This window comes from Saccopteryx leptura, chromosome 6 (genome assembly GCF_036850995.1).
Source record: "Saccopteryx leptura isolate mSacLep1 chromosome 6, mSacLep1_pri_phased_curated, whole genome shotgun sequence".
Classification (NCBI taxonomy): domain Eukaryota; kingdom Metazoa; phylum Chordata; class Mammalia; order Chiroptera; family Emballonuridae; genus Saccopteryx; species Saccopteryx leptura.
In genome coordinates, this window is record NC_089508.1 from 61,669,048 (window position 1) to 61,790,943 (window position 121,896).

Below are 121,896 nucleotides of genomic sequence, written 5' to 3' on the forward strand. Positions count from 1 at the left end.
AAGACTAAGCCTTTCCCACTCTTTTAATCCTAAAATCTTCTCAACACTAAGCTTTTCCCCACACCCTTGACTGTTGCATGTTGTGGGGTGGCACACTCTTATGAGGAATCCCATTTATGCCTCAGATAGGTGGCTTTGTATCAGAGACTTCCTTTGATTTCTACACTACAAAATGAGACAGACTGGGGGTTTGCTCTCTCTGTTCCTGAAATTAGTATTGGAGAGGAGAGGCAGCCAAGATGGCAGAGTGCTAAAGGAAAAGCCAGTTCATGCAGAGAGGAGGAGACGGGGAACAGAGGTGAATAAGGCTGGTGAGGTAGAAACCTTTGATTCTAGGAATACTTGGATGAGTCAGTGGCTTTGGGAGCCCTGAATGGAAAAGGAAGTGTTTTCTCACTGTGTGTATTTCTTGCCCGCCAGGTGCAAGCTAGGATTAAAGGTAATGGTCCATCAGTTCTTAGCTTCGTTGTTTCATTACCATCTGTCTGAATCAAATGTGAACCTGCATGGGCCAGGCAGCTGTGATGGTGGCCGTGATTACTGGCTTTACAAGATACTACTACACAACTAGAAGAATGTCTAGAATTAGACTAACCATACCAAGTGTTGGAAAGGATGTGGATCAACTGGGATTCCTATACACAAATGCCGCAAAAAATACTAGCACAGACACTTTTTAAAACAGTTTGGTGGTTTCTTAAAAGCTGCCATGTAGGAGATATTTTCCAAGATGGCGATGGAGTAAGTGGACATTCCAACTACCACCTCCAGGACCAAATTGGATTACAACTTAAGAAAAATCATCTTGAAAAACCAATTTTGGGCTAAAAGAAGAAGAGTCTGTAACCAAGGATCAGAGAAGAAGCCACACCAAGACTGGTAGGAAGGGTGGAGATGCAGAAAAGGCTGCCCCATTCCAGAAGCAGGTGGACTGAGGGTCTGGAGGGAATTGTTCTGCAGGGATGTGTGACTAGTGGCTGCCGCCGTCGTGGCCATGCAGGTTCTCATTGGATTCGGGCAGACAGTGAAGAAACAGTAGAGCCAAAAAAGGCGGACCATTTCTTTATTACAGTCTCGTCCCTGCGGACGAGCAAACAGGCAGAGAAGACCACTTCCCTCTCATTCAGAGCTCCCAAAGCCCTGACACATTCCCTGGTTCCACACCCAGAAAATCTTCTCCAGATCCTCCTGGAATCCAAGGCCCCCACCAGCCTCAGCGGAGCTCCCAAATCCCTTCGGCTCCTGTTCCACATCTGCACTCCTTCTTTCCTTCCTGCAAAACCCCAGCTGGGGAAAAAAATCTCTTCTCCAGCAAATACAATTAGCAATACAGTGGCCCCTCCCACGCAGGAAGGTAATCCATAATTTGTAATCTGCCCCTCTGAGGGCAAGCACCACAGCCTCTCACAGACTATATACACATGGTACTGCCCAGCCCAATGCAAAATATAAACAAGCAAACCTAAAAAATAAATTTTACAAACTTATTTGCCCAACAAGAAAGGTTCGCCCTGAGAGGGGAGGGTACTCAGCCCCAGGCCAGGCACCCCAGCCAGCCAAGGCACTAGAGCCTAGAAGAGGTGCCCACACAACATTTGGTGGTTCAAAGAGCTGAGGTTTCTGTCTGTAATAAAGAGACTGAGCTCTTAGAGATGCAGGCTCAGTCTTAAAGGGCCAGCACAGAAAATACAGGTTCACAGCCACTTACTCAGGGCTCCGGCGAAGGGAGGGCTGAGAGGACTAGAGTTGCATGAAGAAAGTGTAAAGTTGGAGGTCCAGGGAGAGACACAGTGGGGGACGGCCACCAGAATCCCTGTGCTGAGTAATTCTCCAATTGTACAGTCGCCATCTTTCTTAGGAGGAGCAGTGCCCTCCCTGCAATGGCAGCCTGGGGGAAAGCCACTGCCCCAACCTCAGGAATCCCTCCTTCCCCACCCTATAATGGTGGGGCCCGTTCTGAGAAGCCAGGGAGCAGGGGGTGCTCTAGGGACTCAGTTTTCTGGTGTTGAGAACTGAGCTTTCCCAGCACCCTTCTGAGTCTATTACTGGTGCTTCTGCCTCACGGGAGATTCAGTACAAACTTTTGGACTGCGGGCAGACCACATCTCTGAGTCTCAAAGGCCACATCCACAGGACTCTTGGGGCCAGCCACACTCTACTAAGGGCTTTGAAAAATGTCTGGACAGACTGACACCTGGTACCCAGAAGAAGGAGCCACACCCACCACCCTTTCTAATCCCTGATTTCTCCAGGCTCTAGACCAGTGGTTCTCAACCTTTCTAATGCTGCGACCCTGCAATACAGTTCCTCATGTTGTGGTGACCCCAAACCAAAAAATAATTTTGGTGGCTACTTCATAACTGTAATTTTGCTACAGTTATGATTCGGAATGTAAATACCTGATATGCATTATGTATTCTCAATGCCTCTCCGCCTCCTAGGCTTCTGAACTCCGGCGCTTGCTGCACCCTCCCACTGATGACGTCAGCAAGCGCCGGACACACGTAATGCGCTGCTATGGACTGTGGAGTGTTCCCCCTCTTCCCCTGCCCCTTAGGCCCGGTCGGATGATGCAATCACGTCTGCACATGACTGCAGGCATTCAGTTTGGAACGCACGTCCATAACGGCGTGCGTTCAAGCTGAATAGCGCTGCTGCAGATGGTAGCGCGGCTTCTCAGTGGCTAAAGCCATCAGAAATATGTATTTTCCGATGGCTTTAGGCAACCCCTGTGTTTTGGTCGTTGGACCCCCGCTGGGGTCGCGACCCACAGGTTGAGAACTGCTGCTCTAGACTCTACCAGAGGTTTTATTTCAGTGGCTGAGCCCAAAAAGCAGCCAGTAGCCTGACCAGGTGGTAGCGAAGTGGACAGAGTGTCAGACTGGATGCCGAGGACCCAGGTTCGAGACCCCGAGGTCTCCAGCTTGAGCGCAGGCTCATCTGGTTTGAGCAAAAAGCTCACCAGCTTGGACCCAAGGTCACTGGCTCAAGCAAGGGGTCACTCGGTCTGCTGAAGGCCCGCTGTCAAGGCACATATGAGAAAGCAATCAATGAACAACTAAGATGTTGCAATGCGCAACGAAAAACTAATGATTGATGCTTCTCATCTCTCCGTTCCCGTCTGACTGTCCCTGTCTATCCCTCTCTCTGACTCTCTCTGTCTCTGGAGAAAAAAAAAAAAGCAGCCAGCAGACAGAGGCTGCAGGAGGCAGGACTCAGGGAACCTTGGCCTTTTAAGCGAAACTTCCCCTCAGGCCCAGTGTAAGTAAATGCCAGTCTAGGTGTGTGGTTTGGTATTTCCATGTGCACCTGGGCCCTGCAAAGGCAGCCACAGACTCTGGATTGCTTGTAGCTCCAAGAAGGTTGCTGAGGGCAGTCACAGGCAGTGTCCCCTACTGGTCTGCACTGGGTTCCATCCAGGGAGGTCTAGAGCTGGCACATCCAGTGGCCAGCTGTGGAGAGCATCGGTTTAGGACCTAATGAAGCTTTCTGGTGGAGTGTCCTAATGGAGTGATCGTCAGACACCAGGCCCAGATGAGGCAAGTTCCACTCTCTATGGTCAACACTGGCGTAGTGGCTCATGCACATTGAACAGGGTGGAGCTTCACAGTAAGCTGGCCCCAGTGCTCAATATCCTACCCTACTGGGAAACATTCCACAAACATTTGTGCTTGCAGCACAAACATTTAAAGTGTGGGTCCCCATGAGCCTGTTTTTGGGTCCAGTCAAGGGGCTTAGAAAAGAACAACAAATAAATCCCAGAGGAAGTAGAAGGAAGGAAAATAATAAAGATCAGAGCAGAAGTAAATGACATAGAAGCTGTTGGTCAAATAAGTTTATAAATATGATGTATATGTTTGCTCACTTTGGGTGTAGGAGACAGGCTGTAAACTGGCAAAGTCATTATACCCTAAGGCTTAGTTTTAAGACTAAGCCTTTCCCTCCCTTCTAATACTAAGGTCTTCTGAAAACTAAGCTTTTCCCCACACCCTTGACTGTTGCATGATAGGGGGTGGTGCACTCTTTTTTTTTTTTTTTTTTTTTTTTTTTTTTTTTTTTTGTGGCAGAGACAGAGAGAGAGTCAGAGAGAGAGACATATAGGGACAGATAGACAGGAAGGGAGAGAGATGAGGAACATGAATTCTTCATTGCGGTTCTTTAGTTGTTCATTCATTGATTTCATTGATTTCTCATATACTATCGCCTGGTCAGACTAGTGCACTCTTATGAGGAATCTTATTTATGCCTCAGATAAGTGGCTTTGTATCAGAGACTTCCTTATTTGTATATTGGCTTAAAGGCTTTAATTTTTTACACTATAAAATGAGGCAGACCAGAGGCTCTCGTTCTCTCGGTTCCTGCTATCAGCATTGCAGAGGCCTCCCTGATCCCTTGTCCTCTATGGGAAAAGCAGGTTTTCTGCTTTTCCCTTGGCTTCTCTTGTGGCTTGCTTGTCTTGATGAGACACCAACAAACAGAAGGGCCCACCATCCTCTGACCCCGTCATATCTTTACCATCTGCCCAAATACAAAAGATCAATGAAACCAAGAGCTGGTTCTTTGAAAAGGTAAATAAGATGGAAGAATCTTTAACCAGACTAATCAAGAAAAAAAGAGAGAGGACCCAAATAAATAAAATTTAAATTGAAAGTAGAGAAGTGACAACTGACACTACAGAAATATAAGGGTTGTAAGAAAATAACATAGAGATCTAAATGCCAAAAAATTAGATAACCTAGGTCAGTGGTTGGCAAACTCAGTCAACAGAGCCAAATATCAACAGTACAATGATTGAAATTTCTTTTGAGAGCCAAATTTTTTAAACTTAAAATTATATAGGTAGGTACATTGTTATTAACTTAATTAGGGTACTCCTAAGCTGGCCTTTGCTAAACACTCAAGGGGCCAAAGAGCCACATGTGGCTCACGAGCCGTGGTTTGCCAACCAAGGACCTAGGTGAAATGGATAAATTCTTAGAAAAATACAATCTTCCAAAACTAAATCTAGGAGAATCAGAAACCCTAAACAGACTGATTACAATGAAGAAAATTGAAACAGTTATCAAAAAACTCCCAGCAAACAAAAGTCTTGGACCAATGGCTTCACAGGTTAATTTTACCAAGCATTCAAAAAAGAATTAACATCTATCCTTCTCAGGCTATTCCAAAATATTCAAGAGGAGGGAAGCTCATTTTAGGAGGCAAGCATTATCCTCATTTCAAAACTAGATAAAGAGACTACAAAAAAATAAAACTAGAGGCCAATATCTCAATAAAATATTAGCAAACCAGATCCAGCAATACATTAAAAAAATCATACCTCATGATCAAGTGAGATTTATTCTGGGGAGGCAAGGTTGGTATGATATTCACAAATCAATAAATGTGATTCATCACATAAACAAAATGAAGAATAAAAATCACATGAGTATATCAATAGATGCAGAAAAAATATTTGATAAAATCCAGCACCCATTTATGATAAAAGCTGTGAGCAAAGTGAAAATATAGGGTGTATAGCCAGAAGCCGTGGCCACCATCATAGCCACCTGGCCCATGCAGGTTCGCATTTGATTCAGACAGACGGTAATGAAACAACAGAGCCAAGAACTGGTGGGCCATTACCTTTAATCCTAGTTCGCACCCAGCGGGCAGGAAAATACACACAGTGGGAAAACACTCTCCTTTCCAATCAGGGCTCCCAAAGCCACTGACTCATCCAAGTATTCCTAGAATCAAAGGTTTCTACCTCATCAGCCTTATTCACCTCTGTTCCCCATCTCCTTCTCTCTGAACAAACTGGCTTCTCCTTCAGCACTCTGCTATCTTGACTGCTTCTCCTCTTCTCCATGTGACCTTTCTCTGCTCTCCTCCAGCATGGGTTCCTCTGCCCCATTTTATAGTGTAGAAATCAAAACCTTTAATCTAATATACAAACAAGGAAGTCTCTGATACAAAGTCACCTATCTGAGGCATAATGGGAGTCCTCATGAGAGTGCACCACCCCACATCATGCAACAGTCAAGGGTGTGGGGAAAAGCTTAGTTTTGAAAAAATCTTAGTATTAAAAGGGTGGGAAAGGCTTAGTCTTAAAACTAAGCCTTAGGCTATAACAACCCTGTCTGCTTACAGCCTGTCTCCCATACCCAATGCAAACTACATAAGCAAGCAAACATATATATATCATATTTACAAACTTATTTGACCAACACAGGGAAAATACCTTAACATAATAAAGGACATCTATGACAAACTGACAGCCAACATCATACTCAATGGGTAAAAATTAAAAGCTATCTCCTTAAGATCAGGAACAAGACAGGGGTGCCCCCTTTCACCACTCTTATTCAACATAGTTTTGGAAGTCCTAGCCACAGTATCAAAATTGGAAAAGTAGAAGTAAAACTATGATTATTTGCTGATGACATAAAACTGTCTATAGAAAACCCTAAAGTCTCAGTCAAAAAACTGATTCAGACAGATGGTAATTTATCAGGTAGACCTGATAAATATATTCAGCAAGGTGGCAGGATATAAAATTAATATTCAGAAATCAGTGGCATTTTTATACACCAACGGTAAACTGTCAGAAATAGAAATTAAGAAAACAGTCCCTGTCACTATTGCAACAACAACAAAAAAAGTTCCTAGGAATAAATAACAAAGGAGGTATAAGACTTGTACTTGGAAAATTATAAGGCATTGAAAAAAGAAATCAAGAAAGATACAAACAAGTGGAAGCATATACCATGTTCATGGATAGGAAGAATTGACATGATTAAAATATCTATACTACCCAAAGCAATCTATAGATTCAGTGCAATTCCTATTAAAATACCAATGGCATACTTTACAGATAGAGAATAAATATAGCTATTCTTCGCCATATCATGGTTCACTTTTCGCAGTCTCACTATATTGCGGATTTTAAAATTGTATATATCTAATTTTGCATCACAGATTTTTTGCTATATTGCAGGATTTTACATAGGTTTTAAAATGTAGAAAGTGTTTAAGAGCATAGGAAGTGTTTATAAAAGTGTGGGAAAGGTTAATAACAGTGTGGGAAAGGTTTATAAGAGTGTGGGGAGGGTTTATAAAGCCTTAAAATACATATTAGTAATAAAATAAATATAGGGTCGCTACTTCATGGATTTTCACCTATTGTGTGTGGGGGTCTGGAACCTAATCCTTGCAATAGATGAGGGACTACTGTATTCCAAAAATTTATATGGAACCAAAAAAAGAACCCAAATAGCCGCAGCAATCTTGAAAATGAAGAATAAAGTGGGAGGTATCACACTTCCTGATATCAAGTTATACTACAAGGCCATTCTAATCAAAACAGCTTGGTATTGGCATAAGAACAGGCATCTAGATAAATGGAACAGAACAGAGAACCCAGAAATAAACCTGCACCTTTATGGTCAATTGATATTTAACAAAGGAGGTAAGAACATACAATGGAGTAAAGACAGTTTCTTTAACAAATGATGTTAGAAAAATTGAACAGGTATATGCATGCAAAAAAAATGAAACTAGACCACCACTTACACCAGTGGTAGTCAACCTGGTCCCTACCGCCCACTAGTGGGCATTCCAGCTTTCATGCTGGGCAGTATCAGAGCAACCAAAGTATAAATAAAAAGATCGATTTAACTATAGTAAGTTGTTTTATAGAGATTTATTCTGCCAAACTTAGCAAAAATTCGACATAAAGTACTTGGTAAGTAATTATTATTATATGCTTTAACTTGCTGTAGCTCTGCTTTATAAATTTTATAAAGTAAAGTTACTTCCCTACTTTATAAATCACCATTACTGTTGAACCGGTGGGCAGTTAGAAATTTTACTACTAACAGAGATACAAAAGTGGGCGGTAGGTATAAAAAGGTTGACTACCCGACATACATCATTCACAAAAACAAACTCAAAATAGATAAAAGACTTAAATGTAAGTCGTGAAACCATGAAAATCTTGGAAGAAAACATAGGCAGTAAACACTTCAATATCTCTTGTAGCAAGCAATATTTTTGCTGATATACCTCCATGGGCTAGTGAAATAAAGGACAACATAAAGAAACAGGACCTCCTCAAAATGAAAAGCTTTTGCACAGCAAAAGATGACATTAACAAAATAAAAAGACAGCCCACACAATGGGCGAACATATTCGCCAATACATCTGATAAAGGTTTAATAACCAAAATTTATATAAAGAACTTCTAAAACTCAACACCAGGAAGGTAAACAATCCAATTACAAAATGGGCAAAGGAACTGAATAGACACTCTCCAAAGAGGACATAGATGACCAATAGGCATTTGAAAAAATGTTCAACATCACTAATCATCAGAGAAATGCAAATTAAAACCACAATGAGTTACTACCTCATACCTATCAGAATGGCTTTCATTAACAAATCAACACACAACAGGTGCTGATGAGGATGTGTAGAAAAGGGCACCTTCCTGCACTGCTGGTGGAAATGCAGACTTGTGCAGCCACTGTGGAAGATAGTATGGCATTTCCTCAAAAAATAAAAAAATGAGACTGTCTTTTGACTCAGCTATCCCACTTTTAGGAATGAATATATCCTAAGACTCCCAAAACACTAATTCAGAAGAAGACATGTATTTCCATGTTTACTGCAGCATTGTTTCCAATAGCCAAGATCTAGAAACAGCCCAAGTGTTTATCAGTGGACGAATGGATTAAAAAAACTGTGGTACATATATACAATGAAATACTATGCAGCCATGAAAAAGAAGCAAATCTTACCTTTTGTGATGGCATGGATGGACCAGGAGATTATTATGCCAAGTGAAATAAACCAGGCAGAGAAAGACAAATATCATATGATCTCACTTATGTGTGGAATCTAAGGAACAAAGTGAACCGAGGAACAAAATAGAGGCAGAGGTGGGGTCACGGGGACCAGAGGGACAGCTGTCGGAGGGAAGGGGGATGAGGTGACAGGATCAGAGAAGGCGAAGGGATTAATGAAATTATGTATACATATTACATACATACAGAAAACAGGACAGCAAATCCGAGAGGGGAGGGGGAAGAAAGTTAGGGGGACAGGGACAAAGGGGGTGTAATGAGGAACACAGGGGTGGAGGATGAGGGTGTTATATTGAGTGGGATACTTGAATCCATGTTAACGCAATGAATTAAAAAACAATAAAAACAAAACAAAAAACAGTATGACCCAGCCATTCCTCAGCTAGGTTTTTACACAAAAGAAATGTACGTATGTCTATACAAAGACTTGTATATTGATGTTGATAGCAGCTTTATTTGTAACAGCTCAAAACTGGAAACAACTTAATGTCCATCACTAGATGAAAGAGCATGAAATTATGGTATGTCCATATAACTGAATACTATAATATCTGCTACAACTTCAGTGAATCTCAATTTTACTCAGTGAAAGAAGCCAAAAAATAATAATAATAAAATAAAATATACTGTATGATTCCATTTATATAAAATTCTAAAAAATTCAAACTAATTTATAGTGACTTAAAGATCAGAGATTGCCTAGTGATGTGGATGGCAGGGAGAGGCTGCAGGGATGGATTACAAAGGGGCAGGAGAAAACTTTTTGGAGTGATGGATGTGTTCATCATTTTGATTGTTGATTAAGTCACGGTTTATCACATTAGACACTTAAAATATGTCCAGTCTGTCTGCCTAGAATTGACCACAGCAGCAGTGGTGCGTGGTCGCTGTGGCAATGAAAAGTAACACAAGTGTAAATAAAGAATTTATGCCAGCTCCTGCCAAGTGGCAGGAACTTGGGCAGCAGAATGATGGTTAGTGGGTGGTTAGTCCCAAAAGAGAATGTAAATGGCTGGATAGTTAGATATTGAAACCAGACAAGGTCATTAGAAACAATGACCACCTACAAAGGAGCCCGTGAAGGTTAATTTTGTCTGTCAACTTGCTTAGGTCACAGCGTCCAGATATTTGGTCAAACTTTATTCTAGCTATTTCTGTGAAGGTATTTTTTGGCTGAGATCAACATTCAAATCAGTGGACTTTGAGTAAAGCAGATTGCCCTCCATGATGTGGATAGGCCTCATCCAATCAGCTAAGCCCTTGCTAGAACAAAGACTGACTTCCGCTGAGCAAGAAGGGGCTCTGCCAGTGGATGTCCTTCAGAGTTGAACTGCAACAGTGGTTCTTCCATGGGTCTCCCACCTGCGGGCCTGTCTTACACTGATCATCGTGTGAACCAATTCCTTAAAATGAGAGATTCATTTTACAGAGTCCAATAGCAGTAATCTGTTAGGAAAATCAAGTCTTGATTGATGCCTGGACTTCGGGGTGAAACAGCTGACCCAGGAGAGGTCTGCCCCTGCTGTGCTGGGCACATGGAGAGGAGAAGGAAACCAAGCGTCATAAACAAATTCAAAGAAAATTCTATTATCTTTCTTTTTTTTTTTAAGCATCCGTTTGGGCATGGAACATGCTGAACTTTCAAACAAGCCACAGTATCCATCGCTAATAAAAAAATTACTAAAGAATGGTAAACCTAAGACTTGGTTAAACTACAAGAGTTGACATCTGCACACCATTGACCAAACCTCCCCTTCCAGTCACTCTCCAAGCTGCTTTCTCAGATTGAACATTGGACATCGTGCTCGCGTCACAGAGGGAGAGACGAGTGCTAGGACCTCCTGGCCCTTCCATCTATGGGCCAGTCTTGCCCTGATGCCTCTTCTGTCTGTCCCTCAGTGCAGAACTTCACCGATAACTGACAGGAGTGCTGGCCAGCTAAGGAAGAGAAATTAAGGGAGGTAAGAGGGAATTGAAACTAGGTATGAGAAGAACCGAGTGAATAAAGAAAAAAGAAATGAGTAAAGTGGGAGACAGAAAGTAGAAGGGGCAGTAAGAGAGGTACCATTTTTCTCAACAGTAATCAGACACAGAAAACTTCGTAGGAACCTTTGTGCTGAGGAATTCACAGAAAAATTCTTCATTTCCCTTCCAGCTCTAAAATTCTATACTTTACAAAATGCCACATTTCCTCCTCTTTGTATTTCACGGTGATCCCACTGCAACAAAAGGTTTTCCTCGGCTACCCAAGGGTTTAGGCTGTAAAGAGCATGTACTCCCCACTAAAAGTAAATTCTTGCATTAGTTATCCAAACTGTTTGAAATGAGGGACCGAATTTTCAGCTCCTATCTCCCTCTTTATCAGCAAATAGTAATTTAAAGCCATTTACCGGAGCTGTGGTTCTCAGTTGACAGACTGTGGCCTATTAAAGTTAATCCTAACAGAAGATCCTTGCTGCTTTCTCCAGGCACATTCAGGCAGTGGGTTGATGAACAGGATGAACAGACGGCCCACCCCAGAGGGTTGGAGGGAGGAAGCACGTGAAAATGGCCGCTTGCATCTTTGTTTGCTCAGCTGCTTGGAAAAACTAAGGCTGAGGGAAATGGGATTAATCAAAAGGGCAGTTGCCCATGGAAAAAAAAATAGGGAGACTCTGGTGAGAAAATCCCAGCCAAATAAGGTTCAAGTCGAAGGGAAAGGATTTTTTTTCCTCTTCAGACTTTCACATGGTTGAGTGTTATTTGGGGTCAAATCTACCATCCCAGGCCACCATCGTGGTTTATAATCTTTATGATAGTGTAGGAAGAGATCATTTATAAAAATGATATATATTAAATATTTGATTCTCTAAAAATACATGTGATTTTACTTTTAATTAGATATAGGACTAACTGATTGAATAACATCTTTCTATGATTTTTCAAATAAATAAACTCATAAACCAGAAAAAAACAAGCCTGTGAGAGACCATGAATACTGATCTTTGGTGTATACAGACTGAATGGACATTGTAGCTGAGGCCCCTCCTCTCAGGTTAAGAGACAGAACCTTGGACAAGATTTAAAATATCTTCCCCACCCCCATGACTTATTTCACTTCTCTTTCACATATTGGCTGAAATTCCACCAATGAGATTATTTGGTTAACAAGGATCTTTCTTTGAGACCATAGATCCTTCTAGAAGGCTTGTGGCGTATCAGTCATTTACACATGAGTATGAATTTGTTCCAAATGGCCTTCTCACAAAAGTTTAGCTGAGGTGATGACTTCCACTAAAAGAATAGAATTTGATAGGTGGTAAAAGGAGAAAACAGAATTAACTTTGAGCAATTGGGGAGTAAGAATAAACCAGAGAAAGATGCAGCAATGAGTGCAGGATAACAGAAAGGCCCCAGAGGACCTCCTCTCCAGCATCTGGAGAATATGTAGGGCAGCAAAAAGGAAGGTTGTCAATGCCAGACTTTACTTAGAATTGGTTCAAATTCCATGTTAGAAAGCAGAGCCTCCTAAACGTAAATGGGCCTCATCTAAGATTTTTCATAAGACATCCAGTACATTGTGTATCAGAGTTTGGCTGTAAGGATTATTTCATTATAAAATATGCTCAGATAAATATGTTTATATTTCTCTGGTGTATGAGGAAAGGAAAACATAAAAAGGTGAGTAAGGAAGGTAATTTGTAAAGTCACTAAAGGGTGAGATTTCATCATTTCCTTTCCAGTTTCATCAGGAAGGGAGGTGGGAGTTGTGCCTTTCGTGGAGGGAAAGAAGAACCAGTTTTCTACAACAATGTCAGCACACCGTGTGTCTTACCCTTTGGAGTATGATGTACATCAGAGGCCATGAAATAAAGAAACCAGTGATCAGCAGCAGTAAGAAGTTAGAGAAAACTGACTACTCATCTCCTCTTACTAGACTTGGCCAGAATCAAGAGTCTGGTCACCTTTAACTTTCTGTCTTGCATGAAAAAAGGAACAGTTCTGAAAAGCTTCAGATAGAGGAAGTAGAAAAGGAGGAATAAGGGATAGCTAAGTAATACACAGTCAGGGGAATTATCAGAAAAAAGTCCTCCTTGATTTGGAGGGGAGAAGAGTCAGGCCCAGTATAAAGGACAGTACAGGTGATCCAGATCAAGAAATGAAGGGGTGGTGGTGAAATCTGTCAACGCCCAACTATGCTTTTTGGGGGGAAAAGTTTGCATACCACTAACTTTGCGGCCAATTAACTTCTCTGAGCCTCAGTTTCCTCTTGTTTAAAATGAGTAGATTGAACCAGACAGACTCCAAGATGCCTTTCAACACTTAAAGTATATGATTCTAGGATGATTAATGTTATAATACATTCTTTGGCAACATCTGCATCTATTTAAGTTCATAAATGTTGAGAAGAAATATTTGGTATGTAGTAAACCAGGAAGCAGGTAGCTCCCTTTAAATAAATACTTCATCCAACATTGATGAAGTTTCAGGTTTTATCAACCTTTGCGGGACTCCCACAGTTGCCCATATCTTAGGAGACTGGATAATGTTTTCCATCACCTAGAATTCTTGGACTTAATTTAATTTTTATATCTAATGGATGACAGCTCTGAGTAATTTAAGATTTTTTATTAGGTTTTTAAAATATTGAAGTTGTCAAAATAGCAGAAGACAAGCAAACTGTAATTAATGATGTGGAAGGAACATCATTTCGAGCAGACTGGAAAGAAGGGTGGTTTGAAGGAGTATTTTCTTTATAATGCACAGGAAAAAAAATTAGACAATGTACATAAAAAGTTATAAATTGTGAGACTTTAGCTACATCCACACTATAGGATGTGGATTTATTTGTCCACTCAGAGTTTTTCAAAATCATGAATTTGAGTGAGTTTATGATGGGCGTGTACTTGAATCTGGATGAGCACTCTCCCCGTCCCCCTCCAACCAGCCACTCGCCCCCATTATTCTACCCTAGACCCTTCCCACCCTTGTTCAAACTTCCTGAGCACCAGGGCATTTGCATTTCAGTGTGTGAAACAAGTATAAATGAAAAATTTTGCCCAACTTTTTATTTTTCTGAGAGGCTACAATTTATACCACAGAAACTTCCTAGATCATTAGTAGAAGATATATATATATATATATATATATAGATATATATATATAGATATATAGATAGATAGATATATAGATAGATATATAGATATAGATATATATATAGATATATTATAGGGAAGTGTTCTTTACCTCTAAATCACAAAGTCTTCCTAAGACTTCTATGTTTTAAGAATTCCTACAGGGCCTGACCTGTGGTGGCGCAGTGGATAAAGCGTCGACCTAGAAATGCTGAGGTCGCCAGTTCGAAACCCTGGGCTTGCCTGGTCAAGGCACATATGGGAGTTGATGCTTCCAGCTCCTCTCCCCTTCTCTCTCTCTGTTTCTCCTCTCTCTCTTTCTGTCTCTCCCTCTCCTCTCTAAAATGAATAAATTAAAAAAAAAAAGTTTAAAAAAAAAAAAAAAGAATTTCTACAAATGTTTCTCAGATAATTCATAGAATGAATATCCTCCCACATTATAAGCTTCATTGAGACTACAAGATTTCTTCCCTACCCCCCAGAATCAAGTATAAAAAGTGAATTTTAATTAAAAAAGACAGCCTCTCTGCTGGGGGGAAGGAGGGGGAGGCTGTTTCCTTATTTTATAGTCAGACTAATAAGTGCTCTAGTCAAAGCATATGATCCTGTTATTTTGGACAATTTTTAAAGAATTGTTTGTAAGCATCTCAAATAACATATAGATATTGTTTACAAAGCTTCATATAACTTTTTTTTTATCTATAAGAAAATCCAATTTAAGAGGTCAAAGAAAATTATGAATTTTTATGATCACTGAGGATTCATTAGCATCTTTTGCAACTACTTTTTCTACTTTAAACTCATACTGTAGAGTTTGTAAGGAGAAAAGGTTAACTTGAGATAACCCTTAATTTCCTTCTTTTCAGCCCCCCAAAAATGTTTCAATAAAGGTGCGGGTACCATAAAGACATTTTATTTCAGGGTTGGGCCACAGAGTGACCGGTTAAGTGTTTTCTGGCAGAATGTGTTTTGTTTAGGAGGTGGCAAGTTAAGAGGAATGGGGAGAATTAAAATATTTTCAAGATGTCATTAATCTCCAGCAAGAGCCTAGAGTTGTTGTTTTTTTTCCCCCTTCATTTCAGAACTAATCCAGCTTTCTGTTATTTGGCTCAGAAAAGTCTTAAATCTGTAACAAGAGAGTAACTTCCTGTTCTCAAGAGTAAGGCTGCCAAAGAAAACATTTACAAGAAAAGTCCCAGGGCCAAAAAATTGCCTACTAATTATTTCTCAACCCCCTTCCCACCCCTAATTCAGGAAGGTGAATGCTGTAAATCCTATATGTTAAAACTCAAAAGTATGTATTGAAAAATTAAGAGAAACCCCCCAAGAACTGTTTGTCATTTATTTATATTTTATTGCATTAAAATTACATCAGTTTTATGGCCGTTGGGCACACATTAATGTTTCTTATAAATTTTGTTTGGAATTCCACAAAGATTATACTGTACCTTTATCAAAATACAGTATGGAAGTTTTTACCTGGTACCTTTCAACTGAAGAAGAGAGAAGCGACTTGACATTCAGAAGCTGATATGGTACTTCCAGCGAGGCTGTGGTGTTGCTACGAGCTGGCCTGACACTCACAGCAAGGTTTTGGTGTTCTCCTTGGTGACCTATCTATTTGGCACCATCCCAATCAAAAGCCCAGCAGCCCTTCTAAAGAAATTGACAGACTGTAAAATTCATCCGGAAATGAAAAGGACCTTGAATAGCCAAAACATCTTGAAAAAGAAGAGCGAAATTGGAGATGACCTGGTTTATGATAAAGCTACAGTAATCAAGACAGTGGGGGCATTGGTGTCAAGATAGGCAACCAAATCAATATAGCAAAATAGAGTACAGAAATAGAATTATGCCTGTATGACCAATTGACTTTTTACAATGGTACACGGGCAGTTCTGTGGAAAATGACAGACTTTTCAACAATTGGATATCCATATGGGAAAAAAACTTCTTTCATTTATACTTCCCACCATGTGTTTGTTAGTAATCTAATCCTGACTGATCAAGTTACCCCCAAACTTAGCAGCATCTACCTCTGGTCTTTTTGCCTGTGGTCTCTCTTTCCAGAAATGCATCTCCAGTCTCTCTTTTGGGCTTTTCCTTCCCTGACCAAGTCAAATGAGTTATTCTCAAATTTGCATATGAGGAAAAGGAGACCATTTAATTTCAGACTTATCCAGCCACCAGCCACATTTCCCTCTTACTTTCTTTCTGCATGATCCAAATCTCAAATATGTATCCAAAAAGAGAAAATCATTGGGTTTGCAAATATTCAGGGTGAAACAGCTCCTCCCCAGTAATTACTAGTAATAATAGCAGGCATGTCTCTGATGCAGTGCTGGGGAAATTTTCCATGCTATTTCATGCGATCTTCCCAGGCGAAGCTGCTTATTGCGCTGCCAAGCCTCAGAGCTGAAGTGACCTGAGCAAGGCAGTGCTGTGCTTCGATGTCAGACCTGGGGCCAACTCCAGGCTTCCCACCCATGTTCTAGAGTGAGACAGGCTTTGAGTTTGAATTTCATCTCTTTGAGTTGCAATTGCCTTACATAAAAAAATGGTGGTAATAAAATACTTTTCATTTGTAAATTTCTTCATGCTTATCGAAGTTTGAAATGGTCCTCTCCAAATCATGTGTGTCCTTTATGGGAAACTGCCACCGTGGCGCTTACTTCACTGGAGGAGAGACAGAGAGTGGATGTGAGGATCAATTGTTACATGCAAGAGTAGAAAAGAGGGACCCAAAAATAAGGACCACTAGGCTAGAGGCAGCCAGAGATCAGGAGAACCCCAACTCACTGGGACAGGTTTTGGAGATTGCAAGGGTCCTGAGGTGCATATCTTTGTTTTCCCTGAACCTGTGCATGCAGCACCCGGCGTGTGCTGGTTGAACTGAACTGGGTCTCTGAGTTTGGATGTCAAGAAAAGCATCATGGGCTGATGTCTGAGCACCCCACCCCTTGCCCTGAGGACTATGCTAAAGTTCTTCAAGCAGGCTGATAGTATTTGCTGGGGAGAAGATGGTTGTCTGGATTACACATACAGACTAGCTCAGGGGTCATCCTTGGTTAGTGTGCCCTCTAACGGGGACCGTGTCGTATCACCCAATTCCAAGCACTTCCCACCTCTTTTTCTCTCCCTGGTTAGCTCTGATATCTGCCTTCTGGGTGAAATCTGCACTCAGATTCAAACCTCATCTCAGGCACAGAGCCTGAATGATTTCTATCTCATGGCTAGCTCTTGCTTCTGGCTCATAAGCAGCAGGTCCTTTCTGAATCCAGCATCCTGGGGACATCTGCTCCTTTTGAGCCCAGTCCTGTTTCCTGTCAGCTGCCCAGGCACTCTCTGGGCTATGGGGATGCCTACAGGCCTACAGCTCACACCTGCAGTCCCCAAGCTCAGGTATCCAAAAGCAATATCCTGAAGGAACTTTTTTCACTGTTTGTTTGGGGAACGTAAGTGTCTGCCTAAAGCAAGCACCTTTTACACTCCTTCATTTCTTATTCTCAATGTTGGCAGAGGAGTCAGAAACCATATTCTCATCATGTTGGTGAGAGATTCAATGGGTTCAAATTTCCACAGGCCAAATTGGACCATGAGCACCAAAAGACTTAAATATGCATAACTTTTGACCCAGCAATTCATTTTCTAGGAATTTATCCTGAGAAAATAATTAGGCAAGTGTAGAAGGACATATTGTACAAGATGGTTCATCAGAAGATTATTCAAAAGGGAATAAAGACAACCTTCAAAATTCCAACAATAGGGTAAAGGTTGAGTAAATCCTAGTACATCGATAAAATGGAATTCATTTCATTGTAAGAAACAATGGTGTAGATATATGTATAAAGAATTATCATAACAAGTGAAAAGTGGTTACAAAAGTATGTAATGATAACAGGTGGCATTTATTGAGTGCTAACTATATGCCAAGCACTATTCTAAGAACTTCACAGATATTAACTTGTTTAATCTTCACACCAACCCCAGTTAGGAAAGAACTGTCACTGTTCCCATTTTAAATGGGATTGATGAGATTCTAGGATTTGCCCAAGGCACACACTAAGTGACTGAACACAATGGACTCCAGATTCCATGTTTCTAGATACCACAATTCTGCTACTCACAATAAGGTATTTGGGGTTTTTTTTGTTGTTGTTGTTGTTTTTGTATTTTTCTGAAGTTGGAAACGGGGAGGCAGTCAGACAGACTCCCGCATGCGCCCGACAGGGATCCACCCGGCACGCCCACCAGGGGGCGATGCTCTGCCCATCTGGGGTGTCTCTCTGTTGCGACCAGAGCCATTCTAGCGCCTGAGGCAGAGGCCATGGAGCCATCCTCAGTGCCCGGGCCAACTCTGCTCCAATGGAGCCTTGGCTGCGGGAGGGGAAGAGAGAGACAGAGAGGAAGGAGGGGGGAGGGGTGGAGAAGCAGATGGGCGCTTCTCCTGTGTGCCCTGGCCGGGAATCAAACCCGAGACTCCTGCACGCCAGGCCGACACTCTACCACTGAGCCAATCAGCCAGGGCCAGGTATTTGTTTTAAGAACAAAAAATAAATAAATGGTGTGTGTGCATGTGTAAGAAAGTCTAGAAGGAATAGAATAAAAATATTAATTGAATCATTATAGGATGTAATTTTTATTTTAAAAAATGCTATAAACACTGCTGTTCTTCACAAATAGAGTAATTCACCATGTAATATTAAAGTTCTTTCTCCCAGTTCTACACATTACCCAAGCTCAGGAGGAGCTGAAGAGTATAATTCTTTCAGATGGTGGGTTGGAGGTCACCAGAGTTCATTTTGACCAAGGTTGAAGAAAGACCATCTCTATTTCTTTCAGGTTTAGTCTGTACTTTACTTAGGAAACTCTCTTTGTCTATCTGAATAGTTCAACTAATGTTTAGAATTCTCCACATGTTGAAGAGATACTTAACAATACAAAGGGCCCAGAGAGAGACCATCTTTAATGCTAGAATGAACTGTAGTGCTGTAGTGTTCTTTGAATTTAAATTGTTTACAAAATTATTTTCCGTTTTTTCTTTTCATGTTTTAAGAAAGAGAAAGGAGGGCATATGATGGCACTCGCAGAGCTGGCTTCATGTCTGCCTTGGTCCCATTAAAACTGACATTCTTTATGCCATTGCATTCCATTTAGAAATGGCTTCTTTCAGACCAGTTTCTCTGGAGGCCTAGGTGCTCCCAGGACTCTGCCACTCTGAGTCCAGCTTCCCTCTCCCCTTCCCAAGGACTGCCTTTTTCCAAGATGCTTCACTTGCAGGTTTGCCCACGGCATGGTTCCTCACCTCTATGGGCCACGGGAACCAGGAGGCAGCAGAGCTTTAAAACAAACATGCAGAATGAAGCAATTGCTCCTAAGAGCTCAGCACCCTCCACACTGGCCAGTGCCTGTGTGAATACCTCATTTGGCTCTTAAATCAGCCTATCAGGTAGGTGTGATTACCCTGGCTTTTTAGAAGATGAAGTGCATAACTTGCCCAAGGTCCTATAATTATCATTTAAATACAACTTTGGCTTCAAACTACATGTTTTCTTTTTTACACTCTCCTGACTCACTGGGTTTTACCCAACTGAGTAGCTTTGCTCTCTTTCTTGGTGCTTTTTTTTTCTTTTTGTGACAGGGACAGAGAGAGACAGAGAGAGGGACAGATAGGGACAGACAGGAAGGGAAAAAGATGAGAAGCATCAATTCTTCATTGCAGCACCTTAGTTGTTCATTGATTGCTTTCTCATATGTACCCTGATGGGGGGGGGGGGCTACAGCAGAGCGAGTGACCCCTTGCTCGAGCCAGCGACCTTGGGCTCAAGCTGGTGAGTCTTACTCAAACCAGATGAGCCTGCACTCAAGCTAGTGACCTCGGGGTTTCAAACCTGGGTCCTCCATTTCCCAGTCTGACGCTCTATCCACTGCATCACCGCCTGGTCTTGGTGCTTTCTTTTTTTGAAGTGGAAAAGGGGATAGGGCAAAGTGAGAGAGATTTCTTAAAGTAAAAACTATTTTTGTATTTATAGTCATGTATGTATGTATCTTCTTTTCAGAAAGTGAGCTAAAACTAGTTAAATTTCACACATGTGCATACACACAGACACACCCTACCTTGTGGTTTATAAATGGTTCTATGGATTAGGCCAGTGGTCGGCAAACTCATTAGTCAACAGAGCCAAATATCAACAGTACAATGATTGAAATTTCTTTTGAGAGCCAAATTTTTTAAACTTAAACTATACAGGTAGGTACATTCCTTATCGAGGTAGCGCCCGCACATGGTATTTTGTGGAAGAGCCACACTCAAGGGGCCAAAGAGCCACGCGTGGCTCGCAAGCTGTGATTTGCCAAACGCTGGATTAGGCTGATTGCAAGCTCACTGTGCCTTCTCTTGGACACTCACTCCAGAGTCTGATTCTGCTCTCTACCCCTTGCACATGGTCATGGGTGAAACACAGAGACAACATCAGTAGAACAAAATATACGGCATTTATTAAACAGATGTGACACAGGTTATTGTAATATCAAAGTAGAGCGTGCATGAACAAATTACTCATTCGTTTAACAAAAAACACCAATCAATAATGAAAACATGAAATGATTAACCTTCTACAACATACAAAATTCTCTTTTAGTTAAAGTGAGAAAGAAAGAAAAATCACAGGTCAAATAAATACAGTGATTTCAGCTGGCTCCATACACGCATAAGGCACAAGTTAAACCGCGGGATCAGCACGTTGGCATGAAGCGCGTCTGCCCATGCGCAGACCATCTCCAGTGGTTCCCGCAGCCCTGCACACACGCTGGCACCGAGAGGAGACGGCACCTGCGTGCTGCCGTCCTTCACCCCCAGGGTCGAGTCTCCCCTGGAGCCCACGCTCTCCAGGACAGACCTCTCTGTACCAGAGAAATACCGCCTCTAATACTTTTAACGGGTAAACAAAACCTTCATGCAGTAACAAATGGTCCTGGTGTGAATAAAATGAAATTTCAAAAGAATGCCCTTTTCCCTCCCAACTGAAGTCGAGCAAAACAAAATAAATTGTGAGGGAATTCTGACAGGACTTCAGTGTGCATGTGGAAAACTAACAATGGCCCAGTCCAGCCGGGTAGACTGGGTGGGTGTTTGAAATGTGACCTTGTAAACCTCTCTCCTGCCTCCTCCTCTGCCTCCACTTTCCTTCGTGGTTTAAGAAATGGATCAGAACCACAGCAGTTTCCATTCTGCCTTAAACAGTGTGGATGAAGGAGCATCAGTCACCCCTTCCAGACTTCACGCTGCAGGGTCCCAGGGCCTTTGTCCATCTGTAAAAAGCGCGTGTCTCTGAACGCCTAAGTCAGAGTTTTCTTCATGGTTAACTCCAGGACACGTGCGTACGGGGCATAACTCCTGGAAGGCATCGCGATTTCAGGGGTCCGGATTGTCTCACTGAGAAATGAGAAAAGGCTGGTCAGGAAGATGAAACAATACTCTCTGCTCTGGGGTAAGACAACCCTAGGAAATGATTTTTCAACACTTAAAAAGAGACTGTAATAATGCAGTTAAATATTTCATTTAAATGTTACACAAGGGACCACTGCTTGTAGTAAATTTTGAAAGTTTAGCATGTGCGAGGCACGGATGATTCAGAAAAACATAAAACATGCACTGAAGGAACTCACAGTTTGGTGGGAAAGATGTACATAAACGATTTCAGTACAATGCACAGGGCGCTACTATAAGAGAGGCGTAATGAGCTGTGCTGGAGACTCTCCATTGGCCCAGTCAGATCTGCTCGCCTCCTCCGCCACTGCCCCCGGAGCCCTGGGATGCTGGCCTGAAGGTCAGCATCGAGGACTCCCTCCCCCTAGAGCTTCCAATGGGTCTTGACCAATAGGGACACGATAGCAAGAGATGAGACAACAGGACAGAGAGGTCAGGGCATTTGTTCTTTCCCGGCCAGGCGTCAGCTTGCAGTTGGCTATGCTCCTCCGGCAGTGACCGCAGGTGCAGCCCTGCCCCGTGTCTCCTTCACTGGCTTTCGCTCCGGCTTAACCCCCTGCCTCTTCGGGTGCAGGCTGCTAATAGCCTCTACTGTTGCTAGCTCCGGACTCTGACACTGTTTCTTGTTTTTTTTCTTCTAAAGCTTCCCAAATCTTTACAAACGGTCCCTTCATTTAAGTCTCTATAAGATTCCCTTCCAGCCAGGACCCTGAGAAATATGACAATCAACATATACTGCTCACAAAAATGAGGGGATATTCCAAAATGAATATGAAGCAATAAAATATCCCCTCGTTTTTGTGAGCAGAATATTATGGGCAAACCAAAGGCAGAACAAGTTAGCGTTGCTAGGGGGGCATCTGAAAATTCGCACAGGGAAGGTGAATCTTGAAGGATTCTTAGGCACTCCTTAAGTGGGCAAGGAGGAGACAGGAATTCCAGGCAGAAGGGACAGTATGTACAAAGGCAAAGGAGGGTGAAAACAAAGGCTGCAGGTGTGGAAAGGAGAACCACTCAGTTCAATGGGAGCAAAGACTTCATGATGGAAAGTCGCTGAAAACGAGGTGCGGTGGGAGTCCTCGTGTGCTCTGCTAAGGAGTTCAGAAGGGGACAGGGAGCCACCAGAGGCTTTTAGGAGGGTCGGGGCCATGTCATGCTCATATTTTTATTCTAGCAAGATTCCTTGGTACTATTGAGGGCTGACTGTTGAGGGGTCAGTCTGGAGGCAGAAGGTTAGTTAGGAGATTTTTGCTATTTAGGAGGTGATCATGCGAACGAATTCTAACAGTAGCACTGGGTATGAAGTAGCAGGAACGGTTAGGGAGATATTTGGGAAATAGAATGACTAGGATTTAGTGATTACGATGGACACATATACCATATTTTTTTCCTCCTGGACATGTTTCCTAGCTTCCCTTGCAATTCAGTGGCCCATGTGACTAAACGAACAGAAACTGTTTACAGTTGACCCTTGAAGAACACGGGTTTGAACTGCACAGGTCCACTCAGAGGAGGATTACATGGATTTCTAAATAAGTGGGCCCACACAGTTCAAACCTGTATTCTTCAAGTGTCAAGTGGCATTTTCAATCTGCAGCTGAAAATCCGCGTATGCTGAGGGCCTCCTTGTTACACTGAGATTATTGACTACATGGGAGTTGGTGCCCTGATTCCTGCATTATTCAGGGTCAGGTCAACGGTATATTATTTCTAAGTTTAGCCTGTAAAAATCATCTCTATAATTCTCTATGGTTTCTCTTTTTTCTTTCATGTAGAGGATAGAGTGGAGGACCCAAGAGGAAACCAAAGCCCAGGCAGAGTTGCTAGATGGGAGAATCCTGTGTTCCTAAATGACTGTGTGGAGAAAGGACTGTGGTCAGAAATCAATCTCTCCTGTGTTCAGCCCCCAAGACCTCTGGGCTGCTTGTTACAGCAGCTACATTCCTTAACCTGACTGATGCAATGACTAGTTGTGTATTTGAGATATAAGACTCGACCACCTTTTCCCTAATTTCTCATGTCCAGTTATTCACCAAGTGGTATAGGATCTACTGTCTAAAATACTGTTTCGTCATCTGTCTTCTCTATTCTTTCAGACACTGCCTTAGTTCACTCAGACACTGAGATAAACACTCAGAGTTTATCTTAGAATACTGGAATAATATCCTAAATGATCTCCCTGACTCCAGTGTTAGCAATGTTTGCCCCCCTCCTCCCTGATTCCATTGTCCATTTCGCTGTCGAGGACGTCTTCCTAAAAAGACAATCAGAGCACATTACTGTTCTGAAAACTCTCCAAGTCTCCCCATTACTTCCTGGATGAAGTCTAACTCCTCTGCATGGTCTAAAGCAGTGGTCCCTGACCTTTTTTGGGCCACAGACAGGTTTAATTTCAGAAAATATTTTCACAGACCGGCCTTTAGGGTGGGACAGATAAATGTATCACGTGACCAAACAAGCGTCAAGAGTGAGTCTTAGACGGATGTAACAGAGGGAATCTGGTCATTTTTAAAAAATAAAACATCGTTCAGACTTAAATATAAATAAAATGTAAATAATGTAAGTTATTTATTCTTTCTCTGAGGACTGGTACCAAATGGCCCATGGACCGGTAGTGGTCCGCGGCCCAGGGGGTTGGGGACCACTGGTCTAAAGGGCCTCCCCCATCTCCTATTTCACCTCCTGCTGGCCTTGCAAATCCGCACACAATTCTCATCACTTACTGCACTGCTGCGCACCTCTCTGCACTCTCATGCATCCCCTCCACATTGAATGCTCCCCTAACCAAATCAATCTGATGAATTCCTGCCCGTAGTTCGAAACTCAAACCAAGCTTCACCTCTGATATGATCATTTCCCCAACTCCCCACACCAGTGATAAAAAAGATCCTTCCTTTCTTTATACGCTCATGCTGTCCTGTGCAATGCTACACAATGCCTTGCTTCTCAAAGGCTCACTTCTGCTACACTTTCTCATTACACCTTCCATTACCCTGCAGTGATTTTCAACTACAGAGTCATAGGGAGACAGCTTCTGAATGGGGTCAATTAGAAGGTTGGGAAATTTTAAACGTCATGTCTCTTCCCAATTGCTTCAATAAGTCCTTTCCATGCTCTCCACCCTTCCATCGCTGTAACACCTCGAAAATTACTGTCACACAGGTTTCTGACACGCCACTGGAAGGCCCTCATTGCACCCACTGTGCATTTGTCCCCTCCACTAGGTATGGTTTCTTGAAGGGTGATAACGGTATCTCACTCATCTTCCTGACCTCAGAAGCTCACTCAGTCCAGGCACAGAGCCCTCACTCCACATACAGAGGACAAAGGAAACCAGAGAGCGAAGGATGTCCAGAGCTGGTCAGAGTGTCACCTTCCACACAGAGGAAGCCACGGGATCTGCGACTCCGGGGTCCTCAGTGACCTCACCAAGCAGCTTAGTGGAATGCCAGGGGCAGAAGCCAGATGGCAATTTCTGCCAACTACTGTGAAAATTCCATATAACAGAAAGGGTCTCCGGTGACAATATCCTAAAAGCCCATAAAGTGCAGAAATATTTATAAAGGCGGACCTTCTGGGTTTCAAAAGCAGGATCTTATATCCCAACCAAATAGAGGTGAGGTATTTTATTTAGTTGATCACTAGGAAACAAGATTTCAAGAACATAAATAATTTTTCAACCACATAATTGAAATTCAACTATATTTTTTAAATACATTAAAGCTATTGCTAGCCTTTTATAAATCCATAAAGAGGCAGGTCTCCTGAGGGAAATGATAGCAGAATCAACAACTAAAGCTTTGACAAAAGGCGACTGTGTTCTGGTCTCTACAACAGAACTTTGAAAATGTAGGCATTTTAAAATGCTTACTATGTATTCAGCACTTATAATACCAGGGAATGTTTTGCATGAAGTTTTACCTATTAAGACGTAATTTATGAGTTTACTGGAAACCAGGCTTTCTCCTGCTTTAGCAAGAGAAAGAAGCCTCTTTTCTTTTGTGTCTTTTTGTTTTTCACTTTTCTATGTGAACTATCAAAATCTTGCTATTCTAGGTGAGAAAACTGACATGCAGAGAGCTTAGGAATTTGCCCAACCAAAGCTGTAGATGTAGCTAGAGGAGGTAGAGCCAGGATCCAAACCCAGATCTAACTTCCAGCCAGTGTTCTTGACCACAACTAAGAGAAATTACTTTGCTGAAAAGAATGACTTGCTGCCTGACCAGGTGGTGGCGCAGTGGATAGAGCATCGGACTGGGATGCCAAGAACCCAGGTTCGAGACCCTGAGGTCACCAGCTTGAGTGCGGGCTCATCTGGTTTGAGCAAAGCTCACCAGCTTGAACCCAAGGTCTCTGGCTCGAGCAAGGGGTTACTTGGTCTGCTGTAGCCCCACGGTCAAGGCACATATGAGAAAGCAATCAGTGAACAACTAAGGTGTCGCAATGCGCTACGAAAAACTAATGATTGATGCTCCTCATCTCTCCATTCCTATCTGTCTGTCCCTGTCTATCCCTCTCTCTGACTCTCTCTCTGTCTCTGTAAAAGGAAAAAAAAAAAAAAGAATAACTTGCTCAGGGATGGATCCAATGGGTGTGAAGATCAATGGGAGTACCCAGCAGGCAGCTGGAAATGAGGACTTGTATACAATAAAGAGGTTCAACCACTTGATGGCTCAGCCACAGGGAGGCAAGAAGTAAAAGCCATGAGATTGGATGTCATCTTTGCAGAAACTACTGTAAACAAGATAGAACCAGGAGGAGTTCCCACAATGAGATCTTAGAAGAAAAAGAATAGTCATTAAAATATATGGACAGGCCAGGGAAGTAGGAGAGAACCAGGAGAAGAGTCCTACAAGGGTAAGTAGTAGATATTCTTCTACATAAGAACTGGCAAATGCTACAGAGGGATGGTTCCAATCCACAAACATTAAGTGCCTCCTATGGGCAAGGTGCTATTCTAAGCAAGTCCCACAAAGACTGCAATTAGTGAAATGGATGACAATCCCTGCCCTCATGAAGCTTCTATTCATACTAGTGGCAAGAGAGAATTAAGAAACACAAAGATGTAAAATATAAGCAAGCAATGTTATTCTGAGTCCTATATTAAAGAAATCATGTTATAATACAGATCAGCTGCCTAAGTCCCCATTTGGGACTTCATTCATGCAGCTAACATGTTTATTGAGCATCAAGTAAATGCTAGACCTGGGGCTGGCAGCCTATAATGCTTGTCCACAGGCACACTCAGTGTTGGCAGGAACAGGGGAACTGTGGGGTGAGGGGGTAATGAAAGGGTCTGTAAGTACAGAGGAGGCTGATTTCCATTTTTTTCAGCAGTATCTAAAAATAGAGCAGCTCTATTTGTCAAATGCTATCAACTGCAGCGCAGCATATAATCCTTGTGGGTATAAGGAGAAATGAGTCATAAGTGCTGGGCTACTCTACAAGGAGACTTAGTGCCAGCATCTGGAACACACTGGGACCACTCTGATGTCTGAGCTGGCATAGACCTCATTAACTGCTGAGCCTGGCTAGAAGGATTCAGAGCACTGATAGTTTAATTGAAGAGCTCCATGCACACTAAAGTACTATACACTTGTATACACTTGATTTAGTTAATACATTTAAGAAATCACTAATAATCACCAATAAAAATTAAGTGAACAAGCTTGACCAGGTGGTGGCACAGTGGATAGAGCATTGGACTGGGACGTGGAGGACCCAGGTGCCAAACCCTGAGGTCAACGGCTTGAGCACGGGCTCATGCTCATCTGGCTTGAGTGCAGGCTCACCAGCTTGAGCATATGGTCGCTGGCTTGAGTGTGGGATCATAGACATGACCCCATGGTTGCTGGCTTGAAGCCCAAGGTCGCTGACTTGAGCCCAAGGTTGCTGGCTTGAGCAAGGGGTCACTCACTCTGTTGTAGCCCCCCGGTCAAGGCACATATGAGAAAGCAATCCTTGAACAACTAAGGTGCAGCAACGAAGAACTGATGCTTCTCATCTCTCTCCCTTCCTGTCTGTCTGTCCCTAGCTGTCCCTCTCTCTGACTCTGTTTCTGTCAAAAAAAAAAAAAAAATTAAGTGAACAAGATTGTCTTAGCACACACAAATTCATTTCTATTTGGTACAGTGTCTTAAATGTAAAGTCAGAGTTTTTACTTAGTTAATAGTAATAATAGCTATTATTTATTAAGCACTTAATTTTTGTCTAGTTACCATGCTAAATACTTTATACCTATGTTGGGTTTTTTTTAAACACATTTTATTATTTTTTTAAATTTTATTTATTCATTTTTAGAGAGGAGAGAGAGAGAGAAACAGAGAGAGAGAAGGGGAAGAAACAGGAAGCATCAACTCCCATATGTGCCTTAACCAGGCAAGCCCAGGGTTTCGAACCGGCGACCTCAGCATTTCCAGGTACCCATGTTTTTTATGTAATTTTCATAGCAACCCTATGAGATTTGATATTGCCATCTTCATTTCCAATTTAAGGTTGAAATAATTGAGGCTTAAGAGAGATTAAGTAGCTTGCCCAAGGCTGTGCTCAGCTGACAGCTGGCTGGGCAGAGAATCCCTGGAGCCTGAGCTTCCCCAGCTGGACCATACCCCCGAGTTCTCTGTGGGAGAAAAACAGGAAGAACCGAACCCTACGGCATCACTGAGGCTTAATTCCTTACTTTTATTGATCTAAAACACTGTGGAGGAGCCTGTTTTTAAAATATTCTGGAAAACACCATGGAATCTTTTATTGGATAGATGCAAGTTTGAAGTCCAAGTAAGAACCAGGGATTTTATTAGATTATGCACAATTTAGTAACTCTCTTATTTATTATTTTCAAACCACAAATGTACCACACCAGGACTCAGAAGGCCTGGTTCTAATCCTGGCTGTGTGGCTTCCAGGCAATCACTTTATCTGTCTGGGCTTCAATTTGGATATCTATAAAACATGGGGATTAAACTAGACCAGGGGGTTCCAATTTGCTTTGACCATAGAACTCTTCATTCAAACAAAATCATACTTGGAATCCAACACATGAAACACACTAAAAGCTGAGTTCTTCTCTGATTGTTTCCTTTGGGGTGGGAGTTAGTCCCCACAGGCCAGCTCCGCACTAACATCCTAGCATACATAGAGCACGGCCGTTCCAAGAAGCACAGGTAGAAAACTACTGCCCCAAATGATCTCTATAGTCTCTGCGGTCCTCACCATCCGGATTGGCATGGCACCTGTCACATAGTAGGCTCTTAATAAATATTTGTGAGGAAATGCATGAAATTATGCCGCCTTTTCAGAAATGTGGATATGTAGTTTTCATTTCCTCTGCTGATTGACCTAGGTAGTTAAAGTGCTAAGATGGATCCTGGGGGAAACCAAATGTTACATTTATGGAAAAGCTGCTTTTAGATACTGAAGTGGCTTCCAAGTTCACCGTGGCCATAAGTTAAGGGTCTGTCAGCACTTCCATTATGAAAACCGCTTTGTGGTTTCATAACTTCACCATAAAAGTTTGCTTAAGGCTATCCTTCGGCATACAAATTGAAAACCTTGTGTTAAGCCAAAATGTGGGAATTAGAAAACAAACAACTGATTGGTTTCAGACGGAGTTTTGTACCTGTCCTAGCCAAACAAGATTTATTATGTGGGCAATTAGAGTGGACTAAGCCACTTGGTTCCTAAAAAATAAAAAGGAGGAAAATGGCCAAACTATTTATATTTCAAAAAGAGTCCCTGGATATGATCAATCATTCCTTTTGGCTATATTTTTATCATGTGCTTTCTACCCCACAGGGATGAGACCTAGGGTCTATTTACATATTCTTTTCCCCCTTCTTTCTTTTCAAAAAATTTTTCTATTCGTCATATCAGAATGATGAAATTACCTTGTTTCTACCAGAAAGTAAGCAATGTAAATGACTGCAATGTGACTTTGGTTACCTAAATCACAAGCCACATGTCATCAGCATTCTTCTTATATTGATAAATTTGTCTTATGTCCTCTTTGGGCCAAGCACAGTTTTGAACACCTAGAGATGGTGGGTTAGTTACTGTTTTCCAGGCTTTAATCTTCCTAAGGAAAGACCCAGGCATGGATATGTGAAGCTTAACAGAGAATGTGTCAGTCCTCTAACTCAGAAATGCAAATGAATGAAGCAGGCTATAGTTATTGTATATCTGCTCATGGTTGAAGTACATCATTTCTTTATGAATCTGATTCAGTGCTTGAGAATACTGTTATGGTGCTGGGGAATAAATGACTTTTGTTCAAGATTTAGACTCTCCCTCCTCTGTATAGCTTAACTACCTCGCAGGTCTCTCTCACACTGTTGTAAATTACTCCCCAATATCTGTCTCCTCCTCCAGACAGCACTCTGGGACAGGAACTAAATCTCATTCTCCATGTCATAACTGTACAGGAAAGGTACTGGGGAGATGTTCAAGGAGTGAAGGATGGAGGGAAGGAGGGAAGGAGAAAGGAATGAAGGGAAGAAGGAAGGAAGGGAAGGAAGGAGAGAGGGAAGGAGGGAGGGAGGGAGGGAGGGAGGGAAGGGAAGGAGGGAGGGAGAAAGGAAAGAAGGAATTAAGGGAGGGAGGGAGGGAGAAAGGAATGAAGGGAAGAAGGAAGGAAGGGAAGGAAGGAGAGAGGGAAGGAGGGAGAGAGGGAGGGAGGAAGGGAGGGAGGGAAGGGAGGGAAGGGAAAGGAAGGAGGGAGGGAGGGAGAAAGGAAAGAAGGAACGAAGGGAAGAAGGGAGGGAGAAAGGAAAGGAAGGAGGGAGGGAGGGAGAAAGGAAAGAAGGAATGAAGGGAAGGAGGGAGGGAGAAAGGAAAGAAGGAACAAAGGGAGGGAGGAAGGGAGGGAAGGAGGGAGGGAGGGAGGGAGGGAGGGAGGAAGGAAGGAAGGAAGGAAGGAAGGAAGGAAGGAAGGAAGGAAGGAAGGAAGGAAGGAAGGAAGGAAGGAAGGTGCACTGATAGGCCAGTCTCTCTGGGCGGCCTCCCAGACCTCTCCTTGGCCACGCCCACCACCCTGTGGTAATGCCCCTGAACCTACAGAAACCAGCCAGAGGCTTCAGCAGCCGCCACTGACCTTTGCAGAAATATTTTTGATAGAAAGAATGCAATTCTGGTTGTAATGGCCCAGGAAAGTATTTTCTTAAATCAAAGAAAAATTAGAGTCAGAAAAAATATGAAATTCCTAAATACCTGGGTAGAAGATCGCAGCCTACTCCAATCTCTCTGGTTTCCACTTCAGTCTTGGGCTGGGTTTCTGTTAAATAATCCAACTTGCTTTGTAGTTCATTATTCTAGAGATGAGAATAATGAGGGGGGGGGAGTATATTTAGTAAAGCAAATATGCTCCCACACAAATATACATGACATGCTTTACATGTATTATCAGATTTTCCTCCATGACATGGACATCCATCAAGGTATTTCTTGAGCACCTCTTACACAGGAGGAATAAAAAAAATATATTAATTAAATCTTTACTGATAGCTTTCTGTGCATGTACATACATATGTATCCAATTTTACATAAATGGAAACAAACAAAATATCCTGATCTATACATAAATCTGTTTTTCACTTAACAATTTGTTGTGAATACCTTTGCACATTTATTAGTTTTCTTTTTACGTCAACAAACTATTTTAATGCATTCATAGCATTCCACTGTATAGATGTACATGATTTATTTAACTAGTCTCCTATTGATGGGAATTTAGATATTTAATGCTTTTTTTGCAATTATAAATAAGGTATAGCTCAGTTTTTAATATTCCCTTATTAAACTATAAAATGAGTAAGTCTATTAATTTAATTTAGTGGGAAATACCTCTATAACTTAATAATTCGTATTTCATAGGTGTGGAAAATTCAGAATCTCCAACATATAAAATAGAACAAGCTCTTTGGGATTAAAATTAGCATTCTAATTAGGGTTTGTTGTGTTTTTTTTTCAGACCAGGGCCAAACATTACGTAGGTTGATGATTATATGCTCAGGGTTTGGAAATGTGCCCCGTGGGGAAAATGAAGGACAAAAGAGCAAAAAAATTGAGGATATTAGAATGAAAACAGATGAGCCTACGGTGCCTAATGGGCAAAAACATACACAAAACATTTCAGAAAGAGGTTAACAGTGATTATCTCTGCAAATTGAGATTTCTGGATGTTTATTTAAAAGGCCTATATATTTTTCTATATGCTAGACTAACTTTTCATGAGGCAATGACCATTATCTATCTTACTGGTTATATCGTCAGAACATGGCATGTAAGAGATGCAAGATAAATATTTATTGAATAAAAAATATATAAAGACTTTTATAGTGAACATGTTATTTTCTTTTTTTTTAATTTTATTTATTGATGTTAGCAAGAGAGGAGGTGAGAGAGAGAGACAGAGAGAGAGAGAGAGAGAGAAAGAGAGCTAGGAACATTGATCTATCACTGTATGTGCCCTGACTGGAGATCAAACCAGCAACCTCTGCGCTTTGGGACAATGTTCTAACCAACTGAGTTCTCTGGCCAGGGCGAGCATGTTATTTTCATAACTAGAAAAATGTTACAGCATTTTTCTTTTTATTTTTTTAAGTTGGATCTGAAGCTGAGGCACAATTCTAAGGCACTAGATAGCACATAAAAGTTTAAAAGTTCTCTGGAAATAGAGGCTCATTTATCTGAAAGAAAGAATGTGGGTTACAGCTCAGCAGCTCCTGCTCTGAATGGGTGACACCAGGAGCAAAGTCACTCTGGTACAAACTCCTGTTCTGCAGGATCCAGAGAACTATGAATTTTTTTTTTTACTTAATGGGAAATGGTGTAAAGGAAGAGAATTCATTCCAGACTCCCTAGCAGCTGACAAGCCATGACAGATCCGCAGGCTCTGAATCTATCGCCTGGTGTCAGTATGGGAGAATGGTGCTGGACCACTGCCAGGAATATATCAACATTCTCTCTCTCTCTCTCTCCCCCTCTCTCTTACACATACATACACACGCACACGCGCACACAGGTTCCCTGGCAATATGTGGACTCTCCCGTTCATGAGGAAAAAGAAAGGCAGAAGAGGCCTGCCTGCTTTTTAACAAGTTCCAGCAATCCCATCATTTTATCCCTTCTCGTGCAGACTTTAATCATTAGGATTCACAGAACGCTGGGCTAGTGCCTATAGTTAGGGAGCATAAAAGACAAGGTTAGCAAATATGGCCCAACTGGTACACAGTGAATAGTACACAGGTAACCCCAAGTCCTTTCTTCTATTTCTTAGGCATTCTATGTGTGCACACCAGATACTAAAGAACTGAAACCAAAAACTTATAAGAAATGCAATCAGTAAAGAGAATTTGAGTATCTACTATGTAGCAGATAGTATGTAAAAGTAGGTGAAGGAGGGTAGCAGTTAAAGTAAATAAGGCATGGTTTGCAACCTTTGAGGAGCTCCATCTTGTGAGGCTACAGATAACAAAGAAAATAACTGAAAAAAGCTAAGTCCATGCCAAAGGGACCCACAGAATACTCAGGGGAAATCCTGAGGAGATGCCTAACTCAAGTCGGGAAGAAGGATTGAATTGTAAATGAAAATTTCCTGGAGTCAAGCAAGGGAGATAAAGTAAAAGAAATAAAGTGGATGAGTATTCCAGAATTGTGGAAACATACCAGGTTGAGAAAATGCATCTTACCACAGAATACAGGTGGGCAGGAATTAGTTAGGAAGGGCTATGCATGCCATTACAAACACCTTACACCCAATCCTCTGAGACCAAAATCAACACTGGATTTTATTTCAATCATTTAGGCTCCCAAGTAAAAGTTGTACTGACAGGAAATAAAACCACAGGCAGGAGGATCAAAGAGGTCATTAAAATTTTGCAGTTAAAAGAGAGCTGTACTTTTAGTGTAGAGGAGTATCCACTTAAACACATCTTCTTGCAAAGAATAACTATAAACTCTGAACAAAGCCAAAACAAAATACTGAAGTCTCTGGAGATTGAACAAAGATAGGCAAGTTTTGAAATGTATGTTAAAACTTGGGGCAAATGACTAGTATAGAATGGCTTCTCCATGCTTCACTTGATTTTTTGTTTTGTAGCTTTACCCAAGAGCAGTGCAATCATGGGGATGGCAGCACAGATACAGCAAAAATTCAATAGAAAGATCATCTTGGTCCTGACTGATTGGCTCAGCAGTAGAGCATCAGCTTGGCATATGGAAGTCCTGGGTTCGATTCTCAGTCAGGGCACAAAGGAGAAGCGACCATCTGCTTCTCCACCCTTCCCCCCCATCCCCACCCATAGCCATAGCTCAAATGGTTCCAGCAAAGTTAGCCCCGGGTGCTGAGGATGGCTCCATGGCCTCAGCCTCAAGTGCTAAAATAGCTCAGTTGCCAAGCAACAGAGCTGCAGCCCAGCTGGGCAGAGCATTGCCTGGTAGGGGGCTTGCCAGGTGAATCCCAGTTGGGGCACATGCAGAAGTCTGTTTGTGCCTCCCTGCCTCTTGCTTAATTAAAAAAGAAAAGAAAGATTATCTTTCTGGTAGACTAAAGCAGGGGGAAATGTCTAGGATAAGCAGGGCTAGGATAAGGGAGGAGCCAAAAAGGAGAGAAAGAAGTCAGAAGCTTTAGATTCTGCATATAGACTCAGCTCATCTCTGGCAGACCCTGAACCATGCATGTGTGGGCACAATGAAGGAAGTCTGCTGTCAAGGCTTACAGAACCAAACTCAGATCTAAGTTACCATCCACTATGGACATGAGACAGGTATAACCAAATTTTTCTGAAACAAAAAACTCAATGCTCCTCAGAACAATAAAACAGAATGCAAAATCTTTACAAGAAAACATTTAAAATGTTCAGATTATAATTAAAAATTACTTGACATAGAAGAGTTAGAAAAAAAATGTGACCCATTCCCAAGGAAAAGAGAATCAACAGATTCCAATCCTGACATGACTCAGATTTTGGAATTTGCAAACAAGGACTTTAAAACCGCTATTATAGCTATGCTCAATGAGGTACAAGAGAAATATGCTTGTAATTGATGAAGTAGTTTTAGAAAATCAACAGAAAAAAAAATAGAAAATATAAAAAAGAACCAAATGAATTTTTTTTTTTTTTTTTTTTTTTTTACAGAGACAGAGAGAGAGTCAGAGAGAGGGACAGATAGGGACAAACAGACAGGAACAGAGAGAGATGAGAAGCATCAATCATTAGTTTTTCATTGTAACACCTTAGTTGTTCATTGATTGCTTTCTCATATGTGCCTTGACCGTGGGGCTACAGCAGACCAAGTAACCCCTTGCTCGAGGCCAGTGACCTGAGTTCAAGCTGGTGAGCTTGAACCAAATAAGACTGCACTCAAGCTGGTAACCTCAGGGTCTCAAACTTGGGTCCTCAGCATCCCAGTCCGACACTCTAACCACTGCATCACCACCTGGTCAGGCACAAATGAAAATTTTAAAACAAAAATACAATGCCTGAAAAAAATTTTAAAACACTAGATTGGCTTAAGAAAAGAATAATGATGAAAAAGAAAGAAATCAGTAAACCTGAAGACACATTAACAGAAGTAACAATCAAAGTAAGATAAAAAAAGAAAAAATTGAAAATAAAAAATCAAACTTCATAGAACTGTGGGACAATTTTTAAAAGCCCACCAGAGGGTACTGGACTCAGAAAAGGAAGAGAAATAAACAAGATCAGAAACAATATTCAAAGAAATAATAGCTAAAATCTTTCCAAATTTGGTAAAAGACATACACTTACAAATTCAGTAAGTTCTGCAAATCCCAAAGAGGATAAATCCAAAGAGATATATACCTTGTTACAACATAGTCATACGAAAACCCACAACTAAAGAAAGATTTTGAAAGCAATCCTACATAGGTGAATAATCTTTGGAATTACCACAGATTTCTCATCAAAATCCATGGAAGCCAGAAGACAATGAGAACTAAGAGAAAGAAACTGTCAGTCTAGAACTCTGTATATTTCAGTAATGACAATGAAAGAAAGACTTTATTTTTAGGTAAAAGAAATGAAGTGAATTTGTCACCACCTAACCCTCACTACATAAAAGGCTAAATTAATGAAAGTTCTTTAGGTGAAAGAATGGTGCTTTCAGAGAGAAATTCATATATTCAGGAATGAATAAAGAACATCAGAAACAAACAGTCTATGAGTAAATATGAAAGACTTCATTTTCTCTTTTTTTACTCAAGAAAATCACATTTAATACTTAGCATACTTCCTCTTGGGCTTTTATTATTCCCTATTCTCTCATATGTAATTAGATTATACTATAAATACTTTTGTACTTTGTTCTTTTCATTTATAAGTATTTCCTATTGTAAATATTTTAGTGGCTGCACTATATTTTCTCTTAATTTTTAAAAAATACCTATGATTTTTAAAGCAAAAATTATAACAATACATTGTGGGTTTATAATGTATATAGATACAATACATAGAATAACTGTAACAGCAGAGTAAGAGGTAAATAGACCGGTATCATTGCAAGATTTTTACATTTTACATGAAATGGTACAATATTAACTCTAAATGAACTGTGAACATTTAATGATATATGTTATAATACCTCAAGCAATCACTATTGGAGAAAAGACAACATCAAAATTCCAACTAATAAATTAAAATGGAATCTAAAATATATTGAAATAGTCCAAAGGAAAGGGAAAACAAAATAAATAAGCAAAAAACAATAAAGTAAAACAAAAGGAATAAATAGAAAACAAGTAATAAAATGGTAGACCTAAATCCAATCATATTAATAATGCAATGTCTATGTACTATATACTTCAAATAAAGAACAGAGACTATCAGAATGTATTTTTTAAAAAAGCAAACCTAACTTCATATTGTCTATAAGAGATGAACTTAAATATAGAGGTACAGGTCAGTTAAAAATAAGTGGATGGTGACCCTGGCCAGTTGGCTCAATGGATAGTGTCAACCCAGTGTGCAAATATCTTGGGTTCAAATCCCAGTCAGGGTACACATGAGAAGCAACCATCTGCTTCTCTTTCCCTCCCTCTCCCCCTTCTTTCTCCCTTCCCCTCTCACAGCCAGTGACTCAATTGATTCGAATATCAGCCCCTGGTGTTAAGGACAGCTGAGCTGATTTGAGCATCAGCCCCAGGCAGGGGTTGCTGGGTGGATCCTGGTCAAGGTGCATGCAAGAGTCCTTCTCCCTATCTCCCCTTCTCTCACTTAAAAAAAGAAAAAGAAAATAAATGGATGGAAAATATACTATGCAAACACTAAACATAAGAGGACAAGAATGGCTATATTAATATTAGATAAAATAGACTTCAAGACAACGAGTAAGGACAAAAGTAGTGACCAACACTTCATAATAATGAACAGTTAATTCATTTAATTCATCACTAAGACATAACAATCAAACTGTGTATGTGCCTAATTACAGAGCTTCAAAATACATGACATTAAAAATAGAGCCTGACCAGGTGGTGGCACAGTGGATAGAGCACCAGACTGGGACACGGAGGACCCCAGTTCAAGACCCTGAGGTTGCCAGCTTGAGCGTGGGTTCATCTGGTTTGAGCAAAGCTCACCAGCTTGAGCCCAAGGTCACTGGCTTGAGCAAGGGGTCTCTCACTCTGCTGTAGCCCCCTGGTCAAGGCACATATGAGAAAGCAATCAATGAGAAACTAAGGTGCCACAATGAAGCATTGATGCTTCTTATCTCTCTCCCTTCCTGTCTGTCCCTCTCTCTGATTCTCTCCGTCTCTGTCACAAACACACACACACACACACACACACACACACACACACACACACACACACATACAAATAGAATTAAGAAAAGAAATAGATGGTTTAAAACTATAGTAACAAATTTCAGCACCCCTCTCAGCAATTCATAGGACAATTATAAAAACCAGGTAAACATGCCTGACCAAGCAGTGGCCCAGTGGATAGAGTGTCAGCCCGGGACACTGCAGACCCAGATAGAAACCCCAATGTCATTGGCTTGAGCACGGGTTTACCAGCTGAGTGAGGGGTCACAGGCCTTGAGCATGGAATCACAGACATGACCCCATGGTTGCTGGCTTGAGCTCAAGGTTGCCAGCTGGAGCAAGGGGTCACTGGCTCGATTGGAGCCCCCCCTCCCCATCAAGGGATAAATGGGAAAGCAATCAATGAACCACTAAGGTGCCGCAACTATGAGGTGATGCTTCTCATCTCTCTCCCTTCCTGTCTGTACCTCTCTCTCTCTCTCTCTCTCTCTCTCTCTCTCTCTCTCTCTCTCTCTCTCACACACACACACACACACACACACACACACACTAAAAAAAAGAACCAACAAAAAACAAGCAAACAGGCCTAGCGTGCGGAGGACCCGGGTTCGATTCCCGGCCAGGGCACACAGGAGAAGCGCCCATTTGCTTCTCCACCCCTCCGCCGCACTTTCCTCTCTGTCTCTCTCTTCCCCTCCCGCAGCCAAGGCTCCATGGGAGCAAAGATGGCCCGGGCGCTGGGGATGGCTCTGTGGCCTCTGCCCCAGGCGCTAGAGTGGCTCTGGTCGCAATATGGCGACGCCCAGGATGGGCAGAGCATCGCCCCCTGGTGGGCAGAGCGTCGCCCCATGGTGGGCGTGCCGGGTGGATCCCGGTCGGGCGCATGCGGGAGTCTGTCTGACTGTCTCTCCCCGTTTCCAGCTTCAGAAAAATGAAAAAAAAAAAAACAAAAAAAAAAACAAGCAAACAAAAACAGGAAAACATAAATAATCTAAAGAATCTTATTAACCATCTAAATCTAATTCATATTTATAGAATACACACAAAAACAGCAGGCTATATATTCTTTTCTCAATATTTAACCAAGAGAAACCATCTGTTGAGCCATAAAACAAGCTCAATAAATTTAAAAAAATTAAAACCATACAAAGTATGTTCTCTGACCACAGCAATTAAATTAGAAATCGAAAACTATAAGATGTCTTTAAAAAGCATTCAACTATTTGGAAGCTGAACAACACACAAAATAATCTGTAAGTAAAAGATTATTACTACTCTCAAAGCAGATTAGAACATATTTAGAACTGGATGATAATGAAAATACATCATGTTGAAGCTTGTGGGATTCAGTGAGGCAGAACTTAGAGGGACATTTATAGATTTAAGGGCTTATATTAAAAAGGAAGAAAGGTCTAAAATTAATGACCAAAGGTCCACCTCAAGAAGCTAAGAAAAAAAGAACAAAGTAATACCAAAATAATTAGAAAGTAGAGAATAATGAGTTTAAAGCAAAACTCAATAAAATAGAAAACAGACAATAGAGAAAATCAATAAAGCCAAAAGCCATGCCTGACCAGGCGGTGGCTCAGTGGATGGAGTGGGGGACTGGGATGTGGAGGACCCAGGTTTGAGACCCCGAGGTCGCCAGCTTGAGCACAGGCTCATCTGGTTTGAGCAAAGCTCATCAGCTTGGACCCAAGGTCACTGGCTCCAGCAAAGGGTTACTCGCTCTACTGAAGGCCCACAGTCAAGGCACATATGAGAAAGCAATCAATGAACAACTAAAGTGCCGCAACAAAAAACTGATGATTGATGCTTCTCATCTCTCTCCGTTCCTGTCTGTCCCTATATATTCCTCTCTCTGACTCTCTCTCTGTCTCTGTAAAAAAACAACAACGCCATTTTAATTTTCCTTTAAAAAATCAACAGAACTGGTAACCTCCTAGTTAGACTAATCAAAGAAGGAGGGGGAAGGTGTGGGAGGGCGGCACAAATTATCAATATGAAGAGATACTGAATTAAAGAGATACTGAACAGACGTGGCCGGTTGGCTCAGCAGTAGAGCATTGGCCAGCATGTGGACGTCCCAGCCAGGGCACATAGGAGAAGCGCCCATCTGCTTCTCCACCCTTCCCCCCTCCTTTCCCTCTGTCTCTCTCTTCCCCTCCTGCAATCAAGGCTCCATTGGAGCAAAGTTGGGGAGCAAAGTTGGCCCAGGCACTGAGGATGACTCCATAGCCTCCGCCTCAGGCACTAGAATGGCTCATGTTGCAACGGAGCAACACCCCAGATGGGCAGAACATCACCCCCTGGCATGCTGGTTGGATTCCAGTCAGGCACATGCGGGAGTCTGTCTCTCTGCCTCCCCGCCTCTCACTTCAGAGATACTGAAAGGAAACAGTTGAACATCCCTGTGAGGGGAAACCATGAGTCCTGTACTCCACATTGATCAGAAATCTAAATTAAAAAGAAAAACTATAAAATTTTTAGAGGAAATCATAGGAAAAATATCTCTGTGATCTTGTAGTAGGTAAAGATTTCTTAGGATGCAAAGAGCATAAACCATAAAAGAAAATCATGATAAATTGAACTCTATAAAAAATAAAAGAACCTATATAAAAATACCATCAAAATTTATCAAGAAAGTGGAAAAGCAAATGGAATGAGAAAAAATGTTCACAATACTTATTTCTGACAAAGAACTGGTATCTAGAATATACAAAGTACATTGAATTCAATAACAAGATAATTAAAAACTCAATAAAATAATGAGCAAAACGTTTGAAAAGACATTTCAAAAAACAAGATATGTAAGTGGCAATAGCATTTTAAAAGATATCCAACATCACTAGTGACCACAAAGTGCAAATAAAATCAGGAGATACCACTACATACCCTCTAAAATAGCTAATTAAAAAGAAGGACAATTCTATGTTAGGGTGAAGATGTGGAGAAACTGGAACACTGCTGGTGGGAATATAAAATATTACCACCCCTTTACTAAACTGCTTGACAGTTTCTTTTAAAAGTTAAAACTACATCTACAATACAACACAGCTATTCCACCAGGAGTTAGTTCGTTCGTTCGTTCGTTCGTTCGTTCCTTCCTTCCTTCCTTCCTTCCTTCCCTTCCTCCCTCCCTCCCTCCCTCCTTCCTTCCTTCCCTTCTTCTTCATATTTTCTTTCTTTCTTTCTTTCTTTCTTTCTTTCTTTCTTTCTTTCTTTCTTTTTTTCTTTCTTTCTTTCTTTCTTTCTTTCTTCCTTTTTTTTTAGCATTTTATTTATTTATTTTTATTTATTCATTTTAGAGAGGAGAATGAGAGAGAGAGAGAGAGAGAGAGAAAGGGGGGAGGATCAGGAAGCATCAACTCCTATATGGGCCTTGACCAGACAAGTGCAGGGTTTCGAATCGGCGACCTCAGCATTCCAGGTCGACGCTTTATTCACTGCACTACCACAGGTCAGGCCTGCCTTCCTTCCTTCCTTCCTTCCTTCCTTCCTTCCCTCCCTCCCTCCCTCCCTCCCTCCCTCCCTCCCTCCCTCCTTCCTTCCTTCCTTCCTTCCCTCTCTCTCTCTCTCCTTCCTTCCTTCCTTCCTTCCTTCCTTCCTTCCTTCCTTCCTTCCTTCCTTCCTTCCTTCTCTCTCTCTCTCCTTCCTTCCTTCCTTCCTTCCTTCCTTCTCTCTCTCTCTCCTTTCTTTCTTTCTCTCTCTCTCTGTTCTTTCTTTCTTTCTCTCTTTCTTTCTTTCTTTCTCTCTCTCTGTCCTTCCTTCCTTCCTTCCTTTCTCTCTCTCTCTCTCTCTTTCTTTCTTTCTTTTTCATTTTAATTATTTGACAGAGACAGAGAGAGAGAGAGAGAGAGGAACAGATAGGGATAGACAGACAGGAAGGGAGAGAGATGAGAAGAATAATTCTTCGTTGCGGCACCTCAGTTGTTCGTTGATTGCTTCCTCATATGTGCCTTGACTGGGGAGCTACAGCAGACTGAGTGACCCCTTGCACAAGCCAGCGACCTTGGGTTCAAGCTGGTGAGCTGTGCTCAAACCAGATGAGCCTGCGCTCAAGCTGGCAACCTCAAGGTTTCAAACCTGGGTCCTCTGCGTCCCAGTCTGACACTCTATCCACAGTGCCACCGCCTGGTCAGGCTAGGAGTTTAAATAAGAGAAATAAAACATGTCCACAAAATGACTTGTATAATAATGTTTATGACAGCTTTATTCAAAATAGTCCCACACTGGTAACAACTCAAATGTGTATTAATGAGTGAATGGATAAATTGTGACATAGTCATACAGTAGAATACCACTCTGCAATACATCTAAAGTCAATACATCTGAAATCATTACCCTGAGTAAAAGAAGCTAGACACAAAAGAGTACATATAATATAAATATGATTCTATTTACATAAAATGCAAGCAGGTCATAGTGACAAAAGTGATGAAGTGACCCCTTCCTGGAAAGAAATAAAAATGGTTGCCTAGAAAAAAGAATTGCCAAGGGTAAGACAGAGTCTTTGGGGAGTGACAGAATTGTCCTATATCTTGATCATGGTGGTATTTTCACAGGTATATACAACTGTTAAAACTCATCGAATTATACACTATTTTTTTATTAAAGTATAATTGAAATATAACATTCGTTTCAGATATAGAAGATAATGATTTCATATTTGTATATATTACTAAATTATCACAATAAGTCTAGTTAACATCATCATTATGTACTTTAAATAGAAGCAGTTTGTTTTCATAAATTACCATACAATAAGGTAGACAAGACAAAAATAAAAGATGATGAGAGCCTGAACATGAGTAGTACAATAAAAGTTAGAAAGGGAGGGACAGGTTTAAGACAAACTTAAAAATGAAATGGACAGGACTCGATACAGGAAAACAAAACCGTCTGCTCTCGGTCTGGCAGAATATGACTGACTGCCCAACAAAGAGCACTCAGATTGCCACCGGCCTGTGCTCTCTGAAGGACTGCTTCTAGGATTGAGAAACAAGTTCCGGGGGTTTCTGTCTTTCAAATACCATCACCTCGTGTTTGGATGAGAAATGCATACCAGCCAGTGGCTTGGGAGGCTGTGTGCCTTCCAGGAAGGAAGGAGTTGGTATGGCACCTTTTGGCAGTTTTTTTGGAAACTGCATCACAAATGTATGGCACAGCATCTGCCCCTACTCCCTCGGGCCCAGGGAATGAGCAGAGGGGCTGTAGCACGTGCACTAAACAAGAAGGCGTGTCCAAAAGAGTGCGTGCGTGGAGCCCTGCTGCCTGGGCTGCTGCCGGTATTACATGCGAAAGTTAGTAAGAGTCCCAGGAGTGCACAACAGACATGTGGAGAGGTTTCTGGACCACACAATGCACTTTAAATGCAGGATGGACCAAACCAAGACATTTGAATCCTTCCCTCTGACTTTTAATTTCAGCTGTGCATCTAGGATTTTCAGCAGAAAAAAATAAAATGGGATTTATTCTTTTTTTTTTTTAGATTTAATTCAGAATTTCAGAAAACTTATCAACCTAATGAAGATATATGCTTGAAATTTTATTTTAAGAACATCTTCTATACCAAAAATAGAAGATGGGATATTTCTTCTTCAAGAGGTGAGCAAATAGCCTGACCAGGCGGTGGCGCAGTGTATAGATCATTGGACTGGGATGCTGAGGACCCAGGTTCGAGACCCCAAGGTCACTGGCTTGAGCGTGGGCTCATTTGGTTTGAGCAAAGCTCACCAGCTTGGACCCAGGTCGCTGGCTCAAGCAAGGGGTTACTCAGTCTGCTGAAGGCCCGCGGTCAAGGCACATATAAGAAAGCAATCAATGAACAACTAAGGTGTTGCAACGAAAAGCTGATGATTGGTGCTTCTCATCTCTCTCCCTTCCTCTCTGTCTGTCCCTATCTATCCCGCTCTCTCTCTGTCTCTGTAAAAAAAAAAAAAAAAAGAGGTGAGCAAATAAAAATTTGTTTAGAAAAAAGAAGAACAAAGAACAGGAATATTTTTGTATCAGGAAGATTTTGAATCAGTTGATGAAAATGCAGTCTCATGGGGCTGGCTAGACAAACTTCTGGGGATCTAGTAGGGGTGGGGGTTGCAAAAATCAAATGAGTTTAAGCATCAGTAAGTATAAGTGGTGACTTCAGGGACCAAATTATCTATATTTCTCTATTTTAAAGAAGAAGAAGGGGAAAGAAGACAGAAGGAGGAAGAGAAAATATGTATCAGTGACAATGAAAGGAGATCCTGGCACCCAGATAATTTGAAGAAATAATAAACGCATATACTTTTCTAATAACTTAGTATTAACTCATTTAATCTTTGTAACAACTCTGGGAAAGACACCATTTTAAAGAGAGGACTTCCATTTACAGATGAGCAAATGAAGGCATAGAGTTCAGTAATTTGCTCAAGATCACATAACTAGTAAGTGGCGGAGCTGAGATTTGATCTCACATAGTCTGGCTCCAGAGTCTGGAGCTGGCCAGTCAGTCCTTTAAAAAAAAAGTAGCTACTTAATTAATAATATGGAATATAAGAAGTTATCAGATTTGCCCACCAAAACTTTTCAAAAAGATCTCAACACCATCCTTGGCATCATTATGGTGTAACACAGAGGATGGAAAGTCAGGTATAAAAGCTACGGGTATTAGAATAGGTCAACATAATAGAAATTCTTTGTGGCCAACAGAATCCTGTATTGTAAAGCAATATCACCAGATAAATTTGGAGAACACTGATATGCTAACAACCAGGTCAATGCATCACAATGACAAGGGGTCCTGAGTATGAATTCCCTGAAGCTACTGAGTCCTGTGACCCAAGAATCAGTGGGGTACCTACCCATATCCTCTAAACTTAGCTACTTAGAAAAGGAATTCCATCTCCTGTTGATCTGAAAGATCACTGCTCCTGTCTGGAAAGTGCCAAAATGACATTAAGTCTAAGAAAATGTCAAAATAAGTAAAACAACAGCCTTTGGAAGATATAAAAAAAAGGGCAAGAACAGAAACAAGATACAAATTAGACATGTGATATTTAATATTTTAGAACAGGGGTCGAGAACCTTTTTGGCTGAGAGAGCCATGAACGCCACATATTTTAAAATGTAATTCCGTGAGAGCATACAACGACCCGTGTACGTTAAGCATTATCCAATAAAAATTTGGTGTTGTCCCAGAAGACAGCTGTGATTGGCTCCAGCCACGCGCAACTATGAACATGAGCGGTAGAAAATGAATGAATTGTAATACATGAGAATGTTTTATATTTTTAACGTTATTATTTTTTTTATTAAAGATTTGTCTGCGAGCCAGATGCAGCCATCAAAAGAGCCACAGCTGGCTCGCAAGCCATAGGTTCCCGACCCCTATTTTAGAATAAGTTCAAGTGTTAAAGTCTAAATGTACTACTCAATCTTGTCTTTAGGTAGCTTATATTATACACGTTTTGTCTGCTGGTCAAGGTAGATGTTTGAAGTGGTCAAAGGGAATCATCCATACTAATGTAGTAGTGAAACTTAAATAGTTTAAGGGAATTTAATCTATCAAATTTATAAACAATCTTTAAATACTCAAGAAAAAATGGTTTTCCAAATCTTGTTTATTAGATGTATAGTGTAGACAGTGCTAGGCCCACTCATATCCTCGGACACTCACCATTTCTGACACTCCACTTGTGACTGTTTACCTGTGGGCCTCCTCTGACCACCGGAGTCCAACCCATTCTGCCCAGGGCAGAGCTGCCACCACCCCCAGGAGCGGAACTCGGCCAATGGCTGACGGGAGTTAGGGGCTAAACGCCTCAGCCTTTCGAACTCTTGAGAAGATAACTCAGAGCCAGCGGCACAGATCTCACACAGACCCCACCAGGGTTACTTTTGTCCTTTCCCTGCTCACTGCCCCATTCCCCTCCCAGGGCTTCCTGGGATCACCTCCCAAATAAACTGTGTGGACTGATACCCACATCGCAGGGTCTGGCAACCCAAACTAGGAGAAGAGATGAGTTTAAGAAATCAAGCATTAACCGAAGCACAACATTCGTATGGCCTTTCTCCATGTACCATATCCCCTAGGACCATTCATAATCTACCAGTAGGAGAGCTGGCTTGAGTGGCCTGGCCAGGGGGAGAGCTGGTGGGCACTGTCCTGGGTGACTTCCTGTCTCTCCTATAACCGCCTCTCTCTAGATCCATGAACTTTCAGTGGGACACTCACTCTCTGACTCTCACTGGGCAGGGTGTGATTCTGCCCACGGGGAGCTAAGATTTCAGAGGGCAATCTTCAACATAGAACTATCTGATCATAAGGCTGGACCCAGACCCAATGACTGTGGAGAAGATAGAAACATCACAGGGCAAGTATCTATTTACTCAGCTGTCAGGACACTGAGATTCTTGGGCCTGGAATCTGCTACCAGGGCCCCATGGGCCATAAGGCACTTCTGGTTCTGACTTTTGCAGGCAGTCCCACAAAAATAGATTACTGAATAAAGACCCAGCTCGCCACTTCAACAAACGTGGCGGTTAAGAGCTCAGGCTTTGAATACAGGCTTACCCATCTTTTCTGCCAGATTGGCCATATTCCTTAATGTGCCTGAACCTCAATTTCCCTATCTATAAAATGGGGGAACTGTAATCTAATTCATTGGGCATCCCTCTTAATAAAGAGAAAACACTAACAAGTTAAACATTAACGACTGTCAGGCACTTTCTATGCATTCTCACTGCACAGTCATCCACATGTAGGCACAGTTAAAATCCTCACTTCATAAGAAATTTCCCAGTGTTACCCAGCTAGTAAGAAGCAGCCTGACCTGTGGTGGTGCAATGGACAGAGCGTCAACCTAGAATGCTGAGGTCGCCAGTTCTAAACCTCATGCTTGCCGGGTCAAGGCACAAACGAGAGGCAACTACTGAGTTGATGCTTCCCGCCCCACCCCCTTTCTCTCTCTCTCTCTCCTCCCTAAAATCAATAAATAAAATCTAAAAAAAAAAAGAAGAAGAAGCAAAAGTCTGATTCCACTCTTAACTGCAACGCTATACAAAAACTACAGAAAAACAAACAGTGCCCAGCGAATACTAGGTGCTTAACAAATGTTGCTTTTTTCCTGGCCCCTTACTTCACCCTTCTCTGGGGTGAAAACGGGGAAGGACTAGAATGATGAGACAGACAAGGAGACGAGGAGAGATTCACTGAGGCTCAGAAGGAAGAAGCTCAATGCCAAGCTCTAAAATACCCTTCAGAACAAATTGATTTTGGCTTCTCCTTCTGTTAATACCTAAGCCCTTACCAGTTCTTCCAACTCCATTATTTTCTTCTCTGGAACTTACACAAAACCCTCCAAATGACTTTCAAAAAGCCAGAAAGTGAAGAATACTAAATAGCTTTAAAGTGGCAGGTGAAGTGAAGTCACCACTAAAACATGTTGACTCAGTCTCAGAGAAGAACACAGGTTCGGGAGTTGGTCTCCAGGCTGGCTCCAGCGTTCGCTCTGCTGGGCGAGTGTGAGCAAAGCCACCTGCCTTCCCGGGACCTCCTTTTTAAAAATTGGTTAATAGGAAGATAATAATCCTTGTCTTGCCTGTCTTAAAGTTGCTAAGAGAATGACGCGAGGAATGTATGTGAAAATATTTCACAAGTTATAAAGCACTACATGAATGTGGGCAATTATCAGTATTAACCAAAAGCTTATCAGACTTGCTAAGAAAATTCTTGAACAAGAAAAACGAGAGCCAAAATCAGAGGTGAGCAGCAGGCGGGGATGAGGAAAGCCAGGCGGGAAAGAAAAACGGGCTGTCAGAACCTCATTTTCAGGGTTGGCAGTTAACCTTCAATCAATTTTATAAGGCCAGGAAATAGCCATACTTTTAAGTAAGTGTCGAGGGTAGGCTCAGCAACATAAAATGTAACGATAGAGAAGACACCAACTTAAAGAGACACAGCTTCTTACCTCTCCTTCTAAGAATGATATCTTTTCTAAAAGCTGCAATATTAAGAGCTGTTTCTGTTGCACCTTTTTCTTTAATGATTCAATCTAGAAAGAAACAAATTAAAAAGCGTTAGTCAAAAATACTGGAACTGTACAAATTAACAGGAAAAGATGCCTTTGGTTATCATTTAAACAAAATCTATACAGGGGTTCCCTGTGTTTCATGGAACAGTGTTAACATGAGACACTCGTGGAAAGGATTCTGTGCCCAGGTAAGCCTGGGACATCAGACATGACTTTGGAGTCACGTGTCATTAGGTGTGTGTAACCTAACCTAGACACACTGATACTGCTGCGTGACCTTCATCACCATCCCACGGTGTCCCAGAGAACATGCCTTGCGAAATGCAGATACAACTCTACATAAAATAATTATTCAGCTTAAATTTATGAGGCTCCCAGCATATCAAACATTCGGCTCTGTTATTCCTGTTAGTACATTCACATTTGTTCAATCAGGTGTCATAAATTTTGGTCTGGGGAAAGGGTAACTGTCACTAAAAGTGCTAATGAAATTCAAAGGACTGGGGACTCATATGGCCTGCAGTAAGCAGGGAAGGCTCCCTAAAGAGACAGTCTAGAGCGTGGCTTTCACCTTTGTTTTTCAATACATGTATTCTATCTTGGACTACTCTTTGCTTTTCATTCACATTTCACGTCTCCATAGACAAACCATAAATGGCCTAAGAGCAGGAACCAGGGTATCTCTCAGATACTAGTGGGAAGATTCATTAAATAACACAATTTTTGACGAATGCACAAATTTTCCAACAATCTTGTATCTAAATTTGAGCATTTGTAAAATCTCTTTAAAAAATCCTTCTCAATTCAAAACAATACAATTCTTATAGAAGGGAATCTAGCAATAGCCAGAAAAAAAGTGCAAAAATACAATTGTATATAACCTTTGACTCAGCAATCCCATTTCTTTGTTTTCTTTTTTTTTTTTTTTTTCTGAAGCTGGAAACAGGGAGAGACAGTCAGACAGACTCCCGCATGCGCCCGACCGGGATCCACCCGGCACGCCCACCAGGGGCAACGCTTTGCCCACCAGGGGGCGATGCTCTGCCCCTCCGGGGCTTCGCTCTGTCCCGACCAGAGCCACTCTAGCGCCTGGGGCAGAGGCCAAGGAGCCATCCCCAGCGCCCGGGCCATCTTTGCTCCAATGGAGCCTTGGCTGCGGGAGGGGAAGAGAGAGACAGAGAGGAAGGGGGGGGGGGGTGGAGAAGCAAATGGGCGCCTCTCCTATGTGCCCTGGCCGGGAATCAATCCCGGGTCCCCCGCACGCCAGGCTGACGCTCTACCGCTGAGCCAACCGGCCAGGGCCTCAGCAATCCCATTTCTAAGAACAGATCCTAAGGACACATTGGACAAAACATAAAATGATTTGAACATGGGATTTTTTTTTTTCTTTTAGAAAACAGAACTCTTATCAGTAAGTAGCTGGTTAAATACACCATGGTCCATCTTCATGGACAACTAGCTAACCTTAAAAATAAATGAAGATCTCTAAAACACTGATACAGTATATTGTAAGGAATATATCGTATGCTAAGCTTTGGTGTAAAAAACCCTTGAGGACATATAAATGCATATATATTTGCAAAAGAAAACACTACAAAGATTAAAAAATCTTAATTATTAAGAAATAGTTACCAATAGGGATGGGGAGAGAATAAGATGGAGGAGACAGAACAGAAGAAAGATTTCTGAACTTCTGATAAGACTGTTACATAGGTTTAATTTTGGAAGACATTTTACAGATTAAAAAAACAACAACAACAACTAAACCCAAAAAGGAAAAAATAATGAATCCTAAAACTTTAAAACAAACTGAAATAAAAGAACTTAACTGTATATATTGGTGAAAAGAATTAATTCAAGCATAGTTTGAACAAGATAATTTGACTATATTTTTAGTGGAATGTAGTCTAGAGGTAAACAGAACTGCTAAAATATCTCTCACTCACCAGGAAAATTGTTAGCAGTAATATCAGTCTTGTTATTTTGAAACTACTTGATATGTTGTAGTATAATGTTTGGAATTAAGTATTTTAGTGTAAGAGAAAGAAATAATAGAAGTAAAAAGATTTTTATTATATTTGAAATAAAAATTTCAGTATAAACTCATAAACTTTTATTTTCTCTTGTTAAAAATGCATTTCCTATTCTGTTCACTGAGAAAACTTAGAAACAATAACAATAAGCACATAATATATCCAGATTGTGGTCACTAAATACCATTTCTCACCAAAAAACACAGGACATCTTGAAGGAATAGCCCATTCCACGAAGCAAAAAATATACTACCTGAGCCCAGATACCTTGTTATGCCTGAAAACAAGGACATAAAGAGTTTCCCTTGAGCCAAGAATGGAACAATTTGAGCACCAAAAGGATTAATGAATGTAATTGCATAGAATATATATATAATTTAAAACCCTGAGTATTTTATCATTCTTCTAAAACAAAAACAAAACAGCAGCAACTCACTGGACACCAATGGAAGTGAAAGAGCATAAGCTCCTTATTTACAAACTTGGCAAATAATTAGAGGAAAGAACAAGAATATTTATCCCACCTTTCTTATACAAACTGCATTTTGAGATTACTAAAAAGTCCTAGTTTATGAGGGAAAAGGTTTTACTTTTCAGAAGAACTCCAGTTAATAAATGGGGAAAGAATGACAAATTTAGAAAATCACCATTGTGTAATTCCCATTAAATCACTGATTCAATCTACCATCATTAATAGATGAACCAGTGAGGGGCAAAGCAGATGTGGAACTTTGCAGATGTGGAGCTTTACAGCTGTGTTAGGCTGTCAGCTTCTGAATCCATGATCAGCCTGAGCATCTTCAAAAGTGGGACAATCATATACTATGTGCCCCCAAATAGTACAAAATGAATCACACAGCACCACCAGGGAGTATTCTTGCCTCTCTTCACACACAGACACAAAACAAAGTTGAAACTTTGAGCCTAATAAAGCTTCTAGCACTAATAAAAAAAGAAAAAGTCAAATACAGAATGTTGGAGCTTTATAGGACAACTCAGTTCTTGCAATGTCACTAGGTGGGGGTTAAACTGGTGCAGTCAGGGGTAAGCAGAAGGCAGCACACTGTGGATTGAAAGATTTAGAAACACAACAACCAAACGTAATGAACCTTTTCTGCGTGCTGATTGGAACAAAGCATCAGTAAAAGACATTTTAAAGACAGTCCAAAAAATTTTATTGAACATTTGTTATTAAATGATACCCAGGAATTATCATTAATTTTGTTAAGTGTGACGATGACATTATGATTACTGTACATAAGAAAAAAAATCTTCATTTTAGAGATGAATAGTGAAGTATATAAGAAACATATGCAGAATGTCTAGTATTTTCTTTAAAACGATTACATGAGAGGTAAAAAAAAAAAGAGAGAGAGAGAGAGAAAAAGAAGAGGTAAATCAAAAACAATGTAGCCGAATTGTGTTTGTTGAATCTGGGTAATGAGTCTAAAAAACTTCATCAATTATTCTCTCTGTCCTAAGTGCATTTGACATTTTCATTATAAAATTTTTTAAATTCTACCTCGTGTCAAAAAATACAATTCTCTAACATAAAAGCAAACCATACAAAATAGAACATAAGATACACACTTAAGAAAAATGTCCAATGTTGCTAGTAAGTAAAGAACTTAACAATTACAAACAGTAAGGAGGTATCCTTTAATAACTATTAAATTTGCCCAAAATCATTGACCTAAGAAATCAGTGTTAGAAGGGCTGAGAATGACAACTACTCTCATGTGTTGCAGGTGGCATTGTAAATTAGAATGACCCTTTGGGCAATTTAGCAATAAATATTAAGAGCCATAAAGCTGTTCGTATCCTTTGACCCACTAATCCCACTCCTGGGAATTTATCCCAAGGATATAATTCATATGTAGGAAATAAAAGCTATATATACAAAGATGTTCTTGCTCCTATTATTTATAATAGAGAAAATGGAAATAACCTTAATGTCTAGCACTAAAGAAATGGGTAATAAATTATGGAATATCAATATGAAGGAATATATGAAACAAACACTAAAAAACATACATATTGCAAAACAGAAAAGTATCTACAAAAAGCCTCAAGGGATAGAAAAACAAAAGTTTACAATGATGAAGGTAAAAGCTGGAAGAGAAATTAGATAAACTAAATCAATCTGGGGTTAGGGGAGGATTATGGGCAGAACAAAAATTTATGTTGCTTAAATTTTCTCCAACTTTTAAGAAACATTTTCAAAAATCACCCTTATAATAAATAGTGTTCCTCTTTTATTCCTTTCTATAGTGTTAAGATTTTTTTAAAGTTGACTTTTAAAATCTTTAAATGATAGGCAAAATGGGTACTGAAATTAACTGAAACGTGCCAAGAAGGTCGGAGGTAATATTTCATCCAATAGCACAGAAAATAACTTTACACACACAAGGTTTACTGTTCCTCAGGTAATCAGCGTGGCCTGCGAGTCAAGAGCAGGAAGAGGTGCGGTGAGGGCACCCTAATGAACAGCTCTCAGGAGCGTTTTTATTTAAAAGGGAAATAAACACAAGTCAGAGACATCACCTGCAGAGAGCTGAGGGGAGAACGCTGGGAATTCTAAGAGGGCAGAGGGCTGGTTCTAGAGTTGAGGAGGCGCCGCGTTCTCGGGAGAAAGAACAGACTGTGGGAAGGACCTGGGGGTGCTGACGCTTCTGTCAACAAGGCTCGCGGTTTTCGGCAACTGAGGCTTGCAGAAGCGACTGCGCTCTTGTGCTAAATGAATGCTGGGCGTGCACACCTCCTTTCAGCATTGAGCATTTCTTACAGAAGCCTCTTGTACAGAATAGTCTGTGACCAGGGGTGGCTTGTTCAGATTAGAAAAGAAAGGACTGTAAGATGGGCAGGCAGTGAGTGGCTGGCCCCTCACAACCTACAACGGGTGCCAACTCTGAGTCCCAGCGGAGTGTCCCCTGGAGTCTGCCCCTGGAGCACATCCTATGCCTTCTCCCAGGTGAGCAGATAAATAAGTTTCCAAAATAAGTCGACTCGCATGCTTCTATCCATAAGGTAACATCTGACTCCCAAATCTGGGTTTTTACCCATAATCACTAAATCACACAATTGTGTGGAAAATAGTGTTATTTTTGACTGTTCACTTAAAAGAGCCTTGAGACATTGTCTTGGATAGAACCTAACATATGCTAAACCCTCCAAAAAAATTAACTACTACTGTGCTATGGTATCAGTGGACTTCTTCCCTCCCTAGACTGTAAGTCTTTTAAGAGTAAGGACCTTGGTCATCTTTACATTCTCAGATAATGACGAATGAATGAATGAATGAATCCATCCATCCATCCATCTCTGAACAATCATCCCTTAGATTTCAGAGGTAAAACTGTCTGGAGCAGTTGATGAACCAAGGTGGACATGTCCCCAGAAGCACCCACCAAACTCAGGGGCTATTCAAAATTCAGGGGACCATGAAGCTTATGAGTCAAATCAATTTTGACATGTTTAAGTTTGTGAATTTTGACCTTCAAGAGGTTTATGTGCCCTTCACGAAGCTGCATTTAGGCCTCCCTGTCACCAGGTGGTAGTAAATGACCTAAGTTACCAGGCTCAAGTCAGGGCACTAGGAAATGAGAAATCAGATCCAAACTACTTTATCTATGCAAGAACATAATCTTGTTGCAACGGTTAAATTGAAATAGCAAACTGCAGACCCCCTTATAGAATAAAAGGAAAAACCCATCTTGGTATAATTTGGAAACTTTTAATGGATGTCAATAGAATTTTTTCTAGTTTTTATCTTCATTAGCATGTTTTTTGGTAACTCAAACTGAATATATGTCTTGCAGCCTAATTGCTCATGCAGGTTATTAGGTCTCTAAGACCATAGGCTACTTTGTTATTGAAGGAAAGAAGGAAGGTCTTCACATTTCTTAGAACTGATAGTGACTTTTCTTCACATTAGCTACAACTGAGCGACCTGCACAGGTGGTCTGAGCTAAGCTGCCCACTTATCCACAGCTGCACACTGGAATCACCCGGGCGGAGCTTTTACAAAATACCAACATTTAGGCTCTATGCCAGAGATGCTGGATATACCGCTCTCCTATTTAAAAACCCACACAGTCATCTAAAATTCAAACACCCTAGCATGGATATAAGGGCTGTCTGCTGTGGTCCCACTTTCTGTCCCCAGTTTCATTTCTTGCCTGCCCTGCAAGTGAATCCTACAGCAAGGCCACCCCATCCTCTCAGCAATCAAGGGGCCTACAGTGGTACTGCCTCCAGGCCTTTGCACAAGCTGGTGCCCCAGTGTGCCTTACACCCCCTTCTTCCCCTTCCCCACCAGGAAACCTCCTGCTGTCGTGAAGAACTCAACAGTCACCTCCCACCTGTCTTCCCAACTCCCACAGGCTGGCATTGTCCCCCTCTTCTGTCTACCTGAGCCCCTCCAGCACACACCTGTGAGGACACATCACGGACCATGCCATCCTGTATTTATTGCATCTTGCCCTGGCACCAGACAGCAAATCCACCTGGAACAATGTGTAGTGTACCAACTGTCTCACATAAAAGAGCAGTTCTCCGAGGAGGTCAAATCACCTTTATCAACCCACACATTTTTATAATGCTTTGGAAATGGATTTCTACAGTGAAGGGATTGCTCCCAATTTGTTCTGAAAAGGGCTTGTGTTGTCAACCAGACCAAAATGAAAGTATGCAAAACTTGGGGAAGGTCCTGTTATATATGGATTCAGAGCAACCCTAGAGGTCGCAAGGCTTCTCACCTTCCAGGAGGTTTATTCCATTACTGACAGATGCATGGGACACAGGTCATTTTGTGATAGATTGACAGAACATGACACAGCCCTGGAATTAGAACTATATGACTAGTACTCGGTTGTGCAAGACTCATGAAACATCAAATTGAGGTTGGTGATGTCGATAGAAATTAAGGAATATAAGAAATGGCAGCAACAGTGTTCGCTTCGGCAGCACATATACTAAGAAATGGCAGCAACAAGTAAGTATTAAATACTAGACAGCACTTGATATGGTTTTTAAAGAAATTGTGCATACCAGCTGGCCAATGATAACACACATATCTGAAAAATGCCTTACAGGCAACAGGAAACACACTGAAACAACGTACAATTCTGGAAGGGAGGTTAACACTAATGTTCACATCAAATCAAATTGTTTAAAATCTTGTAAGGAAAAATTTAAGTTTTTAAAATTTAAACTAAGTTTATGGTACTATTTTCTTGGAAATTTGTTTTATTTTGTTTTCATCATAATCTTAAGAATAACCAATTAACCATACAGGCAGGGTATGAGGACTGTGTGTGCTCACACCTACCATGGCACTTGACACATTGATGAAGTTTCCCGGCCTCTATCACTGGCATGCCTGCTTTTTCACCCCTTCCCATGAACCCTCACTTAAAAAGACTTCCTACTTTAAACTGCACTGGCAAAGAAATAACTCATTCTCCCATTGAAAACTAGATCAAAGATGAACAACTGCCAATCAAAGCTTCTAATCAAAATGAGATCATCAGGGTTCTGAATTCTAGGTCCAAGTAAAGCAATATGACACTTTATTGTAGGTCCCCATAGACTTCTCACAGGAAATGGATGCTGGAATATTATCTGAAACTTTCACAAGAAAATAGCTTGTAGGTTCCCATTACTGGTTTTCAAAACGCCTCGAGATCCGGTGATCAGTGAACTGACCAGGGCAGGGTTGGAACAGGACAGGCAAGAACCTTCCAGAGCTCACTCAGGCCTGAAGCCACCTTCTCCCTTTGCTTCGTCTTGTCCTGACAGGGCCTCGTTTTCAACCCAAACCTCTTGTGAGCTGGCAAACAGTGTCTTCAATTCTCTCAACAAAATAGAAAGGCTGTTTGGCCCTCACGTACCCCACCATGAAAAAAGAGAATGACACTATTTTACATTCTGCTTCTGAAAAGGTTTATCTTTGCTCTAGTTCCTCTTAATTCTATTTTAGAAGGCTTGTAACAGGGTAATTTCATAATTATGTATTTTAAAGTGCATTCTCCTTGATAAAAGAAAAAAAAATGACCACAGTAAGAACTTTTAAAATAATAAAGTAACCCTCTTTTCCTAAGAAATAACAAAGCAGAGAGAAATACAGCCGGATCGGAATCTGGCCTGCACTAATGCAGTATAAAAGAACCGTTTAGAAAGGACAAGGAAAATGGTACATTATTTCATTTTGGCGGGGCGTGAAGGAAATGAATTAAGGCCACAACAAAACGAAACTGAAAAATTGCTAAATGAAGCTCTGAGTGGGGAAAATGAAAAATCAATGAGGGAACGGAGGGGAAAAGGGACATCTTTCATCTTCATGAGCTTGATTGGGTTTGTAGAAACTCATTTTCAATTAATGTGTCTTGTGGCATTCAGCCAGGCTAGATATGAACAGGGCACATATTTTAATCAATTTTTTTCTATTAAGTTTGAAGTAATATATGATAATAGAACTATACCATTCAAAAGGATCAGTTGAAATTGGCTTCTGAAGATAATCTAATTTGGTTTGATTTCTATCTTATATTAAAGATAGCCCAACTTCTCCTAAAAGAGAGGAACAGATACCTGAGTTTTCAGGGTGCCTAAACATGACTGGACTATAGCAACATCAGGGCAGGGCAAATACACTGGCTTTACAACCTGCGAGCATTCACGGGGAAGAAAGAAAGAGGGGTGCACTGAGCACCAGGGCTTTTGCTGGGTTAGCTCATTATTCTCAGAAACAACCCTAAGAGTGAGGTCATCCCCACAGAGGAGGAAACTGAGGTTCCTAGAGTTTCATCATCATTCATCCCTCAATGATCACCTGTGATGATCCCTACATTTGACCCAGTGTTAAATGCTGGGAACACAGCAGTGTGCTAGGAAGACTTGGTCTCCACTGTTATGAGAGAGGAAAAAAAAAACAAAAAACAAAAAAACAAAAAAACAAAAAAAACCACCCCTGTGAGGAAGGCAGGCAGTAAATGGAAAAAAATATGCACAAGTAAGTGCAACATAGGGAAAAGGCAGAATGGTGCTTGGTAGCCCCGAATGAATACAGGATGTACCTGCTGACTGCTGATGAAGTAAGGGTCAAGTTCAGAGCACAGGGCTAATGACCAGCTCCTCCCAGCTTGCGCAGGACTATCCAGGTTTTAGCACGGGAAGTCTAATGTGCCAGGCACTTCTCATTCATAGGCAAGCCAGGACAGTTGGTCATCCTAGAGCTCGATGCTGGCAGGGCTAAGATCTGAACCCACATTCCCCTGATGTCAAGGTCCAGGCTCTCGGTCACACCACACTGCAATGCAGAGATTGGCGCCATCCTCCCTGGGCGATACCTGTGGCTGCGATGCTGCCCAGAAATTACGCAAGACTGGGAAGAATGTCGGCAGGTGACAGCTTCTTTGACAAAGGATTTCCTGGGGCCCTACATCTTTAAGGCTGTTCTTTTCTCATCTGTGACTTTAGAGGAGGAAGTTGGAATGAAGAAGAGGGTGCTCTAAGCTTCTCTGTCCCTGTTCTTTCTTTGACAGATGCGGGATTAGGGACAAAAGACCACACACACATCAAACAGGAATACCCAGGGAAATAATTATTCCAGATTTAAAAAATGAGATATGTATATGCAAGTACTTAGCTCCACACCTGGCATATAGCTAGTGCTAAAAAAAAAAAAAAAAAAAAAAAGGTTCCTACAGTTCAAGTGCCCTGAATATGGACCTTCACCTGCACAGGCAGGACTCTCCCGGGAGCTTCTAGCTGCCCTTCCTGCCCTTTTCCACTCCTTATTGCCCAGAACCCCCTGAGGAGCCATTAAGGAATCGAAGAGCAAAGTAATAAAGGGCATTTTCTTGGCTTAGTGCTAATAACCCACCATATTTGGTCTCAACCTACATCTCCAGCCTCTTCATTATGATTGCTTCTTACAGCCCAGTTCAACGAGATCAGTGCTCCCTGAACTCACCCCACACTTACTGGTCTCCACATTTTTATTTCTGTTTATTCCATATCTTGCCTGGCATGTCTTTTTCCACCGATTCAATCTCTGCTTAGAAAAATCCAATCCATCCTGAAGACCCAGCCAAATATCACCTCCTCCCTAAAGTCTCCCCACCCACACCAGAATTAGTGAGCATGCGTTATGTCAGTCACTCCTCTCAACAACCTCTGAAGCAGGTGCCATTACCATCATGTCCATATTTTGTTGATAAGGAACCTGAATGTTGGAAAGAGTAAGCAACTCACTGAAGATAAAGCCCAGTCAGGAACAAAGGCAGACTGCAAATTCAGATTTCATTTATTATTCAAGGTCTGTGAGCTTAACTACAGTCTCCAGTGTCTTCTGTGCTTGGGCATACAGCTCATACTCCTGCATAACCCTTATCGTATTCTTTTTTTTTTTTTTTATAGGGACAGAGAGAGAGTCAGAGAGAGGGATAGACAGGGACAGACAGACAGAAATGAAGAGAGATGAGAAGCATCAATCATCAGTTTTTTGTTGCGAGACCTTAGTTGTTCATTGATTGCTTTCTCATATGTGCCTTGACCGTGGGCCTTCAGCAGACCCGGGAACCCCTTGCTCAAGCCAGCGACCTTGGGTCCAAGCTGGTGAGCTTTTGCTCAAACTAGATTAGCCTGCACTCAAGCTGGCGACCTCGGGGTCTCAAACCTGGGTCCTCTGCATCCCAGTCCGATGCTCTATCCACTGTGCCACTGCCTGGTCAGGCACCCTTATCATATTCTTAATGTTCATCACAAAGTCCTTTGAGGGCAGAAGCTCATGTCTATTTTGGCATTTGATTCATACAAGGTGCTTCTTAAATGTTCACTGACTGACCCATCAGAGAAGAGCTCCCCATGAATTAGACCTAGCTTATCACCCCTATTCCCACTCCTAAACTTGAGGACTGGGCTTCCTGCAGACTTTAGCACATGGGCAGAACAGAAATATTTAAATACAGCAGCACAAGGGAAACAGCTCCAGCTTGATAAAGGTGACATGAAAAAGAAATCAGTGGGGCAAGGATGAACCATTCAACTAATGCTCTTAGAGAAGCAAGCTTTCAGCCCTGGCCAGTTGGCTCAGTGGTAGATAGAGCATTGGCCTGGCATGTGGATGTCCCTGGTTTGATTCTGGGTCAGGGCACACAGGAGAAGCACCCATATGCTTCTCCATCCCTTCTCCTCTTACTTCTCTCTCTCTCTCTCTCTCTCTCTCTCTCTCTCTCTCTCTCTTCCCCTGCAGCTATGGCTTGATTGGAGCAAGCTGGCTCCGGGCACTGAGGATGGCTCCACGGTGCTAAGAAGAGCTTGGTTGCTAAGCAATGGAGGAATATCTCAGATGGGCAGAGCATCACCCCTTAATAAGCTTGTTGGGTGGATCACAGTCGGGGCACATGTGGAAGTCTGTCTCTGCTTCCCCTCCTCTCACTGAATAAAAAAAAGAAAAGAAGAGAAACAAGCTTTCCATGATCTCCCAACCTTCCCCCCCCCACCAAAAAAAAGGAATGCTATTCCTATCACATATATAAAAAATAAATTCAACATGAATTATTATTTATTTGTTCAACAAGTATTTATTGAACACCTCCTATATGCCAGTGACTATTACAGGGATTAGAGATACAGCCATGTACAAAACAGACAAAAGCCACTGCCCTCGGGGAGCTTACATTCTAGTGGAGGGAAACAGACAACAAATAAATAGGCAAAACAGATAAGTGTAGGATTTATTACAGTACAATAGGATAGACAGCAATGGAGAAAGTAAAAAAGGGTGGAGGTATGAGTTGGGTCGGGGATGGGGAGGGAAGGTTGTAATAAAGACCTAAAGATAAAAACAAAGCTCTAAAGCTATTACCAAGAAAAATCCCTGTGAGAAACATACAGGACACACAACATAGCACAAGTGATTGATAACATCAAAATAAAAATTTGTATATTATACAAGACACCATAAACAAACAAACAAGAACCACCGACGAGGAGAAAAGAATGGCATCAGAATACTTTTTGATAAACAATGAATACTAATAGTATACAGAATTCCTACACAGCAAGAGGAAAAATACATAAACAACCAAAGAGAAAAATAAAGATCTGAACAGCCGAATCATAAGGACGGATGCCCGAATGGTTAATAAGCTTATAAAGACGCCCAACCTCACCAGTTGTAATGAGTAGTAATTAGTCTGATGCAAATTAAAATCAAAACAAAGAGATACTATTTCACAATGGCAATGAGTATAGTCCAACAGTGCCAAGAGGTGGTGAGGATGTGGAGAAATCTGCTTTCTCCCATGTGACTGGTGGAAGTACATGCATACTTTGGAGAGCAATTGGGCAATATCTACCTAAGGTGAAACTATGCCAACTCCCGGGCTCTGGCATGTCCTCTAAGCATATCCCCCACTTTGAGAAGCACAGAGGCATGTTTGGCATTGTTTTTAAAAGAATAAAAATTTGGAAAAACGCTTAATGTCTATAAATAGGATACGTTACAATACATTCACATAATGGAATATTCGCCATTCAAATGAATAATTTAGGTCTACATGTAACAACATCAAAAACAAAATTGGGAAAAGAAGTTGCAAAATATGCACCATAAACTGTACTTATTTATATATTATAAATAAAAATTTACATACATTTTTAAACACATAAACGAAGCCATATACTGATAATAGACACATAAAAAGTAAAAAGCATCAATACATGTTCTGCACTGAAACCAAATTGCCTCTGAAGAGGAAGGGAGGGGAAGAAGAAAAAAATATCAGAACTGGAGAGGAAATAAAAAGAGAACCTCTTCTTTGCCTTTAATGTTTTCTTTTGTTTAGAAAAAATCTGAAATATGCCAAAATGTTAACATTTGTCAATTCGAGAGGAGAATTCTAGAGGAGAACCCAAGTTTTTTTGTTTTTTTTTTATTCTCTATAATTTTCTGCATATAATTTTTTTTCCAATTAAAAAAAATAAGCAGCAAAAAAAGAATACTGGTTTTGGAGTCAATGGACCCAGCACCAACCTCATTTGCCAGGAGATGGATGGCTACTTATTTTTTTAAGACTCTAAGTCTCAGTTTCCTATGCTAAAAAAATTGGGGCTAATACCTCCCCCAGAAAGTTAATGTGGGACTGTGAGGTCTAGATGCATAGCCTTGAAACAAGAGAAATACCCAATAGCTGGTAGCTACCTGGACAGGAACACAGTCTCACATACTCTAAGAAATATTACAGAGCCAATTAGAAACAGTCACAACAAAGAGTAAGTGGGTCCAACAACATTTACAAAGAAAAGACCTTCTCTCTGGAAAAGACAATTTGTATCGTGGATACATACATCATTACTTGACATACAATCACCCCATAATATTCCTTTCAATAATACATAGGTGGGGGGAAACAGCTTACATGTATATGAGCTTTCTGATACCTTCTAAAAACTACATTTTAGATAAAGTATCTAAGATTTTAAAATAAAGAAGGAAATAATACAATGTTAAACACTAGTATCTGAAATTATAATACTTTCATTTACGATAAAAATACATTCTGCCTCAAATATTTGAGTTGCACCTCCTTTGGTTGGAAGTCTGAATGGCCTTGAAACAACACTGTAGCCTTAAGAGCCGAATGCTAATGATCCACTTAGGGCAGGATCATGGGGTGGGGGAGCAGCAGCATTTGAGCACCTAACTCAGGCCTGACGGGCAATATGTCGAGTTCACACCATATCCCAATCCTAGCAGGTGTGATTGAGGGACACAGGCAAAAGCAAGGAGCAGCAGATGGAGGGAGGTCCTGTCAGGCTGGGTCCCAGATCAAGATCACCAACTAGCCTAGGACCTGGTGACAGATCTAGAGGGGGGTGCATGAGGCGCCTAGGGCAGAAAATTTTAGGCACTCTCAGGGTCCTGCAGACAACCTAAGCACCTCACCCACTCCCTGCACCGCAAAATAACGCCCATCTGGAGCTGTCTGTCACCCAAAAGAGGGAAGAAACTCCCAGGGCAGGAAGAGAGCACACAGTCCTGGGAGAAAGGCTTACATGGGTGACCCACTTCTCTACAGGTCATTACATTTCCATTTCATACTATTACATTTTTTTTTTTGAAGCTGGGTGACAAATCTATTCCACTAGAACAAATGCCAGGAACTTTTTCACCAGAGACTTAGGAAGATCCAAGGGAAGTAAAAGTATGTATCCCTATATAATCAATGTAGGTCATGACACTAGAGTGACATCTAGATTAGCAATTTTCAAATCTCCCTAGCGGAAGTCTGGACACCCAGCAGAGTACCTGGGGACCTGCACTTAAACAGAATACCAATGTAGGTTAACTGCATTAACAATTCATTACTAATACAATTATCCATTTATTTCTTTTCCCTTCCACTGTCTACTTGCTTTAACTGGGAAGAAGCATCACAATGAAAGACCAAAGGCAACTATTGACAAGAAAGCATCTATCTTTACCATGAAAAAGTGGTGGGAGTGGAGAACCACCCAACATCTAACTGACTCTTGTCCCCTTAATGGTCTCACTCCATTAGCTCAGTCTACTAGCTTATGCGGGCCAATACCACCCACTGACTGTTACCACCACTGCCACTGCTATTACTAACTAGATTTCAGCAACACTAAGTCTTGATGAGAGAGCAGTGCCTGTGGCTGCCTCAAGAAGACCCCATAAAAATAAGGCAGGCATGAAGTATATTCCACTGCACTACATTTCAGCATATATATTTCTCTTCATCAGATATATTTCTCCTTTTCATGAAGTTGGCTGAACTATCTATTCAGGCAAAAGCTTGCAGTGACCGAAGCCAACCAAACTTTTCTTAAACAGGAAGAATGCTAAATTGACTAGAGCTGTTGATCTCCACTCGGAGAGGGCATCCGCAGGGCCACCTCTCACATATAATTGTAATCAAACTACATGGACACTCGGCTGCTTCTGTATTTTCTGGGGTGTGGTCTGTCTGGTAGGGAGCACTTCCTTCCCGGAGACTGGAGTTCGTCAAGCCCACTTCCCGTCTCCTTAGCAGGGTCCTCTGCAGGTTTTCCATATGTAAGGCTCCATTTTCCAAGATCTTAGGACCCGCCTCCACCTGGCACTTTCTGAATGATATTTTAGTCTTATTTTTTCATCGCAGCTCCATCTTCGATGTCTAGAGGCCCAAGTTGCTAAAAATACTCTGTGGATCTTTGGGTTCTCTTGACTCTGCCTCATGAGGCGGTACAAGTTGAGTTACAAGTTTATTTTCACAAATAAGAGCCCTACATGGTCAAATTTTCCTTTTAATACCATGTCCTTCCTGTTTTGTTCATCGACTCATCAGATACATGCCACCTCTTCCCAGCAGAGAGAGTGCAAGTGTTCTTCTAATCACGAATAAAAGGAATCACTTCCAACCCAGGGCAGGCTACCATTTTATCATCTTCCAAAGAGCCGGAGACTAAATCTGGAGAAGAGCTCGTGTGACATGATCTGGAAACAGTTCAATTGAGTGATTAGGGTTGTGGGCTCAGTAGGATGGCTTCTTCCCCCTACCCCCAGCTGGCTATTTATCACTGGTGTTAGAGATTAGTCTGAATCCTCTAAACACAGGGCATTTGGCAAAAGTGTACTTTTGTGTTGTACATTTCAGCACAATTAATAATTTTAAAATAAACTGTGTGCTAACAAACGGCTGATCCATTTAAAATGAAAGATTCTTTGCATGTAGAGAAATAATTTTTTTATTGCTTTGTGTCTAAATATACTACTCAAAAGACAGACAGCTAAACTAGAACGCAGTACAAAGCAGAGGAAGAAGAGAGAAGCTCACCCAAAGATCCCATTTGGCCCCTAAGACTCCCAAAGGAGAGAAGGGCAGCTCAGAGTATTGATCAAGAAATCAACCCAGGGACTTTTGCTTTTAACCCATTTAACCTTACTTTGGATATATACAGCAGGAATCCACCCATCAGTAATAATAATAATAATAATAATAATACATATTAATAGCAGCTGATATTTCTTGGACATTTCCTATGTTCCACTTAATATGCTGTAAGTACTTTTTATAGAGTTGACCCTTGAACAACACAGGTTTGAACTGTGCAGGCCTACTTATATGAAAATTTTTTTCAGTAAATACTTAAAATGTATTTTCACCTGGCCAGGCGGTGGCACAGTGGATAGAACATAGGACTGGGATGTGGAGGACCCAGGTTCGGGACCCCAAGGTCACCAGTTTGAGTGCCGGCTCATCTGGTTTGAGCAAAGCTCATCAGCTTGGACCCAAGGTTGCTGGCTCGAGCAAGGGGGTCCCTCGGTCTGCTCTCCCCCCACCCTCGGTCAAGGCACAGATGAAAAAGCAATCAATGAACAACTAAGGAGCCACAACGAAGAATTGATGTTTCCCATCTCTCTCCCTTCCTGTCTGTCTGTCCCTATCTGTCCCTCCTTCTGACTCTCTCTGTCATAAATAAATAAATAAAATAAAATGTATTTTCTCTTTCTTATGATTTTCTTAATAACATTCTTTTCTCTAGTTTATTATACGAATACAGTATATAATACATATACAAAATACGTGTTAATCAGTTGTTTATGTTATTGGTAAGGCTTTCAGGCAACAGTAGGCTATTAGTAGTTAAGTTTGGGAGAAGTCAAAAGTTATACATGAATTTCTGACTACCTGTGTGTTTTTCAAGAATCAACTATACGTCAGTCCATTTATAACTCCTACAAAAAAATTAAAATCCTCTCAGGTAGATACCGTTACTAACCCTGTTTCATAGACAACAAACAAAAAACTTTGAAGGTCCCACAACTAGTAAATGCAGGTATGTCTGCTTCTAAAAGTCCACACTCCCCTCCACTCTCCCTTCCCCTCAGGGCGCCTCCCACTGCACCCCCACCAGGCTCTAACTGGACTTCCCCCACGCCTCTAACGCAAGGGTGCACACAGCGAGAGCCTGAGAGGTGAGTTATAAGGACCTGGACAAAGAAAAGAGAAGCTCTGCTTTGCTGATGGGCTCAAGAGCCAGAAACTAGAACTCAAACCTCAGCTCTCAGAAGAGTTACTCATCATCTATCTCCCTCATCCAGTTTGTCTCCCCAAAATACTGTTGCATTATGACAAGAGATTCACTCTTTAGAAATCTAAGGGACAATAAGTAAATACTTTCAAAACCATTCCTTCAGAATTGCAAAAATATTCTGCCCTGTCTTACACTGGAGAAGTGGTCAAGAGCAAGGTATTGTGTTCTTTTCTTTCTAAGGAAGGCCAGTGTCACTAAGAGTAAGGTCTTCTGTGTAGACAGAAGTGACTAATTTAAACCAGGGCGAGGCCGGCCATGTGGACACACAAGCACTGGGGGAAGAGGATCCATGAGAACCACTTTTGGTCTCTGTTAGTGGTAGGTTCTCAGCTTCCACTGAATTGGATTCTGTCTCTGTAAGACTCTATTATCTGTTTAACAAGCGTACTTAACTCTATCTGCCTAGTAACAACTTCTCTCCAGATGGACAAGGATAGCCTCTGGGAAGTTTTATTATCTGAACACCACCAGACCAAAAGAGCTATTAAGAAGGAACTGTCTAGATGAGGTTTTCTAGATGGAGCTGTCTAGATGGAGCTGACAGGACCTTTAAACGCACACTTGGAGCAGCCTCTCACTTCAGTGGCCCTGTCCCTGTTGACTGGTCCCCCTGGCTTTCTTCCCGTGAGCCCTTCCTACCCCAAATTTATTACCAGCTGTCCACCTCAGGCACAGCAGCCTCTGAGGGAGGCTGGTTAAACTCAGTAATGACCCGAAAACCCAACATGGAAACACATACCACAGTTCTAAGAACACAGAACATCAGTTCTCAATCCTTCTGCGTAGTAGAATCTTGTGGAGCTTCAAAAACCAACCAGAACTCCACTCCCCACCCCCGCCCACCACCACCCCCGCCCACCATCACCAATACCTAGTCCCTCCCTCCTACTTGCATCTGCAGGGTTCTAGAATTTTTTAAAGTTTCCCAGTGATTCTAATGTGACTCCCGCATGGAGAAGCAACCAGAAGAAAGCCAATTCCTTGCATCTTGGCACTCACTAAACTATAGAAGTGTGTGTGTGTGGAGGGGGGGGGGGAATGTAAAAAGAAAATTTAAAAAAATGCCTGCTCTGAAACTGAAAGGAAACGTCTTTGGACACTGTCTGCTGGAAAAAATCTCTCACCCATCACAAACACAATGGGAAGTCAGAAGAAGGGAGTGATAAACAAAAGCATGCCTATGATTGAAGCAGAAAAAATGAAGGAACTCTTATTAAATTACTATTTCTTCAGCTGAATAATATCATTGCCCAGTAGGCCACCACTCATTTTGCGGGCAAATAAGAATATGTTTCTTCCTTTAGGTAATTTCCCCCTTGGCAGAAAAGCTGCGTTGGTTGGCGGGACGGGCCTTGGTGAGCGCAGGTAAAGAGGTGTGAATGACCCTGCTGACTGAAGGAATAACACTGAAAGATGTGTCAGGTTGTTCACTGCTCTGGCCTCAGGCTCCACCCTCCCTGCCTTTTGCTCCTCCCTCAGCCCCAGGTCCCTTTGATGACCAGCTCAAGAACGCAGAATGATTGAGGCAAAGGACCAAATCCTGGTGTGGCTCTTCAGCAGAAGCATGAAACTCATGCACAAAAGTTACTCTGGAACTTGGATAACACCAGACGGGGGCGCTCCAGAGCTGCATCTGCCCGCTCCCACTGTGCACCAGCCAGCAGCAGAGGATGTGCTGGCAGACAGCTGGTCAGTGGATGGATGAATTAATTTCTTTACAAGCGCTAGTTATTTTAGTCCCTCTATATTTTCTGGGAAACCCTTGAAAGTCTAAAGGTGCATATATGGAGCTTTGTTGTTGTTGCTGTTGTTGTTAGAGCTAGAACCCGTTAGAAGAACGAGTGATGGAGGAAGACAACCAGGCCCTGACATCCACTACAAAAGGAGACTTAATTGGGAACAAAGATCTAGCCTAGTGGGGGTATTTGGTCCCACACTTCACACAAAAGTCTTTGAGCTTTTTCCACTGAACATGAACCCTTAAGATATATAGCAATCCTTCATTTCTAAGAGGCCCACTCTGCTCTTCTGTTACATGCATAGGCCCTTACTGAAATATACTGTCCCATACAAATGAAAATCAAGTTGTTACTGAGCTATGGGTTGCAAAATCTAGGCCAGTTACATTTTATTCAGATTATTATTATTATTATTATTAAGAAATTACATTCTACTGAGGTAGAAGGAAATATATTGCTTAACATTTAATGATTCCAAGAACCTCAGTAATAATACCTGGATGATTGCAGCTGAAAAAAAGAAACACATCATTTTAATAAATTGAGTTACTTCATAAACATTAGGACTAAAATGATACCAACAATGGATGGAGACTGGATTCCCACTGTTGGTGACCGTGAAGCTGTCACACTGACAAGCTTACAGACTTCCTTTGAGGGAAGGAAAACTGTCCCTAACATGTGCTGCCTCTGTTTCTAGATCAATTTTGTCTTACTATCTGGGTAGCTAGAGTTTATGGATAAACATATATTTCTCTTTTGAAGCCAGAGTTCAACATTCCACAAATAACTAATTTTTGCAGTTGTCTGGGTTTTTCAAAATTTGGTCCAAAAGCCCAGTGATTTAGTTATAATATTGCTAATTTTGGCCATTATGCAAAGTAATATTAATGCTGCGATCATAACAGGCACAGCCTAGTACGCAAGAGGAAATTCTTTATTTATGAGGTGCCTCTATCTCAGCTGCTTATCTCATACGGAATGCACCTGTGGCAAAGGGCGACTGAATACCTTCCCAGGGCAGGCGGTGTCAGAAATGTTTTTCTGTGTTGAACCAAGAGCTGAAATTTGCCTTTTCTCAAGTGCCACCCAGTGGTTCCAGCCCGGCCGTGCATTGCAACACACAACAGAAACACATTCCCGCCTCTGGAGGGCTGCTACTTAAGATGTGAATTCAGTTCTCACGTCTCTCCCGGGCCATCTCTCCCCAGAGGCCTTCAACCATTCCTTGAATTACCAGCGTTCTCAACATCTTTCCGACCTGATCCTGCTCTCCGGAATGTGCTCATTTGGCAATATCCCTTTCTCCATGTTTCTAACTTAAAAAAAAAAAAAAGTGTTCATATAAAGGACTACAGCAATTAAGATTTTAAACCACTCTTTTGTTGTATAAGTTAATATAGTGTACTGGACAAACACATTCTTACTACCTGATTTAGAGGTTTAAAATTAGGGGGAAAAAAACCCAAAAGTCTCTTTCTCTGTTGCTTTCAGTCTCCATCCACTGCTGAAATCTAGCAGGGCCCTGGGTGATACTCCCTCTGATGGTGCCATCCTAAATTCCAGCCTATGATTTCATGCCAGTGCCTGGGTCTCCCAGACCGCATCATTAGGACTTAGAGAAGCTTATTTAGGAGACATTCAATCACAGGTAGAAAAGCAAGGAATGGACAGTGATCTTTAGATGATTCCTTATTTTCATATATAAATATTCCCCTACTCCCTTCAAACTGGTAGGTCTATTATATTAGAAAACAGAGAATCCTAGACTTCTTTGAAAAATGTCTTTTAAGAAGGTATCTCTGATTTTTGGTACCAATCGTAAGCATTACAAATAATAACTGAATCAAAAGCCAACCCGTCTGAGGTGGTTGTCACTGGTTCTCTAATACGAGATCTGAAAACAATACAGACCACCACCCTGTGGTGAGGTGGGCGAAGTGCAGTGTTCCGCCGCCAAGGAGCCACCAGCAGGAGAAACGAACAGCCCCGCCCTCGATTTCACGTGTGTGAAATTCAGAAACAGAGAAGCTATGCTCTGGCAGCCACGGTACCCCAAGATGCTAATCATGACAACATGATGCTTTTCTTCGGGAAACACACTCCTGACATTGACCTAGTGCTGGCGTCAGGCAGGACTGCCCGTCACTGCTGCTGGCAGTGCTCCTGCACAGGTGCGCAAAGGGACTGCAAGGTGCGTGCATGGGTTGCTCACCTGAACTCTGCTGCCCTTTCTTTTACTCCACTGCTCCCTGAGGCTTGCACAGAAGCCAATACAACACTCATAAGATTCAGCACCATATAACTGGATTTCTTGTTTGAAGATTTTATCTCATATATCAATATATGTTTTTATCCTACACACAAGGGAAAATGTCCCTCCTAATCCTCACAATTCCCTGACGTTAACGCCACTCCACTAATAGCCCCAATAATTTATAGATTAATAAAAGAGATACACTTTTAAACTTCTACTTATGTCAAGTATGTAAATTATTTATTAGAAGTACATATACTTTTTTTTAATTTTTATACAGCAAAGCTCTGTAATGCATTTTTTTTTAATTCTCTCTTTTCAATTTTATTTTAGATTTTTTAAATTCATTTTTATAGAGAAAGGAGAGAAAAAGAGAGAGAGAAGGGGGGAGGATCAGGAAGCATCAACTCCCATATGTGCCTTGACCGGGCAAGCCCAGGGCTTTGAACCGGCAACCTCAGTGTTCCAGGTCAACGCTTTATCCATTGCGCCACCACAGGTCAGGCGAAGTATATATACTTTTAATTTTGATAATTTATTACTAAAAGAGATTAACTTTTCAGAGCAGTGCTTTTATATAAGAAATTCTTTTTTCAGTTTTTCTACTGCCGATTAAATGTTTAATTAAATTGAAACCTTTTCCTTTCTTTGCAAATTAGACAATTAGACCCTAGGGAATTCCTATAACCCTGTTAGTACTAACTGGTCTTTTTTTCTGTCTGATTTTTTTTTAATTGAACAGGAAGAAAACTATAGAAATATGTTATTAGCTTTATCAAAGCATCATAAACTTTCTGCTACTGAGAAATCACAACAAGGGAGAGAGAAAGATTATATTAACACAGGGTAAAAAAAATTTTTTTTCCTCTTTGAGAAATATATTCAACTTACCTGTTTTATATATATTATAGATTTTTTCATTTAGAAAATAGAATAGTAAACTATGCCCAGCCTATAGTAAACCTATAACTTGGTTTCACACTGCACAGACAGTTAAGAAGAGAGAGGATGGCGGAAACGTGAAAAGATGAAGAAGACACAGGCGTCAGAGAAGAGAGTGAGGGAAGAAGGCAGGAGAAAGAGCGGGCAGGAAACAGGACTGAAAGAGGTGCACCAGGAACGGAGAAAGATGAGCAGTAGCCAGGGGAGAGGCAGGCAGGGGGGCGTGCAGAGACCTGAGCTGAATTAAACTGTCTTTGTCAAACTTCCTTTTGGCCCCAGAGCTATAGGCACCCACAGAGGGCACCGGGTATCGCTGAACCCCGAAAGTGGGTGGGCACCTCACAGCTGGACCCCTCTGACCTGGAGAAGGCCCTTTCAGAGGGATAATCACCATGGGGGACATAGGAGGAAATTTCCGTCTGGGCCAAAATGGCAATGATCTGAGCAAATCCACTCTGAGCTGAGAGTCAGATCTGGCTCTAGGGCTGAAATGTCCCCACCGGAGAAAGCAATCCCGGGCCGTGACCTTTTGACAAGGGCCTACCTCCTCCACCATCTGCTTGACTTTCTTCTGCTGGCAATGCACCATGTCATCAAGGTGTCTGATCCGTTCCCGGAGGCTGGCGGATGCCTCCTCCAACTGCTGATACCTAACACGGACGGAAGAGAGAGCAGCTGAGTCCTGTACCAAAGCAGCAGCGCCAGCATAGAAAGTCACCGCTAGACAGCAATATTGCCAGGAACAAGAACGGGAACTCCAGGGTGTACCCGTTCACTCTGTGTGTGTCCTAGGTTATTAACTACCCACCAACCACCCCACCGTAGAAGAAATACTGGACTTTTTTCAAGTTCCCACTTGTAAGTTTCACCTTGCATAAGGACAGTTAGTGTTACTTTCCAGGCACTGAGGGAGAATTTATTGGTACCACTTACAGGTAATGAGAAGCTTTCTGTTTTGGAGCTAATACAATATTGGAACATCTAGTAAATTACCTTGATTGGGAGAAAAGAGAAGGAAAAGCATCCAGCAACACAACAAAATATTTGAAATCAGAGCTCCCAGCAGAGTCCTGGGAAGTCTGAAAGTATCCGTTATGTATAGGATTATTTTAGGAAAATGGGAAACATGTTTAAAGACCTTCTCTGCATAAAAACAGAGTGAACCCACACCATCAAACATCGTACACTTTGGTTTTAAAACAGCAGAAGTTGCCTGACTGGTAGTGGTGTAGCGCATAGAGCATTGACGTGGGACACGATGTCCCAGGATCAAAATCCAAGGGTGCCAGCTTGAGTGTGGGCTCATCTCACTTGAGCACAGGCTCACCAGCTTGAGTGTGGGGTCACTGGCTTGAGCATGGGATTATAGACTTGATCTCATGGTCACTGATGTGAGTCCAAAGATTGCTGGCTTGAAGCCCAAGGTTGCTGGCTTGAGCAAGGGGTCTCTGGCTTGGGTGGAGCCCCCGCCCTGGTCAAGGCACATACGAGAAGCAATCAATGAACAACTAAAGTGTCACAACTATGAGCGATGCTTCTCATCTTTTTCCCTAACTGTCTCTCTTTCTCTCAAATTATTTTCTGACTTTGCTGATTTCAAAGAAAACAAAGGATGAACTCTTTAGTTCTCGAGGGTGTCTGGACCAAAGCACTGGATGAAGTGTCTGATGGTGAGCTTACGTCTTCCCATCTCTGCCCGGTCCCTCCTCAGCACCACATGAAAGACCAGAAAAAGACTGAACTTTGCAAACTCTCAAGTTGCATAAGAGGACGGAAACAGGTATTTTTTTAGCAAATGCTGTGGCAGGCAGCACACCCAACGTTCCCTCTTAATAACCCAACGAGACGGGCACTGTTCTAATCATAACCCCTCCTCCTTTAAAAACAAATTCCCATTTTCCAGAGAGGCAAAGAATCTTAGGGAGCTTAAATAACTTGCCCCAAGTACTCAAATCATCCCAACCTTGTTCTCCTTCACTAGAAGGCTATGCATGGCCTCTTAGCTTTCAGATTTCCAAAAGAGACCATGTATTACTTTCATATTTTCCATGCAGGGCTTTATACAGTCAGGGGCAGGGGTTGAGGCAAGGTTTGACTGAGCAATGTATGGAAACAAAGAAGACATTTAAAAAGTAATTGTTTTTGGCCCTGGCTGGTGGCTCAGTGGATAGAGCATTGGCTCAGTGTATGGAAGTCCAGGGTTCAATTTTTGGTCAGGGCACACAAGAAAAGTGACTATCTGCTTCTCCCCTTTTCCTTTCCCCCTACTCTCCCTCTTCCCCTCCTACAGATAGTGGCTCAAGTGGTTCAAGCATGGCCCCGGGTGCTGAGGATAACTCCATTAGAGTGCACCAGCCTCAGGCACTAATAACAGCTCAGTACTCGAGCATTAACCCTTGATGGGGTTGCTGGGTGGATCCTTGTCGAGGCAAATACAGGAATCTACCTCACTATCTCCCCTCTTCTTGCCTAAAAAGAAAAAATTTAATTGTTTCCATAAAAACAGTACTAGTCATAGTTGATGTTTTCTCATCAACAAGGTGCATCTTGTGAAGTTCAAGGTTATGGAAAACATTGTTAGACTAAACTTTTGCTCTTGTGACAGTGCAAAATTAAAATGTGTCCCAATGTACTAACAACCAGCCATGGGCAGTAGGATGTGGCTGTTAAGCTCCTAAAGAAACCAGCTCCACACTGGAAGCTCTCAAGCCATGTTTTCTGCACATGGAAGTCTGCAAGAAGAGATGAGCAGATGAGTGAAAAATGGAAGGACCAAGTAAGCCCACAAACATTCACTGTGTCCACCATCGAAATCCATTATAAGATAAAGGGCATTACATCTTACCTTTCATTGTCAGAATAAGTTATTTCCCCTGACATTTCCGTTTCGTGCTCTAAGAGTTGTAGTTGTAGTTGATGGCGTTCCTAAAACAGACAGACATTAATTATTTTCATCGATGGATTAAACCAAGTTGGACAGAGAATGTGTATCTCTGTCAATCCCAGCACTAGTGAGTTCAAGTCCACATAAAACACCCCGTGGGTTTTATACACCCATGCAGCAGAGTCCAAAGCAAGCTCCAAAATGCCACATTTGCCCTGGCCGGTTGGCTCAGCGGTAGAGCGTCGGCCTGGCGTGCGGGGGACCCGGGTTCGATTCCCAGCCAGGGCACATAGGAGAAGCGCCCATTTGCTTCTCCACCCCTCCCCCTCCTTCCTCTCTGTCTCTCTCTTCCCCTCCCGCAGCCAAGGCTCCACTGGAGCAAAGATGGCCCGGGCACTGGGGATGGCTCCTTGGCCTCTGCCCCAGGCGCTAGAGTGGCTCTGGTTGCTGCAGAGCGACGCCCCAGAGGGGCAGAGCATCGCCCCCTGGTGGGCAGAGCGTCGCCCCTGGTGGGCATGCCAGGTGGATCCTGGTCGGGCGCATGCAGGAGTCTGTCTGACTGTCTCTCCCCGTTTCCAGCTTCAGAAAAATACAAAAAAAAAAAAAATGCCACATTTGTTGGTGTGTGTTTAAAAGCATATTTATGAATAGAGACAAATATCTTGGATAAAGCCATTCAAAACATTCAAAGTATTCCGCCAGCCAAGGCTCAGAGGTCTTGTGAAATTTATAGTTCTAAAGAATGATAATACTCTAAATCAGTCGCCTGTGATACTGCAAAATTCTTGTTTTCCATATCATCAACAAAAGAGGCTCCTGAATTTAAATAATAGCCTGTACACAAACCTGGGGGATGTTTACATCGGTATGTTCACTTGTAAAAAGGTCCTGTGGTAGAAACAACAATGGCTACCAACAAAGTCCACATCCTAGTACCCTAAAACTTGTGAATATGTTGCCTTACGTGGAAAAAAGAAACTCTGCAGATATGATTAATTTTATCAAAAAAGCAATATAGAATCTGGACAATTATTTCTTTGGAGAAAGTAGGAAATGTTTTATTGTTTTTTAATTAAGGGGGAGGCATGGAGGCAGCGAGACAGACTCCCACATGCTCCCTGATCGGGATGTACCCAGCAAGCCCCCTATCAGGCGATGCTCTGCGCATCTGGGGTCGCTGTTCCATTGCTTGTGACTGAGCTATTTTAGAGCCTAAGGCAAGGCCATGGTGCCATCTTCAGTGCTGAAGGCCAACTTGCTTGAATAGAACCATTTGACTCATGGTTACAGAGGGGGAATAGAGAGAGAATGGGGGGGGGGTAGAGAATCAGATAGGCACTTCTCCTGTGTGCTCTGACCAGGAATCAAACTCGAGACTTCCACATACCAGGCTGCTACTCTACCACTGAGGCAACCCATCAGGGCCAAGAAATGTTAATAAAAGCATAGTGCCCATCATAACTGAAATTTCAGTGGAAATACATTACCAATGTTAGTATAACAAATTTTCTTAAAATGGCGTTTACCAAGCCCCGCCCACTAACTGGGAGGAGCTTCTACCTCAGGCCCTCCTCTAAGTACGACTGTGCCTCATCTTTATTCTCAGGAATGCTGCCCAGCAAACTCTTGCTCGCTATATACTGTAGATTCCAAACCTCTTTCATGCCAAATTATTAAAAGCAAATCTTGGAAACTTAAGTCCCACAACGTCTGACACTGTAACCAAGGAACACCCCCAAGACATGGGGAGCAGTCACCGGGCAGGAAGAGCATATTCTCACAGAGGTATTTAGAGTCACAGAGGAAGACCGACTTTGGGTGGGTTTTGTTATTATTTCTCCATCTGCACAGGATGCACATCCTTATTGCCCAGCTTGGTCAAAATGCCCTTCTTAAGAGGCCCCACGTGGTCGGCCATTGACTGGAAGTTTGCATTAGCCCTGAAATAATTGTGATAGATCTTTCACAAGTGAGCCTCCCTTCCAACCTCCCCCCAAAAAGCTGTCATAGTGTAGGGCAAAGCATAATTTATAGCATACTTTAAAAGTTCATTATTTTTCTAAATTGAGGTTAACACACCTTAAGTGTGCACTGCACCATAATTTCTTACGTTTGTATATACCCGATTACCTGGTGAAGCCACCACCCAGATCAAGTCACAGAATTATTACCTGTTCTGCAGAAGGGTCCCTGGGAGAACATACTCTGTAAAAGAGTGTTACTGACTAGTGTGGTGATTAGCAGAGGGAAGGGGTGGGAGCAGGTAGAAGAGGGCACAGGGGGATACATGGAGATGGGAGGGGAGTTGACTTTGGGTGATGAACACACAATATAATGTACAGATGATGAATAATAGGATTGCACACCTGAAACCCATATAATATTATTAACCAATGACACCCCAATACATTTAAGAAAAAAGGGAAAAAGAAGATTGTTACTATCCACAGAAAAGTGCTCCAAATGCAATGCTCAAAAAGAGAAATAGTAGACTAAGGTATACAGTAGAGAAGCCATTCAAAAGCAAAATTTGTTCTTGAGCAAAATCCAAAATTTGGTGCAAGTAGGTCACAGACACTACCACAGTTCCTGCCTGTGGACATGCCGTTCACAGAGTGGGTGACACAGGTTCGGCACAGTGCCTGCTCTCAGAGACTTACCCTTGAAGCAGAAAGAGCAGTAAACTGGTATACCTCATCTCAGCTAAATAAAGCAAACCTTTCTCTAACCTAAATGGAGAAGATGTAGGGAAAGGACAATAAATTTTCTATCACTAAAGAAAAAGCCATCAGGACTTGGGCACATTTTGCATTACAAAAATTCTAGCAAGGGCCCTGGCCGGTTGGCTCAGTGGTAGAGCGTTGGCCTGGCGTGTGGAAGTCCCGGGTTCGATTCCCAGCCAGGGCACACAGGAGAAGCGCCCATCTGCTTCTCCACCCCTCTCCCTCTCCTTCCTCTCTGTCTCTCTCTTCCCCTCCTGCAGCCAAGGCTCCATTGGAGCAAAGATGGCCCAGGTGCTGGGGATGGCTCCTTGGCCTCTGCCTCAGGCGCTAGAGTGGCTCTGGTCACAACAGAGCAACGCCCCAGATGGGCAGAGCATCGACCCCTGGTGGGCATGCCGGGTGGATCCCGGTTGGGCGCATGCGGGAGTCTGTCTGACTGCCTCCCCGTTTCCAGCTTCAGGGGGAAAAAAAAAAAATTTTAGCAGGGAGGGTAGGCCTTACCACCCCGCTGGCCTCCACCCATACAGCCTTCATACCGGCTCCACATGGAAATCAGAGGGGGAAAGGGTTACTTTCAGAATCACAAGGGTACAAAGAAGATAAGCTATAAAACAGATCTGGCTTAAAAAAAAAAAAAGGCTAACTATGGAGCAGACAGTAAAGCAAGTCTGTAACAAAATAAAAATCAGAGCCCCCAAGTTTTGAGCCCCTTGTAGGTCTATGCCAGGCACTGTGCTTAACACGTTGCATGGATTTTTCTCACTACTGCTCACAAAAGAGAACAAGAATTATGATTATCAGCATTTTACAGAAGAGGAGAGTAAAGTCTGGAAAAGTCATCCCCTGCCCACAACTTTCAGAAAGAGAGGCAGGACTCAAACCCTAGGTTTGTCTGCTTGAAAAACCTTTACTTTTAACCACTGCAGGGACGGTCTTTCTGTAAGATGGTCTCCCAGCCCAAACCACCTCCCCCTGCTGCCTGTTCCTCTTGCTCCTTTATCCTGCAGCACAATTTCCCTGTCACCCAAAGGTAATGTGGGAGGACACTCTCCCAAATTCCATCCTATGCCCTGGCTGCCTAATCTTCCCTACCACCACCTCTAACCAGTACTGACAGTTTTAACCATGTCTCGTATCCTCTCCTCAATAAAAGATAGGTTTCTGTTTTCCCTGGCAGGCTAGAGGTGAAATGGTAGTTGACTCTGTTTATTCAAGTCCCTCCCAAATAAAGATATTCCCTAACACCAGAATCTCTGCAGACCCTGAAGCTCCACAGCACTGAACCGAATGCCATTCCCACTCTGGTCAAAGCTCACCTTGTCAGGGGAGGGTCTTAAGCTGCCAACATCGGGGTCAGGAGACCTCTCCTCAGAATCGCTTGGCATCCCAGATGCTGCCCTCGCTCACATTATCACCCCCTCCCTCCCTCCCTCATCAGTGTGGAGAATCTCAGCATCTAGCATGAGTATAGGGTGCTACTATGTCAGGGTCTCGGCAGGTCACTACTTACTGTTCTGCAAACTCACAGGCAGCTAGTGGGCCATTTTCCAGAAATTAGCCCTGGCTTTGGCCCTTCCCCAGAAGTCAGCTGTCACCTGCTAATGGTCACCTTCTCCTCTTTTTCCTTCCCTTCCTTCCTTTTCTTTCCTCTCTCTATCCTTTCTTCCCTTTTCTCCACTTCCCACCTAACCTCTGGCCTCCTCCCTTTCTCTAGGCTAGCTACATTATCTCAGCTGAGCTCCTGCCCGCCCTACACATCCCCCTCCCCCACCCACCCCCGCCCACAGAGAACTGTGGCCTGTCAGAGAAAAGCCAACCCTTAGGACGTGTGCCCCAGAAACATCAGGCTTGGAGTGTGGATGTAATATCTAAACAGGGGTTGACCACTCACAAGTAAACTAAGTCCATGCTTGAGGCCACTAAAATATTCATTTTTATAAATAATTTTATACGTAATATTTTATTAAGCATCAAAATAGCATGGAAAAATTAGAACTTTCTTGGACTTCCTCATGCTTTACAGCTTTGTCTTTTTTTTTCTTAAACTCACAAATTGCAGGGCTGACAGGTATCAGTGTGGAGGGTGTCCCAGACCTTCAGACAGGCCTGCAGGGGAGCCGAGGAAATGCAGGGCACCTGGGCAAGTGGCTCTAGGCAGAAGCTGCACCTGTTACCTTTTCCATGCGTTCGATCAGCCTGTCCAGCTCCCCAATCCTCTGGTCTTTCTCTTCTAGGCTGATCTCTGCCGCCTGCATCTTTCTATTGGCCTCTTCAATCGCTTTCAGAAAACTATTGGTTTCTTCCTGCAAAAGCAACACAATCTCTTCAGCTGAGCCATGGTATCCCTTGGCGATCAACCAGGGTCCAGGGTCTTGTTAAATCATGATGCCTCTTTAAACGCATGACCGTGGGGCCTAGATGTGTCTCCCAAGTCATAAACTCCATTTCCATGTTCCAGTTTTCATCTGTAAATAAAGACACTTCTCATGGCTTTTTAATAAGCCTAGTTATATTTTTTTCCTTTTTACCTGCGAGTTCTTATGTCTAAAAAGAGCCTGAGGATGTTATTTACCCCTTGACTAGATGCTCAGAATGTCAATGTATGTGCCAACAGTGTAAAGGGGATTAAAGCCAGGTTCGAAGGTGAATGCAGAATGCCTACATCTTTCTCCCTTACTGTAAAGCATCAACTCAGTCAGTCATTTGGCACATTTACTTCGCCTGTGAGGACACAGGTTAGGGCGGACATAGAGTCCCTACCTTCAAGGAACTTATGTTGCCTTAGAGAAGATGGAAAGCGAGACATACAGGCCCATCCTACTAACAGGTGGCCAAGTGGAGAGCAGGGGAGCCTGTGGGCTTCCCAACGGGCAGGGGCACTTCTAGCTGTGGGAATAGGAAAGACTTCACTCATGGCTCCTAGGGAGCTTAGGCAAGGTCAAGGACTGGGAAGGAGGAAACTTCAGGTAGAGAGGAGCGAGGGGAGAGGGGAAGGACACAGCTGCAGGTCAGCCCAGGACCCACTTGGGGGATGAAAATTGGTCAAAGAAGCTAGGAAAAGGGATGTATTTAGAGCTAGAGAGTGGGAGCTATTCTGAGAAGGGAGGGGGAGAGTAAGGGAAAGGAGGGAGAAGGGAAGGGAATGAATGAACAAACAGTAAATTCCTTGACCCCTCACCCAGGGTTAGTCCGTTAATTCACCTCCAAGCAGAAACCCTACCACAGGGTGGGGCAGACGTCGGTTTATAGTTGTGAATACGGGAAACAGAGTTTGCTGTATTCTTTTCCACAGGAACAGCTAACTGTAAGCGTGTATTTAAGCCTCACCAACAGTAACGACCAGAAAGGCGTTCTTGCCCCTGCAGCTACAGCTCACCAGGAGGGCCTCCTTCTCCACGCTGTGCCGCAGCTGCTCCTCGTGCAGCTTCTCTTCGTACTGGCTGTACAGCTTCCTGGTCATCTCTCTCATCACCTCCGCGTTGGCCTCATGGGAGGACTCCACCTGCAGGGAGACTCATTTCAGAGCGACAGCGTTGGCAGGTTCCGGGGCGTCAGCCCTCTTCCCTCTGTGTGCACCGCGTGGGGACCCTCAGGAGGGAACCCACCAACCAGGCCTCGGCAGTAGACAGAGGCTGCAGGAACCGTCAGGAAAGGGACGGGAGGCAGAAGGAAAGGGGGCAAACACGTGCATGGAAACTAAAAAGTGGCACTTTATACTAATTTACTTGATTTTATCAGGAAAAGGTGAGTGAATTTTTCAAAAGGTGGAAACTTGCTGAAGTCTTCAACTGGCCCCCAAACTTAGCCATTTTTGAATTAAATTCTCTCTAAAATGTGATTGTGCTCCACTGTCTTAGTAACCCCTGTCTTCGATGTCTTCTCCTGTCTAACGTTCTTTTGATCCTGAAATTTGACTACTTTTTTATTATGTCAGGTTTAATAAGGCATTTTCTCTAAATCATAGGTCCATACCCTAATAGGTCTCAGAAAAATATATTGGGTTTTTCTGTTTATTTTTTAATCTTTGAGTAGTATGTAGTGAGCTGAAAAATAAGATGATTACATTATTACAATAGAATTGGGTCAGAGTAGAATGAACTATAAGAATAAAAAACAAGGCCCTGACCGGTTGGCTCAGCTGTAGAGTGTCTATCCAGCGTGTGGAAGCCTGGGGTTCGATTCCTGGTCAGGGAATACAAGAGAAGTGACCATCTGCTTCTCCACCCCTCCCCCTCCCTCTTCTCTCTCTCGTTCTCTCTCTCTCTTCACCTCTTGCAGCCATGGTTCAAACGGTTTCAGCAAGCTGGCCCTGGCCTCACCTCAGGCACTAACATAGCTTGATTGCCAAGCAACAAAGCAGTGGCCCCAAATGGGCAGAGTATTGCCTGGTAGGGGGCTTGCCAGGTGCATCCCAGTTGGGGTGCATGATGGAGTCTGTCTCTGCCTCCCTGCTTCCCACCTCTCATTTAATAAAAAAAAAAATCTATTTCTGAATATACTTTGTTTTGTAGCATTGATTTTGAAACCAAATAATTTACCTGTTACAAAAACTTAAACTTTAAAAACTTATCTATCAGGATCACTCAATGGGAGAAGAATAGTCTTTTTAACCAACAGTGCTAGCATAACTGGATAGACACATGCAAAAGACCAAAACTGGAGCCCTAACACACCATGTACACAACCTATCTCAAAATGGATCCAAGGCTTACATGCAAAAGCGAACACTATAAAACTGTTAGAAGAAAACATAAGGTAAATCTTTGTGACCTTTGATTAGGCAGTGATTTCTTAGATACGATACCAAAGCACAGTGACAAAAAGGTAAATTAGACTTCATCAATATTCAGTATTAAAAACTTTTGGGCTTTGACGAATAAGCACTATAATTATAGCTCTTAGAATAAAATTAACTAAAAAAAAACCTTCTGTGTTTCAAAGGATACCATCAAGAAAGTGATGGGAGAAAATATTTGGTAAAGTGGGAGCAAATATATGCAAATCTCTTATCTAATAGCTTGAATCCTGAATATATGAAGAATAAAATATAAATAACCCAACTTAAAAAATGGGCAAAGGATCTGACAGACACTCCAAAGAAGAGATACAAAGGCCCTATCAGCACAAGCAATGACGCTCAGCATCACGTGTTATCAGGGAAATGCAAATCCGCAATGAGAAACCACTTCACACTCACGAGGATGCTTATCAGTCAACAGGGTGGCAGGTAGGTGTTGCTGAGAATGTGGAGAAACTGGAATCCTGTTACGCTGCTGGTGGGAATGTAAAATAGCGCAGGCATATCTCTAGATTACCTCTCATGTGGGACTTTTCAATATGTGAGAAAAGCAGGAGGCCTTTGAAGAGAAGTTGTCCACCGGGGAGCTGGAGCTGTTCACTGGTCACACTAGCCAGCGAGTCACTTAGGAAAGACTTAAGCTCATAGAAGAAATGTGGACTCATCCTCTCCATCCCTTTGTGCCTCCTAAATGCACATGTTGCACTTAGGAACACTCCCACCTGGTTTGGGCAACACTCAGCTGGGGCTCCTCAAGGCTTGGCAGATCTAGCTTAGGACATGAGAAAAAGTCAGTGGAGCTGAGGGCAGGCAGGTCTCAGGGAAGAGGTGGCCCTGTCCTTGCCTGTGAATTTCATGCCGTTGATCTTATGCTGCTGACGGGTTGTCTGTGTCCCTTCTTTCCAGCTTAGTCCTTGTTCCAGAATGCTCAGTCTGTTACACATGTCACCCTGGATAAGTGAGGTGTACTTCAACCTCAGTAGGTTACATAATATTTCTTTCAGTGATGCCCCCTAATTCTCCCTTCTCATCACTAGCTACACTTCGCTACCCGGAAGCCACAAAGTGGGAAATCCTGCACAGAGGTTTCCAGCAGCTGAGCGAGACCCAGCGCACCCTGCACGCCGTTCCCATTGCGAACACAGACTTCCAGAAGGGCTCTGTCCCTCTGCATCCGGGGCACGTGAAACACTCGGAGCCCTGTAACTTTTTTTATTTATTTTGGGGGTAAAGTAAAGCACTAGTCTCTAAGACAGGCAACCGTAGGCTGGATTTAGGGGTTTGCTCTCCTTAGGAGCCAGACTGCCAGACTGCCTAACCCTGTGCCCAGACGCCCGATGCAGCCCTAGAATAACCAGGAGTGTCCGGAACAGACACATACAGAGGGCACGCAGTACAGAGTGGAGCAAAAGCAGGTCTACAGTTGTTTGTATACAAAATAATACAATAATAAATAAACATACAAGAAAAAACTGTTTCGTGTACTCACAGCTATAAACCTACTTTTGCCCCACCCTGTATTTGTGGAATGAATGACAGGGTAAAGCCCCTAAGCCAAGGAAACAACTTAAAACAGTAATTGCAGACTTTTTCAGCAATCCTTCCACCTTTTTTTTCAAAGTAATTCTCACTCAGAAATATAATGTTGGAAACAATAAAGAGAAGAGCCACTGTGTCTGAAGTGAAAGCCAAGAGGATGCTCTAGAGCTCTCTGCCCCCTGCCCCTCCCCAGGGCAGCTGTGTGGCCGCGTGGACTGCAACGGCACAACCCCATGGGGGGGGGGGGGGTGGTCACAAGGACTAGCAGTGTCGTGTGTAAGCCTCTCCTTCCCATCCGAGGCAGCCCACGAGGAGGGGGCCACATGTCCCACATATTCCCCTAATTAAATTCTTTTTTTTTTTTTTTTGTATTTTTCTGAAGCTGGAAACGGGGAGAGACAGTCAGACAGACTCCCGCATGCGCCCGACCGGGATCCACCCGGCACACCCACCAGGGGGTGACGCTCTGCCCACCAGGGGGCGATGCTCTGCCCATCCGGGGCGTCGCTCTGTTGCGACCAGAGCCACTCTAGCGCCTGGGACAGAAGCCAAGGGGCCATCCCCAGCGCCCGGGCCATCTCTGCTGCAATGGAGCCTTGGCTGCGGGAGGGGAAGAGAGAGACAGAGAGGAAGGAGAGGGGGAGGGGTGGAGAAGCAGATGGGCGTCTCTCCTGTGTGCCCTGGCCGGGAATCGAACCCGGGACTTCTGCACGCCAGGCCAACGCTCTACCACTGAGCCAACCGGCCAGGGCCTAATTAAATTCTTAATAGCATCACCATTCACTTCCAGATATAGTCTGGTTTGAGCAATAAGTTATCTGGATATACTACCTACTAGGCCAGGGGTTGGGAACCTTTTTGGCTGAGAGAGCCATGAATGCCACATATTTTAAAATGTAATTCCGTGAGAGCCATACAATGACCTGTGTGCATTATGCATTATCCAATAAAAATTTGGTGTTGTCCCAGAGGACAGCTGTGATTGGCTGCAGGCACCGCAACCATGAACATGAGCGGTAGGTAGGAAATGAATGAATTGTAATACATGAGAATGTTTTATATTTTTAACATTATTATTTTTTTTTTTAAAGATTTATCTGCAAGCCAGATACAGCCATCAAAAGAGCCACATCTGGTTCGTGAGCCATAGGTTCCCAACCCCTGCACTAGGCCCTCTCTTTGGGATAGCCTAAGGCTGAGCTGATTATAATTAGAAAACCACAGACTAAAAGAGTAGTGAATTCATTCAGGAAATATATATATATATATTTTTTTTTACAGGGACAGAGAGAGAGTCAGAGAGAGGGATAGACAGGAACAGACAGACAGGAACAGAGAGAGATGAGAAGCATCAATCATCAGTTTTTCCTTGCGACACCTTAGTTGTTCATTGATTGCTTTCTCATATGTGCCTTGACCACGGGCCTTCAGTAGACCGAGTAACCCCTTGCTCGAGCCAGCGACCTTGGGTCCAAGCTGGTGAGCTTTTTGCTCAAGCCAGATGAGCCCGTGCTCAAGCTGGTGACCTCGGGGTCTCGAACCTGGGTCCTCTGCATCCCAGTCTGACGCTCTATCCGCTGTGCCACCGCCTGGTCAGGCTCAGGAAATAATTTGTTGAGTGGCTCCTGTTGGATATTCATGGGTCTGCTTCGGCCATGGGGTAGGAAGTCTACCCATGTTTTAAATCTGGGAGGGCACTAGAAGCCTAGCAGTGGAATAAGCACAGTTTGGTGGGCAAGAGGGACACTGCCCAGAGGGCTTGGTCACCCAAGGACTTTCTCTGTGCCCTTCAGCTCTTTATTGTCCCACCACACAGAAAGGCCTCGGGCTCCAGAGAAATCTAGACAGTGGAGCTATGGAAATCCCAGGACGGTGAGCATCCCAAGTGCCTCTCAGCTCATAAGAGCAGTGCCATGGTGACAGTCTCGGCAGCCCTTGACCAAGGCAGGAGTGCCAGCGCGGGGGGTTTTGTGGGACACCCCCCATGTGGACTGACAGTTGTGAACACAGAAACCTCCTCAATGCCTTCTAGCCAAGCCCTGTGGGGTTGGCCACAAAGGAGTGAGAAAATTCACCAAAGAAGAGAACAGAAAAAAGGAAATGGAAGAGTTAGAGATGGGAGGAAAGAGAGGAAGAAAGAAGAGGAGGTTCACAGGAAATCCTCAGCCCAAACTCGACCTTCATTTTCAGCAGCTGGTTTTCAGCTTGGGCGACCTCCAGCTGCCTCTGCTTGGCCCGCAGCTTGTCCATGGATGCCTCGTACGTCTGCTGCAGGTTTCTGATTTGGTCCTTAATGTCACTATTTTCCAAAGTAACATCCACAAGTGTTTTCTAAAGGGGTGAAAGTAAAAACAAAACCAGATCTAATAGGGTAAGAAAGCATGACCAGAGTCACACACGCACTGGGACATCTTTGTCATTAACTATTGAGGTAGAGGTCAGGCCACAGGAGAAGTAAACCTGGGACCCCGGTGTTTGAGGGGCTGGGGGCCCCCATAGTGGTAAAGAGATCTGCACCCTGTCACTAGACAGGCCAAGAACCTCCCCCATAACACCCATAGCTGCCACCAGTGCCACCTGCTACTGCTCAGGATGGATGGAAATGGAATAAAATGGAGGCTTTCTATGGAAAAGTGTTCATAATACATCACTGCACATGGAAAAGAACTGGGTTTGAAAACAGTCAGTATAGAACAATCTTATTTAAAATATATATATATATATGCATTTGTTCAAATGTGTTGATACAGAGAAAATTGTAAAAACCTAGGAAGAAATTCACCAAAATCCAAATAATGGTTATTGTTATGTGATAGGATTGTGGATGATATTGATTTTTCTCTTAGTGTTTTCTGTATTTTCCAAATCACACAATGAGATCAGAAAACAAAATATGTGTTTTCTAGACTAGAGGTGGTCTCTTTTTATTCTTACAGGGGCTGTCACGTCTGTACTCCAGACCACTTGCCAGAACAGAAACAACATGCTGACCTACTGTAATGCCTGCAGTGCTTCCCCTTCCTCCCAGGGGCAGAGAAGGGGATGAGGGAGGAGCACCAGAGAACAAGAGTTTGATGACTCAGGTAAATGCCTGACAGATGTCAAAAAGCCTGTGCATTATTGCTCCAGGCCACCCACTGGAGCAAGAATATTTAAATGAGCCGTTTATTTAATGCCCGTGACCTATTTGGTTAACTCTCCTTACAGAGAAATGGCTTCCAGAACCCAGAATTCCTACCACAGGACACTGGGTTCTAGGTACCTTCTACCACCTCCCCCAGTCATTACACTTTTAAATCAGAAGATTGGGAAACTCTAGTGCTGGACACATTTTCCAACACCTTCGTCCTCTTTGTAGATGATCAGTCTCTGAAGCTCCCCAAATCCTTAGTCTCCACTTTGGATAAGAAGCCTCATTCCTAAACATAGTTGAATCAGACAAAGGATTTTTAATGGTAATAAATGCCATTGGAAGCATGGAATCACAGGACACTGAAGCTGCAAGAGGCTCTAGAATCCATGTAGCCCAACCACGCCCTCTCCAAGCCCCACTGGCTTCACAAATACCACTCTTGTGCTCATGAATCTACCTCTGGACCAAGAGACCAGGGTTCTAGTCCTGGCTCTGCCACTAGCTAGACACCCTGTTCAAGTCATTTCCCTCTGTTGGCCTCAGTTTGTTTACCCATGAAACAAAGGGGGTTGGAAATCATCCCCACAGTTCTTTCCAGCTCTGATGTTCTATGAAATCAAATCAAGGGCCTAGTCTTGCCGCACATAATCATGAAAATGGGGTAGAACACACAATGGAAAAGGTTGGGCTTTGCGGAAGTAGGGAGCCAACTATCTTCAAACTCAGTTGAGTTTCCTGGCTGTGAGATGGTACCTTTCTTTTCTGCCTTTTTTCTTCCTCCTTTTTTTCCTCTTCTTCTTCCTCTTCCTCCCTTCCTCCACTTCTTCATTTCCTTCATTTTTAACAATGGTTCTTAATGTTTTCATCATAAGGGTCCCCTGTCTGCCCAGGCCTGAGAGACTAGACCATAACTAGGAAACAGTCAGGGTAGCTGGGTGACGGCTAACTCTGTCCTAACAGCAGACCTCTGAAGTAAACACCTGGAATGTCAGTAAGACAGCAAATCAGAAGGGTCATGGTAGGGAAAACCCGGAAACTCAGCACAGATACCAACCAGGTGCGAACTCAGGTGGGTACAGAATTTCCGAGTCAGCCAGGAGGGAGAAGATGTCCAAGAGGGAAGAAAAAGGAGCCAGGGAAAACAAAGGCCCAGCATGAAGTCGGGCTTGGCCTGCCTCCAGGGGAAGCTGGCACGCACAGTGGAGAGCCAGGAAAAGCCGGGGACACAGAGGCCCCACCAGATACGGGCCTCCAGACAAATCCAAACAAGGGGCCCACCCAGGGGACAGTTCCCTAGCTTTGTTAGTGGCACTGCTGCCCCAACAGTTGTTATTAGAGAATACCAAGTTCTAAGGGAAGTTGATAACCCTAACATGAAAATGTGCTTGCTTATCTGATCGATTATTTACATAGAACCAGAGAGGATATGAAATAGCTTGTGGAACTTTTAAGAGGCGGGTAAAAAGATAAGAGCCAAATAAAATTGGAGGTGAGCCAGGAACTATTGTTTGCATATTTGGAAACTGAAGCCAAGGGACTCTGTTTCAAGTAAATATATGCTTTGTTTTGGTCACTTTCAAGTTCATTTACATGTTAGGTAGGGGCGTGGTTTAGTTGGAAGAATAGCAATGGGCAGCATCTGAGGGGTAAACGCCCAGCAAATCAAATCAATCCAGAAAGAAAGCAAGCTCCTTGAAGCAGATGGACAACACACATTTGCACAGATGAGATTCTGAGGCTTTCTGCTTCCCTGTCTCCTACTACAAGACAGGATTTATTTTAATGCAAAATAATTTCTAAATTAGGAAAAAGTACTTAATGGCCTTTGGAAATTACCTGCCATAAATGAATACAGAATGACTTCCTTTCTTTCTTTCTTTCCTTCTTTTTTTTCTTTGTGTGTGTGTGTGTGTGTGTGTGTGTGTGTGTGTGTGTGTGTGTGTGTGAGACAGAGAGACAGAGAGAGGGACAGATAGGGACAGACAGACAGGAAGGGAGAGAGATGAGAAGCACCAATTCTTCGTTGCGGCTCCTTAGTCTCCTTAGTTGTTCATTGATTGCTTTCTTATATGTGCCTTGACCAGGGGGCTGCAGCAGAGCAAGTGACCCCTTGCTCAAGCCAGCAACCTTGGGCTCAAGCCAGTAACCTTTGGGCTTAAGCCAGTGACCATGGGGTCATGTCTATGATCCCATGCTCAAGCCAGTGACCCTGCACTCAGGCCAGGGACCTTGGGGTTTCAAACCTAGGTCCTCCGCGTCCCAGTCCAATGCTCTATCCACTGCGCCACCACCTGGTCAGGCCAGAATGCCTTTCTTTTGGTGATTGGGTGGAATTTCCTGTAAATCAAGGCTGCAATGGTGGGCGCTATTGAGCTGTTCTAGACGCTGACACTTAAGACCACTTGAGTATTTTGTGGAACAAGTGACATCTCCAGCAGAGAACTCAGAATCTGAGTCCTTGTTTTAATAAAAGCAAAACAATGCAGCAATAAAGGGTTAGACTAGAGTCTCGGCGTGGAAGCGCTTCCTTCTGCTCCCTTTGCCGTCTTCCCTCGTCCTGGCATGGCCTTCTCTGCAGCTTGCCAAGCTCCTGGGACCCTGAGTGTGAGCTGAGGACATCCTGTGACTTAGGCTTCCACACAGGCACAGGGCACGCTCTTGGTCAGGCGTGCTCACACTAAACCAGGGGCACTGCACCTAACAGTGAGCAGAGGAATACCTGCAGGTCGATGGAGTCCGACGCCAAAGTCGAGTTCATGGCATTAAAGCTGTCCAGGGCTGACGACTGCGTTTGGATGTGATTCTCTAGGTAGCCCTTCTGAGCCTGTGAAACCTGGGCGGAGTGAAGAGACAGTTATGCAATACCCATCCATACACACACACAATAACCTTCGTTCAGGCTGGAACTGTCTCCTGATAGCCCCATCCACTTCCGTGATATTTCATGGACAGCTTTAAATGAAGATGTCAACATCTGCATGACCCAGAGATCAGAAAGACAGAAATACTCCTCCTTTGAATAGTATTTACACCCTCTCCTACTGGGCCTCAGTCCTCACAACACCACCACACAGCAGAGAGACGCTGCCCTTCATAGGGAGGAGGCAGAGTAGAAGTTAAAGGTTTGCACACGAAGACCTGAGACACGGCACAGCTGCAACTAGAGCCCAGCTGGAATAGCTTCTTGTGCCCCTCGTTCTTTCTACGCACCACGGAAAGAATACATTTTGGGTTCACCCAATTCTCAAGGGTTGTTTTGTGGCTGCTGCTGTTGTCGTGTTGTCATTGTTGGGTGTGTGCGTTTGACATGTTTGGGAGAGTCCATCAGAGGCCAGTCTTGAGTTGGACCTTAAGGGAGGGTTGGCTCTAGAGAGCTAGGGGAGGGTTCTGGGAAGGCTCAAAGGTAGACCCCTGTGAGAGCCACAGAAAGCAGCCAAGCATGATACAGAAGGAGGTAGACCCTGAGGGTGGGAGAGAGAGTTGAAGCAGCAGGCCAGGACCCGGAGCAGGTGGCATGGTCTTGTTCAGGGGCATGCTCACCCAGCAGTAATTTAGCAATCAGTCTGGCTGCGTGTGGTGTGGCCTGGAGGAGGAGACTGTAGGCAGCGAGGCGAGGCTCCTGTCACAGTTCTAGCATGAGGAAACAAGGGTGTGCAGAGGCTTGCTTATGCATCTCTTGCAAACCCAATCTTTTGACATTAATTAGAGTTGTTAGTGTCAGTCAGTGGACAGCAGAGTAAATTTCCATAAGTAGATGGGAATTTCATAAATTTCTTCCTACGTGCCAGGAAGAATAGGCTGGGTGGATATGTTTATAAACCCCTGCCCCTGTAATCAAGGCAGCAGGTGTTACATAAGCAGATAACCTCACAGCCAAGTCATAAAGTATACTAATGCGCGGCTGTTGGAACTGCACTCTGTCCTGCAATTATTCACTCCTATGGAAAGTATGTCATAGATACATGGGCATTTTTTCTTCGAGATGATTAATCACAAATATTTTTTAAATTTATGGGGGTGATACTGGTTAACAAAATTATACAGGTTTCAAGCACACAATTCTACAACACACCATCTGTGCGCTGTATTGTGTGCTCACTACCCCAAGTCAAATCTCCTTTCATCACCACAGAATTTTTTTTTTTTTTTTTCTCACAAGAATTAGCTTGGTTAAAAGAGAGGAAGCTTGTCTTTTCTTAAATATTTGAGTTGGTAATACAGTCACATAGTTCAAACATTTAAAAAGTATAAAAGATATACACCAAAAAAACTCCCTGTCCCATCTGCTCGGCTACCACCTTCCCCGCATTGCCCCTCAATTAAGACTCACTGCTAATTACTCGCTTGTTATGCTTTTAGCAACCTTCTCTGTGCACACACAAAACAATCTAGATACATTTATTTTCCTCTATTATTTTATGTAGGTAGTAGCACATTATCTTCTTACATCTTGCTTTTTCACTATCTATTCTATAATCTTTGCAAACTTTCCATATCTCCTTTTAAGAGCTTACTCACTCTTTTTATCTTTTTTTTTTTTTTTACAACTCTATGTATCCTATTGTAGAGATATAATTTTTTTCGCTTTCCCCTTCTTAATGGACACTTAGGTCTCCAATGATTTTTCTATTATAAACAATGCTGCAGCAACCAAGTTCATATATGTATGTCATTTCACATATGTGAGAGTTTATCTATAGAATAAATTCTGGCCCTGGCTCGTGGCTCAGTGAATACAGCATCAACCGGGCGTATGAATGTCCCAGGTTCAATTCCTGGTCAGGGCACATAGGAAAAGCAACCATCTGCTTCTCTTCCCCCTTCCCTCCCTCTTCTCTTCCCGCAGCCAGTGGCTCGAGTGGTTCGAACATGGATCCGGTAACTGAGGATAGCCCGGTTGGTCCCAGCATCAGCCTCAGGTGTTAAAAATAGGTCAGTTGATTCAATCATCCCCAGACAGGGGTTGCCAGGGTGATCCCAGTTGGGGCACAGGCAGGAGTCTGCCTCACTACCTCCCCTCCTCTAATCTAAAAATAAATAAATAAATACAGTTAGAACTGCTGGGTCAGAGGATATAGGCATCTATAATTTGGGTAGATAGTGGCAAACTGCTGTGCCTAAGAGAAATGCCAAATCACACCCCACCCAGCAAGCCACCTATTTTTCCACCGCACTGCTAATACAGTGTCTTGTCCCACTCTGGGAGATTTGCTAGTCTACTAGATAAAAATTACGTCTCAGGATGCTTTTAATATGAATTTCTCATTGCCAGTAGAGCATCTGGTCATGCAGTTAAGAGTTCTTTACCTTTCCTTTACTATCAATGATCAGTAACAAATATTTTGATTATTTTTATGATTTGTAGTCTTTTTCTTCTTGATTCATGGGTGTTCTTTAAACACTCAGAAAATTAGCCTATTCTCTAAATGAAGGGCAAATCATCTTTCCCAGTTTGTCGTTTGACTTTGACTTTGGTATTTTTGACAGCACAAGTTTTTCATTTTAATATGGTCAGAGCTATCAACCTTTTCTTTTGTGATTTTTGGTATTACATGTCATAGTTTAAAAAAAAAAAAGACTTTCTCCACTCTAAGAATACAAAAGAATTCACACGTTTTCTTCTGGCATTTTTAAGGTTCATTTTTAACATTTAAGTTTTTGATCTATTTTGAAATTATTCATATATAAGTCTGTTGCAACAGCATGTAAGATGTTACAACAGCATACATTGACTGGTCCATGTTCTTCCCTTTATATGAGATGCTACATTTGTCAGACATTAGGGTACATTTCTTGATTTTTTTCATTGATGTTTATTTTTTAGTTTCTTGTAACAGTAATAGGGCTAGTCTCCCTTGTTGGTTCCCCCTCCCCGAATTTCCCCAACTTTTCATGTTTATTTTCTATATACCTTGAAATCACCTAGTCTAGTTGTAGAAAAATAACATAAAATAAAAATCTGTTGGTATTTTGAGGTTATAGTAAATTTGTATGTTAGCTTGATAGTATTGACATCTTATATGTTGAATCTTCCTTTCTAAGCACATGATATGTCTTTCCACTCATTACAGTTTATTTCTAGATATTTGGTAGTTTTTTGTTGTTTTTGTTATTTCTACTAACTGGTTGGTGTTTATGCATTGAAATCTCTTCATTTGTATCTATTAATTTTTTACCCTGCTACTTTACAGAATTATATTATTGTTTATAGTAGTTTTTGTTCTTTGGATCGCTTGGGTTTTGTGGGTTTATAATCACGTAGTTTATAAATAGTGATAGTTTTCTATCTACCTGTCCAGTTTTTATACCTCTAAATTTATTTCTCTTATTTAGTTCCACTGGCTAGCACTTCAGACACAATGTTAAATAATAATGGTGATAGCTGGCTTCCCTGTGTTGTTCCTGACTTCGGAGGGAACGATTTAATATAAGGAAGAGTATTCTTGCTACAAAAAAAAAACAACTCATGAAATAATAATCTCTATTCTGTAATAAAATTATTTCAGTTCATTGAAAATCTGACTCCATTCATAAAGAACATCATAAACTCAAATATCTTCAGACACTGAGAGGGAGCGCTAAGCTCTATCATCCTTTCATATTTCCACATCACTGAGGTATGTCATTGACTTACTGACAGTTCCTGGGTGATCTGTCGAATCTTCTGTCTCATTTCATCATAGTCTCCATACATTCGTCTCCTTACTTTTTCCAAAGTGGCTCTCACCTGCAGCCCACAAAGAGGCTCGTTAGAGATCAAGCTATAAAATATTCATGTAAGATTTACAAATCTTTTAAGAAACCCTGATAAGAAAAGAGCCCTCCCCCCAAAAATCTAAGAACAGGACAATTTGGGAAATTAAGGAATAAGATCACTCCTGATATTAGAAGCCAAGGGAATCTGATTATTAATGATAATATATTATGATTATATGATTATATATACATAATAAGGTTTATTAGTTAATATTAATTATCCAAATAAACTCTGAAGAAAAAATGCTTTGTTGAAATTCATTCATCACCTTCAAAACAAAATAAGGGCAAAATTTGCCCCTTTTTCTATCACACAGTTTGTACAAGTAGGAAAATTTTAACAAGTTGACTACAAACACATGGGTAAGAGGACCAAAAAGCAAAAACAACCTTTAATATTCCCTAACTCTGCTCTGATTGCCAAAGACCAATTAAATGTCTAGAATGTAATCCAGGGAAGTGTGAGCCCTGGAGAGCCCATATATTTGGAAGTCAGTTCCTCAATAATCCTCAATAATCCATGAGGCACTAAACAGAACAAGAGTCAAGGTGATCTCCAAAACACCCATTCACAAAAACACTATTCAAGATTCTCTCTAGTAGCACTTCCAGAGAAGCCTTCATAATGGAGCCTTCAATATTTTTAAAAAACATAAACAAAAATCTTACGAACAGTCCCTGTCCACACTCTTCTTCTGGTGCCCCTAGGATGGACAAGGAGCTCAGGGATCTTCAGATAGAACAGGAAGTCTCAAGTGAGCCCCCTACAGGAAGTCTCTGGGACTTCTACTACATGAAGGGCTCAAAGGAAGCAATTTGGTTAGAATGACCACAGTCATGTAGGGGACAATATGGAGGGACTTACTCTTGAGGCCGCATTTGTAGAATTAGCACATTTTAAAATCAGACTGTATGTTTATTAGGGACGATTGGATATTAGTGGAGACTGGTGGGGGACCTAGTTAAGATGTCAAGCCTTCCCCAGATGAACTGTGGCAATATTATACTTTCATCAAAATAGAAACAGGCTTGACCAGGCAGTGGCGCAGTGGATAGAGCATCGGACTGGGACATGGAGGACTCAGGTTCAAAACCCCGAGGTTGCTTGGCTTGATGCTGGTTTGAGCCCAAAGGTCGCTGGCTTGAAGCCCAAAGTTGCTGGCTTGAGGCCAAAGTCATTGGATTGAGCAAGGGGTCACTAGCTCTGCTGCAGTCCCCCAGTCAAGGCACATATGAGACAGCAATCAATGAACAACTAAGGAGACAAAGGAGCTGCAACAAAGAATTGGTGCTTCTCATCTCTCTCCCTTCCTGTCTGTCTGTCCCTATCTGTTCCTCTCTCTGTCTCTGTCACACACACACACACAAAACAAACAAAAAAAATCAGATTCATAGATACAGAGAACAGACTGACAATTGTCAGTTTTGTCCAAATTCACGCGTCTCCTAAGTAGCCCTGCTTAGTAACAACCAGAAGTTCGCTCTATATCTCATTGCAGAATTAATTACATCTGTACTCTTTTTAATTATTTTTATTTGTTTATTTATTTTAGAGGCAAGAGAGAGAGAGAGAGAGAGAGAGAGAGAGAGAAGGGGGGAAGAGCAGGAAGCATCAACTCCCATATGTGCCTTGACCGGGCAAGCCCAGGGTTTTGAACTGGCGACCTCAGCATTTCCAGGTCGACGCTTTATCCACTGCGCCACCACAGGTCAGGCTACCTCTGTACTCTTAACAAGACCACAAAGATATGGAGAAACATTTCCATTCAAAATAATAATGCTGAGAATTCTTCCAAAATGCCTTGTTAACCTTCTCATCAATGCTCCCGAACTTCCATGCTATATAGAAAGAGTATAAACCAGAAACAAAAATCCTTAAATGACTCACATCTTTGATGTAGTTCATCTCTTCTTTCAGCTGATTGGTGGACCACCCATATACCACCATTTCTTTCTGCTGATTTTGATCTGATCTCCGTACCACGCCATAAACAACACCCTGAGGAAGTTTCCTGGTTGACTCCCCATTGCTTGGACCAGGATGCTGGAAGAGGGTAGGGAAAGAGAAAGGAAGTGTCTCTTTAGGCTGTGTGAAAACAGCTGTAATAACGGGCCCACTGTCTGTGGTTATGCAGGCTCTGCCCAGCACGGGGTGCCTGGCAGCAGGAAGGGCGGCCAGCAGAAATCCAGGCTCTTCTGACCCAGCTGGCCCGCAATGGGCAGAGCCTGCCTTCACCCTGGAGGAAGAGTTCCCTCTCTAATTTTTCTTTTTTTTTTTTCTGGTTACTGATTTTACCTTTATTATTTTTATAAACTGAACTTATTGAGATGACATCGGCTTGCAAAACCATACAGGTTTCAAATTTCCACCAAGGCCCTGTCCAACCACCCACAAGCGCATCTGCAGGGCCCCATCTTCCCAGAAGGGGCGCCTTTTCCTACTTCTCACAAAAGGGCCAGATAGACTTGCGTTGTCCCCAATAACAAGAGCAAGTGTCTGAACTCTGACATTCTCGGTAATGCTGTTTTTCCCCTTATACCAGTTCCTCTGTGTGCCTTTAACCTCCTCACTAAATATATGGCCAGAAATGCATGAGATTGAGACATTAAGGGGAAATGCTGGCTGCCATCCGGCAGCCAAACCGTCTTCCAAGGTCACGACTGACCCTGGGGCCAGCTCTGAGAGAAAAAAACCTGGGGTGAATACACAACCTTTGTGACTATTCAGGAAATATTTCTGAAAAACCAGGCAGAGAGGCATGACTTCACTACAAAAGAATCTTCCTACTCCTTAATTTCTTCAGTTAAAGCTTTAATCAATTTTTGAATGCAAATACTCCTGGCAAGAGGTGACACGTCCACATCCTACACACACCTTTCTAGCATGAAGGTTCAAGGAGCAGGAGAAAAAGAAATTAAGACTTGTTGAGCACATACTATCAGCTAGAAAGTTCCTTAGCACATTTAATCTTCACAGTCACTCTGTGACACAGTGATTATCCTCTCCACTTATAGCTGAGAAAGCTAAAGTTCAGAAAAGTTAAGTAACTTGCTAACAGTCAACACATCTAGATTAAAGTCCAATTCTGCCTGCACTAAGCATACCTCCCCACACTGCAGGCTATGTTTTACGTAGGGGACAGAGCAGTCACCTAGAAAGGGGACAGAGAAAGGAAGGGCCAGAAGAAAATCAAGACCAGAGACTGAGAACTCATGGACAGACTGGTCAAGCCCCAGTTTCCGTTGGGGCTGCCCGCTCTGCTCTTCCCCTAATTTTTAAATCACCTTCACATAAATTATTCTCATGAACTCGCAAAATATTTTTGACATACAAAACGGTAACTTGCATTTTAAAAGCATCTATTTGTGGAAGAACAATGAATACTTTATGATCCCATTCACTCAAAGTTTAGAAAAGTCTACAAAGACATGTGGCAAATTATTAATAGTGATGACCTCAAAGGTGAGGACAGCAGGGTGGGTAAGGGTGCTAGAGATCAGGATAACCATCAATTTCTTTTTTTATACCCTTTGGTATTGTTTGGTTACGATGTAAGCTCTTTTAAAAAGTAAGAAAACAGGCCCTGGCCGGTTGGCTCAGTGGTAGAGCGTCGGCCTGGCATGCAGAAGTCCCGGGTTCAATTCCCGGCCAGGGCACACAGGAGAGGCGCCCATCTGCCTCTCCACCCCTCCCCCTCTCCTTCCTCTCTGTCTCTCTCTTCCCCTCCCACAGCGAGGCTCCATTGGAGCAAAGATGGGCCGGGTGCTGGAGATGGCTCCTTGGCCTCTGCCCCAGGCGCTAGAGTGGCTCTGGTCGCTGCAGAGTGACCCCCCATAGGGGCAGAGCGACCCCCCATAGGGGCAGAGCATCGCCCCCTGGTGGGCAGAGCATCGCCCCCTGGTGGGCGTGCAGGGTGGATCCCGGTGGGGCGCATGCGGGAGTCTGTCTCTCCCCATTTCCAGCTTCAGAAAAATACAAAAAAAAAAAAAAAAAAGTAAGAGAACAACCAGACCTGTGGTGGATAGATCGTCAACCTGAAACAATGAGGTCGCTGGTTCAAAACCCTGGGCTTGCCTGGTCAAAGCATGTACAACAAGTAATCAAAAAACAACTAAAATGAGGCAACTAGGAATTGATACTTCTCATTTCCTCCACTCCTCTCTCTCCTTTCTTTTTCTGTAAAATCAATAAATAACACCTTTAAAAAAAAAAGGCAAGAAAACAAAACATCCGTTGCTTCCCACTCTTTTGCACAGACTTGAGGAACGATGGAGTATGCGGAACTGTGACACTCTCTCTACGTTTGATTCTGGAAAACGCTTCCACTTGTGTCTCTCACACTTGGGTCGCAGGGGCACTGACAGAACCCTTGGAATTTGTACCCCCAGGTGAGGTGACGGGTCTATTAAATGGGTCTCGGTGGAGTGGCAGGCTGGGATTACACAGCCCTGCCTTACTAGGCCTGTAATTAGGAAGAGGAAGAGCTCTAATGAAACTCGCCCTGTAGCAGGAAACATAAGCAGGCTCTTTCAGCCACAGACACCACCTGGTTCCTGCAAAACAAGCTGATGACACAAGGCTTTGGTGAAACGCATTTCTGCAAAGCACAGGCTTCCGCAGGTGGACTGGCCTCCAGGTGGCCGGATGCAGAGGACTCTGCCTCCCTGCCCAGGAGGGGAGATGAGGGCCACCGCCCGCGGAGGAAGATACAAACAACGCCAAGGACAACAGGGGCTGTAAAACACTGCGCTCGAGGTCGTGGACCTAAAAGTTATGCACAAGTAAAGATATCAAAGATCTGTAGGTAAAAATTAGTATTTCCAAAGTCCTATTTTTTTGTTTGTTTTAAAAATGTGTTTGTGCATGTCTAGAAAGATGGAATCCAAACCTTTATGCCTCTTTCCTCAATAAAATTGTATTTCATTTTTCTTTTATACTCCTTTATACTTTTTGACTTGGGAAGCCAAAAAGACATCACTTTTGAATAAATAATTTTTATTTCAATTTTCAAAGAACTAAGACTAAAACTTTATGAAAAAATCGAGACAGAAGGGAAGGCCACCTAGGACTCAGCTCGCGAGCAGGCACCCCCCCACCACCACCATGGTCACTCCACAGGAGAGGGCCCTGAGGCGGCAGGAGGAGGACTGCTGGGCTCACAGGGCAGGGAGAGGGATATTTATGAAGAAAGAGAAAGGGGGAAATATTTGTTGTCCAGCCATGTTATTATACAATAATTTTTTTTAATCCTCACCATAACCCTACTGTGTAAATATTATTAGCTCTTCCAAGGTGGCAGCATTCAAATGCCTGTCTGTGTCTTGCCAAATGTAAGCTCCTTCTTTAATTACAATGCCGTCAGAATAGCCAAGAGTCAGGAGAGGAACTGGAACTCACATCCCCATGTGGCCCAGACCACAGAGCCCTGGGCCACAGGAAAGAGGAGGGCCCAGGATGGGAGGTTCTCCTCCAGCCTCTGGGACCCATCCCCTACCTCAGACTTCACCCCACTCCAGCCTCACTGCCTCCTTTCGGTTCCTTCATCAGCCAACCTCCTTCTTGCCTCAGGGCATTTGCACAGGCTGTTTTTAGATCTGCAGTGCCCTAAATGTCCCTCCCTCAAGGACATCGGCACTAGGCCTTCAGCATGCTTGGGTCTCCACGACATTCACCACGACCATACTAAAGTGACTGTTAGTATCGTTATAAAGTGCCTGCTCGTATCCTTATGCACGTAAGGCCTGCTCCTCTATGAACAGGAAGCTCCAAGAGGCCTAGGGCCCTGTTTGTCTTCTTTTCCACCATAATCCCAGGCATCTAACATGATTGACACACAGTGAGTTTCTCAATAAATACCTGCTTCAGAAGTTGGAAGAGGTTTCAGGGAATTACCCAGAAATGTACGTAGGGTCCAGCTGAAAGAAACATCCCTGCTTCCTCTTAGACGGACGAATAGGGAGCTGATGGTTTGGCCCCAATCATAAATTGAATATCTAACAAAGCTGCCAAGGAGCCAAGAGTGAAATCGTTTTTACCAAACGTCAGTATGCTTTTGGTCAAAAACTGGAGAACACAGAAAAAAAGGAAAAGAGTGACTTTTGGTACTATGTTTGCAGCTGAATTTTCCTCAACTCATACATATCCTTTAAAATATCTCCCTATAAGATAAATATTAACTTTTTCGGCATGATAATAGCATTGTGATTATATTAAGAGATAGTCTTTATCTTTCAGAGAAATGAGCTTAAATAAATATTTGTGACAGAGGGACAGGGTGGAGGAAGGAGATGGGGTGTAGACAGGACATGACTGCCATGGTTGAGGGCTGCTGGGCCTGGGTGAAGGGTCAGTGACTCACTCCACTCTTTAGTCTCCTTTTGTTTATGTTTGAAATTCTCTATAATTAAGTTCTTAAAAACCTCTTTATAATGCTGCCTAGTATGAAAAAATCAAATTTTTTAAAATGTGCGCTAGGCCCAGTAACAGCCTCCAAGGCCCGAAACATTAGGCAAAATCTTCCTTGAAAGCAAAAGCCCTAATAAATTCATGGAATGAAAAAAAAAGTTATCGGCAAAAAGGGAAAAGAAACCAACCAATAAATGGAAAGGCCATCCCAGAAACTCACATGAAATTAACAACAGGCATAATAAGTCCAACAAAGAGAGAATGTTCCCTGGATTATACTCATAACTTAAAATTTACTTGCCAGCTCATGATATGGCTGTTTAGCGGCCAGTGCCCTAGAAAGGAGGAGAAACCATAGAAAAGTAAGTCAGCCTAAACACCTGCTATAAGGGTTTTAGTTAAGCCAGTGACAAGTGACCATATTTTCCAGATCTTATATCTAAATGTGATCTTACAATGAGAGAAGCTCTATCAAGGCAGGGGCAGTAACTGCTGTATTCGCTGCTCTCTCCCTGATACTCAGCATAAATAGATGCCCAACAAATACGTTTTGAAGGAAGGAAGAAAGCAGAATATTTAGAATCGGGTCTATGCCACAGTCTTTGGAGTGTTTGGCCATCCCAGGCCCTGATCTGTGCAAAGGAAGACCGTCCCTTGGATAAGAAGGGTTTGGGTGGAATAAAGAACAGCAGAAATGCAATTTAACACAAATCCAAACTGATCAGGTAGCCTGACCCAGCCAGCCCCTGACCCCAGGGCCAAGATAGGCAGTTGGTATACCTCCAGGCCATCAATACAACAAAAATGGACCACAACATGAACTGAATGACTCGCAAATTAGAAGCTGAGTTATTTCCAAATGTCTTGCTTTGGGCCTCCTCTTCCAGCCAGAGGGCAGCCACTGACCCCAGACAGCTGAGTGCTGAGCCACTGGGCATCCTACCTATCCTTCAGGCAGAGAACATCATTTTCAGGAATGTGCCCTGACCTGTTTGACCTGTGTGTCCATCTCAACAAATTACTGGTCCCTAGTCATTACTTATACTTGACATTGTTTTGCCTTCTTGTGACAAAAATGAACATGACAGCTGAGCCACAGCCTATTAGAGGAACAGGGAGGAGATGGGCAGCTCCAGCTCCTCAGAGAAATGGAAACTGGCCAGTGGCTCAGTGAATAAAGCGTCTGCCTGGACATCCAGGCTTCGATCCCTAGTCAGGGCACAGAGGAGAAGTGACCATCTGCTTTGCCCTCACTCCCCCTCACCCTTCTCTCCCTCTTACGGCTCCCATAGCCAGTGGCTCAATTGGTTTGAGTGTGGCCCCAGAAACTGAAGATAGCTCCATGGGAGCGTGATAGCCTCAGGCACTAAAAATAGCTAGGTACTTGAGCATTGGCCCCAGATGGGGTTGCCAGATGGATCCAGGTCAGGACACATGCAGGAGTCTGCCTTACTATCGATATCCCCTCCTCCCAACTAAAAAAAAGTTTTAAAATAAATAAATAAAAGATACTACTTTACAGCACTGAGCAGACAACAGATGCTTAGGCCTAACAACCCTGGGGGGGGGGGGATAGGAGACAAGACTATTGGGGCGAAGTATGATCAGGAACTTCTTTTCTCAGACAGACTTTTCCTGATAGGAGAAAGTATGCAAGTTGGCGTTCCCATGACAACATGGCCCCCACCTAAACGCCAGTTGAAATTGCAAATCTACTGTGTACTAGTTGTGTGAGCTTGTACCAGTTATTTACTTCACTGAGTTTCAGAGTCCTGAACAGTAAAATGGGAATAATTCCTCCAATTTCAGAAGGCCGTTCTAAGGAACACACAGAGTAATACATATAAAACACCTAGCATGCCGCTGGGCAGGCAGGCAGATATGATGGATTCTATCATTAGTGGTGGTGTCTTTTTATTTCTGAGCATCTGGGTTCCTACTAAAGTCTACATGTTTGTCTACATGTCTGTCTGTCCACCTCTTTCTCTTGAGTTTTTTTTTTGCTGTTCCCAGTACCGTCATCAAATTTACTCACCTCTCGACTTGCCTTGGTTCCCCTTCATGGGAAGAGAATCACAGAGTCTCAGAGTAGAAACATGGAAGTGAGTGTGCAGTCCAGGGGAGTTGTAAACCCGCCCCTCCAGTGTCTGATAAGGCCGTGGGGCAGAGGGGGCACTGAGCTGTGTGAAACCACAGTCACTGCACTTTCACCTGTACTGATAGCACCTCCCTCTATTCATTTGAATAAAGAGTTCCACAGAAAGGGGCCTGGGAACATGCTGGCTCTAGGCTAATTTGCTAGGAGAGAAAAATGAGGTCCCTAGAGATGTCCTGACTGGCCCGACCACTACCTGGATTGGTGAGGGAGCCAGGACTCGAACCCCGGCCTCTTCCCGTCCTCCCAGGGCTGCTCTCACTGGGAGACACCTCGATTCCTGCACGCTATCAGCCAGGGCAGCCCCAGCCCCATCTGAATCAGGCAGCACTCCCTCCCCTGGCAACAGCCCGTGATGTTGTATAAACAGTCACGCCAAGACAGGAACTCAGCAGGCTTATTCACCCAGGGCTTTTAATGAAAAGGGACTATAAAACCCAAGGGCAAGGGTTTCCTCCTTTTAAACATTTTACTGGGCTATGAGAATTTCTGACTTTTCATACATATACCTATGTCTACTCTCCCTCACTCAGAGTTTTCAAAGGTCTAGAGAGAAACAGATTCTTTAAAAAGACTGGAGGGATGCTGCCACAAGTCAAGGGTTGCCAGAAGCCACCAGAAGCTGGAAGCGGCAAGGAAGGATTCTTCCCTAGAGCCTTCAGAGAGAGCATGGACGGTCCCATTGACTGATACCTCGTACCACACTTCCAGCCTCCAAATCTGTGAGCCAATACATTTCTGTTATTTAAGCCTGTGGTCCTTTGTGATGGGGGCTAACCTAGGAAACAAATGTAAGACTGAATCATCATAATCCATAGTCATTCATTAAGCACCTACTATGTGCAAGACAGATGCTAGGCTCTAGGGAGAAACAAAGACACCGCCTCATGTCTATAAGTATATGTTGTCCACAAATTTTGCAAGAATATGTACACAGACATGTGGGAGTTCTTGGCAGCAGCTGATGAGGTGTCAGGTGACAGGCACAGCCTAGGCACCTGTAGTTCAGGGGAGATAATCACCAAAGCTCAGCCTGTCAGGGAAGGTCTCAGGGAAGGAGGTCCTGAAGGACAAAGATGACGTGGATGAACTGAGAGACGGCCAGGAAAAGACTCCAGTCCTGGGCTAAGTAAGGCCTTAGCAAGGGTTCTGAGGAGGAAGTAGATGCCATGGGTTTAGAAGATAATAAGTGAACCTGTCCAGTGAGGGCAGACCAAACAGGAAATAAGAAAGGAGATAATACCGAACTGGTTTCAGGGGGGCTGAGTCAAGAGGAACTGAGCTGCAGGCTCTGGGTCCTGCAACCCACCCAGTGGTGCTACACTGGAACCAAACCAAATACCGATATTTTGGCATTTGTTTTTCTTTACAACAAAATATAATTATTTTATTTAAAAGGAGAAAGCTCGTGATCTTTTTCTTTTACCCTTTGTTTTCACTTGGCCATTTTATCTGAGAGAGGGCCAAGACCAAGGGCTGAATCTCTCAGGTAGGTTGTTTGGAGAAGAAGGTTCTAGAACAAATACATTATACTAGAGAAGAAAGGGTTAGGCTCTAAGAGAGAAGGGGTTTGGCTCTGGAGGAAATATAGGGAGAGGAGTGGAGGGTGAGGGAGGGTCAGCCTCCAGTGGTGGCACAGAATTAGGGGCTGGCACCTGCTTCCCTTTCTCCCGGTCAAGCCCCATCGCCACCACTACCATCGGTGTATCCCCCTTAACGCCCCCGTTCCATTTTTAAGGTGATTCCAGCAAAATCCTCTGGAAACAGATGAGACCCAAATGGCTCTGAGGGAAATACATATGACAAAGAAACACAAGACAGGACACCCCTTCTCACTGGTAACCGGGAAATGGGAATGGAAGGTGCCCTGGGTCGCCTGTTCTGATGAGGGTCAGAACATTTTCTAAGTGGGTGTACCTTTGAACTTTTGTTCAAAGTTCTAATAAAGCCTAGAACTTTATGACCTAATCTTTGCATATCAAAATATGAAATTCAAATTTCATATTGTAATTACTAAAATTATGGTAAAACACCAATAAAAGATCTGTATTCTGTGCATAAAAGTACCCCCATGTTGAGAGCACCGAGCAGCAGTGTGGCCACCCCAGCACAGGGCTCAGGAGAGCAGGGCTGACGGGGTGTGGGCATCCTCCCCAGAGCGGTGGGTAAGGGTGTGCAGGGAGAGAGGCGAGGCCTGGTGGAATGGGAGAGGGATACTCAGCTTTATGGAAAAGGACAAACAACATCCAAAAAGACGTAGCAGGCACAGCCCACGAGGGCGGAGGAGATGCAGGACGGGCAGTTAGAGGGGGGGACTGACTCCAGGACAGTCCCTGGGTTGGACATTCAAAGGGAAGCAATTCGGCATTTAGTCACTACCTTTCACATCAATTTTATAGGCCAGATACTGAAGGGGGTCCTTTGCATATATTATTAGCTCATTTGCTCTTTGCAACCAGGCGGGATTGTACCTACTTGAAAGATGAAGAACAGAGGAGCAGAGAAAGTGTTTGGAAGCTCATCGGAGGCCTGCAGGAAACAGCCTCAGGGCAGCTGATATTCCCTGTAAGGGAAAAGAGTAAAAGGAACAGACAGCCTCCCACACCCACCCCATGACCCCATGACTCCAGAAAGAGACGCTGCCTCTGCTGCTATTGTCCTCAGGAGCCACCAAACACCACCTTGAAGCCAGGTAACAAGCACCACGTGTCACGCCCACCCACTGTGGGTAAACCCTCTCCCCGGTGCTTTGGGAGTAGTGGACAGAGAAGGGCCTAACTGATAGTGGCATCTCTGTGTGGCCAGCTGCTCCATGTCATCTCAGGCCCTCAAAGTACACTAAGCATCTTCCATGACTGTGGAAAGAATAAGGCCCAGCTCTGCCCTCAAGTCCCCTGCAGCTCTAACAGGAAATCCTCAGAAAAGTATTGCTTCATCAAAAGCCACGTGGGCCATTTTCATCTTCCTGCTTCCACATGCCAGCCGGCTCCAGTCCCAGCCTTTGCACACTGCAGACCCCTCCATGAAAACAAAGCCATCTCAGCAGGGAGGGTCAGCGCAAGTTCCTGGCATCATGCAATCATGTGGACTATGATGTCCCAGGGAGGGGCAGCCACATGAGGGCACGTCAGAGGAGGTGGCACCCCAGGGCCTCCTCGCTGGTGCCTGCCTCTGGCTCCCAGTGGCTTAAGACCAGGAACCCTGCCAGGACTGGTGACGAAATCACTCAGAACAGCTTCACATTTACCACCAGTGCCTTCAAGTGCTGCCACCACCCAAGGACTTCAGTCCCGGGGAAAGAGCCAGCGCCACCCTCCTCTCTACCCCAGTTCTTCTGCAGTGAGTCACCAATGCATCACAGACAGGCACTCAGGCCACACGCCTGGTCCACCCAGTATAAGCATCATGGCACATAATCTATGCTGGCAGTTTCTACCCTGTGCTCCTGGAGTCCTCGGGCAGGAGGGAGGCTGGGGGGGCGGGGTTAAGGGAGACTGGGAGGACTTTGGCCCCCACCATCACCATTTTTGCACCAATTATATATAGAGATTTGGAATAACATTTTGATAGGAAAAAAAAGAGGGTCCTACAGCTTTAAAAAGTTTGAAAAGCGCCTAACCGGGCGGTGGCGCAGTGGATAGAGCGTTGGACTGGGACGCGGAGGACTCAGGTTCGAGACCCCGAGGTCACCAGCTTGAGCACGGGCTCATCTGGTTTGAGCAAGGCTCACCAGTTTGAGCCCAAGGTCGCTGGCTCACTCAGTCTGCTGTAGCCCCCAGTCAAGGCACATATGAGAAAGCAATCAGTGAACAACTAAGGTGCCACAACGAAGAATTGATGCTTCTCATTTCTCTCCCTTCCTGTCTGTCCCTCTCTCTGACTCTCTCTGTCACAAAATAAATAAATAAATAAAATTAAAATGCTAAAAAAAAAAGTTTGAAAAGCACTGTTCAAGACAAATAGGCAAATAGGTACCCAAGTTGGTTACCAATTCCCACTTGGCATAGAACACACGTGTCTGTTTCTATGGGAACACTCAATTCTTAGTGGTGACGTGCCCTCCAGTGCTTCACAGCACCTACTGCCCCAGTGCCAGCATCATGAACCCTGCACAAACAGCTCCCCAGCACGCAGCCTGGGTCGCCTCCTACAGAGCAAGTCCCCAACTCCCTCCACCATGCACACCGGGACAGCCACCAAGGCCCTTGTTCTGTCACTCATGACAGCCTGAACTCCTTCTTCAAATAGTGTTCCTTCTGAATCCCCATATGCTAGGCTGCCCATGTGCCCCTGGCCGTAGACCAGGCCCATTTCTCTGACAAATCTATCAGCTCTAAAAGGCAGAGACAGGCAGGCGGTCAGTGAAGATAGAAGAGGACACACACCCTCCCGGCAACACAGGGCCCTACTCAATCCTGGTCACCACCAAGGGATGAGTGCTGAAGCCTGGCCGCTCCCCTTCTCCTTTTGGTTGTAAGGTTTTACCCCTTAAACATTTTCTTTGGAGAATGTTCAAAGCTATAGAGAAGCTGAAAGAATAATTCAGTGGCATAACCAAAGATTCACTGTTCACAAGTAAGAAAAATATTTATTCAGTAACATCTGATATGTGGTGTATACTCAAAATTGTGCAATTATACCAATGTATCTTTTATAGACTTTTCTTACTGATCCAGGATCTAATCAAGGTTCACCTGTTATATTTAATGTTAAGTCTATCTCCAATAGCTTCTCATCTTTAAAAAAAAATTTTAATTTCTTCAGAGATTCTGGCAATTGTTTTACAGACAGTCCCAGGTTTAGAATTTACATTTGGTTAAACAAGTTTGGCATGAATATTACATGGTAATATTGTGTGCTTCTTAATCAGATCACCTTAGAAGCCACATAAGATCAGGCTATCCCACTATTGATTGCTAACTGGATCGCTTGGTTGAACTATTAACTGCCAGATTGTGCCACTGTACCTTTAAAATCAGTAAGCAATCTGTGAGGTACTACTTTAAGACCATGTGAATACACTGCTCTACAATAATCACTCACCAATTAATTTTTACTTCCATTATGACCCAACCTAAGGGTCACAAACTAGAGATTGTCTAAATGTATCAGCTGATGTTCTGTAAAGAAGAGCCCTTCCCTCCCCCTCCCCCTCTCTCTGATTATTACTATATACTCATGAGGGTTGTTTTTATTATTCTGTGTGTCAGAGTCCATTACTGTCATTATTCTATTTGATACTCAAATTGTCCTATTTTTGTCAGTGAGACCTCTTCACCCTTGCTTCTGGGTTCTCTGATAAGACCCCACTCACCTTTGAGTGCTACCCTGCTTTCCAGCAGCTGTCCCAGGCTCACCGTGTCCTCTCCCTGCGCCAGCCTGGAACCAGCTATTTCACTGGATGCTTTCAGTGGGCTTCATTCTCTCTTTTTCAGCAGATAAATAACTTTATTTACTCTCACCTTGCTCTAGTCAAACCTCATTTTCCTCCCCTACCGACCTTCCTGCTCATTCGTCATTTGCATGAGCACAGATAGCTCCTTGTCCTTGGAAGCAGATGGGGGAGAGGGAGGGCGCAGAGAAGGGAAGGAGCGACAAAGACCTACAGTGGGTTTGGGGTCATTATCAACCATTTACCAGTCAAGGAAAAGCTTCCTTTTTTTATAGGTGACCGCATGGTTAGTTATTTCCAAAGCACAGCTGGTATTTTCAGAAGGTATTGTCTTACACTTTCATATACAAAATTTATATTATATCATATTTTATTGTTTTATTTTATATCTATATAAAATAGAAACAGAAGAGCCCTGGCCGGTTGGCTCAGTGGTAGAGTGTCGACCTAGCATATGGAAGTCCTGAGTTCAATTCCCAGCCAGGGCACACAGGAGAAGTGTCTGTCTGCTTCTCCACCCTTCCCCCTCTCCTTTCTCTCTATCTCTCTCTTCCCCTCCTGTAGCCAAGGCTCCATTGGAGCAAAGTTGGCCCGGGCGCTGAGGATGGCTCCATGGCCTCAGCCTCAGGTGTTAGAACGGCTCTGGTTGCAATGGAGCAACGCCCCAGATGGGCAGAGCATCACCCCCTGGTAGGCGTGCTGGGTGGATCCTGGTCAGGCACATGTGGGAGTCTGTCTCTCTGCCTCCCATTTCTCACTTCAGAAAAATACCCCCCCCCAAAAGACACAGAAGAAATATTACTACCTACACCCAAGTATTCCTGTCTCCTTTTCTTGCTTTGTCTCCATCAGCACTTACTACCTTCTAAACTATAGTACATAAACTTTCATTTTTTAATTTTTGCTATCTTCCCAATAGAGTTTATATTAAGTTCTGTGAACAGCTGGCAATTTTGTTTGCTGCTTTGTTAACTACTATACTCACCGTGTCTAGAACAGTGCCTAGAATACAGTAGGCTCCCCCATAATTGTTTGTGAGTGAGAAAAATGACTTGCCCAGGACTACAGGCCTAGAGGTGAGCAGGATCTGCTGTGTACCCTTGAAGCCTCTGCTTCTGTGTCACCCTGTTTCTGTCCCCGTGTTCCCAGAGCCCTTCCTACACTTCCAGACCCTACCTTGAAGTATCACATCATCACTGTTTACTTCCACGTCTTTCTCACTCAAAACACTGTAAGATCCTCTAAGGAAAGGACAAGGTCAGATTTATCTTCATGGTCCGGCACTTAGCCCAGCAGCTGGCACAGAAATGTCAGCCCCCTCCCATCGCCAGCCAAGTGCCCTTGCCCTTGCCACACATGCCAGAGCCCGTGGGCTTTCCTCTCCAGGCTGCTTGTCCACAGCGTGAACTGGGCTCCAGCTCCAGCTCCAGCTGCTGAGAAAAGCTCAGGCCCCACTGGCAGCTCACAATGGGCCCTTTGACTCTGCCAGACTGGGCTCTTGCAGGAAAAACACGTTCCCTGGCGCAGCACCTGTCGCGGAAGCCAACACAGAGCCAGTGTTCATCAGGGAACAAGAGCAGGGGCACAGGGCCGGCAGAGCCGGCTGGCTGCGGGCAGACTCCGGGGAAGATGGGAGATGGGGCGGCGAGGTCGAGAGGGCCTTCCATCAACAGAGCCACTGACATTTGGGCTCTGTGAATAGCCTGGATGGAGGACGGGAGGGGGAAGGGTGAACACAGGAGAGTACAAAGAGTAGAACCTGTCAGGGCTATGCCTCCGAAATGCCTTACTTGCTCGTTTCTTTCCACTTTCATTTCGCTTTCCTCAGAAACCGGGCTCTCCGGAGGTACGGTCAGGCGTAGTCTGCAGACATTTGCCTAGGAGAGACACAGAGGACAGGCCAATTATGAACCCGCGTCGGATGGGAAGAGCTGGGGTTCTTGTGCTTCTCAGGGCCTGCTTCCCGCCTTAGCAATGGGGGCAGTCTACCATCACACAGGGGACTAAGGGTAAGACCAGCCTTAGCCTGGCCCTCCACCGACATTCGCTGCACTGCTGCCCCAAACAAGGAAACTACTGAGCGGCTGCAGTGTTACAAACATTTTTTTAATGGCTCAGGTTCCAGAATAGTACATATAAAATGATCTTATTTTACATGCATAGTCTGAAATACAGCTAGAGGGATAAAGGCTAAAACACACACCGTGGTGACCAGGGAGCAAGGGTGCTATCTACTTGACTATATATTGAATTTTTAGAATAAACATGTACATTTTCAATCACAAGTCTATATACGCATGTTCATAGAAGCGTTGTTCACAACAGCCAAAAGGTGGAAGCAACGCAAATGTCCACCGACGGGTGAGGGATAAATAAAATTAGTAGGAGTCTAGAAGGGAATATTATATAGCTTTTAAAATGAAAAAAAAAAAAAAAACTCTGACACCTGCTACAACAGGGATGACCCTGGAGGACATTATGCTAAGTGAAATAAGCCAATAATAAAGTCACAGAAACGGGAAGTGGAATGGCAACTGCGGGAGCTGGAGGCAGAGGGAAGGAGCGCTTACTACATGATGGGTGTGGGGTTTCAGTTTGAGAAGATGAAAATTCTGGTGATGTTTGCACAACAATGAGAATACACTTAATGCCACATGATGTCTATTTTACCCTAATGTCACAGCCTAATTCTGCTGTGACATTTCCCAGAAAGAAGTGACCCTGCCATAAAAAAAGCCCAAGGAGGGCTCCAGTAGCAGCCAGAGTGCCCATCCCACAGGCACATGGACTCGGCTGACAAGCGTGTTGCTTTCTCGCCATTATAGATTGAGGTGTGTCTCCCTAAAATTCATACGTTAGAGTCCTCACCCCCAGTACCTCAGAATGTGATTTATTTGGAAACCCTTATTTGGGTCTTTACAGGTGTATTAAATTAAAATGAGGACATTAGGATGGGCCCTAATTCAACAAGACTGATGTCCTTATAAAAAGGGGAAATTTTTAGCCCTGGCTGGTTGACTCAGTGGTAGAGTGTTGGCCCAGCATGTGGAAGTACCAGGTTCGATTCCTGGTCAGGGCACACAGGAGAAGCACCCATCTGCTTCTCTACCCCTCCCCCTCTCCCTCTCCCTCTCTCTCTCTCTCTTTCCCTGCTGCAGCCAAAGCTTCATTGAAGCAAAAGTTGGCCTGGGCACTGAAGATGACTCTATGCCTCAGGTGCTAGAATGGCTCCGGTTGTAACAGAGCAGTGCCTCAGATGGGCAGAGCATTGCCCCCTAGTGGGCTTGCCGGGTGGATCCCAGTCGGGCACCTGCAGGAGTCTTTCTGCCTCCCTGCTTCTCACTTCAGAAATAAATAAATAAATAAATAAATAAATAAATAAATAAACAAATTTGAAAAAAGGGGAAACTAGGAGACAGACACACATGGAGAACACCATGAAAACATGCCAAGAAGAGCAGCCTGGAACAGGTCCTCACAACCCTGAGAAAGAATCAACCCTACCCGACACCTTGATTTTGGACATCTAGTTCCAGAACTGTGAGACAATAAATGTCTGCTGTTTAAGTCCCCTTGATTTTGGTACTTTTTACAGCAGCCCAGAAAACTAATATGCCCTCAACCTGGTCTGCAGGGTAGTGGGTTTGCACTGATCCATAGGGTGGTCTCTGAGCAAAAATGTCCTGTAGCTGAAAAGCCCAAGGTGGGGTGGGATTGTAAAAGATCATTTAAGTCCAACCTGCCAGCCTATAGAGTGAAGAAAACAAGATGAAGTCAGTAGAGCTAAGATGACTTAAAATGGAGTCTGTATAGTCAAGCTGACAACACTGGTACAGTCCAAATGGGCTGAAGCATGAGGAACAGATTTTATTTTAACTAGTCTAAGGACTTAAACTTTTGAATTTTCCTGTTGTGCATCACCGCCTAGATATAGATATAGATGAAGACACAGATATAAAGATAGATATAGCCCTGGCCGGTTGGCTCAGCGGTAGAGCGTCGGCCTAGCGTGCGGAGGACCCGGGTTCGATTCCCAGCCAGGGCACACAGGAGAAGCGCCCATTTGCTTCTCCACCCCTCCGCCGCACTTTCCTCTCTGTCTCTCTCTTCCCCTCCCGCAGCCAGGGCTCCATTGGAGCAAAGATGGCCTGGGCGCTGGGGATGGCTCTGTGGCCTCTGCCCCAGGCGCTAGAGTGGCTCTGGTCGCAATATGGCGATGCCCAGGATGGGCAGAGCATCGCCCCCTGGTGGGCAGAGCGTCGCCCCTGGTGGGCGTGCCGGGTGGATCCCGGTCGGGCGCATGCGGGAGTCTGTCTGACTGTCTCTCCCCGTTTCCAGCTTCAGAAAAATGAAAAAAAAAAGAAAAAAAAAAAAAAAAAAAAAAAAAAAAAAAAGATAGATATATATCCCATAAATAACCCTCTGATTACCCTCCTGAAAGACTTAAGAAAGTATGTGCATGTGTCCGGACTGCCTGACATCCATATCCAGACCACAGGACATCTGGAAGATTATCATCTCAGACCAATCCAGAGGCTAAGATGTAGCGCTGATTCTTCACAAGAATGTACGTTTTACTTTCTTCTTCAGAACACTCCAGGTATTGCCTGGTTATTTCCAGTTTGCAAACTGTAAGACCCTTGAAAAAAACTTTTCCAGTTTTAATTGTAGCCAAGTCTCATATTCATGTATACTTGGTCAACACTGTGAAGGAACCTGCATTCCCTAACAATGTAACTGGCAAGTGGGTGCCCAGTCTGGGGGTAACATTTTCCATGCATGGGCATTTGGGACACATATTAGCGCTTCCACATGCACCATCGCCTCCCTCTGAAGCACCTCATTTTACTACCCAGCACTTCTAACTTCCTGATAATGAATTTACATGTTCCCTCAGAACTTTCACCTAATAGACCTAGCATTGCCCTTGGGGACTACAGTGGAATTCCCTTTCTTTAGACAGGCCTCCCAACCTTTGAACTTCTTTCTGCTGGATTAAACAATCCCAATTCTTTCAACCACATGACTTGATTTCAAGATCTCTCTCCATCCTTACTCTCCTTTGGGTAACCTTTGTCCCCCAGTGTCCCCAAGGCTATCTGCCTCTTGTGTGGCCAATCTTGTACCAAACTTTTAAAACTCACCACCAGGCATGTTGGCCAAGAGAAACCAACTATTCATTGGTAACTCTCTTAGTTTACAGGCAACAACACTGATGGGAATCCAAGTCTCTCCAGAGAAAGGCAACCCTCTGACTTCGGGCCACCTGAACTGGCTGAAACCAGCTGGCACTTTCACAAACATCCGAGTGTAACCCACACCAGCTAGGCAATCCAAGTCTATGATGTTCAGTAATCTTCTGTGATAGGCTGGATCTGACCCACACATGATTCTGCAGAGAAAAGAAGGCATCTTTCTCCTGCACCACATCTCCCACACACACAAGCGTGTGCACACACACATGCATACATACATGTACACACTTGCACAGGTGCACACATGCACACACAGGTCCCAATACCTACTAGCTACGTTGACTATGAGCCAGGTATTTGAGTTCTCTGAATCTCAAGGGTAAAATGTGAATAAAAGAAAGATTTCTGGCACATAGTAAGCCTCTATCAATGTCAGGTATCTTTATTATTATCCAATAGTCTCATCATCCTCCAAGCTCCAGAATAAAATAGGCCTTCTTGGTTTTACAGCTCTGCTTGCCATGGTAATAACAATTTGTTCAATGGATCTAGTCGGCATTAAAACCACAAGTGATTGTATCTTGTAAGTCATTTTCCCTAGATGGGTAATCCTTAATGGCAATAAACTAAAAACTGAAGAGGAAACAAGGCCCAGAAGGGTTCCTATGGGTCCAACCACCCAAAAGTAAGATATCCCTTTCCCAGGCTTCAGTTCATTCTTCATCTGTCCACCCAGAACTCTGATATGCCTCAACATACTTCCCACTGCTCCCACTGAGCGATGTGTACCCTGAGGTGTACGAAGCCAGAGGAAAACTTGAATGTAATTCCCTAATCTATCAGTTTTATCTGGTGACAGATAATGAATTAAAATAAAATGAACTTCAAAGATATCTGGCAGTTGCAGCAAGTGCTTGAGGCCACACCCCGGCCCCTGCATTGTTTACTCCTGCCATTAGAGGTACTCTGATGGAAACACTAAGGACCTCTGCTAGCATGCTTTAACTCAGGGGTCCCCAAACTTTTTACATAGGGGGCCAGTTCACTGTCCCTCAGACCATTGGAGGGCTGGACTATAAAAAAATCTATGAACAAATTCCTATGCACACTGCACATATCTTATTTTAAAGTAAAAAAAACAAAAAGGGAACAAATACAATATTTAAAATAAAGAACAAGTAAATTTAAATCAACAAACTGACCAGTATTTCAATGGGAACTATGCTCCTCTCACTGACCACCAATAAAAGAGGTGCCCCTTCTGGAAGTATGGCGGGGGCTGGATAAATGGCCTCAGGGGGCCGCATGCGGCCCGCGGGCCGTAGTTTGGGGACCCCTGCTTTAACTAATGCTGAACCACTGACCATTAGCTGCACAGAAGCAATTTAAACCCAGGAACAGGATTAGATGCCTTCCTAATAAGATAGGCAAATGTATTACCTTGTAGAGAAAAAAAGCTGCAGAAAGAAATGTTAAGAGCCTGACCAGGCAGTGGCGCAGTGGATAGAGCGTCGGACTGCGATGCAGAGGACCCGGGTTCGAGACCCCAAGGTCGCCAGCTTGAGTGCGGGCTCATGTGGTTTGAGGAAAAGCCCACCGGCTTGAACCCAGAGTCACTGGCTCCAGCAAGGGGTTGCTCGGTCTGCTGAAGGCCCGCGGTCAGGGCACAAATGAGGGAGCAATCAATGAACAACTGGGGTGTTGCAACGCGCAATGAAAAACTAATGATTGATGCTTCTCATCTCTCTCCGTTCCTGTCTGTCCCTGACTCACTCTCTGTCTCTGTAATAAATAAATAAATAAATAAAAATTTAAAGAATAATCCCATTTTTTGTTTTTAAAATACACTCTGATCATTTGTATAGCTTTATACAAATAAAAATGTCTTTAAGGAAACACCACCAACTGGTGCTGGTGCTGGTAGTCTCTAGAAAGTGGGATTTCTGCATTGTTTGCAACTGTTCCAAGATTTTTAATTAAGATAATAATAATAGTAGTAGTAGTAATAGCATTAATAAAGATTAAGAACAAATTTATCAGAAGGATAGGAAGAAAAAGATATCAGTCCTTCCTAAACCGACAGAACTACCTCGGGAGCAGCAAAGAGAACATTCGGTGTTCCAGAGATACTCTGACCTCTAAATTCCTTAACAGAAGCAGGAAGAAAAGTAACCCCTCAAATGTATCCACTTGGTGGACCTGGTGTGGTTTACCTCTCTTTACTCATTGATTTTCAGAAATCCCCTCCTGGGAAAATATCCCACTGAGTAAGATCAAGACAAATCTTTCTCAGCATTTGGAGATGCTGAGGGCGGTGCTGTCCTAAAACTCAGATACATTATACCCGGGACAACCCAGGCTAGCTAGCACTGAGAGGCAGGTTGGGTACTTTATTCTCAGTGGTTCCCACAGTGGCTGGCTTGGCCTTATGTTCTGAACAATGAGGAGAGCTAAATCTTACCTACCCTCAGTACCGTGGCTATTTGACCAGCCATCCCTACGTGCGAGGGTCCCCTCCAGTGCACTAAGGCAGGAAGATGGACTCACTGTGTTCCACCACTCAGTTACTGAGAACCCACTACTTCTAAAATACGCTTGAGGGCTCTGAGGGTCCCAAGATGGAAAAGAAATAGCCATGCCTCCAGGAGCTCAGAATTCAAAAATGCCAAGGACACTTAGTGTCACCAACACAAGATCCTGAGAGACCAGATAGACTGGTGGTTAAGGCATGGTGGAACTCCACTTCCTGAATTCTAGTATTGATCCTGACACCTACTAGCTCTGAAACCTTTGGAAATCTATTGTACTTGATCTTCAGCTTTAGTTACCTTAGTTGTAAAATAGCACTAACAATACAATATGGCAGAACCACTCTCTTAGGATTGTGCTAAGGATTAAATTAGCTACTATATGTCAAAGGCTGAGAACAGCTTCTGGTACATATTAAGCCCTCTATAAGTGTCCTCTATTGCTATGAGACTATGGAAGAGAGAACAACCATCTTAACGGAGGTGGGGACATATGGGGAAGCTCTTAGAGATGACATTTGAGGTGGGTATAGAAGTACAGAAGGACTTTACAGGTGAGTGAGATTTGGAGAATTTATTGTCAGAATAACAGACAACTACCCGGCAAGGTGTTCATTCCAGGCTGGTCAAAGACACAGAAACTGGCCTGTTCCAAGAATGGTAAGTTGACCAGCAACCTAAACTAGACTGGGAGAGAAAATGGTCAAATAGGCAGAGACCAAACTCTAACGACCTACAAATGCCAGCTGAAGAAGCAAGGCCTCTAGTGCAGGGGTCCCCAAACTTTTTACACAGGGGGCCAGTTCACTGTCCCTCAGACTGTTGGAGGGCTGGACTATAAAAAAAAACTATGAACAAATCCCCATGCACACTGCACATATCCTATTGTAAAGTAAAAAAACAAAACGGGGCCCTGGCCGGTTGGCTCAGCGGTAGAGCGTTGGCCTGGCGTGCGGGGAACCCGGGTTCGATTCCCGGCCAGGGCACATAGGAGAAGCGCCCATTTGCTTCTCCACCCCCGCCTCCTTCCTCTCTATCTCTCTCTTCCCCTCCCGCAGACAAGGCTCCATTGGAGCAAAGATGGCCCGGGTGCTGGGGATGGCTCCTTGGCCTCTGCCCCAGGCGCTAGAGTGGCTCTGGTCGCGGCGGAGCGACGCCCCGGAAAGCATCGCCCCCTGGTGGGCAGAGCATCACTCCTGGTGGGCGTGCCGGGTGGATCCTGGTCGGTCAGGCGTATGCGGGAGTCTGTCTGACTGTCTCTCCCCGTTTCCAGCTTCAGAAAAAAAAAAAAAAAAGGGAACAAATACAATATTTAAAATAAAGAACAAGTAAATTGAAATCAACAAACTGACCAGTATTTCAATGGGAACTATGGGCCTGCTTTTGGCTAATGAGATGGTCAATGTGCTCCTCTCACTGACCACCAATGAAAGAGGTGCCCCTTCCAGAAGTGCAGCGGGGGCTGGATAAATGGCCTCAGGGGGCTGCATGCGGCCCTTGGGCCGTAGTTTGGGGACCCCTGCTCTAGTGGAAGACTGGGAGATAACTTCAGAGGAAGGGGCTGACACTCAAATGTGAGTTCAGTGATTCAATAGCAGTTATTGAGTACCTCCTGTTAGGTTCCACACACCACAACATTGACAGAAGGGAAAAAACAGAGGGAGAGATCAAGCAAGCTTTGTACCTTAATTGCACAGGTAGCCCTTACAGTCAATGGTGGGATTCAAATAATTTAACAACCGGTTCTCTGCTCTAATGACCGTTTTAAGCATAAAAAAGTGATATACCAAAAGGTAGTTTATTATTTCATGCATGTAATACTTAAATAAGAACATTAAAAGAGATACACAAAGCTAGATTATGTTATAAGAGTTTTAAAATATTAAGTAATACCTGACAAAAAAACAACAAAACTTTTAAGATATTTCAATATTTCTTCTTGATTGACATCCTCACTTGCAATTCTTTTCACCTATGGATGGAATGAACATTACTACGGGCCTGAGAATACACTATTGCACAGATGAACGTTAAAAAAAGAGTAAGGAATGTGAATTTGTGATTTTCATACTGGGCAGCTGCCCTGGCTCCCACCATCGAGAGAACCCTGATTATAAGTGCCATTTTAACAAGAAGTTTGCCGAACTCAACCAAAAATTAGGTATCAGTTCCGCTGAACGGGTGCGAACTGGCTGAATCCCACCACCGCTTCCAGTGCTTAACGCAGTATCAATGCAAAATAGGCACTTGTCCAGTAAATGTCAGTATGGTTTCTTTTTGGGTTGAACTAAAACACAGTAAAGAGAATATAGTGTTCCTGAAACTCCCACAGTCTTCAAACTAACCCCCATGGGAGGGAGATCAAGGGAGGGGCAGACAGCATTCAAGCCACCACCACAAGCATTCATGCCTCCGCCACAAGAAAAAGCACAAGCAAGCCCTTGTCTCCCACGCAGGGCACCTGGGAGCTACGCAGGCCCTCTGGGGCTTGTTTCTGACCCTCTTTGTGGAGGCAGAGGGCTGGTCTCCCTCTGGGGGGCACCCTGGGGATCCATGTACCATCATGTTCTCAGCCTCAGGCACCTGGGCTCACCTGAGGAAAACTATCCATCTCAAATAAAAAAGGGGTGGAAAAGCTGACCCCCAGAGGTGACAGGGGTTTGCCAGTGGGTTTACAAAGATGATTTCCCTAAGGAAATTAGCCAAATACCTTTACATTTCTCTCAGCCCCGGTCAGCACTGCGACTGCAGGGCCCTTGCCCAGCTGCACCTAACAGGACAAGGCGTGGAGCCCGTGGCTGTGGCTGGGAGGACGGATCCCACGCTCTCTCTCTCTCTCTCCGCTCGGCACAAGCATAAAACCTCCGGAAAGCTCAGGCCAGGCCGTGTGGAACAGGGCATGCCTGTTCTGGAGTAAGCCTCTTATCTCTGCTGGGGCCCTGAGCTTGAAGACCTAATTACCTACATCAGGGTGGGGCGAATTCTTTCTGCAAGGGCCAGAGAGTAGGTTTCGCAGGCCTTATAAAAACCACACTTGGCTTAAAGTATATACATAAAATGGGTCGAGGGCTGGATTAGGCCCAGGGACAGTGGCTTGCTGACCCCTGCTCTGCATACTTGGACACTTGATCCAGCCTCTCTTTCTCCTGTCAGAGCTGACTCCAGACAAAATTCCTGAACAGGAGGAAGGTAACCTGCCTCTGCTGTCGTGCGGGCTCACTTCTGTACCAGTACACAGGGGCGACAGGGACCTCCGAAAACCCTGTCCCAGGAGGGTCTGCATTTCCATGAAAGCTGTGAGGGCAGAGCTGAGCCAAAAGGAGTTCGCTCTGTGGCGGCACACTGAAGTCACCTGGGCAGATCCCTAAACACGGGTGTTATTCTCTACCTTCTGAAGTTCTCACTTAAAAGGTCTGGGGTGGGGCCTGGGCACAGATATTTAAAGCTTCTCAGTGACATTATGTGTAACCAGGGTTGAGAACCACTGACTTAAATGAAGGAATGAAACTCCAACTGTGCAACAGGATGAGGTAAGTGGAATATCTGGAGGCCTTCCCAGAACTGTCAGACTCCGCACCTGGGCCAGCACTCCTATCCACTTGTCACCTGCTTCCTGCCCAGGTGGGCCAGAGGTGATGGGCTGGCTTTAATCCCAAGCTGCTCTTCCTGTTTTCCCTTTAATGTTACAGGTGGTTCCCTCAGGACCCTGGTGACATTCCGTTTTTTAAGCACCTATAACAGCAGGCCTGGGGAGGGAGGGGTCCTAAAGTAGTTAGTCATAGGTCCTACGAGCACTGATGGGGTGCACAGGCCTCGAGGGGGACACAGAAGAGGAGTGCTCAGGGCTGGTTTCCTGGAGGAAATGATCCTTCATCAGAAGAGAGGTACAAAAAAGGCAAGGAACAGCATGGAAAGCTTGGGGAATGGCAAGTAATTTGGAGTATCTGGAAACAGTATGCATGGGGAGGGAAAGGAGGGAAGGCAGGGGCAGGTCAGAGGGTCCGAATGCCAAACTAAGGAACCTGTGCTTTCTCCTGGCAGTACTGGGGGGGGGGGGGCTCTTGCAGCAGAAGGCAGGCTAATGAATTTTGCATTTTACTCTGGCTTAGAGAACAAGTAAGAGTCAACAATGTGACTGACATTTAGGGAATACCACTCAGTTAAAGAGAGAAAAGCAGTAAATACCATTGCATTGCTCTTCAGTGTGTTGGGAATATTAGAACTGTCTTAGTCTAAGAGGGATTGCCACAGGAGGCTCTAAGAACAGAACACGTTGGCCCTGGCCGGTTGGCTCAGCGGTAGAGCATCGGCCTAGCGTGCGGAGGACCCGGGTTCGATTCCCGGCCAGGGCACATAGGAGAAGCGCCCATTTGCTTCTCCACCCCTCCGCCGCGCTTTCCCTCTCTGTCTCTCTCTTCCCCTCCCGCAGCCGAGGCTCCATTGGAGCAAAGATGGCCCGGGCGCTGGGGATGGCTCTGTGGCCTCTGCCCCAGGCGCTAGAGTGGCTCTGGTCGCAACATGGCGACGCCCAGGATGGGCAGAGCATCGCCCCCTGGTGGGCAGAGCGTCGCCCCTGGTGGGCGTGCCGGGTGGATCCCGGTCCGGCGCATGCGGGAGTCTGTCTGACTGTCTCTCCCTGTTTCCAGCTTCAGAAAAATGAAAAAAAAAAAAAAAAAAAGAACAGAACACGTGTAAAAACGGAAGTGTATTAGATCAGAAATCTCAACCCAGCCTCAGGTTAGTTTGCACTGACTAGATCCACAGCTCCCTGGACTCCATTAGACAATTATTGAGCTGATTGACTTGAAAGTGATTCCCAAGTGACCAAAGACCTCCAGGTCTCAAGTTACCTTATGAGTCCCGAGGACCCACATCTGTTCATCCTATACCTGACACAGCGAGGTGAGTGAACCAAAGCAGAAAAGCTGGTTTGTTTTTGTTGTTGTTTTGTTTTGTTTTTTTGTTTTGGGGTTTTGTTTTTTTGTTTTGTTTTTGTCTTCTTTTCCAGAGATATGACTGTCAACTTTTAGTGGCAGAGGCTTTTTGCCTAAGCCCTGAGGACGCTAGGGTTCCAAAACCTTACAACACTCGGCCTGCCAGGGTCTGGCTCAGGAGGGCCCTAGTGAGGGGCCCGCCTGTTTTCTGAGTGTAGCAGACCTCTGCCCACGACCCCACCCCCAGTGGATGCTGCAGCCAACTGCCCTCCCCAGACACTGAGGTCCCGCGATACCCTGTCTCCCTTCCTCAGAGCCTGTGGGACAATACACAAGGTACGCACACAATGTTTCTGTGAAAAGGAAAAGGAAATGAGGTCAATACCTCTCTCCCTCACTCACTGCCCAGCTAAAGAGAATTCTTTACTTTGAGCCAATCAGACAGAAATAGGACCCTGGAGAGTAGTGCCTTAGCCAGAAAGTGATGACTGGCAGGCCCATTCTGCGAGTATTTACCAGAGAAAGCCTTTGCCAAATAGAAATAAACGTGGGCAAGAGCAGGCTAGGAGACAGTCCTATCCTGGTGGCCTTGTTGGGTTTTGTTTTGTTTTTCTTATATGCCACTGAGGGGCCACGATAACAGTACCATCAGCCAACAGTCTTTTATTATCAGTGGAGATACTGAGAATGTCTAATAGTGCCGGAGAAAACTGACAGGCATCGCACCGCCCTTGCTGGACTGTTTAATCAAAAATATTTGGCCGCACAAAGCAACATGTGCCTTTCTCCAAAAGCACACAACCTGGCCACACAACTGACCTTCCATTTCAAGGGCTCATTCAGTGGGATTAACTGCATTTATAAAATTCCTTTCAAAATCATGAAGCAATTTCAATATTTAAAAAAATGTCTTCCCCATTCTCCAAGGTCATCTTTCTATCTATGGTTATTCTCTGGCCAATTTATCTTTCTGCTGTTGCCATTGATAAAACTATTTTTACAGCACAGCTGGTTTGGAGACAGGGTTTATTGTTTTGTTTTTTAGATTTCACAACCGCTGCTGGCTGGCATCTATAAATGCCTCTTAAAGATTTGTTTCTCACCTGATAGAAATGACCCTCCGCCACCTGTTCTTTTTTTTTTTTCCTTGAGAGATGATTTCAGATAAGAAAGAAGTATAGATTGTAGGTGGCAGCAACTGAACGAAGGATAACTGGTGACAGTCTGGTCTGGCCACAACACCCTAGGCAGCTGACTCAGAGAACTCCCTGCTCAGTGTCACCTGTCACCACCATTGCCAGTTGGCTTGAATGTCTAGTCTGCACCAACACAGCCTGGTTCCCCTGCAGCCCCTAACTTGGTAAGCAATTTGGATGAAACAGAAATGTTCTTTTAATTGCCAATGTTATTCAAGACCATCGCGTGTCCAAAATCAGAAAGGAAAGACAGAACAAAACAGAGTTTATTGGGAAATTTTCAACTTCAGGAACACGTTTCATGATTACTTGTTTAATCTACAATTTTATTTTCAAGAAATTTTGCTCCTGTTCTTCCAAAAAATAAGTATTTTGCTCTAAAGCAGGTTCAATATGCCACTGTTATACAGCGTATGTCAGGAATTCCATTTAGAAGAATGCTATGTCCTTCTTTCAGAATCCCAATAATGGCAATGGCCCTGCAGACTCCTACTCAGTCTGCAAGACTAAACTCAAATATCTCCTGCAAAGGGAGGTCTTTCTCAGATGCCTCCAGAAGAACCCGTCCTTGAAGCTTCCACGCAATTTTGTTAACACTCTACCTCACTACAACAACCATCATATTGCAAGGTGGTAGTGTGTGACAAAGTCCGCCTCCACAGGTAGAGTGAACCTTCATGCCTAGACCTACATCACACAGGAGATCTAGAAATGTTTTGTAATCAGTCAATCAATGAAAGGATTACAGCCTTCAATTATGCCCACCCAACACACAGACAGTACATGTGACATTTGCAAAGCATGAGCAGAGTTGGAAATCATACACGGAATCCTAAGACCTTTGGGTATCTTCCCAAAACAAGTACTTGTGTGCTCAGAACAGCTCTATATGGTTTGGCTCGGGGCCCTGACCCCTTCTTTCCAAAGTATATATTTAGGTTGTCTTATTCCAAAGGCACAGCTTTCTTGATAGTGTACCTGCTGTAGCAGACACCAAAATACATATAGGTAAAGAAAGATTTGAAAGTATTTGAGAAAAATATCTTCAGAAAGGGTTTCTTTGTATACCAATCACGTTTGGCTCCACCCACAATATCAATGTCTGCTACAATCAGGTCACATCTCTGGAGGGGGACTTAGACAAAGCAATTCAAGCAACCTGCTTCACACAAGACTGTCCAGGCTTAGGGCTACCTTTTCAGTGACTTCATTCATTACCAATTGTAATGGTGTTCCAACTGTGAAGGACTTCCATAAAAAAGGCAAATAAATACCCATCTTGGAGAAGGTCAGGACTGAGGATGGAAACCCACTTGGACCAAATGGGGAACTTGCCTTATGAAGCTAATGATAAAACAACCAGAATCCTGTCAATCCTAAATGTTTGGTGTATGTGCACATGCATGCACACACACACATACATACACACACACACTCACACACACACATACACACACCAGAACCCATCACTTGGCCCACACCCAACAGTAACACACCTTCAAGAGCTATATAAAGCAACTGCTAGTCCCTTGGCTGAGGTATATAAAAAGCAAATATGCATGTCTCCAAGACTAGAACACAACTAAAGTAGCAAAGGCAACCTTGACTTGGACTTAATCACCCATTTAGCTAAATCTTGGGGAAACACATTAGAGATGCCTCAACCACAGAAAATAGGCACCAAATTATAAGTACTAGATATCATCATGAATAGATGAACTCAAAAGCTCAAACCAAGGCCGTGGCAGTATGCTCTGAGGTGCTGATCTTGGAAGAGCCACGGAATGGAAAAGATGCAACCTGAATGTGCCTAGCAGTTCTTTCCCAGAGCACCTAAAGAGGGGAGAAAAGGTGCAAAAAAAATAATAAGGTCGCAGAGAAATAGAGCACTTCCAATGGGCGAAGTCCCTGGAGATGGTGCCCAAGGCTACCAGGGCTGCCTCTGCTGCCACTGTTCTAATATTTAAATCAGAGAGAAGAAAGTAGTTTGCATAAACCCAAGTCACAGGCAGCTGGGCTCCAGCTGCTGAACTCTATTTTGTCAGATGAAGCCCACCTTGGCTAAGCCCACCATGGCTAAGTCCACTCCGGTAGCAAGCAGTGTTAGTCTATCGCCAGTGGGACAAGCAACGTTTTTCTTTAATCTCTGGAAGTAAGGAAGTTTGGGTGTTAAAGGCGTTCTTTACCTTTGAGTCTCATGGTAGAGATACTGCAGAAATGCCCCTTGCTTTTTAAGCTGATGCCAATAAACTTGGCTTGACAGGAATCAGGAAGGAGAGGAAATCTCTGGAAATTCCAGAAAGTCCCCTAAACCCTTCCAGCCTGGGGCGCCTCTATGTGTGTGTGTGGGGGGGGGGGGGGGTAGAGAAGAAGGGTTAGGGCCAGATCTAGGGCAGGATCGTAAAGCTGAGCCCAGGGTGGGTCGTCGGGACTAGGGACCGAATCCCGCGCGCCCCATCCCCAGACCCCTCATGCCAGGCGCCCGGGACGGGGAAGCGGGACCGCGGCGGCTCGCGTCCTCAGCTACTCACCCTCCTGGTAGGTGCCGCGGGCGTCCTGGTGCCGCCGCCAGAGAGCAGGGTGACGGTGGACGTGGAGCGCAGCATCCCGCAGCGGCGATTATGAAGTCTCCGACGGGCGCTGCTCCCGGCAGAATAAGCGCGCGGCCCGCCTGTGTGGGGGCGTGGCTGGCCCGTAGCCACTGCGGTTGCGGCCGGGCGGAGGGGCGAAGGCGGGAGCGGCGGGAGGGGCGGGGCCTGGCCCGGGGGAGGAGCCGGGGGCGGGACCCGTCAGGCTGCATTTTCTCCCAAGGCGGCAGACCAGCGCACGTTGAACACCACGCTCCCACTACGGTGATGCGCATCCTCCCAGGGTACGTCCGTGGCGGGAAGCTGCCTGGAGTCCTTGGATGCCCAGGCTCTCTCTGCTGTCTGCG

The 121,896-nt window shown here is 43.5% G+C and overlaps 1 protein-coding gene across 2 annotated transcripts; it reads right to left on the reverse strand.

Annotated features, from left to right (window-relative positions):
• Positions 1-20,436: 20,436 nt before the first annotated feature.
• Positions 20,437-121,624, reverse strand: MYZAP (myocardial zonula adherens protein). 2 transcript variants are annotated; one of them, XM_066343579.1, is made up of 13 exons: positions 121,493-121,624; positions 106,899-106,985; positions 93,044-93,199; positions 91,034-91,126; positions 87,119-87,232; positions 83,445-83,597; positions 78,306-78,431; positions 77,104-77,232; positions 72,168-72,247; positions 69,867-69,972; positions 47,181-47,264; positions 30,654-30,754; positions 20,437-21,395 (listed from the first exon to the last, which is right to left on the reverse strand). In XM_066343579.1, exons 1-13 carry the CDS (start codon positions 121,565-121,567, stop codon positions 21,299-21,301), a joined length of 1,401 nt encoding a protein of 466 aa, XP_066199676.1. In that variant the 5' UTR covers positions 121,568-121,624; the 3' UTR covers positions 20,437-21,298. The 2 variants fall into 2 exon arrangements, with proteins under 2 accessions (XP_066199676.1, XP_066199677.1); XM_066343580.1 differs by lacking the exons at positions 20,437-21,395; positions 30,654-30,754; positions 47,181-47,264 and adding an exon at positions 58,961-62,783.
• Positions 121,625-121,896: the final 272 nt, after the last annotated feature.

Coding starts and splice junctions, on each gene's coding strand:
- MYZAP (XM_066343579.1), bottom strand. CDS start 121,567: ATGCTGCGCTCCACGTCCACCGTCACCCTGCTCTCTGGCGGCGGCACC. Junction 93,200..106,898: donor AAGTGGAAAGAAACGAGCAA/GTAAGGCATTTC, acceptor ACCCTCTTCCAG/CATCCTGGTCCAAGCAATGG. Junction 91,127..93,043: donor AGATGAACTACATCAAAGAT/GTGAGTCATTTA, acceptor TGTGGGCTGCAG/GTGAGAGCCACTTTGGAAAA.